General features: G+C 41.5%; 1 protein-coding gene across 7 annotated transcripts; it reads left to right on the top strand.

Annotated features, from left to right (window-relative positions):
- The first annotated feature begins 51,840 nt into the window (after positions 1-51,840).
- Nrip1 (nuclear receptor interacting protein 1) lies at positions 51,841-137,301 on the top strand. Of its 7 annotated transcripts, none has more exons than XM_075956824.1 (5): positions 51,841-52,071; positions 72,024-72,104; positions 93,309-93,428; positions 126,213-126,375; positions 129,818-137,301. In XM_075956824.1, exon 5 carries the CDS (start codon positions 130,163-130,165, stop codon positions 133,634-133,636), a length of 3,474 nt encoding a protein of 1,157 aa, XP_075812939.1. In that variant the 5' UTR covers positions 51,841-52,071; positions 72,024-72,104; positions 93,309-93,428; positions 126,213-126,375; positions 129,818-130,162; the 3' UTR covers positions 133,637-137,301. The 7 variants fall into 7 exon arrangements, 6 of the variants coding, with proteins under 6 accessions (XP_075812939.1, XP_075812986.1, XP_075813021.1 ...); XM_075956871.1 differs by lacking the exon at positions 126,213-126,375 and adding an exon at positions 91,560-91,667; XR_012908936.1 differs by lacking the exons at positions 126,213-126,375; positions 129,818-137,301 and adding an exon at positions 101,113-101,266.
- The last annotated feature ends 6,878 nt before the right edge of the window (positions 137,302-144,179 follow it).

The following is a 144,179-nucleotide window of genomic DNA, read 5'->3' as shown; positions in this document are numbered from 1 at the left end:
CATTCAAGTAACTAAATTTTAACATCACTTTTGCATAACGTATTTCCCGAGGAACGGACGGTATCCTTACATGCATGGTATGAATCCACAATAATTTATTGAGACAAGAGATACTCAAACAATGTGCAGTTAGAGAATGGAAGTGGATATCCCTAGAAACTATACTCAAAGTTTCTGTATGTCTCAGAGGGCATGGCACAGCTATCTAGCCATGGTCCACCTCTAATGCCACACTGTTTATAAACAGAAGTGATATCCAGAATGCTCCCTGTTTGGGGTGAAGATGGGGATCTCTCACCCTTCACTTAGTGACGAATACACTTTTCAGAACGCAAGTTAAGATCGCCCTACTCAAAACTCTTCCATAAACGACTTACAACACTCCACTGCCATCGGAGCCAGCTCAGCCTGGCTTCTCCCTTGTATATTTATATGTGTCACTTAGCACCCTTCCTCCTGCCTGGAAAGCCATAAAGAGCGTTCGCCTTTGGAGTCAGTTGCAGCTCTGTTTAATGAGCCAGTCAGCAGCATCCTAGACAAGCATGATTGGAAGCCTGTCTGTGCTTCTTTTCCTGGACTAAGAAAGCCATTACCTTAAAACCCAGCCTCTGGGAAATAGGCTTGGATATGCTCCATAGACACAAACAGTCTCAGAGCCCACCTGACAGTCGTTCTGTCCTAACTGTCATGTGTATGTCTTCATGTTTGTGTAGCTTCACCAAGGCAAGAGAAACCAGTGAACATGCTCGCCTTTCTCTTCTATTTTCCTTTGTTCTGGCAGACGCTGCAGCCATTGGCATGCCTTGGTTGGCATCCCAAGGGAAGCACACAAACACACAAAACCTTCTAACTTCTATTGCTTTATTCCCCACCCCCTCCCACGCACCTCATTCCCCCAGGATATTATCATATTTGGCAGGATGGGGTTCAGTTCCACTTAAAACGATGGAATTAAACAGCCCATCTAATGTGCGGATTCTGTGCACTCTTAGATGCACAGTTCAATTTAGTCAGATATTAGGCCATAAAATTAATCGTTCTACATTTGGAGATCAACAGATTTTTGAGTTTCATTTGACATTTTAAGAATGAGTTAACATAAATATATAGTAAAGCACCAGGGCCATTAAGCAAAAACATTTACTGATGATATTTCATATTTTATGTTCTTACAATAATGCAAATTGGTAGAATGTATTTTAACTTTGAATATTTGTGTATTATGTGCAAAACAATAAAACGAGTAAAGAAATAAACTGCAGTAAAGAAAGCACTGGGAATACACAAAGAAGTAATTATGTCATCAATAAATGTATTACTAGTGCATCTTAAAAATACATGCAGCATGTAGTTTTTCATTGCATAGAAGTCAATCATCTCTTAAATTATAATGGGAAATTTCAGATTTTTTTTCAGGGGGTCTGTGCTGTATTTTAAGTCTAGAGCTTTTCACGGAGACTCAACCATATGTTTTCTGGATAGGATGACAGGACCTCATTTTGAATATAAACATTTGTGTCTATTAAAGCAACTTCAAGTGAATAGCCCAAAGGAGAGGTTATCAGTTACAAAGGGATAGGCATTGGAGGAGGATATGAAATAAATGTCATACAGTGACACAGGCAAAAAGTATTGTAACGGGCAGTCACTTGAGGCAGTATGCCTCAGACTTTGCATCCATTATTTAAAACTTCTTAACACTCACACACGCATACATGATGCACAGAGAACGGCACAGTGCTTATTTCAGTTCACAGATAAAGAAACTGAGTCAAAGCTATGAAGACTCTTCAGGATCACGTGTCCATGCCCACACAAACAAGAGTCATTACAACTGCTAGTGCATTAGTATTCCCAAGGCCACATGCTAGAAAAACTGTGCCTTCATGTCAACCAAGTGTTGACCCTGGAAGAACCAATCACTTTGTCATTGGAAATCTTTTCTAATAAGAACTAATTCGTTATCGACTGACAACATGTTAACTTCTGCTCTTTCTAGTTGTTCAGTTTGCACATGTTTATATTAATATATATTTGAAATTAAGCATAGGTATATATTAGAAATTTCTAATAAATCACTGACATTCCCGGATGCAAATAGTTTATTATGAAAATATTGACAGACGTATAAGAGGAGGAGGAACAGAAAGAGACAGGAACCCACTTGATTCGAAAAGGACAATTTTTTTTTAACTTTAGAATAAGAGTTTTCTCAGGTCTTTAAATATTTTTTTCAATGCCTAATGCATGTAAAAACTGCTACTAATTTATCAAATTCTTTCTGAGTATATTTCCATGAGCATAAATTTACATACTACTGATGTCTATGCTAATGATTATCCGAACAGAAATCCTTACTTAGAAGTAGCTTTAGTTGACTCATGGATATGATAAACAAATAAGATCCCAAGTTGATATCCAGAAAATCTAGTTCCAAATAAAATGCCTGTGAAAAACACATCTGCCCTGTGCTTCATGTCACCCTCTAATGAGTGAGCCAGACTGCCACCACACTGAAGGCTTTTGAAAGAGACTACTCGAGCAATGGTAGTACATTGTTCCCCCCACCACCACCACCTTTCTTACTTCACCCTGTTTTCCAAAGATTATATTTTGCTGTTTTATTTTTATGTTTACCTCATTACATTTTATTTTAGCATATAAGTAATATGTTCAGCAACTTCTTGTTCATGAAGTTTTCAGCTATGTGATCTCAGGCCTCTAGTGGGGAATCAGTGAAAGACATTAAGGATGGTAACAATGTGGCAGTAGGTTTCAGGCGAGGAGAAGCCCCCAACTCTGTGCTGAAAGATTGGTAAGATTGGAGCCAGAAAGGTTCATCAAAACATAGGCAGAATTCCATAAGGTTCAAATGAGCATTAGACATTCTGAGAACAACTACTTTGCTATGCTGGGTTAAAATAGAGGAGGTGACTCGATACTACAATATCCTTAGTGATTTTCCCCTCTTCTTGTGTTTGGTGTTAGACCTTTGACTTAATCACATTTCTCCTAATCAGTGAAGAGATGCTTGCTGATAGAAAACACACACGCACACACTCTCTCCAATTGCTTTTCTGTATTCTTCTCATTAGGAAAAACTTTCCTTTGGTCTCAGTAGCTAAGCAGATAGCTTTCGTTTGGATGATTTTCACAAAATTCATATGCCAAATGTAAGTTTTTCCCTAAGTGAACAGAGGGAAGAAAAGTTTTTGTGAGCCTGTTTATAGAATTGTGTTTTAATGAGCGATCTCAAGTAGAAAGTAGCCCGGTCTGTCTGTAAACTCGTATCCATATCTGACCAGCACGTTATGTGCAAACAGTGAGGCTGAAAAATGGAAACTGAAAAACCTCCATCTGGATCTCTGACATAACATCCAGAAGCCAGCATCCCCAAGACTCTCATGTTTACATCCAACTTCCCCTCACTTTGGTTCTTCTGTTGCTTCTGTACCTCCGTGTCCAGCATCTGAAAGAGGGTTTATGGCTTTGTATAATTAAGACTCCAATAGAAATCACTTCGTGAGCAAGAACTGCCTTTGTCTCACTCCTTAGAATACATTGACTAGACAATGGATCGTCTCATCGTCATGTCTAACAGACCCAAACTGAAAGTAACTAGGATATTCTTCAGTGGAAGAGTGGGATAAGGGGTTCATCTCTGTGTCTATAGGGTAGAATACAGAGTGAATATAGATGATGTGTCTATAGGGTGGAATACATAATGAATATAGATGATGTGTTATAGGGTAGAATACACAGTGAATATAGATGATGTGTCTATAGGGTAGAATTCCCTCAATAGTTGAAAAGAACAATATGTTGGCCATCTGTAATACCTTAGATGGATTTTAAGTGCCTATGCTTAGTAAAAACTATGATTCACAGGTCACACACTGTATGATTCCATTTCTACAGCATTTTAGAAATTATAAAACTGAGGAGATAGAGAAAACGTTAATGGTTACCTGGGTATAGGAGCGGGAATCTGGTTATGGGACACTATACAAAGCATGAACAAGATGCTTTGCGGTGTTGGGGTAGTTCTATGCCTCATTGCAGTGGCGGTTCCATGAATATTTGCAGTAAATTAAATTACATAGAATCGTTATATGCACCACACACAGAGAGAACAAATATAAAGAGCACACAGAAAGTGCAAAAAGAGCCCTGGTCCAATCGCTCTATTGTAATGTCCGTTTTCTTGTTTCAACACTGCACTATAACCATATAGAATGTTGTCATTCAGGGAGGCTGATGGGCAGGTCTACAAAACATTGTTGCCATTTTTTGTAAGACTACAGTTACTTCAAAACCAAAAGGATGAAAAAAAGAATTAGGGCTTTCCCTTCTGCTGGGGCCATCAGTGCCTTGCTCTGCCTTTGACCCTTCTCAGCAAAATCTCCATTGACTCCTCAGACTGTTTCCTAGTGTTACATGTTCCACAGCGCTTCCAGTTCTCCTTTCAATCTATCACATTTGCTCTTAGCTGATACCACCATGAAGGCATGAGGTGGACTAACTGCCTTCCTTGCTCAACACGTATGGAAAAGGCACCATTCTGCAATCAATCCTGAATTTGCAGTCCTTCGCCTATCCCCCAAAGCACCTAAAAGCCTAGACAATATCTGTTGAAGTGGTGGCCGAGCACAACACAGCACAGGGAAAACATTTCTCCAAGTCACATCTGGCAAATTTTAGTGAGAAAAAGAAAATGACATCAGGAGGGAAGTAAGTCTATATTTAACAAGTCCGTCATAATTTTACAGATGTTTAGAGACATAAAAAGTGAAATTTTAATTCCCACAATGCATGAAAGCTCATTTAAAACTAATCACGTGTCTGTAGAATCACCTCCATTTTTCATCAATTCTATTTAGCATGAATCCTCTATGTTGTCCATTCCCTCAGGTATTTCCTCAACCAAACTTGTTAGAGCAAATTCTGATGAGTATTGCATGGAGACGCACTAGCAAGTTTGGTTTTCAGGGACTTTCATGGCTCTTATTGCCCCCAGGTCTGGTAAGAATATCAAAGAGAAAACTGATCATTCATACTCTTGACCCCAATTTTTGTTTCCGTTCTTCTGTGTCATGAAACCTACATTATCATTGCTCACTCTATTTCTTTCCTTCATACTAGCTGTAAATAACCCCACTGTTGCATCCATGTGCATGCTCTCTTTGTCTTTCTGTGTGCCTTGTACACACACACACACACACACACACACACACACCTCTCTATTCTTCCTTTGTTCAGATCCCCACCAATTCTAAGCTTGAAGGGACAGTAAGGTGTTCAGGTTTGTCCATAGGAATGAGCAAATACGAGTTTTTAAAGCAGAGCAGAGACGACGTTTCTGAACAGAGGTAGTAGCTATGTAATCTAGATCCACGTCCCCACCCCTCCATCCCATGCCAGAAAAGGAAAGACTGAGATGGGAGCCTGACAACGCATTTCTGAAAGCTTTCCAATCCTTAAAGTCTAAGTCAGATGAAAAGCACGGGAGACATCTGGACTTGCTCAGCTTTGCAATGCTAATATGTGTGTTCTGGAAGCAGCTATGCTAAGAGATGAGTGTAAGATACCAGCCTCTTTCACAAAATTAGTTTCAGAGGCGCATAGTGAGGACACATCTAGTAGCAGAAACCAGATGCCAAACAGCTCTGAAGGGGGGGATGAAGCTGTAGAAAGCCAAAGGCAGCACTCAATATTTCTAAAGTACATTCGTATGTAAGAAAAGTTGATTTTTTTTATTTTACTAGCTGTTTAATCTCTAGATCTTTAATAACAACGGATGCCACCTGTTCATTCATTAATATCATTGACTGAGCATTTTGTAGAAGGTTGGTTTGTATGTAAAAATATTACAATATTTTTATTTTCTGTTACCTGAATCATCTCTCTAAACAACATGAGATGTGGAGAAAAGCTGACTTTGAAGAACAGTACTGTGAATTAGTGTGAGAAAAATAAAAACAATTAATGTAGTTGAAATTTTCTTTGCACTGCTAATCAGCTCCCAAATAAAGACATGGAGACTTATTAATTCTAACCTAACCCTAACTCTAACCCTAACCCTAACCTTAGCTTAAGCTTGTTCCTCTAGGACTTTCAGGTTAATTTAACCTCTTTCTACTAATCTACGTTCACCTCAGGTCTTTATACCTTTCTTCCATTTTGTAGGTCCTGCCTTTCTACTTCCTGCATGTCTGCCTGGATGGTCCCTGGCACCCCCCTAGCATCTCTTTTTTCTTTCTTCCCCAAATCTAAATTCCTCCTCCTACTTACTCTTCTGCCCAGAAGTTCTGCCTATACCTCCTTCTTTGCTATTGGCTGCTCAGCCTGTATTAGACCAATCCGGTTCTTTAGGCAGGCAAAGTAAAGCAGCAACATGTCTTCACACAACTAAGCAAATGTAACACATCTTTGCATAGTTAAATATTCTTCAACAAATTAAAAATTTGCTGATCAGATTTTGCTAAACCTCATTTCACCTCTTCTGTAAGAGACTGTGGGACTAGGAAGTTACATCTAGCTCTGTGTTTGCCTGTTTGAAAATCTTTTATAAGCTTTCTCAGGTCCTATGTAGAAATACATAGCACCACATTGGATACCAAATGTAATGAGTCTTTCTCTGTCCCAACTGCCAGCTCCCAAATAATAATACAGAGACCTCTTATTAATTATGAAAACCTTAGCTTAGGCTTGTTCCTAACTAATTTTTATAATTTGAATTAGCCCGTATCTTTTAATCTATATTCTTTCATGTGGCTCCAGCTACCTTTTCTCTGTCTGCCCATTGAGCTTCCTCTGCATCTGTCTGAAGAGTCCTGCATATCTAGATTCTTCTTCCCCCTCAGTTCCTCTCTTTTCCTAGAAGTCCCACCTATTCTCTCCTATCTATTAGCCATTTGGCTCTTATTAAACCAACCACAGTGACACATTCTCACAAAGTATAAATAAATATTTTGCAACATTCCATCTACATCAAACTAAGGAAGTTGTTTTAGTAAAGTATTTTGATCTCAATGCATAAGGGGTAGAGGCAGGAGGAACAGAAGCTGAAGACCTTGCTTGGCTTTATAATGAAATAAGCCAATGTGGGGTACATGAGACCCTGTTTGTCAAAACAAAAAAATTGCAACCAGAACAAAAACAAAAATCAAACTAAATAAACAACAAAACAGGCAGTTTGGTGACAAGTTAACATTTTTTTGTACAAGTTATGGCTTTATTCTTAGGCCAACATTCCAAGTAACTTGTTAGTTTTGGATATAACTTTCAAAACCAATCCAAATATATAAGAAAAATTACTACATATTTTCAGTACAAGATTCTCTTTGGTTTTAATATTTGGTCACTTATATGACACATATTAAAGAAGGCAGTGGGGTTTTTCTTAAAACATGACTTGGCTTCAATATAAAAGCTTTATTTGTTCTTGGAAATACATTCTTTAATATTATCCAATTTACCACATATTACAGAAATCAATTTTTCAGTAATTTTGATAACATCCATAACCCCTTTACTGTTGGTAGCATTTCTATTTTGTTGTTAAACATAAGCTCTCTTTATAAAAGAAAATAGCTATCTACCCAATATCCATTTTCTATTCAATATTTATTTTCTATTTGAACATTCTTTTCTTTGAATTTTGAAATATAGGGTTCAATAGATAGCTTCAGTATCTGTTACTTGATAACTTTCAAGCATCTTAGTCAAGTGGAATGCTTATATAAGAGACTATTCTACTTCGTCTCCTTTTAGAAAACAAGGGTCTGTGAGACTTTCCTTGATGCTACTTTGTGTATAGCATTTTTACAGCAGTCTTCTGAGAAGCAATATTTGTTGCATACCTACCACATCCGAATAAATGTAAGAGAAATCTAACTATGGGCTGCTCATGGCTTGTGGTACACATGGCTCCTTTGGATGGGTTGATAATGGAAATCATTAGAAATCAATTGTTTTGCTAGTCGAGTGCAAGATGCAAGTTCTTCTCAACTAAAATTTTATGACTAATCAACTTTGTAATTTTAACCATAAGGTAATATGTTGGATGCCTTCTACTCAAGTGACTGGATAGTTGGCATTGTTTCAGTGTCCAGTATTGTTCGTGATTTGCTAGTCTTGTAAAGGGTGTCATTTGGGCAGGGTACTGTGGCATTTAAAACCATCAATAGAGACTAATGAACTCCTTGTTTCTAAAGTGCAATTATAAAATAAATAGACTTTTAAAATCAAATTGGAAATGTCTGCGTCACTAAAAGGTTATTTTGGAAAGAGCTTTACCTCAAATAAAGATATCAGGCTTTTAAATAGGTGTGAGTACTGGATGTTATGACAAGGCATTGAGCTTTTATTGCTGCCCCGTGGACAGCATTACCAATCTGTTAGCCTAGACTTTGACCCAGGACCCTAGAGACTCATATTGTAAATGTCGGAGTCTTTGAGTGAAGTTAAGATTAGAAACAAACACTGCACACTAAGTCACAAACTCCGAGAGTTGCAGACAAAAGATGCCTTTTCCAAGGCAAATGCTTTTTAAAGTTGAATTTTTCTCATTGCTGTCTCCTGTTGTAAAAGTGAAAACAAGGGTTGTTTGCTTTCAAGACAATGAGTAATTTAGCCTCTTGCTTTGAAAGTTCTGACACTAATATGCTGCATTAAAACAAATGTTCGGTGCTCAAATGGGCGCTAAGTGAAACATAAATGGTTTATAGGAATTCATAAATTCCACATTAAATGTTACAAATCAGCCAACCTTTGCAGCAAAGCATTTAAAATGGTTCACTTGTACACACAGTGAATTTTTATTCCTCTCTTTTGAATTTTGGTTCTTAGACCTGGTTATAAGATGTAAACAGGATAATTTAGAAGTAACCAAAAGATTATTCTTCTGACTCCACCCTCTGACCAATCTGTTTCTACACTCAAACCATAAAGCAGGAAAGAGTAATGTACAGTCTCATCAAAGACGTAACATTGCCATCTGCCTAAATTGATGCATATTAAATTTATTTCATCAGCGACAGTGCATTTGTTCTATCTTTGCTTTGGTGTCTTGGATCAGTCCCCTCAGTATTTGATCTATTGGAAGTCACCTGGCAGACATTTGATCTTGCAAAAGCTAGCAACTTAGGCTCACAGCAAGAAATTGCATCATGTGTCTCAGTTTTGAAAATGAATATTGCTTGCAAGGTGGTTCTGTGAGAAGGTTCCGAGCTCAAGCAGGCCTGAGTCTTTGGCTGACAGGTTAGTGTACGTATGGGGCAGCCTGCCAAGGGTGTGAGCCGTAGTGTCAAGATGGCTGCAATTTGCTCCCAAAGCCTTGGAAAACAAGATGCTTTTTTGCTAATTCATCCACTCAGAGCTCTGAGCACTCTTTCCTTAGAGGCTCTACTCCTGGGTCAAACGTGAGAGCTTTAATAACACATGCACAACTTCTCTGTAGACATTAGTGGCTCCGGTGGGCTAAAGGTATTTTCTAGAATCATAGTTTAAAACCTGCCCCGTGAAATTGATAGTAGCTGATCCTTCACATTTAAAATGGGGCAGATTTTACTTTTTCTTGAAAATTACAGTATAGTTAAACCTTTCCTGACAGGCAAAGAGCCTATTTTATTTGTCCATATGAAATGTTACTAAAGCCACTAACATAAGTCTGAAGGAAATAAAGTTTCTGAAGTTTAATTCCTCTAGGTAAGTTTAGTCTGATATTGTGGAAGTTTCCTTCCAATGGACCAGAAGATTAATGGAAAACTAGGGAGTAGCCAAGAATAAAACTTGCTTCCTGACACCACCGTTTGTACCCTTGTACCCTCTGACAAGGAAGTGAATGGCTCTGAGCCTGCTTCCTTCTGCAAAAGTGGAGCTGACAATAGTAGCCACCTCAAAAAGATATGGCCAATGCTAAGTAAATAATCCATAGAAAACTTACACATGGGAGGACCCCCACAGTCCTGAACAAATGCTGGCTAGTGGGGACAGAACAGGCAGGCAGTGGCAGAATTTCTACAACGATCCTCCACATTCCTGAAATCGTCCCCAGTACGTACTGCCTGAAAAAGTAACCCGAGATCAGTTTACTGATATCTAACTAATAGAAAAAATAACAGTTGAAACCATCTACTGTGTCCTTCCTTGAGTTCTGAAAACTGTGAGTTAACAAAGCAGCCCTGCCACGATGATGCTATGGTCACATGGTGGAGCTGACCTTCGGAAGGATAGTTAATCTTGGTAATCCTCGGTAATCATAGCAGCGTTTTCTGCAAGTAGTGGCAGAAAAGTGGGTCAGAGAGATTTGTAACACTGAAAGGGATCCATTGAACCATTGCTGGCTCCGAGAGAGAAAGAACCACATGGAAAAGAGTGTGGCACAGTTTGGGGGCCTAGAGTAGTTCCTTGCTGAAGCCGGCAAAGAAATAGTGACTTCAGTCCTAAAACCACAAGGACTGGGTTTGGCCAGAAATCTGCAACCAGGCGGCAGTGAATTCCTTCCCAGGCCCTCCATATACCAGGCAAGCCAGATGACAACATGATTTAAGCCTCAGAGATTCGGGTCAGAGAACTTCAGCCCTAGTCTACCTGTTTGGCTGGCGGAGTTTCACAAGCATGATTTAAACACATGTTGTCTTAGATTGTTAAATTTCTGGGGATTTGCTAGAAACTGGCAGAAAACTAATAGAACCTGAAAGGCAGCTTGAGATCCAGAAAAAATATTTATTTGTATTGTTAAAGTAAATTTACTAAAAGAAAGGCCATATTTGCATTTGCATGATGATAAATCCCTTAGGAGAATATTAATCAATAATTGTGGTATAAAGGGTAATGTTTTCCTTATTCTCAGTAACATGAAAGCAGAGGTGGTGGCTGTAAGTACCAGCTGTCAACTCCGAAAGTAGATAGGCATGCTATCAGTGGCCAACAATACAGCCTAAACAGTGGCTGTCCTTTGTGGTAGTTTGAGCGAGACAGACCCCTAGAGGTTCACAGATTTGAATACTCGGTCCTCACTTGGTGGAACTGTTTGGGAAAGATTAGGAGGTGTGGTCTTGTTGGAGGAAGTGTGTTACTATGGGTGACTCTGAGGCTTCAAAGGCCCATGTCATTCCTAGTTGGCTCTTTCTGCCTCATGCGTGGGGATTGTCTTCAACAGAATGGCCATCAGCTCTAACCCTCTGGAGCCCCAAATCAAATTCTTTCTTTTATAAATTGCCTTGTTCTTGATGTTTTGCCGCAGCAATAGAAAAGTAACTAATACCCAGGGGAATCTTTTTCAAATAAGCAGATGCAGCAAGATTCTTTAGATTCTCATAGGAGGAATCAATTCTTTCATATTCATTATTGTTTATACTGTTCAAGTTTAACAAAATACAGTTTAAAATTATTAGGGTAGCATCTAAAATTTCAGTGTTTGAGGCTTTCTTAACACCCAGAGCCACTCACATTTTGGATTTTCCTGCCACTCACGTTTTGGGTTTCCCTAGCATTGTTTTCTTTTAAAGAACTGTCTACCTTCCCGGTAGCCCAATGTATCCGCTGCTTTTTGTAGCTGTGATAAACCGCAGTGATCAAAAGCAACTTATAGAAGAAAAAGTTTATTTTCATTTATGATTCCAGAGGATGAATCCATTATCACAGGGACATATCACCTATGACAGCAGGCGGCTGGAGCAGGAATCTGTGAGAGTGCATCTTCAGCTGTGTCGGGAGAACAGAGTGGAGACTGGAAACGGAACTAGCCTACTGGCGCCCAACGCCTTCTCTTACTCACATACCTTCTCCAGTGAGGCCTGCAACCTCCCAAAATAGTGCCACCAACTGACAACCAATCATTTAAATAACCGAGTCGATGAGGGACACCCACCACTCAAACCATCATATTTAATTTCTATAATATAGCCTCTTCCTCCAAATGGTTCGTATTTGCTTCAGAGAACCACAGATTTCTGGTCATGGCGCTGGGTCTAAGCATACAGATTGGTTTAGAGGTGTTTACACAATTAACCATCCTCAATCATAAATGACCACATAACCAAACAGAAAGCTCAGTCCCTGTGAGGAAAGATTGGCTATATCATCCATCAAGTTGTAGTGTGTGTGTGTGTGTGTGTGTTTACAGACTGTTTTGTTTCCCTTTCATTTCTTCCAAAAGTTTTTTTTTCTGTAATCATTATTATTTTACCTTCCCCTGACTTTCGAAAAATGAAAACTCAAACTATTTATATCTGCACTGCCATTTTAGGGATGGTAGTATGTATGAGTGATAACTTGGAAATTATCTGCAGATATCATGCAACAAATATTATTCTAATTATAGTTCCAGCAAACTGGAAACAATAGGCTACCTTTTTATCTATTTACATAAAAGCCGCTTAAACAGACATATATTCTAAAAAGCAAAAGCTTGGCGTTCAGCATCTCTCTGGAGGGTGTGATTTGGTCACAAGTGAGGTGACTAGCTAATTTGGCGAATTGCTCTTTGTGTTTATTTTCAGTTGAACTTCTGCTGAGAGAAGAAAGAACAAGCAGGCAAGCAGAGAACACACTCTATGCATCACCGAAACTTATTGCTTATCTTTATTGCATTTGAGTAAATGCTCTTTTTCTACTGTTGCCAAGTAAGTCATGATATTTTAGTTCTGCGCCGAATCCCTCAGTAGGAGACGAGGTTTGAATAGAGCCAGAGTACAGGAAATAAAAAGAATGCACACTTGGGCTAAAGTGCTGTGTTCCAAACCCTCTGATACCCCCTCCTCTGGCAATGTGTACAGTTTGTGCTAGTATGTATGAATTGTGCTCTAGAAACAATAACAGGCCTTTGTAATAACATTTTCAGCTACTCAAAAACATCCTCAGTTGTTCTTCTGATAGAAATCATACTGGCTCATTACATAACAAAAATATATAAAAGAAAGAACAATATTTAGCTAAAGTTCAGCATCTCAGAAGCCCACCAACACTGCAGCAATCTTCCTTCACATCTTTTTGCAGAGAACTATACAATATTGTTGGAATACAACCACAGTAACATTAATTTACTTTCCATGAACCTCTTTATTTTTGTACATTAGTGGCTTCCCACACACACACCTTTTTTTCCACCCATTGATATGTTCTCTTAATCAAGCATAGGTCTTACATGTCCTATTAAAGAGTTTGTTATTATACCAAATGGTCGTATTTTCCTAATATTTTTATCACTGTCTTGGAGGGACAAATTTAGCATCGCTTTGGGTTATTAAGTAACAGATAGTAGCAATAGTTACTTAATAACTCCTCAGGTATAGATGGTTTCCAGTGTTTTATCATCACAAATAATGATGCAGTAGCTAGTTATATGTTTTACTTTTATATAAATTAGCATATGGTGGTTTGAATAAGAGATGTCCCCTATTGGCTCAGATATGTGAACACTAGGTCCCAGATAGTGGTGCGGTTTGGAAGGTTTATGATGTGTGGCCTTGCTGGAAGAAGTGTATAAGAACTGGCTTCAGGGGTTCTTGGCCTCATCCTGCTTCCAGGTTGCCCTCTGATACATGGTCATGGCTGAGGATGAGCACTTTCAGCTTTCTGATCCTGTCACCATGCCTACCATGCGCCATGACTCCCCACTAAACCGACTCATTCCTTTGGATCTGTAAGCTTAAGCACATCCCTTCTTCCAGAAGTTGCTTTTGCTTTTGGTTGAAGTTGGGTTTTCTGCTTGTTTGTTCTGATTTGATTTGTTTTTGCCTTTTAAATCACAGCAACAAAAAGTAACTAATACAAAGTTTTCTAGAGTAGGATTGTTGAGCCAGAGTGCACCTGCATGTGTGCATGTGTGCGTGTGTGTATGTGTGTGTGATGTGGGATTCCACTCAGTATGCTGTGAATACCATTAGTGAATAAACCAACTGCCTTGGCTTGTTGATAGGGCAGAACTTAGATAAGCAAGGAAAACTAAATTGAATGCTAGGAGAAGGAAGGCTGAGTCAGAGAGAAGCCATGGAGCCACCGCCAGACACAGATGTGCTGAAACTTTGCTGGTAGGTCACAACCTCATGGTGATGCACAGATTAATGGAGATGGGTTAAAGTAAAATGTAAGAATTAGGCAGAAATACGCTTAAGCTATTGGCCAAACAGTGATTTAAATAATATAGTTTCTGTGTGATTATTCCTGGACTTAGCAGCCAGGAACCAACAAGCGGTACTCCTTACAGTGTGTGTGCGTGTGTGGTGTGGGTATGTATATGAGTGTGTATGTGTATATATGTGGTGTGTGGGTGTGTATGAGTGTGTATATGTGGTGTGCGTGTGTGTGTGTGTGTGTGTATGCTTCACAGCACAGCTTCAACACTACACATGTTCACAGTGATGTGTACAGGTTCTGAGACACAATCTAGCCCTGCAAACCACTTGATGTATAATTTGATGACTGCGGTGTGAAATTTCATTTTTATTTCGCCTTACATTTTCCTCATCCCTTTCCATTCTCCCTTAGTTTAAGTTGACCAAGCATTTATTTATAATACAGCTATTATTGACAATCCAAGTGCACTGATGTGTGAATTTACTAGTCCTTTCTTTTGCCCACCTTACTCTGGTTTATGCTTATTTTATGTTACCATTAGAAACCACTATTGTTCATTATTTGGAAATCTTAAAGGATATTTTGATCCCCAGGTTTGTCTCTGTTGACACTACCCAGTATTTTCATCTCTCATTAGGTGTAAAACCACTGCACAGCTGCTGTCTCTAAAAGCCAGACTTTCAGTATTGAATGAGTGCATTTATTAACTATATAGTGAGTCTAAGTAAAAGAATAAATAACAAGAGATAGAAACGTAGGTACATGGACAGACAGACAGCAAAACATCATCAAATGGAAGCATCGCTGTGAAACCCTACTGAAGCCGGCAGCTGATGTTCTCCAGAGAGTTCTGGGTAGAATGTAGAACATCCTCTCCCATGAGGCTTCCAAGTGAAAATCAAACAGCAACACCGAGAGACAGCATCGCCGATATCCAGCTAACCCCGACTAGAGAAGTTGAGGCATCAGCAGGAGTTCCAGTTGAATTTTCTCTCCGTGGGTGAGCTTCCCATGGTTGAACGCGAGCCCTGGCTTCCCTGCTGCAGGTGCCTGCTCATCATGGATAAACAGCAGTAATCTCTCTTGGAAGTGATTCACCTTCTAGCTGTTCCCAAGGACACTGTGTTTTCACTCCGGAGCTGTTTTGCCATTCATTCTCCTCCCTCCTTGTCAGAGTTAGGCAAGGCAGCTTATCCTCAGACAAGGTTCTTGGGGGGCAGCCGACATAGGCAGGACTAAGCTGGAAGTCAAGGGCCCAACTTCACTTCCAGAACCAGTTTCTCAGTGAGTTCAAACAGCCCGTGGCAATTTCCAGGCAATGACTTTTTTTCGCCATGTTTATCATAGACCGCCCTCTAAGTATTTCTACTGAAGCAACTTGTTTGGATGAAAATGGTTTATTTTCTCCATGACCTTGGCTGATACTGCTATGTGGCAATTATGCTGAATAAATTATAAGTCTTTGGGGGAAAGGGGTTATTTGATGTTTTTTTGACATTTTGTTTCTTACCCATCTTACTTGTCTGTTGTAATACAGCATCAAAACAAAACAAAACAAAATGTGTAGTCCTCTCCTGAAAGTTCTAGAATTGGCTGTATGTAACTGTTTCTGTGGCCCATTCCCAGCCTGAGGTGGTAAAATGCACTGAGCTGTCGGCTGCAAACCAGCAGTGAGATATCCCCCAACTTATTTCGTCTCATTTATTCTAAGTCACTGATAGCCAGCTGTGTTTGAGATTGTAGGTTTAATCTTTACGTGGACATAGGTCTGTAGCTTTGAGAGAACATAGTACATTTCTCTAGAGACTAAGCTATGGTTGGAGGGCCCATGAGCGTCAGAAATATGTGTATATTTAGTTCTGTTTGTTCTGGCAGACTTCAGAGGCCGGCAGTGTGCGTCTGGACTTGACCTATGCCTCTGATTAGAACTGAGTTTTCAGCTGATACCTTGCTCTCATCACTTCAGCTCAAGTGGCATCTTGTACCCAGTTCCTTCTTGATGGGACTCCCAGTGTGGCTGATAAATCTTCAGTGTAAATGGCAGATTCCAAACAGTATAGCCAAAGCCAGTACGTCAGAGAGAGAAATACAATCCAGCCTCGCGTTCTCAGAGAGCGCCCATAAACGAAGGTACCTACATCTGTGAACCCGCTGGCCGCTGTAGAAGCTTGGAGTCAGGCACCAGAGCTAAGAGGAGGCTGTTCTCCAGGCATTCCGGTATGCATTTCCAGCTCCAAGCATGCAGCACAGAGCTGGGGAATTGGGGAGGCACTCCAGATTTCCTCGTGGATCCTCGCTTTTGTTCTCTCTCCTCTCCGCGTTCTTGAAGCAGTTCTCTTTCCCTTGAAGGGATCTTCTAATTACCATCCGCTGGACTAACCATCCGGGCTGCAAAACTCTTAAAGCAACTCCAAGCGCTTCCACTGCCCTGCAGCCTCAGCAGGTTTCCCTGCCGATGAAAGCAATTTCTCTCAGCCGCTTCCTGCCAAAGCAAAAACTGAATGCAGTGTGTTGTTTAAGGAGCCACTTTATTATCCATACGAACAGAAAACTTTGAAAAGGAGCATCCTCAGAAGGTACAAAGAGACAGGACGCCCAAGCAAAAGAAAAGAACAGGGTCCCCTTCCCGTTACTAATATTCTTTCTTTCCGAGAAGGTTTATTTTCCTTTTGTGGTGTGGTGTGGTATTGCCTTAGGAAAACAGTGACAGAATTTGTTATGCAAAAGCTATCCTGAATTTCCCCTGTTCTGTGGCTCTCAGCTGTGGGCCCCTCCTACATCAAGGAGTAATAGAGTTGTAAGTGGGAATGAAAGAAAGGACCATGGCCTGCTAGTCCAGCCTGTTCAATAGCACCTACAATAGCCATCTGAACAGCGAACTGGAGTCATGTTGGCAAACACTGTTAATACAAAGCTATATTGTCTATCAATGAGATACAGTCATCTGTCTCCAAGCCCCATCTCCATTAATGAAATTCTATCAGTCACTCGCAGGTTGATCTGGGGGAAAGGCCATGATTAGTGTGTAGAAGAATGAGTTACCGTACCCAACTTATTAGTGGAACAGAACTGGAAGAGGCTTACAAGCAAGATCCAACTTTCTCTCTGTCTACAGGTTAGGTTTTTGGGTTGTGAAGCCAACTAAGGTGGTATTCATAAAACACAGGCCAAGAAATATCCTCCAGAAAAAGAGACAGTGAGGAATATTCTGGAAACCATGTAGATTCATAATTAATATTGTAAAATTAAAGTCTCCATTGTAACCTTCAGCATCAAATGTGATTTCACTTGATTTAATCTGCAAGTTTGGGTTCATATGATGCTTCTAACCCTCCATGGAACCGGTCACACAGAAACATACTGAGAGCAATGTTGGTGCTGTGACTCCAACTGCTAGGGGCCTCCACTGAAAATTTTACATTGCCGTTCAGAGTCAGGCCATTCTCTCAGAAACGTCCAGTATTAGTCATTGTTTCATGGAAAATCTTCCCTTTGGCAGCCTGGTTTATGTGTTGAGAAAAAGGGATCTCCTGGTTGCTGATGCTGAAGGGAAAGGGGAATGCTTGTTATTCGGCAACCTATAATTTCTTCAGACGGTCGCTGCCCTTTCTGGAAAAAAAATGCATTCTCTCTTCTTTCATCTTTCTCCTCAAGCCTCTTCCATCTTTACTTCCCTATGTGTTCTCCCACCCACCCCCCACTCTCGTCTCCCTCCCTCCTCCCTGTCAGATCCAGCCAACTTGTTCACATGATCCTGAAAAAGGGGATGAGGACTGAGGAAGGAAATAGCCAAGAGACAGGTGATAGAGTCGGGAGGGCTTCCAGTGAATATTGTGATAGCCTCAAGTTTATAATACAAAGTACTTGTATACCCCAATCCAAAGGGAAGGGCAAAAGACTTCCCTTCCATGACACAAGGGACAACAAGCATAATTGCCTTCTTACATCTCAAAACACCCAGCAACAATGCCTATGTCAAACATCCTGTTGTCTGGTCTTTGAGCAGCAAACATCCAGTAGCCATACCTTTGGTCAAACATCCTGTTATTTGCCCTTGAGGAGCAGCAATAGGTTTGAACTCTCTGACCTTTAGTCAAGATGAAGCAGATTAAAAACTGGGCTCCCACACCTCCCCTTCTCCCTCTCTCTTTCTCTTTCTCTTATCTCTGCTCTAGATTGCAGCAAAATCACTAGTCTTGCCTTGCCCACTGTCATTCCTTTCCATTCCTTGGAAGGTAGGCAAGGCCATCTGGAAATCTTCCCCAGGTCTGTGGATGTCTTGCTTTGTGAGCTCTATGTTAAGTGAGACAAAAAGAGTGAAGTAATGGGAGCCTCATTTTGTGCTCAAGCTCAATTTGCACCCTTTGACCAAAGTAAACAAACAATCAAAAGAGAAAAGAAGGAAAGACAGACAGACAGAAAAGAAAGAAAGAAAGAAAGAAAGAAAGAAAGAAAGAAAGAAAGAAGAAAATGGAAAAAAGGAAAGAAAGAAAAGGAAGAAACAAAACTATGTTTTTTAAAGTATTAAAATAAGTTCTATCCTTGGGTGTTCTGATCCATTCTGTTCCATTCTGGAATTTGGAAACCGGAAGTGGGGAGGATAATAATTAATTGACACACTCATTCCCCAGCACCTATTATCCTTATGAGACCACTTCATCAGTCGGAAATGATTATGAGGTCACCCTGCAGCAATTTCGTCCCCAGCTCAAGTAATTCCAAGTTCTTTTCACTTTTGTTCCCCATAGGTCCATTTGCCAACACTAATTATTTTTGTTGCTCTTCGCTGGTTCATTTCCAACTTTCCAAAACACTTAAAAAATATAGAGCCTCAAATGGGACAAAGCCTTCCGTGGTGTTGGCTTGGTTTGAGCTTCTAGATGGTGTGCTGGCCACTGCAGCATTTTGTGCTTAGTGGAGAGTTGAATGCATCCTCGTGTTCTATGAGCTTTCCTGACGGAAAACTGACACCAATGATCCCACTCTACAGCCTGGTATAATTTGCACTCCTGCTCTGAGGAGATGCTTACGACCCACTATTTTGTGACGGTGGATTCAGCTGAGCATTTCCCACTAAGTGTTGCTATCACTCTATTTTTCTGTGTTTCACATCACGTCTTATGCGATTGAAGTCTAGTGAGTTTCTCCTTCAATGAATCTTAATAAAAAATGTTTGTTTTCACTTTTCCTTGTGATTTAGGTTAGGAAATGTTGTTCGTCAAAAAGCATCCAGATTAGATAGCCAAACTTTCAGATTTAAGGTGAGATCGTTCAGCACGTAGGAGCATTTGCTGTGTAGGCCTGACAACATGAGTTCAATCCCGGCAGTCCATATTCGGGTGGGAGGGAAGAATCTACTCACAAAGTTGTCCTTGATTACCACATGGGTCCCAGGACACTTGTACACCCCACACACGATACACGCACAATAATAACAATAACTTAAGATGTATAAATTGTTTGGGTAATCTTGACTCTTTTATTCATTGCCTACGCAGTGCACTGATTTGCTAATACAATGCAAAAAGCTTTGCTTATGTAGAGAGAACTTACTTTATAGTGCCTTGCTTTCACAGTATACACTCTCCAGTCATTCACTGAGCAATATTTACTGACAGTGTTTCAGAGCTTGTGCTGGACATTAATGGGATGAAGCAAAGTAACACATAACTGGCCTCAAGAGATTCGCAATGTGGAGGAGGGGCGTTGGAGCAAAAAGTTGCGCTACCACGTGGGAAGTAGTTTAAAATAAGCGCTGATGGCTTTTACCCAGATCGAGAGGAGAGTTTGCAGAAATAGGAGCAGATGCATGAGGCTCACAAAGAAGACCCAGATCAGCGGACCTCAGGGAGAGGAGTGGAAACAGAAAAAGCGTAAAGCAGAATGTGGGCAGGGTTCACATGCTGAGTCTTGATCCAACACACTCATTCAGTTAGATGTTTGTCATCACTCTCACAGATGGCAAATCTAGGAACCGGAAGACACAAGAGAGTCAACCCTGAAGGAAGACAATTTCCTGCCTTGACCTTCCCAAGACAGTTTTCTGTCTACCTCAAATGTCTGCTATAAAAGCGAATGGACACCTGTTTTCGAGTTTAGCGTCCAATATTTTCCTGTATTTTATTTTTATTATGGAAATTTAAGCATGTTTATAGCAGGACATTTTCAAAATAGAAATGTAGGAAGAACTAATAAAATCAAAGGTAGTAACATTAAAAATATTTTCTCTGTCATTTGTATATATAAACTTGCATGCATATTTTATAGAATTGGCAGTATTATGTCTCTATATTATATCCTGTTCTGTTCCTTGAACAAAATATATTGCAGTTTGCTCATGTTCATAAATAGGTTTCAATAGTATACTTTTAATGTCTGCAAAGTATTCTATTTTTAATGATGGTAGAATATTCCATCGCATGGATATAATGACAATAATTTCTCTATTTCATTATTGTTGAAATCAAATCCATTTGTAGTAGTTTCTGTTAGGACTAACACCACTCTTCACAGGACTATGGGGTCATGCTTCTTAGAAGTAGTAAGTTTAGGGATAGGTCTATTAGGGCACATGGAGAGGTGCCTTCGTGCCAGGCAACGCGTCAGAATTTCTGTACTCTTCCGTCATGGGAAAATGTCCCCTTCCTCCAGGGAAATTCCCTAGAGCCATTCAGTTTACTTCTTGTCCTCCACAGCTGACCCTACCAACCCTGAACCTCAGGTGCCGTATCTCTCTTCTGACCCAGACTCCAAATCAAACCTGTGTGTTTATTCTTCCAGACCCAGTTAGACAGGACACTGTCTAAAGAAAGACGCCCTTTTCAAGCTGCGAAGGATTTGAGGCATACAGAACAACATAGATCATATCGTCTGCTTGCAGACTTTGTATGGCCGCAGCTGTTCTGTTTCGCATAGTCTCATCGCTTGCCTCCATCACTCAACACGCTTCTTAAGTGTGTCCATACTATCACCTACAAATCTGCTTCCTCTTATGGAACTACATACGGAGCTCTGTCAGAAGAATATTCTCACGATTTATTTATTTTCTTATTGCCGTATGCCCAGATTTTCCAACTTTTCCTATTTAAAAACAATGCATCCTCAAATTCAGTTTTCTTTCTTTTTAAATTGGGAATGAACTTGTTTATCGTAGGAAGCATATGTTCTTAAATTGAGTAGACCCTGTTCAATTCATCTCCAAAGCAGTTGCACAAGTGGGTGGCACCCGGTAGTTTTAGCTTCATTTATCTTCCACTGATAATATAACCTGACCACCCATTCTACACCAAGCCTAGAAGATAAAAAGAGGAAGAAAGAAAGAAAGAAAGAAAGAAAGGAAAAAAGAAAGAAAAGCTAAGAAATATGGCTCAGTAGTTAAGAGCACTCATTGCCCTTCCAGTGACCCTAAGTTCAATTTGTGGCACCCGCAAACTCCTGACCCCCATCCCCTCCTCCCATGCAGAGGGGCAGACAGTCACTTCTCAGTCACATAACTGCTGCAGGTAAAGCCTGAACTTGGCACCAAGGGTCTTGTTCTTTGCAAGAGAAGAGTTGGACTCTTACTGAAAAGTAAAAGCAAGAAATGAGAGTCAGATGATGCCTTGCTCGTGTTCCTACCTGATCGCCAGGATCCAGGGGACAACGGAGCTGTTAAACATCTGCCTGGAACTGTTTCAGTAGGGCCAGAAAATTATGAAAACTGCAGATCTGGAACAGACTTCAAAAATGAAATAGCACTACATGCAAACATGAATGTTCAGTAATAAACATAAAGAATATTTAATATTTGGTGGTATTTTAAACTGGAAACAATCATTTCTGACAATGTCACAGTAAATATAGGTTGAAATTTTTAAAGGTTTAAGAAGAAAATGAATAAACTGAATACATTATATGAAACATATTTGTACATATATACACATGTACTGAAGTGCACACATAGTGATAGATAAGCTATGCGGAGAAGAGTCATTTTGCTTGGTATTTTTGTGTACATATATTTAATGTAAATGTTGAGACTAAAAATGAGTTCAAATGTTAAAAATTTTTGAAAAACAGAGTTATAATTAAGCTTTGTTTTTTATTTTTCCTAAATTTTTATGAGGTTTAATAGATTAATTTTAAATGTGTGTGGTGTGTGTGTATGTGTGTGTGTGTGCACGTGTGTGTGTGTGTGTGTGTGTGTGTGTGTGTGTGTGTGTGTGTGTGTGAAATAAATGAAGCTAGGGCCAGGTTGGATGTTATAATTTGATTCACCTGTAAAGACAACCTGACATTCCTTTGGCAATTCGAAAAGAAACCAGCTCCCCATCCAAGGTCTGCAGTTATAAATGTCAGAAAATATTTGGTCCATATAAATGAGTGTCTGCCTGAAGAGTCGACCTTTGTCCTGAGTGGATATGGACAAAATCCTATGAATATGCAAAGCAGCTCATTGCAAAATTCCAATGGTCTTTTTACAGAATCAAATTGAGTATGTTACAGTGATTGACTGTAACCAAGATGGCAAAAAAAGATTCTTCCAAAAAATAATAACTGATCTATTGGCCATGTGTAGACCTACAGTCAATATTAGGATCCAGAAAATGAGAAAGGAGAGAAATAGTGATAAATAGTCACTGGATAAGACATTCAGAAATGCTTTGTAACAATTCCTGACTTTTCAGCTTCGAAACCCTCTATTTCCCCCATTTTCATTTAGAAGTCTGTGGACAGGCAGCACATGTTTATAATTCTCAGTTGGAAAGGCTTCATGGTTTGCGTTTCGTCTCTCCAGTTCCGAGTCCTTGTAGACTGCCTATAGCCTGTGGGGGCCTTGTATCTAGCATGATAAACCATCAGGCCTAGCTGAGTCAGGAAAGCCAGAGTCCTAGAAAATTCCCTGTGACCAGGGAGAAGCTGTTGTTTTCCTGTCTTACACTTTATTGCTGCTGAAATAATGTGTTAACAAAATTTTAATTTAATTTGAAAGTGAGACGTTAAGTTAGGTAAAACTGAGTGGAAAATTATAAAACGAAATGAAGGCCAGAAATCACAGCCATCTCGCATCCAGTATGAAGGAACATTCCTCTGGAGATGATGACATGCTAACACGCTGTCATTGCTAGCATATTAACAGGCAGTTGTGTGCACTGATAAAAATCACAGTGTCTTCCCGGCAAGAAAGGGATTAGACATTGCAAGTCCATCCCTTTTCCTGTAAATAAGAAAATCAAAACAAACAAAAGCGAAAAACCAATGACCTGCTTACATTGTGACTAAAGAGCCCTAAATTGTAATCTACTTACCCCTCACCAAAAAAAAAAAAAAAATCAGTCAACCAAATATACACGCAAAACCCAATTCTTTCAGGGAATATGGTATGATTGTCCTGCCTTTCTGCTGACTCCGCACACTAAATCCTAGGAAAGCAATACCAAGCAGATGCTGCATTGCATGAAGTCAGCCTGGCCCAGAGGAGCAGATGCCTCTCTGAAAACCTCCCTGACCCGAGGAACTTCTAGCTATTTACTCCTTCACTCCACACTGCAACTGACCGAGACGATTTAATTTGGGCAGCAGGTGACTACAATGATGTTAGAGAGAGAAAGAGAGAGAGAGAGAGAGAGAGAGAGAGAGAGAGAGAGAGAGAGACTACTTAAAATCCAATTGCTTTTGGAAGGACTTTTTAATATTGGAGTCCACTATAAAATTGGTGATTATTTTATGTCATTACGGGAGGTCAAGTTTTATGTGAAGGATCTATTTTGTTGATTAAATGACATTCTTTTTTTGTGCCATTGGGTCACATATAACATATGTCCAGTCAATTATTTTAGCAGTAGTTGAAGCTTTCTTTTTTCACAGTAATAGTTTTTTTGGCAATCAATAGAGCTTTGAAGAATCATGTTTCCTGAGAATGACATAGATCCTTTCCATAGAAGTTTCTTCTCCCCGGGAGGAATAAAGTTGGACCATGGGCAAAGGCGATTAAGTCTCCTTTATTATAATTTTCCCAGAAAGACCAATGGTTTTACATTCTGAAGAGATAGCAAAAATAACAGTTTTTAATAACTGAATGACTAAAAACCAATGGGGATTTGACTTGACATATGTCAAGTTAAAAATATTAATAACAAAAAAATAGCCATCCTTTTCCAGGAAATTTCATCTCTTTTTATCATAGGAAATCAATAAGATAAATTTAAGCTCTAGTATGGTCAATCATCTTACCAGGTAAAAGACTCAGTATTAAATATTTGAGGATTTAGTTTCAGGTCTAATTCTGATGGATAAACATTTTTGTAGAATGATCTTTAACTTTTAATATTTCAAGTAAACTGCGAGTTTTCAATGATCTGTTGTGCTTCCTGAAGCAAAATTACGTGTTTCCTAAAAGAAACACTTGCATTTATCAGTGTTTCTTTGTTTCTAGTTTGTGCTTAAATTAAAATAAATAATTCACAAAACCCACTGACCTCTTCCTTAGTCCTGACATATGATTTACACAGGGGGCCATTTCCCCCTGAAACAGCTGCAGGACCTAAACAGAATGGCTTACCTAGCAGTGCCTGTTGACATAAACAATGCTTATGCTACCATTTGGTTAAATATGCCTTCCGATACTATGTCAGAATCATTACCTATTATGTGTATGACCCAGTGAACTTTGTTGACCTGCCCTGACCCCTTCACCCCATTGTCTGAGCACAATACTTGAAATTGTAGCCCATCTTCAAACCTTAGAGTATGGCACCAGAAGACAGAACTTGAAAACCGTTCATTGCAGTCAGTGGCTAGAACAGAGCTGGTCAAACCAGAATGTACTGGGTGTACATACGTAATTCAAGGGCCACTCCACTTAGGAGAAAAAGAACAAGCCTGGTCCTGTTTACTATTTCATCATGCAGCAAATGGGAAAGTGAGATAAATGCTCTGCACTGCATGGAATCAAATCTAGAAAGAAACCATGAGCAATTCTGGACCCTGACAGGTTGACAGTCATCCAAAAGTGACTTTTGATAGACAGAGATTCACCGGAACAAGTGAGAATTCCGAGCAACTCTGCTGTCAAGGGATCAGGCAATGATAAAGGGCTACTAGTTGGGGGCTTTCATGGTACATGCTGTGCACTGAGACCACTCAGTAAGGACACAAGTCTCTGCTTAAAAGGTACATTACTGTTGTATGTATTTAAAGTTCTATAGAAGCAGTTATCTCTTGAAAAATCATTAGGTCCCATAGCATCCCTTTTAAAAATTACACAAATCTGTTTTCCAAATCTACCACATCATTTACCAAATTCTGAAGCAGGATCATGGCTGATAGATGAGGACCAGCTTCATGGCAGTTTGGAATTTTTGCTCCATCGTAATCCTCAGTCTCTGGAAGTTGACCCTTCATCTGAGAAGATACAAATGGCTGACATTTTCCCAACTTTTGAGTGTGCTTGAATCAAATTAAGTATCCAACAACTGATGTTATGGATTCTAGACCAAGGAGAATCATAATGTTGTTGTCTTCTTGACATACATGTATAATTGAGCTCTTTCCTTACAGTTTTGTTTAGAACTGTTGTAAAGATAATTTGAATATAATATTTACCATTAACACATATGAAGAAGTCTGGAGGTAAAGCCTAGAATGTCACAATATCTGAAGTCATGGTGGGGTGCAATAGCTGATAATGTTGTCTAATTCCTTTGATTGTGTAGAAACCAGAAATCATGTTTGTGCCTCACTTTTACACCATGCTACCATAAAGAGTTCTTAAAAGAGGAATCCAGCCCATGGATGATCTATCACTGGTCTATTCATCAAAAACTCTGACAGACAGGCTGACACCACCTGGCACCCTACCAACAGCACAAGTGATTCCGCAAGAGCATCATGGTAAAGAAATCAACACTGCATATGGGACAGGAAGTTCTGACACTTGATACCAAATTTCAGTCAAGTCTCCAGACAAGTGAAGACAAGATGTCCAAACATTGTTGCTGACAACAGCTGGGGCAAGCAGAACACTGAAGATAGAGGAGATGGTCTGAGTTCCTTAGGTGTGTCTACTCACCTACTGCCCCACTCCTGAGTAGTCAACAGGACTAGATAACAGTTCAGACGATCCAGTGGGTCTCAGGAGAACAGGCGCGTCTCTTAACACTCATTTGTCCCAGGACCTTTTGGCCCCAGCAGACTATACAGCCACTGATGGAAACAATTCATTTTGGATGGCCTATAAATGCCAGAATTGGTGCCTGAGCAAGGTACTGCCCAGCGTCTTTCCTATACTTTGCAGGATCCCTATTATCTTAGACAAGTGGTGGCCTATCCCTGCAGAACCATTAACAATAGCTCCTTATTCTAGGCATGTCCTGGACGACTGCCCAATCCCTGATCTATTACTCTGTTCTTTGTCTCTCTGGTTCCATTTTCTAGCTTTGGTATTTGTAACCCTTATCATTTGGCAGCTTTCCTTTTGACATTTCAGGTCTTAGGTTCATTCTCATTGCAGAAAAATGAGGGAAAGAAACCAAAAGCAAAAAAATAATCCCTCTTTTTCTCTCATAGATCGTCATTGTAAGAAGCTAAGTGACATATTCTAGTAGATTTATTTTAGATTTATTAATACACGTATTGCAGATAGCACACACACACATACATACACATATGGAAAGTTTGTATCACAGTGGTTCACTGCAACACAGTAACTTCAGGAAATGAGCTGTTTTTAAGACTTGTTTGTTTGCATTGCTCAGCAGGATAGAGTAAATATGTCCAATGCTGGTAAAAAAAAAAAGTCATTTAGCATTATAATTTTTAAGTATTGAATACATAATAGTCTTATACAGTTTTGTTATTTGCCAGTTGTTTGCACTATTTTGCTGTCATAAACATAGCTACAGTAAAAATTATTCAAGTTAAATTTCTATATTCTAGGAATACCTCCTAACAGTGAAATCATTGTTCCAAGGACTTTGCCTGGTTAAGATGTTTGGAATAAAAATTCATAAGCTCATAAAAAGTTCATGCCAGTTCACATTTTCTTATCAGGAGAACGTGCAGTTGTCAACCCGTTTATCCTATCATTTCAAAATTGGGTTAAATGCTACAGGTATTTGGAGAATCAAACGTACAAGAGTCTTGCTCTCCCAGTATTGATTTTAAAACATGAGAGAATAGACATTAAGTAAGTATCAGAATGATCAATGACAAAATTCAAAAGGAACCATGATTATAAAAAGCAAGGTACTAAGCAGGCCTAGTGGAACTGACCCGCAGTCTCAGCTACTTTAGAAGCTGAGATGAGAAGATTGCCAGTTTGAGGCTAACTTCACATAGTGAGTCTAGGACAGTCTGAACAACTTAGCAGGAGATGGTTTTCAAATATAAAGATAAAAAAAGAAGTAGAAGGCCAGGAATATACCTAGAGAAGCACTTTGATGTGTATTGGTTATGTATCATTGGATAAGAAATTACTGTATTTATAGTGGCTTAAATAATTATCACCCTGCAGCTGTCTGGGTCAGGATAGGGGAGGAGCTTCACCATGTATTCTGGAGCTATCTCCTATACATATTTGAAATCAGAACTTACTCTTAGGTTTCTGGTCTCCGTGATTGGCTGCTGACATTAAGATTCTATATTGCTATCTGATTGTTTTTGCTTTGTTTCACATGTTTAATAGGCAGCAATCTTATTTAGGCTTTGATTAATATTGCTTTCCCTTAGTTTATTGATAATGATGATGTTTTGTTTAGATGTTTCTTATGCCTACTGTGGCAGAAACGTTAATACCAATTTTTTAAGTGTTAATGTTTATGTCAGAAAGCTGAACCAAGCTAATGCCTTCTTACTGCCTAAGCCTCTAGAAATAGCTGATATATGCTGATAATAAAAATAATATACATGATGTTGTCAGCACACATACATTGATACCTTTGTATTTCTAGATGTTTGAAAATGCTTAGATTATGGTGGAAGATCCAGGATCATTTTTCCTGAAGAAAACTTGGCAGCTGAGAGACTGGGAGAAAATTATTTTTTCTAAATACCTTGTTGATGTGGGAGTGTCATATATCAATCTGTTGATTTCATTGGTTAAGCAATAAGGAAACTGCTTGGCCCTGATAGGTTAAAACATAGGTGGGAGGAGTAAACAGAACAGAATGCTGGGAGGAAGAGGAAGTGAGCTCAGAGACGCCATGCTCTTCTCTCCCAGACACACGCAATTCAGCTCCGACCCAGGATGGACATAGGCTAGAATCTTCCTGGTAATCTCACCTTGGGGTGCTACACACATGATTGGAAATGGGCTAGTCCAGGTGTGAGAGTTAGCAGAGAAGAGGCTAGATATAATGGGCCAAGCAGTGTTTAAATGAATACAATTTGTGTGTTGTTATTTAGGGGCATAAGCTAGCCAGGCGGCCGGGGTGCTGGGGACGCAGCCCCGCCGCTCCTACTACAATACCTTGTCTATAGTACAGACTTCACAGATTTGCTTTTAGGTATTTATAATAGTTTCCTTAAGTAAATATATGGGCTACAGATACCCTAGTTACTGCCATGTCCAGTTCCCCTTGTAGGGCACTCAATAAACTGATACTCTTATACTGGTTTTATAAAAAAGCAAACAACAGGTTTTATAACCTATTTGGTGCTTACCAAGTGGCTGTTTTATTGAGTGACATAGGTATATAAGTGCATATCTAACCAAAGGCTTCCAGACTAATTCATCTTAGAACATGGCATCTAAAATACATGGATTTTCTTATCATTAAAAACCAAATATGAAAGTTATTGGTGGCTGGGGAACCGAGACCACAGTAACAATAGATCTTTGGTCTGTGTATCATGATGCTTCGTGAACTGCATACACCAATAGATCAATTATTCAGCATCCACTGCTGAATGTGTGCGTTATCTAGACTGTTTGACTCACACACTAAGCTCCCCTGCCACCTGCAACTAAATTATTTCCCTATTCCTTACCAGCTCCAATGGGCATGGCCATAAAGGGGAGCCAAAATCCAAATAAATTTATCTAATTACTTATACATGTTAAAAGGGTTTCTTTAAGTGGGTAGTGATTAAAATGAGTTGTTTCAATGTTTACTACTTTATTTTCATTTGTAATTCTTTACATTAATGCACTCTGAGTGCGGCCCTTTCTCCTTTGTTATCCTTAAAAATATTACCTGCATAAAGGACTAATTGGATCTTTACTGGCCGCTCATTCAGCTTTCTAGCACGTGATCCCAAATATCAGCCATAAAAATGAAGAAATAACACAGTAGCTGGTGTAGAAAAGACATTCCTGATTCAGATTCTAGTGAAGTGAAACAACATAAAAAAGTAATACTGTTTAAAACACACAAAGTTAAGTGAGATAAACATGGTCCAAGCATGAATAGTCCAAAGCCGGCTCTAAGATGGTTGCTGAAAAAGTAGTGTCGTAGAAAAACAGAAGGCAGTTGTTTGACACACCTAGTAGAAGTACCATAAACAGAAAGAGAATCTATCCAAAGACAGGAAGGAACAGAACAGTTACCAGGGATATTACTGCACTGAACTGCTTTTGTTAGTAGGAGGCTACTATTTGTTCATCCGTATTGGTGAATCTTTTCAGTTTGTGTTCTCGAACTCATGGGCTTGAGAAAAGGTTTTCTGCATAGTAAGTACACTGATAACACTGGCCTTAAGCACAGCAACTAATAAATGGGATCCCACGAGGCTAAAGCTTTTCTATATAACAAAGGACACCATCAGTTGAGCAAAGAGGTAGCCTACAAAATGAAAAAAAAATTACTAATTTTTCGTCTAAGAGAGGGTTAGTATCTATAGTATACAAAGAACATCAACAACCAAAAGCATGAATATAAGAAATCAAGTAATCCCAGTTTTAAAATGGGAAATAGAAGTAAAAGCAATAACTGTTCTCAAAAGGTCAGGCACAAATAGACAAGGGACACTAAAATTATATTAATAATAACATTCTATATCCTTAGCCATCATGGAACTGTAAATTAAAACTACCTCAGTCAGAATGATCAAGGCCGATAGAACAAATGGCAGCAGATGCTGGTAAGGATGCAGGGGAAGGGTAACACTCACTGCAGGTGGGAGTGCAAACGGAAATGATGCTGTGGGAATCAGTGTGGATGCTCCCCCAGACGCCACACATTGAGCTACCACAAACCTGACTGTATCACTCTTGTACATAGACCCAAAGGACTCTACATGCTATTATAGGGATACTTTGTCTTCCATGTTCATTGCCGCTCTATTCATAATAGCCAGAAGTTGAAAATAGCCTAGATGTTCAACAACTGATGAATGGATCATGAAAATGTGCTACTTGGTATATTACTTATCTGCCAAAAGACATGAAATGATGGCATTTTCAGGTAAGAGAATGAAACTCCAGGTCATTATCCTGAGTGATGTAAACCAGACCCAGAGAAACAAACTTTGCATGTTTTCTCTTAGATGCAGATATTGGCTTTTAAGCTTTAGAACTGTGTGTCTCATTCAGAATATACCTAGAGGCTTGGACGATAGTAAGAGATTAGTGGGAAGAAGGGATCTTCTGAGGAAGGAGAAATATAATGTAGTGTTACAAAGAGATAAACAGAAATTAGAATGGGGATTGAGTTCACAGGGTGGTGGGAGGGCAGGGGAGGGGAAGGGAAATGGAAAGGGAGAGACAGACCTCTTTTTAACAATCTTTTTTTAAAATTATTTTTATTGAGCTATACCTTTTTATCTGCTCCCCTCTCTTCCTCCCCTCTTCCCTTCTACCCTCTATCATAGCCCCCACTCTCCCAATTTGCTTAGGAGATTTTGTCTTTTTCTCCTTCCAATGTAGTTCATGTTTGTTTCTCTTAGGGTCTTCTTTGCTGTGTAGGTTCTCTGGGGTTGTGGACTTTTGGCTGGTTTTTCTTTGTTTTATGACTAGAAGTCACTTATGAGTAAGTATATGTTATATTTGTCTTTCTGGGTCTGGGTTACCTCACTCAAAATGTTTTTTTTTTCTATATTCACCCAGTCACCTGCAAATTTTTGGTTGTTGTTGTTTTTGTTTTTGTTTTTTGAGACAGGGTTTCTCTGTGTAGTTTTGGAACCTGTCCTGGAATTCACTCTGTAAACCAGGCTGGCCTTGAACTCAGAGATCTGCCTACCTCTGTCTCATCTCCCAAATGCTGGGATTAAAGGCATGTACCACCACCACCCATTTGAGATAGTCCTTTTAAAAAGCAGCATGGAAACCTATTATTGTAAAAACTTCTTAGAAATATATACAAATGTTGAAGGGATGCAAATGGAGTTACTATATAGTGGGAGAGGCCATTAGCTAGATATCATATGCTAACAAATGTAATCTCCAGTACTAAGAATGGGTTCCATTTTTCTGCATTGTTGGCTAACAGGGCCCTGTATATCCCCTCCAAACCTTGCAGGCTATTACCAATGCTATTGGCTAGTCTCCATAACCTGATGGGAAGATGCTGATACTAAAGATACCTCATAATTATGTCACTGAACATGGAGAACTCCAGCTAGTGCTTAAGTAGAAACTTCACCCTTCCTGACTAGTGTTTCTAGTGCTGGAAAGTACTATGCATGCTATCGGAAGAGAAAAGTATCAATCTGTGTTGCTCAGCTATGAACTTGTCAGCTACATAACAGCTTGCTTATAGAATACACCCACTGCTGCAATAATGGCACATGTGTTATAGGATAACCAACCACTCTTTTTTTATCTTCTTTTAATATTTTTATTATGATTTGAGACCTGCTCCATGAGATGGAGCTGACACTGCTAAGGAGTTCAAGATTCTGAGACTAGATAGGACATGGGCCTATGGAGAAACCTGTTACTATTATTCTGCTAAATAAACATAGCAGCAGAACAGCTCTTGATGATGCATTTCTCTTCCTATAGATTAGTTGCTCTGCTCATTGCTCAGAAGCTTTCTCTTATAGTACACAGTAGTTGGCCTAGACACCCACAAGTGGACAACTGAAGAGAGTGAAAGTACTCATCCCTAAATGGGATGTATTTATCATAGCCCTCCCCTCAAGGTTCAGGAATCTATGCAGAAGATGATGCAGAAAGATAGTAGGAGCCAGAGGTGATATGTAACTCCAAAGAAATAGCGTTTTCCAGACCCAGCAGGATTGAGGCACATACGGACTCAGAGACTGTGGCAGCATGTATACGACCTGCTCAAGTTCCAGCCAGGCCACGTCCCAGCACAGAGCTGGGTGAGTAGGCACAAAGTTCCATCTGGAACCAAGAAGCTGTTCACAATTGATTACAGCCAGGAAAGGGAAAATCTGTTTTCTCCAGGAGAGTGGCTCACTGGGTTTATCAACCGCTCTCCAAGGTAGGCCTCACGGTCAGGAGCCATCAACCAACACAAAATGGACCCCATGATTTTTCTTTGTGTTTGTTCTTTGGTTTGTTTTGGTTTCATTTTTTTGTTTGATCCACAGAGAGAAAGAACATGAAGTTGGCTTGGTGGAAAGGGGAAGATAAGGCAGGAGTTGGGAATGGGAGAGTGTGATTAAAATAAAAAATTCTAAAAAGAAAATCTTGGGAAATCTTCCTTTTCCTGTGTCTAACTTCTTGCGTGGTCTCTGTCGAGAAGAAAATGACATCCTTACTTTAAAGGGAGTGCATGACCCAAAATTGATCATCAGAACACCACATTTGTTCTTGGTTAGCTCAGGGGACAAGTGAGGCCCAACAAGGCCACTAGCACTGATCGGAGTGAACATTTATTGCTTGTTTTAGATAGCAGATTAATTCCTTTCAGCTGGACTAGGTATTACTGTATTTAAAGTGGGGAGATGTTTCTGTCATATTGTCCCTATCAATGAAGCCAAGGGCGATGCCCACACCAGAGTAGAGAACAGCCAAGAAGACTTAAAGACACCAAGACACACACCACTGTTTGAGCAATCACCTAACCCAGCCCGAACTGATCACCACGCCGCTCTTGCCATCTTTAGATACATGAGGGAATCAATTCAAGCTTTTTTTCTCTTTTTAAGCCAATGTAAATTATGCTTCCACTGTACGAAGGTGTTAAACGAAACATAGTCTTTAACAGGAGACATAGCTTATGGTAATGGCTTACACAGATAGCATACCACTACTTTCCTTTGACGATTCAGCCTAGCTCCTGTAACACTAAAGGGAACCCTCTCTTGTACCAGGCAATGAATGCTGGTGGTTCTACCTAACTGCTTTGACAAGTGGCAGACCTTTCTTTTATCTCTGAGATCTCTAAGAAAACACATGACATTGGCCTATTTAGAATTTAGGAGAATATTGACACGTGAAAGAACATACAATCGAGACGGAAGAAAAACGGGTGAAGAAAGTTGGGGTGGTACAAAAAGAAGGGACAGTGGACTTCAGAGCAGAAGTCTGGGAAAAGCAAAATCATTTCCACTTATTTACACTCTAAACCCGAGAGTGTAAGGTATGCCGGGGAAACCTTGCAAGTTTTACTGCGACCTTGCAACCTTCTGAGCAGCAGCGCTCTACACCCATCGCAGTTTGAAGTCAGCTTCCAAGACCTGAACTGGGAAAAGCTGAACAAGATCGAAACCCCTGAGTCACGAGTGTAGTGTGATAACGCAATGCCAGGATGCAAGGACCTTTTTGGACGATGTCTACCGTAACATCAGTTTGCAATGGGTCACTAAGGATTGCTCAAGGTGACAAGGTTTAGTGCACTATCCTGTAAGAGGCTTCTTACGTGAAACGCGAGACCTCTAATTTAAACAATATTATAAACAAACCTATGCAATTAAGGCTCAGCGCATGACTGGAAGCCGAGATAAGCTAATACGATTATGAAGCAACTAAATAGATCCTGAAGCCATATGATGACATCATGAAATTTTAGAAGCTACAGCTGGCTTCTCGTGATATTTTTGCAGTTGAAAATATGTAGCATCTGGTCTTTCACTTCTCATTCTTTGCAGAAGTCGTCGTCATCTTAAATTTCCTTTTATCATGGAGATGTGGGAAGTTTAAAAATAATGTTGGAAATTTTTGATAGAGCATGCCATCCAAGTTCAAGTATAATACAAGAATAAATTATTTGCTATTTCAAAACAAATCACTTCTAAAGATGGGCAGTGCCCAGAGTCCTTGTAATTGTACTAACCAGTTTTGTACTCATGAAGGGTCATGGTCATTGCTCTAAAGCAGGAATGTCTCTTATTGAGTTATGAACATCTCATTTTTCTTGTCAAGTGTGCACTGTTCAGCTCTTCATTCTTGTGTGTTTTCAGTGGTGGGTTTTGTATCTTTGTATAATATACAGCTGAGTGGTTTGTCTTTGCTGATAGGTTTCTTGGGTTCAAACCTAGTTTGCCATCTACTATGCAGGTAACATTTAATAAGTTATTTAATCTCTCAAGTTCCAGATTACTTAATCATAAAATAGGAATAATATCCATTGCTATTAAATGACACAATATTAATAAAGTGCTAAATTGCTATTAAAGGACACAAAAGTGATAAAATTTTGCATTGTGTCTGATATCCATAATCCCCAAGCAAATATTATTTATTGTTGGTTGATCATCTGGCAAATATTTATTTATTAACAAGTATTTATGTGACTTGAGCACTGTGCTAATCCTTGGGAATACTTGGCCAAGAAAACAGAGATAATCTGTTAAAGAATTATCTTGTGCATCGTGGTATTCTGTATACACGCACACACATTGGTCCACTAGAGTCTCTGATTCTCCACTTAGCAGAAAAAACTGTTTGAACTACTGGGAATGAGGGAGAGTCATCCAGAGAAGTAATATTGAGAATGCTAAACTTTATTAACATCACTATGTCTATATAATCACATGCTATTATCAAAAGTTCATTCTGAAACTTTTTCATGCTGAGGGGTGAGCTGAGGTGCACACTAGAATCAGAATCAGTTCCTGCTGTTAGACTAAGCTGATCTCCCTGCTGATTCTCCAGCCCCACCTCCTTGCACCTTTGCTTCATCAACTCCTAGCACTACAGGGTACCAACTCTATTTCCTCTGCAGCATCCCAGCCCTGCCATCTCATCTGCAGCACACTTCCTCAGACGTTGCCTCCATTCCTGCTCCCAGAACTCTCAAAAAAACCCTGCCTCCCAGGAGCTTAGATTCTTACACCACTAAGATGCATAGAAATGTGGCCATATTGCGACCTAGCTGAAGTAAATGCTAACCGAGAAATGTAAGACACAAACACAGGAAAAAGGGACCTTGTGTTGACAGGATTATGTGAACAGACTATTCAAGCAGATAGGACTTTTAGCCACAAACAGTAAAAGAAAGACCTTCTCAGCTGTTGATAATGGCAGAGCTTTCTAAGAAGGTTGTTGTTTTGCTCTTCTTTTGATAGTACAAACACAGCGAAGCAATGAAGGCCATGTCTTCTGGAAGGACATAGCAAGTCCGCCTTTCCAAATGAATGCATGGAGGAAGCTGTAGTTATAGCAAACTAGTAGAACTGAAGATATAGCCTTCGATTGTTTTTGCTTATGCGCATTAGATTTATTTGCCTATGTTTCTGTGAGTGATACTATAAAGCACACTTACATGTGTGTGCAGGCATAGACATACACATAGAAATAAATAAGTAAAAAAATAAATACTAAAAAAGGAATTTAAAAGTAGGATATTGGGGTGATATGAGTTCTTCCTACTTTCTGATGTTATTATACACGGGATTTATATTGTTCCACTTGTCATAAATAGGGCATTTGCATACAAACTACTGTAGACTAATTCAAAGGGCATTTAAGCATTTGAACATTAATGACTAACTTTTATGTGGATGACTTGGTTAATATCAGGCAACCTCATTATTCACCTGAACCTTTTATGGGCTTGGTGCCTTTGATCTCGCAGATATCTAGAAACATCTAGGACATGATGAAATGAGCCTGTTCCGGCTCATGGTGTTTAGATATGTCAATGGGAGACCTTTAATGCCATCACAATAGCAAGGCTTATCTCCCTTCGCCAGAGTGGAACACAGCAGAGCATGAGAAATGCATATGCCCAGGTCTCAACAAAGAGCTCATTACCATATTAGACTTAGCTGTGCTCAGTTAACTCTGAAGGCTCAAAACGCAGGCAAACGAGGCAACTGAGTACACTTGATTGCTGAATGTTGTCCAAATGAAAGAGATCATTTTAGCAAACATTTCATTAGCGTCTGACTTCACAAACCACTCTTCTCCCTGTGAGCATGTTTCCTCCAAGATGGACAAGGAGGCAGATGCTGCCAGATATTTCCAAATCTATACGAAATTTCTCCCACCGCCAGATACATTTCATGTTCCTTGCAAGGTGATATTGCGAATGTGTATGCCCAAATTACATAGCTCAGTTCACTTCAGGGCTCCCTTTCTATTTTATGCCAATTCCCTTTCACACACCATTCAGACAGGATTAAATTACACATGCTTTAAACATAATATGTGTTGAAGTAACGAGAGTCCACCTGGCTTTTTGGATGGATGAATTAAGCGCGCCAACAACCTCTAGAGTAGGAAAAACTATTAATTTGGTTCTTTGATAAAGAATTGGATAGTCCCCTTCCCCAAAAAAAATTGTTCGGGAAAAGATTTGATTATAGGTAGGGCTATGCTATCTTTAAATGTCTTATTCATGTTACGTAATTGAAGCAATTGTTAAAAATATCACTGGCAAAGGATAGGCCCTCCATTTTCTTTCGGTACAAAACAAATTCCCACTTCTGTCTAGAGACTCTTAATAAGGGGTCTAAGGCAACAATTTGTAACTCATTAGCAGAGATCAGCAAATTTGCACCCCAAGTAGGTGCACTGAAGAATGATTGAGCTCAAGGTTTCTTCTACTTGTTCAAGAAATGAAACGCTTGTAGAACCCTTACTCCAGAATCCTTCTTACTGTAAACTAAACATGACTCTGCTTTCTGTAAATGTGATGTCACAGGAAACAAAATTCTAGATTGCCCAGTGGTAGCACAACCCAGAGACAAGCGGAAATGCTGATTTTGAAGAATACCTGGCAGCTAACTTTGCCCACTCTTCTCCCACATTTAAAAACGGAAAGTGTTCAAACATGGGTCTTTTTACAGTACAACTTGTGACCTGTTGAGTTAAAATGTTTAGTAGCAAAGAGGTTGAGAACGATGGTGCCGGCCTGAGAAGATTCCAAGAAGTATGGTGAGCTGTAAAATGAACTTTGGAGAGAGGCTGGAACTGCCCGCAAACTGTAACTATGTTCCCAAGGGGACCACAGCTTCAGCTCCAGCTCTGTCATTGGAGCAGGGCACTTCATTTTGGGCCATCCAACCTTTCATCTGTCAAATGAGTTTCAATGTCTGTCTGACATACAATATAGACTTTGCCCAGTGCCATTTTGAAACTTCTCAGATGACGGCACATCTCTATCTTGGATTCTCCCTCATAGATATTGATTTAGCAGGTTGTATTTATAATATGGGAAAAGAAATGCTGCATCAACATTTCTTCAGAGACGAAGAATTATATTTTATCTTTAAGAAGACTAAACATTCAAGACTAAACTAAAAACGGAACTCCTTGGAGACATACTAAATGTGACAATGTTTAAGAAGGTATTTTCTTACATTATCCTCGTATTTTTATGGAAGAGTGCTATAAGATTATGTATATGTATTTGCAAAGAAATTTCAAAAAGCTCCCCAGTAAGTATAAAATTAGAATTCTATTCAATATGGAATAGCACTGTGACATTGTTTAATTGATTACAAACTTCTTTTTCAGGAGTTCATGAAATTTCTGATGGTATGCTAAGGTCAAAGAACTTAGATACATGGACTTACAGTGTCGTGAAGTTACTGGGCAGTTATGAGAGTGTTGTTCTCAAAGTGAATTAGAAATATTGTATGTTTTGGCATAAAAGGTAAGCTTAGAATGTTTTCCAGCTTTCTTTAAGGTCAGTCTTGTAAGCGAGGAAGAAACCAGGGCTATAGCAGCAACTCCTGCTGGTAAACACACAAGTTTGGATGTGTATGCAAGTCAGGAAGATGTTAAAGAAGATTTTCTTTTAGCAAAGAAAACTCCAGAAATAGCAGCAGAGAGCTCTTAAGAAACGCTGAATCAACGACAGTGCCTTTCCATGGTCTAAGAGATTAAAGTCTGTGTTTAAGAAGAACTCAACATTCATTTTAAATGCACATATGCATTCCTTGTGAATGACCTTCTCAGTGTACGTTGACACACGGGGAGGGAAGGAAGGACAGGACTAAAAACCCTTGCAAAGCTTGAAGTGAGAAGATGTCATAGTAAGTATGTAAAACCTGACTTGTCCTAACTGTAAGAATAAAGTAGGTTAGTGAATTCATCATCCACAATCTTGTTCAAAACATTTGTCAAAGGAATAAAACGTTGCTCTAATTTGCAAGCTATGGACCTTGTTTTCTTTTCCCATTCCCTATAGCACCTATCCTAACTACACCTTTATTTAAAAAATAAATCAAAGCAAGTATTACATGTCTTTTCCTGTGTGTAACATAGACGTTACCGTGATTTGTTTATTGGGTATCAAAAACACATGATATAGTGTACTCTGTGTACTTTGTAGGCAATTAGCAAATAATTGGTAAAAGAATGAGTATGATTAGTGTATTTTGTACAGAAAAATCACATTTGCTTTAAGCAGATAATTTGTAAGTAAGATTAATGGTGCAATTTCAGTATCCCAGGTCCTAACTTCTGTGGACTAGAGGATAATGATTACTCTAGGGAATTGCTTTACTCAGCCACCACACTCATCTTCCCCTTCTTGTTTTGTTAGCCCTATAAAACAACTTGATAATGACAAATATTTGTACTAAGTGAACTTTCCCTTACCTTCCCTAAATATAGTTATGTAGACCAGGGTAGTCACCTGGCCATAGAAGACCTATGCTGGTAAACACCACAAAAGAGCTGTTTATGCACAAATTGAGTGTCTCCTTAGGGGAATTAGACGAATAACCATAGCCTGAGCAAGCAAAGAACCAAGGTATGTAACCGGTAGGCGGTCGGGTGGGGGAAAAGTGTGGTCCTTTGAAGACAGCAATAGGAGACAAGATCTGATCACATTTCTCTCTCTCTCTCTCTCTCTCTCTCTCTCTCTCTCTCTCTCTCTCTCTCTCTCTCTCCCTCTCTCTCTCTCATAGGAGACAAGATCTGATCACACTTCTCTCTCTCTCTCCCTCTCTCTCTCATAGGAGACAAGATCTGATCACACTTCTCTCTCTCCCTCTCTCCCGCTCTCTCATAGGAGACAAGATCTGATCATCTGATCACACTTCTCTCTCTCTCTCTCCCTCCCTCTCTCTCTCATGGGAGACAAGATCTGATCACGCTTCTCTCTCTCTCTCTCTCTCTCTCTCTCTCTCTCTCTCTCTCTCTCATAGGAGACAAGATCTGATCACACCTCTCTCTCTCTCTCTCTCTCTCTCTCTCTCTCTCTCTCTCTCTCTCTCTCTCCCTCTCTCCCTCTCTCTCTCATAGGAGACAAGATCTGATCACACTTCTCTCTCTCTCTCTCTCTCTCTCTCTCTCTCTCCCCATATGTGTGTGTGTGTGTGTGAAAAATGTGGCAATGACACCAATTGTTCTGCACAACTAGTATGTGCTAAAATAATTACAAAATAATTTTTTTGTTATGTCCACTGGCATAGATATCCCTCACCACTGAAAGAGCGTTGTCCAAGAATTAAGTAGAATATTTCCTTTCACTCCAACCAGAAAAAACATACAGGACCTTGGTTTATAGTCATTAGCCACTGTTACAAGAACTAGAACACAATGAAATAGAAACCTTAAATTTACTCAAGTTAATGAGCATTGAATGAGTTGGTAGTCACATTAGGGTCAACTAATGAAATACTGTTCTTTCCAGTCTGTGTTCCTCCTTGAGTTTGAGTCGGGATCACCTTGTATGAGATCTTCTCTTTCCATCAGACAGTTGCTGGCCTCAGGTATTCATACCAGTGACAGCACCGCCTTCTCTCCCATTCTCAGGCCTATAGTGGGTAAGGGTTCAATACAATGGGGCACCCTCCCTGAGAATAGAAAACCATGGGAGTGAACTGAGATTTGGCTGCAAAAGGAAATATATATCTAATACTTTTGAAACATTGCTAGCACCTTTAACATAGAAATGTAAACCAAGAAATTGTAACACCTTTAGCCCTAAAAGATGGGCAAAAGGATCTCTGAAGAAAAGGCTGCCTAATTAAGTCAGACTAATTCATGCTAAGTATTAATTTTGATACATGACGTCATGAATTTACTTAAATTTTATGATATCAACTACAGTGCTATAAAGATCAGAATTAAATCTTTGACTCCCATGAGAGCGACTGGAGACAATAAATAATAATTTTTTTTTCTAGTCTAATTTCTTGACTTCTAAAGCCTGGAAGACTGGGTGCTACATATCTACCTTAGGCTTAGGTAAAATGGGGGTTTTACTACTTTTTTTAAATCAACCAACTGTGTCTGTATGACACAATAAAGTAGGCGTAAATATTGTGAAGGCAAATCTACAGTGCTATTTGACAAGAGGCTTGACTGAACTGTTTGTTTCTATCTACGTGGAATGCAGGTACCAGTGTTTTAGAAGAGCTGGAATGTTCCTCAAAGGCTGGCGATATTATGGGTGACCCTAGAAACTTTAAGAGGTGGAACTTAGTTGAAGGAAGTACGTCAGTGAAGTTGTACACTGATATATAAGGGCCACAGTTTCTTATCTATCTTCCATAAAATAAACAACTTTACTGCAATCCATGCCTCTGCCAAAGGCTGTGCTGACAAAGCAACAAGACCAAGCAACCACGCATGAACTAAAGCTCCTGAAACCAGGATCCGACGCAAGCCTTCTGTTCCCGGGACAGAAAGCCAGTTCTGAGGGATAGATGGCTGCCACTTGGCAGACCTTTGGTACAGCTACCCAGTTTTCCTATGTACCACCAAGTCTGGATCATTGTATAACATAGGTTATATGACTACGATGTTATAATAAACCCATGTGTACTTAGACTAGAAAAAGAAAATTTTATTGTTTGCAATCAAGGATCACAGCCATTAGCTGGGTGCAGTGGCACACACTTGTAATCCCAGTAGAAGCAAGCATATCTCTGAGATCTTTGAGGCTGGCAAGATCTGCTTGATCTATGAAGTTCCAGGACAGTCAGCGCAACATAATGGAGACCTTATGAAAAACAATCACAGCCGGAGTATTGGGTTTCTGCCTGTTACCAGTACCACTGATTTAGTGGATCTAGGCAGTAATGAAGACCTGCTTTTAACGTGGTAGATGGTGAAAAATATTTGATAGTCTGTTGGTTACTCACCATGAAAAGAAGGTTGTTGGTCAACAGAAGGTATAGCCCGGCAGTGGTGGCGCACGCCTTTAATCCCGGCATTCGGGAGGCAGAGGCAGGTGGATTTCTTTGAGTTTGAGACCAGCCTAGTTTACAAGAGCTAGTTCCAGGACAGGCTCTGAAGCTACAGAGAAACCCTGTCTCAGAAATAATTAATTAATTAATTAATTCACAATTTAGATAGAACGTAGTTTACACCAGAAATTTGCCATTTCCTGCAGATTCGGATAAATTAGATGAGCTCTATCTAGAATCGGCAGTGGAAAAAAGGACGCCTTTGCTAGGAAAGGCATTCTCTCACTAACGGCTAACTGCCCTGGTGGAGAACCCATTGATTTGGGTCTTGCAGTGCTAAAAGTGATCTGCTTTGTACCTAAAATTGAAGAAGTTTTCCGCAGTGACCGTGAAACTGCAGGCATAGTGGGAGGCAAGTCTCCCGCCTTGTCATAAAGCAGCAGTGATTCTGCTGGCGAGGGGTGATAAATTGTATTGCTTTTCCACCCAAGCCTATTATTTCAGATGATCTCAAGGTAGCCACCATTAATTTAAAGACCAGAGGATGAGCAGAGTCCAGGACCCACTAAATAAAAGCAGAGTGTCTGCAGGCAGGGAAGGTACACCTGGCAAGACTTCCAGCCACAGTAGCTTGTCTATGGCATGGAAACCAATCAATCCAGCTGTATGGTTGAAATAACTCTCTTGACAAAGAAATCCCCAACTTTTTCGGATGCAGTTTGTTCTTGTGAAAACTTAGATAGACCTTTGTCATAATACTTCAAAAACCTATGAGTTCTCCAAAAACGAGTAGTATCTCCATGTGCCATTTCAGGTAAAACTGTTGAGGAAAATTACGAATTTCACAAAGAAGATCCAGAGACAGAAGAGAGGAAGAGACAAAGAACATCTGGAAGGAGGAATTGGTGAGCATGGTACAGGCAAGTAAGGTGGGCAGTCTCGGCTGTTTCCGCTCAGTAGGTTTTGCTAACTATTACAGGGAAGTGGCGAATTCTTCCTTTTCCAAACAGATAGGTTTAATGCCATGATTCTCTTCCTTTCTTACCGTTGAAAATTCATGTGCTGGTGGCTGAAAAGATCTTCAGGTTTTGGTTGTCAAACCAAGATGGAGTCCCAATCTGTACCTATTGCAGAGGATGGAATATCGTCCTATAATCTTGGGCAGTTGTAGATGAGGTGCCCTACTAGGAAGAGATTTAAGTCTTTTCTTCCTAAAGGGGGTAGGGAATCTCCATGCATGCTTGTTTGGCAAATCAAAGGGACTGGACCACAGCAGAAACACCGATAGCCGAGATCCAACTGTGCTGGTTTAAGAACATGTCTACAAATAATTTGATACTCCTCCTTTCAAAATGACTTTCCCCTTGAGGATGGAATGACCCCAGTGACTCACTTCTAATTATAATCAAATGGAAGTAATTGTGTGTGAATTAGGCCTGGTCACAGAGGATGCTGTGACCCCATCGTTGCTCTTCTTGGATAACTCCAGTGGAGACATTATTGCTGTCCTGACCTGAGACATATTGCCAACAGGCATGTAAGGGAGACTTCTTAACATGGGGTCCTCCAGACCCAAGGAAACCAAAATGCAGCCTTGCCAGGATCTTTCTTACAACCATGAGAGACAGTGTATCTCAGGAACACGAAACTAAGCAGTTCCTGCTTTTGTGACCCTCAGAATCTTTGAGATCACCATTTGTGGTTTTAAGCCACTATATTTTGAAGCAACTTTTTATGCAGCACCAAGGAATAAAAACTGAGGGTCCTAATTACTCTCTGTGTCTTTGGCAGCACTATTTTTACCCGTCCTTACAGCTCTTCCTTCTGAGTGTGAAGTTCTGTCACATTGGTATTTTGATTTGTATTTTCCTAATAGTTAATTATATGGAGCATGTTTCCATGTGCTTTGTGTATGTCTTCTTCAGGAAAAAGCCTATTTCAATACTTTGCTCATTAAAAAAAAACGAAATTTTCTTTCTATGTTTTTGAGTGCTATGTGTTCTTTACATTCTCTAAAATAATCCCACATATATGTATATATATATATATTTCTTATTCTATGTTTTTTTTACATATTCTAAAACCACAAAGTATTTAGCTGTCAATCTGGGTCTATGCTTAGGTTTTTTCTTTAGTCACCAGGGCTTTTCATCTAGACCTCACAAGATTTTGCCTCACCAGGGATTTAGGTCATCAGGATTTATTAAACTGTATTTTCTCTAGAGTTTTCTAGGTTGGGTTTTACAGTTAGTTCTCTGATCCATTTTGAATTTGCTTTTAATATGAGGTGAAGAATGGCCCCCGTTTCACTGTGCTTACAAAGAGGTATACACGTACATCTCCCGCTGTCCCAACCTTGTAGACTGACAACCAAAAGCCTTTGTTGAAAAATTACTTTTTTCTCTTGGAGCATCTGAAGTCTCGATGGAGAGTATGTGCATGCATGTGCCTGCTCTGTAGTATGTTGAGTACCAAGAATGAAGATAACCTGGCTTGGATTTGTGAAAAGATAATTTATATCAGACATTTTTTTTAAATTTATTAGATTTTAAAAAATATCAGTTTATGTTCCCACTCCCTCCCATTCCCTCTACGTACCCTCCCACCCCACCCCCATCTAATCCTCAGAGAGGGTAAATGCACATTGCTCTGGGGAATGTCCAAGGTCCTCTCTACTATATCTAGGCTGAGCAAGGTATACATCCAAAGAGATTAGGATCCCCAAAAGCCAGTAAATGCAGTAGGGATAAATCCTAGTGCCACTGCCAATGGCCCCTAAGTCTGCCCCAGCCATGCAACTGTCAACCACATTCAGAGGGGTTAGTTTGGTCCTGTGCTTGTTCCTTCCAGGTCCAGCTGGAGTTAGTGAGCTACTATTAGCACAGGCAAACTATTTCAGTGGGTGAACCCCTCATGGTCTTGACCTCTTTGCTCATATTCTCACTCCTTCCACTCTTCAACTGGACTTTGGAACCTCAGTCCAGTGCTCCAATGTGGGTCTCTGCCTCTGTTTCCATCTGTTGTTGCATGAAGGTTCTATGGTGATATTTAAGATAATCATCAGTCTGCCTACAAGGCAAGGCCAGTTCGGGCACCCTCTCCTCTATTGCTTAGGGTCATAGGCAGAGTCATCCTTGTGGATTCATGGGAATTTCTCTAGATCCTGGTTTTTGCTAACTCTATAATGGCTCCCTCAATCAAGATATCTCTTTCCTTGCTCTCATCTCTGTCCTTCCAATATCTCGATTATCCCATTCCCTCAAGTTCTCCTCAACCCTCCCCTTCTCCCCTGCTCTTACCCTTCTACCCTCCCTTCTTCCCCTACTCTCCTGCTCCCAACTTTGTCATGCTGTCTTGTCTGTTTCCAAATTCCAGTTGGGTGTGTATATATATATATATATATATATATATATATATATATATATATATATATTCTTTGGGTTTACCTTATTACTTAGCTTCTTTAGGATCATGAACTATAGATTCAATGTCCTTTGTTTATAGCTAGTATCCACTAAAAAATGAGTACATACCATATTCATTTTTGGGGTCTGTGTTACCTCACTCAGGATAGTCTTTTCTATTTCCATCCATTTGCATGCAAAATTCAAAATATTGTCTTTTACCGCTGAGTAGTACTCTAATGTGTAGATGTGTCATAGTTTCTTTATCTATTCTTCAGTTGAGGGGCATCTAAGTTGTTTTCAGTTTCTGGCTATGACAGATAATGCTGCTATGAACATAGTTGAACGAGTGCTTTTGTAGTATGATTGAGTATCTTTTGGGTATATTCCCAAGAGTGGTATTGCTGGTTCCTGAGGTAAGCTGATTCCCAGGTTTCTGAGAAACCACCATACTAATTTCCAAAGTGGTTGTACAAGTTTGCATTCCCACCAGCAATGGATGAGTGTTCCCCTTCCTCTACATCCTCTCCAGCATAAGCTATCATTAGTGTTTTTGATCTTAGCCATTCTGACAGGTGTAAGATGGTATCTCAGAGTTGTTTTGATTTTCACTTCCCTGATAGCTAAGGATGTCGAACATGTCCTTAAGTATCTTTTGGCCATTTGAGATTCTTCTGTGGAGAATTCTCTATTTAGTTCAGTACCCCATTTTTAATTGGGTTATTTAGAATTTTAATATCTAATTCCTTGGACATTAACCTTCTTTGGAGATCAGTCCTTTGATGAATGTGGGGTTGGTGAAGATGTTTTCCCATTCAATAGGTTGCCTTTTTGTCTTAATGACTGTGTCCTTTGCTTTACAAAGTGTCTCAGTTTCAGGAAATCCCATTTATTCATAGTTGCTCTTATTGTCTGTGCTATTGGGGTTATATATAGAAAGTGGTCTCCTGTGCCCATGCATTGAAGACTACTTCCCACTTTCTCTTCTATCAGATTCAGAATGGTAGGATTTATATTGAGGTCTTTAATCCATTTGGACTTGAATTTTGTGCATGACGATAGATATGGATCTATTTTCATTCTTCTACATGTTGACATCCAGCTATGCCAGCACCATTTGTTGAAGATGCCTTCTTTTTTCCATTGTATAATTTTAGCCTCTTTGTCAAAAATCAGGTGTTTATAGGTGTGTTGATTAATATCTGGGTCAACCTCTCTGTTTTTATGCCAGTACCAAGCTGTTTTCATTACTGTAGCTCTGTAATAGAGCTTGATGTCAGGCATGGTGATGCCTCTGGAAGTTCTGTTGTTGTGCACACATCCACTGAGGCAGCTTGGGAAAGCTGACCATCTCCACCACTGCTGGGAAGTATCCTGAAGCCCACTTTTACGTGCCGGTAGATGCCGTCCCAGTGCTTCTGCAGCCAGGGTGACGTTTGACAGGAACTAGCTCAGAGGTAGTCTTGTGTTATAGAGAACATTTTGGTGTTTTGTTGTTGTTGTTTAAGCTTATTTAACCCAAAATTTATAGCATTTTATTTCTGCTATAGAAAGTTACATTTACTGTCTTTCACCAAAAGTTAATAGAAATAGAGACAGTTGAGCTGGGCGGTGGTAGCGCATGCCTTTAAACCCAGCACTACTTGGGAGGCAGAGGCAGGTGGGATCTCTGTGAATTCAAGGCCAGCCTGGTCAGCAAAGGCTAGTTCCAGGACAGGCTTCAACGCTCCAGAGAAGCCCTGTCTTAAAAAAACCAAAAAAAGAAAGAAAGAAAGGAAGGAAGGAAGGAAGGAAGGGAGAGAGAGAGAGAGAGAGAGAGAGAGAGAGAGAGAGAGAGAGAGAGAGAGAGAAAGAAGACACAGGAACAGTTGAAACTACAGTGTGACAGTAAGGCTAACGAGGGAAGACACAGTACAAATAGTGTCAACTCTGCTGATTCTGTGGTTGGTATCAAAGCCTCCACATAGTAAAGAGGGCTTTACTTAATAACACCAGTAACTGGCAAATAAATTCTTCTGCTTAACAAGCTTTAGATTTTCATTTAATGGATTTTTTTTCCTCGATGTCATTAATACTTCCTGCAGTGGACCTTGTGTAGAACTGCTGGACTCAGTATGGCAGTAGGTGACCACAAACCCGAGTCTGGAGAGACCCCAAAAGCCCTTTAAGCTGCCGAGTGTTGTGAGTTGAAAAGGCACTGCATTATGGAGACCGAGTGTTCTAAAGAGAAAACGAGCTGGGAGCTGTGGGGAGTTCCAGGCTAGCCAGGGTCACCTAATAACGTCCTGTTTAGTGGTGATATTTTGTTTGTGTTTTAACAGATAAAGCTTGCCGGAAGGCCGGAGTACAGAGTTAAGCCAGTAGAGACCAGGCCAGGGTGGCACACGCCTTTAATCCCAGGACTGGGGTGGGGGGGTGGGGGGTGGGGGGGGCAGGCAGAGGGGTCTCTGTGAGTTCAAGGCCAGGGATCTCTGTGAGTTCAAGGTCACCTGGGTCACAGCTTCCTTGGAGATGTCTAAAAGAGAAAGAGAGTTCACACTAAGGTGATTCCAGCACTTGGGATCACACACCTTTAATCCCAGCACTGAGGAGGTGAAGCCAGGGAGGGCAGGAGCTCAGTGCAGTCTGATGCCACAAGCTGAAGCAGTCTGTCTGAGGAACAGTTAGTCTGAGAAGGCAGCCAGTTGGAGGAGGCGGTCTGAGGATAGGATCGCCCCTTTGATCTGAGCACTGACAGAGGTAAGAACTCCAGTGGCCGGCCACTCTGCTTCACCCCCCGATGGCTGATTCCGGGTTTTTATTATTAAGAACAATTAGAATTTTTGCTACACTGTTTAAAAAAATAGCAAAATATCTAATTTTGTGGTGTACACATTTAAATGTTTTGTCTATATTGAATTAATTAGAGAATAAAATTCAAGTTAGCGGCATTTCTTTGTACCTGTTGAGATACAGCCATGAAAATTTTAAATTGCAGATGACTCTCAGGTTTGTGAGTCACTCTGTTTTGATTGGCGAAGCCTGCTCAGGAGGCAAACTGTTAGTACAACTGCACAGTGAATCCATTTGTATGAGCAGCTACACACATGCATATAGTGCACAGCACACATCCCAGTCTTCCGGAGGGAAATCTCTACTCTCTCATCACTTTCTACTGTTAATGGTCTAGTTCCTTCCCGAGAACCCCTTTCTTGTTCTGCCTAGTTAGCAAATTCTTCTAACATTTCATCAGCCAGCAGAAACACCATTTTCCCCATAAAATGTTTTCTGGACTCCCTGGCCGCAGAGCCACACCTTGGATAGAAAGAAACACTGTCTTTGAGGGTGTGCCAGTGGCTTGGCCAATGTCTAGTGAATGCCTACTGTTTGCTGAGCGCAGAGATAAGTGTTGAAGGTCGCTTAGTGTGAGCTATAGGTGGCTTAGGTCCTACGCCTGCACACTTTGATCCTAGAAGGGAATGCTGGTAAGTGAACATTTATAAAAATGTCTTGAAGGATGCTGGACATGAGAGATGTCGAGCACGCGCACAAATCTGTCTTGCAGATATTCATAAGAGGATAAACTAAAATATTGAATTCCAGAGGAGTGACAAACTTTTTATAACACACCTACGTTTGGGTATACAAACTGAAGGAGATCTTTTCACATTACACACGGTTCCAGTGAGAACTGGCTCTCAAACACAAATGACTATAGCGACACTTGTGCATCGCAGAATCCCAACATGCATGCCATGATCCTCTTAGCCCGGAAATTTAGATACTGCTTTTTTAGAATGTAAAATTATTGTGTAGCCACTAGGAGATGTTTCTCTGTTGAAGAGACATTGATCAGCCAGCAGTGATGAGGTTAAATCCCTGAGAATAGAAAAAAGGTGTGCATATGAGCGTGTTTGATATGTGTGGATTATGTGCCATGCACATTTGTGGAGGTCAGAGGACAGCGTTGTGGAGCGCATTCCCAGGATCAAACTCAGGTGACCAGGCTTGTGCAGCGCGTGACTTGATCCTCGCACCATCTTCCTGACCCTGTACTGGCATTATTTTTTTTAAAGGAAGAACAAACATAAAATGGTCTTCACACAATTAACATGGTACATTCAAGTTATGCATGAGTTATGCAATTAATTTTACACAAATATATTATCAAAAATTCCGGGGTTTTAATTATTATATTAGGAGTGGGCGAGTAGTTTCCATGCACCATCTAAGGCTGTTGGCATTTCAGCCCTGATATTGGATAAGCAGGACAAGATTTGGCTTGCTGGGCAGTGTTGGTGGTCCAAAACCTGGCTAAGAAGTGAGACCAACACTTCTCAGAGTGTCATTTGAGAGACTCCAATATCTGTCCTTAGGTCTGACACTGTGGTACATGACATTACTTACTCTCTTGCATAGAGTCTATTACTTAGTTTAACTTTATATTAATTGTGACAGGCTGTCTGGATTCTTAGTCTGTTCCAGAGAGGAAATTGCCAATCAGAAGAGAGGAAAATGTTTGCCGATTGGTAACACACACCTGAAATAAAACACAAACTCAGAATTCCGTGTGTATGTGTGTGTGTGTGTGCGCGCGTGCGTGCGTGCAGGTGTTTTACACATATAGTCAAGTACTATCGCTCTTTGCTTCATCCTAAGTCCTTAGTTCTACAAAACGGAATCTCTCATTTTGGAACTTAGTCCTCGAACTTGCTAAAAAGTCCTGGCTGGCCTCAAACTTCCCACTTTCTGTCTCCTCCTCCCAATGACTGGGATTATAGGCTGGTATCACTATGGCTAACTGAAATCTCTTGTTGAATCCACTACAATCTACCACAATGATGATTTTTGAGACTGACATTGAATTTTCAATAAAATGTCAAATAAAGCCCATTAAATTGCTTAAGAACACAGACACAGTTATAGTACATTTTAGAAAGTCCTTGTGTAATATCTAAAACATTTTTTTTATCAAAAGTGTGAAGATCCAATTATGCTGTTCATTTCATTGTAAATATTACTTTTTTCCAGTCCAGGATAAATGATATCCCAAAGATCTGCTGCCTTAGCTAATTTGCCTTAAGCACATTTTGAACTGTGGCATACACAAATGCTATTCTGTTACATGAGGTTTAGGATACAACAGATTGCATAGATGAATTATGGGAAGAGATGATACGGATGTTAAAATAAACCATCACCATTAAGCAAAATATTCCTAATGTGTGCTCAGGACTGTGCTAGGATATCACTATACTAAGAATTAATTTGAAAAACTTCCGTCACTTTTAAGATTAAGAAAATACTCCAGACCTTACTCATTTGAAAAACCTAAAAAAATAATTAGTTGTGAAACTATTTTTTAATTTTATTTATTTATTTATTTATTTATTTATTTATTTATTTATTTATTTATTTATTTATTGCTTTTTTCGAGACAAGGTTTCTCTGTGGTTTTGGAGCCTGTCCTGGAACTAGCTCTTGTAGACCAGGCTGGTCTCGAACTCACAGAGATCCGCCTGCCTCTGCCTCCCAAGTGCTGGGATTAAAGGAGTGCACCACCACCGCCCGGCAAAGTTGTGAAACTATTACATAACAGCAAAGGTTATAGTTTGATTACTTGGGTAAATTTTGGTTTCTTTGTGTATCAATAACTCTGCTTCCAAATGCTACCGAAAATGCATGAGAGCGGATAGCTTCATCCACAAAATTGTCTTATTCAGGGAGTAGTTTAGAGTTCAGAGTGAACTTAAGATGTACTTTAGTGTTTTTTTTTTTTATGTCAAACAAAACCAACTTCTGCAACCACTCTCTCTCTCTGCTTGTATTTCTTTTCATGGCGAGATACTAAAGAGAAAAAGAAAGGTGGCATCTGGGGTTGGGGGAGCGTCAGAAGGAGTCTTCACAAGTAAGATGCCTGAGGAGAGGAGAAGATTATAAAGCGGAAAACACGAGAGGGCGAGATCATGGTTTCGTATTATTCTCTCCTCCCTCCACTTTCTCGCTTCACCAATCTGTAGCCCCCCTCAAATTTAGAGGCGGGATCAGCAAGACGAGACTGCAGGAAACTCAGGTTTCGCTGCACTGCCACTCTGGCTTCGTGATGTAATTGTTATTTATTGAGACTCTGAACCGAGCAGAGCTGCTTAAAGAAGTGACAGCCCATCTCCTAGTCCTGTTGGGTCAGATCCTTCCTGGGGGTGGTGCAGACTGGCCTGCAGACCCTGCTTTGCAGGGACAAAGCAGCTGAAGATAAACCCGGTTTCCTGGGTCCTGCGTCCGTCTAGGGAGCTGAGCTGGGCACTCCTCAGGTCTCCTTCCCAGTTTTCCGCTTGGAATCATGCCACATTAATTACTGGGTCCTACTAGGTGCTGGGCACGGGGTCAAGATGACCTAGAGTTATAGCGCCGTAGCTTCCGGAATTTAAGCGGGACACAGATTTCAAGGAGGTGGACATTGAGGGTGGGTAAAAGGGAACCAAGAGAACGCGTGCTGTGGGGTGAAATGGGAGGAAGGGAGACGCTTAAGGTGCCAGCCCCTGGGGAAGGGTTAGGACTCCCTGATTCCCCTGCGGTGTCCCCAACGCTTGTCCAAGCCTGGGTGACATGGACGATCGCCTGGTCCCTAGGGACAATCTGTCCAGGCGGCTGGACGGAGCCGGAAAGCCAGGGCTCCGGTTCGGGGCGCAAGGCACCCCTCTCTCCTGGTCGAACTGCGTCCTCTCTCTGCCTTCAAGGCCGCGCGGCCCCGGGGACCCCACCCGGAGCACCCGAGAGGAGGCCTGCAGGAGCTGGGTAGGCTCCCCAGCTCCAGCGAGCCGCCGGGTACGCGAACAGCCGGGGTGACAATGGGAGGGAGGGGCAGAAAAGGGTTAAGAAACTTGGCTGAAGAGCTGAATGGCGTGGAGCAGCGAGGGGAGGGACCCGGCCGCCGCGAACTCGGCGGCGGAGGGAGGAGCGCGGCTGCGGCGGGCGGGCGGCGAGCGAGGCGCTCAAAGTCAGCCTCGCAGACATTGCAGCAGAGCCCCGAACTCGGGAGGCGACGGCGATCGCGGCGCAGGCGGAGGACGAGCCGGCCCCAGCCCGCCCGTGCGCACCGCCCGTGGCCTCGCGCGGCCGCAGGGCACGGCTAACCCGGGAAGGAGGGAGCGACGCGGATCGGCGGCCCGGAGCCGCGGCGGCCTCGGTGAGTGGCGATCGCGGCCCGGGCTCCGTGTTGGAGCTGGCGGAACGGACGCCGAGCCGCCCGGGCACGCCTGGGTGCACGGCCCGTGGAGGCGGCGGAGGCCGGGGAGGCCCACGGGGGGCGCCGGCGACACGGATCTCGGGGACAGCCTGCCGCCGCGCTTGGCTCCGGGTCTCCCCGGGAACTCGCGGGCCCGGCCGGCGCGGCCGCCAAGTTGTAGAGTTCCCAGCCGTGGGCTCGTCCGTGCCAGCCGTGGCGCGAGGGGCGCAGCAGCCCTGGGTGTTCTGCGCCGGGACCCACGCGGGTGGCCGGGTCGCGGGGCCCCGGTCGAGCCCGCTCGGCTGCCCCTGTTGGCCCTGAGCCCCGGGCGCTGGCTGCTGTGCCGCTCGGTCCTGCCGCCCAGCGGTGCCCGCGGTGGCTCCCGCGCTGCTCCCCGCCTCTTGCCGGTGCCTCCCAGCGCGGTGCTCGCCGATTCCGGCTGGGAAAAGTGACTCGGAACAGGGACAGCGCTGAGCCCCAGGCCCGGCCTGCTGGGCACCAGGTCCCCGCCTGCCGTGGCAGGGCGAGGCCCCTTGCACCCGAGGCCTCAACCTGGTTTTTTTCCCCAGCATCCGAGAGCTGGGTTCGCATTTAGCGTGAGTCTGGTGAAGTCCTGGGAGACGCTCTTCTCTCGTGCCACTCGTCCTTACTACTATTGTTGTTTGAGGAAACCCTCTTCCGTGGAAACACTCCCCAGACCCCCCCCCCCATTCTTCCCAAAGTAGTTTCCAAATTTTAATCAGGAGTTGATGTTCAGACTGAAGGAACAAAGGAAACCACGGTGTTTAAAAGGCGGACAGGCTGTGAGTCTGACACATGTTGATCTCTGAGGCATTCCAGGAGTTTCTACCTTCCATCATGTCAGTAATTTAATTGGATCCTGGCGGTCGTAAACGAAGAACAGAATGTTAGGTAATTTTATGTTGAGATATATATGTATTTTTAATTAATGGCTCAGTTTAGTTAGGGGAAAGTCCCGACGTTCTGAGGTGCAATAACTTTTAGCTCATTTTTTGTGGCACGAGGTTGGAGTTTGCTAAATGAGTGTGACACAGGGAAAACCGTGTTTTTAGAGGAAGAGAGACACTGTCTAAAAGTAAAACAAGGTTGCTATGTCTGTCTGTCTGCGTCTGTATACACCTATATATGCATAAATGATATGTAGTCTTTGTATTTCTTGGATTTTGTAAAGCAAGGGGCTTCAGTAATTCATTCTGTAAAGTTATGAATTACAGTGAACGTGGTTATTAGTGAATCATGGGTCTTAGCAAGTGGGCGGCATCTTCCCAATGCTATTATTCAGAGTTTAATCATCAGTTTGCCACCTTTGTCTAAGAGACAGTGAAGTAAGTCGACTTTTTAAACAAACGGTGCTTCATGTGCGTGGCCCCTAAACGTGGCTGCTGCCTGGAGTGTGTTGAAATGCTCTCCCACTTCCAAGTGAGTTGCCCTGGTTTTGCCCAGCAACTTGCAAATGTCCATAGGGTTTAATTGATTCAGGGAGCCTGGCTTCAACACCAATGGGCACTTTCTCTGCTTGGACTGAGTTCCTATAGACAAAGAAAGACGATCAGTTAGTGCAGCAGGCATTACCTGTGTCCTCTAGGACTGGATACTTAACTCCAGCCTGTTTTATACTGTGGTGGGGTGAATTCTTTCCCAACTTAGCCTTAGAAGTACAGGGGGAGCAAGGGGAAAACATATTCAAGAAGTAAATAAGGAGGGCAGTTTGGTTGCTGCTTTTATGCCAGGGAGTTCCGTGCAGTGCCTTTGGGATAGTTGAAAGTCAGGCTTAAAGTCCAGGAGAAGACTGCGAACCACTCGTCTGTTTCCAAACTTTGTTGAACTTGAATTTTTCTTACTGAGATATCTGGAAATAGTGTGAGTTAGCCATGGGGAAGTGTTGGTGGATGAGGCTAGGGCTCCTCTGAGTTTTCCAGTTTTAAGAGCAAAACATTGTGATAAAAAATAACCTATACCACCACCTAGAGTCTGTTTGTTAGTTTATGGCTCCTGGAGTTTGCTTACTTCGACATGTCCCTTATGGGTGCTGTTTAGTCCAAACATGATTGAGAACTTCAGGCTTTCCAAAGGCCATCCAGGAGAACAATTATTTAAGTAGTAGACAGCGAGTGCCAATTGAAATTATCCTCGCCACCTCCAGAATAGAAAATTATGACATATCAACTCAAGTGGGCTGTGCTCCAAAGATATTAATTCACAAGTTTAGGACGGAGGCTTTTTAAGCTTGTGCTGCTTGTCAGGTGGCCCGGACTTAGATTTTTCTGTGTTTTCAGAGATTCAAGAAACATTGCGAAATAAGTGTTCTCAGTGCCTTTTGAGGTTCAAGGGAAATGAAAGCAATGGTAAGGATACAGAGGGAGGAGTATTGCCGCTGCAAATGTTCTAGACAGTGAAAAAGGTCAGGGAGAAGTAGGCATTGGTTGAATTTGGGTTCCGATATGTGAGCATACAGTCACCGTGAGACAGAGTGATAGTCTGTCTTGCTGGTGGTTTACAGGCAGCAAAGCAGTCTGTTGAACAGGGGACCTTTGGGAGGCAGCCTCTGCCATGTGGTTTAGCACATTGTCCAAGGAGGAAGTAATGTTCCTCCTTGAAACGTGTAGCCTGAAAGATGGCCTCCAAGATCTTTAATTAAATATCAGTTGAACAGGGAGAACTGGAGCACTGTATTAATTCTGTCAAACATCACTATTTTAGAACATTGAGGACAACTAAAAATGAATTAACTCCTATCTGAAAGCCGAGTTTCGTAGAAGGGTGACAGATGAGGCAAAATATGTCAATCTAGTGGAACACATAGGGAGATCAGGATAGGCACGCCATCCTTGGCTTGTCACTCTAATGGAACACATAGGGAGATCCGGATAGGCACGCCACCCTCGGCTCCCTGGATAGTTGAGAGAAAAGGAAGTTACTCTCAAACCAGGACTAGAAGATCATGGCCTGGAGGTCATTTTAAATCAGAGTGGCTTAGGATCTATGAGGTTAAAGGTGTTAGATTTTTTTTTTAATTTGTAAACCTAAGGATTGTCAGCAACTTACATCTTCCAGAATAGCAATAACACTTTGATGTTTGAAGTTACAAGATCATTCAACTGAAAATACATTTAAGACATTTAAATTTGAATCAGTAAAAGGCATTCGTTTTAAACCATGAGTCCCTTTTATGTTTTCAAATTTAGATTGCGTAACAGTTTTTAAAGCCTGGGTCAGTTTCTTTCTCTGCCCCTACTCTCTCTCCCTCCCTTTTCCCCCACACCCTCCTCTCCGGGATAAACAAATCACGCATCTCTAGCCATTTTCCTCTCCTCCATGAAAACAGCTTTAATTTGCTGAGCTTTCTTCCCCATGTGTGGCAGGCTGCCGGTTACTCTGGTTGTTCCTCCTTCCCTTTCAGGGGACTGCTACAGTCTGAATGGGTTGTGTACTTTCTCATAATGACTTATTCTTACAGGGATGGTGACTGAGGCAAAAGTATTTGCTGCTCTTAGCAAAACCCTGTGTGCCCCTGTCTTCCCACTGGAGGCATACTTTCATTTAAAATACCTTGACTTCTGCTGAAGAGCTGAGCTCTTTTCAGCAGAGCGTGGAAGGGTAACTTCCTGGATGGACAGAGTTGGGTCTGAATTAAACAGTTTGGGATTGAGCTCCTGAAATTGTAGCATTTCAGAAACCAGGGGATGAGCACGTGCATTTACTACTATTTACATAACAACAGGCAGAAACCTAACTCCAGGATGGACCTGAGGAAGGTAGCCACCAGGCATGTCAGAGGATGAAGCAGGCCCATGGCCCACAACTGGGATCTGTGCAAAAGTTGGAATGACCGAAAAAGTAAATGGAGGAGGGAGATCTTGTTTCCCATCCGTGTTTGTATCTGATGCTGACCGGGGCCGGTGAATTGCTGATGGTAATGGATTCCCTTTTATGAGGCCAGCAATATTATATAAACAGTGATTGTTTGAGGGAGTGAAATGGCAAGTTCTCCATTTGTGCAGATTCACAGAGAGTTTTGAAATGTTCCCTAAGTGTATCTGAAATGGAAGGTCAAAATTGGGTACTGGAATAGAACCAGGAGGTAGAGTTTACTCTGGAGAAAGTGAATATTATGCCCTTTTCTTTCATCTCTTCATTTTAAGATTTGGGTTGGGTTTTTTTTTTATATAAGATTTCTATAGTCATGGGAAACTGAGTCCTGAGATTTGGGGGGTGGACATCTTTGAACAGACTCCGTGGTGGCGATGGCTTGGTGTAACTGGCTAAGTTTAAGGGGACTGTCTCATTATTCAAGAGGAGTGGACAGCAAAGAGACCAAAAGTCTCATCAGGGTTCCCCTGCAAACAGTGTGCTTAGATGCCCATCATTTTTCTTTTCCTTCTTCATCATTGATATTCAATATTCAATTTGTATATACACTAGATGTATAGAAATTCTCAAACTTGGATTGGAGTTTGTTTTGGACAAAACTCGTGTGTTGCTGTGGGTATGTAAGATGCGTTTTTCATCGGGAAAACTGGTATGTAAACTCCTAGAAGGTCATGCCATGTTTTGTAGCTGTTACTATGTATTCTGTTTCATGGACCCTGACATTCTAATTAGTCCCCGCACTTTATTGCAGTCATGTCAGATAAAACATTAAAACTTGTGGTATTATTGATTATCACTATGCCTTAAACAAGACAATTTTTCTATAGGTTCATATAACGGAGAATAGAAGTGGATTTTCAAAACTGTGATCCATTTTACAATTATATATTAGGAGTTTGAATCAGGCTAGGGATATTAGCCTAGAACTCTAGGGGAGCTATAGAGAGCCACAAATCTGAAGGCTGGCAACCCAGAGAGCAAGAAAAAAGGCTACTTCTGTCCTGAAGGAGAGCATATTATCTACATTAGTAGGCTGAAGATACTTTTAATATTATGTCAGTTTTTAAGACAGATTATTCTTGAAGCTAATCAGATGGATAATTAGAAGTTATGATTCACCTGGTTTGATTTTTGGTTGAGGTAATGCCTAGCAGGGTGGCAGCATCCATTGAAACAAAGGCTGGAAAGGTAATTGGGACATCCCCATCCAGCCTGGTCCCCCGTCTTACTCTCTGCCTTTCCTCTTCTTGGGCCTTCAGTTAATGGGACAGGGCTCAACCAAGGGTTTTGTGTAGAAATATGAAAATTGAATTAGCATTGATCAGAGTCAATAGCTGCATTTGAAATTTCAAAGTATCCTTGTTCACTTTCCCTCAGATTTCTCACTTCCCACACTAGGAATGAAAAACTCTAACTTAAAACCTACCTTTTGTTGTGGTGTTTTATTTTTTTAGATTTGTGGGTTTTTAAATATTTTTTTTTCAAAAAGACCTTTAAGGATGAAAGGAAAAATATCCTTTATTTGCCTTAAATTTTGTGTGGCTAGTCCAGCGTTTCAAGAAACATTAAATTTAGGAGCCTGCTAGGTCCTTAAGTTCTCAACCTGAGTTTCCCACCCGGGACTAGGAGCCTAATGCTGCTGTTTACAGAGAGCTTCGGTGGAAGGGAATCTCTCACTTTTGGACTTCTAGTTAAGAAAGCCCGTTTAATGATAGACAGGGTTACTCCTTTGGAAACCTGCAATTTCCATCGGCTGCAAAGGATTGTGGGCAACTCGGGAGCTAAGGAGTTTGGAGCTTGTATTGTTAGTAGTTTGCTTTGAATGTTTTCCTTCATGGTCTTTACCAGCTCTGAAGGTACAAGGGAGCATGGTGGTGATTAGCTTTAGAAGAGTTGGGAGGAAACTCATGATTGCATATGCTGGTTAAGCTGACTGCTGTGGTTATGAGCATTTAATTATTGAATTTATCTAGACATAACATGTGAACATATTAAATAGCATTGCATTAAAATGTCAGATGCTAATTTAGCATTGCAAGGGTGAGGTGGATTTATGCTTAGATACACGATTTAAGCTTAAAGTGAGAATAATATTATAATATAGTTTGTAATGTGGACTGTTAATAAGGTGGGTAAGAACCTGGACTATACTGTTGGAATCAGATATTAAGATTTGGAAGTGCGGCACAAAGTGGAACTTCTCTGGAAATAGAGAAAGATGGTTCTGTCTTCATACTCTCTTCCCTCCGGCCCTCTCCTCTGTGTTTGTGTGTGTGTCTCTGTGTTGTCGTTGAGGATTAAACCCAGAGCCTCGCGCACGTTAGGCACGTATGTGCTCTCCCACCGAAGGACACCTGCAACCTAGGAGATGGGACCTTTAAGGAGTGGATGACAACTGGGTGGGGAAAACCATTGTTTAAGTTTTTGATTGCTGAATTTTGAGTTTTCCGTAATCTAGTAACAGAGAGGTTGATTTATATGCGGGGAAAAGAAGGAAAAGTCTTGAGAAACATGAGAAAACTCCAAATTAGTTAATTACCCTCGCAGTATTTCACCAAAATGACCATTTACACAAAGGGTCATGCAGGATCGGGTTTGATTTTTGCAAAAAATGCATTAAAAATAGTACTTTTTCATTCTACATTTTTTTTCTAACGTAATCTACTAAATCAGTATTGGATTCTGCTAAAAGGGAAGTCCTTTTGTCTCCCTGGGCAACAACATCCGTGGCATGAGAGGTCAGATGTGATTTTCTGTTCTGAGATTCTGCGGCTGCATGTCAATACATATTGCTCAGGATTTCAAACTGGTGGCTTTAGAAGGAGCAGAGACGACTGAGTGAAAACTTAGCATGCGCAGAACTTGTATTGCTACATGCCTTTTGCTGTTTGACCCCCTTCCCGCCCTCAAGAGGAGGGGCAGGAGCAGGGAAAGGAAGTGAACTCATCCTCAGGAGGCTACTGCTTTGTAGCGGGCACGGTTCTGGCCAGTTTACATGCATTTTTCACTTTTAATCCTTGCAAATACCCCCGAGACTCATAGAGATTATTTCCTCTAGTTTATAGCTACAGAAACCCAGTTTGTGAGCTGCCAGAGTCACTTGCCTGAGGTCACACAGCTAATTTCATTTTCCACGAGAATATGCCGTCTTTGGAAAGGGAAAATAGCTACCAGCTGACTTTCAGGAAGCCATTAAGAACCATTGCTCTCCTACCTGATAGCCACAAACCTAGGTTCCAAGGACAAATCTCCCAGCTTGATGCTCACAGTCCTGTTTCTCTGGGAAGGCCCCTCTTTTGTTGGTTCCCTGGCTTCTTACCCTTAACCTGAGGAAAACTAGTCCCCGAGGGCAGCTGGCCACTTTCCCCAAACTCAGTCCCCAAGGGCAGCTGGCTCCTCTCCCTCCAGCGCTAGCTCCTCTGAAGTGCACCACCGAAGTATTGCAGTGTTCTTCAAAGCGGTGGAAGCCGCTGTGTTTCTTGACATAATTCATTAAAATAGACAGTTCTCTTAATCCTGGTGCTCTCGGGCCTGAGTGTGTTGGTCCACTTCAGGGAGCTGCTGTTTAGCCTTCCTAGTTGAAAAATCGCAACCCTTGACTATCCTTAATGCGATTTTCTTTTTAGTACCTTTTCTTCACCCACAAGGGTTTGTTAAAGGCTATGATATGTTAATAAAGCACCGTCTGAGCTCCCAACAGGAAACAGATAATGCATTTCTGAGTTTATTGGAAGGCCAGAGATAAGGGACAATTGGCTTCATTGGGGGAGTAGTCCTCAGTGAGGAGGGAGCACTTTGACTTAGGAGGCTGGTGCCATAGAGTGCGGTTTTAAGTACACACCGGTCGTGCGCTTTTATTGTCGAGGCAATGAGAAACGGAGTTATAAACCTCTCCACCTTTTTTTTTTTTTACTAGATTCATTTAAAATTTATGGAATTTGGAACCCCAAACCACTCTGTCTGAGTGGTTCCCTGTACACTGAAAGGTACAAGCTGAAATTGTGTTGGAGACATAGAGTGAGCTATAAAGTGAATATACATAATATTTTCTGGTGTGCTTTGAATGTTGGATTGCCAAGGAAATGTTGGGCAACAAAGGATTCCCATAAAAGCTGCAAAAGAATGTTTTGCTTCTTTTATTAAGAGACTAGATATTTTATTCTGGCTAAGTAGGAGACGAACTCTCAAAGTGAACAGTCTGGGGAGGAGATCTTCTGGTTCAGATTATGTATTGGTATATTTTGTCCAACCCTTCCATGACTATACTGAGTTCAATGAAAGAGACCGAATCTATGTGCTAGCAAGCATAAGGGTGGACCGAGAGTTTTGAATTGACCATCTGGTACTTTCTTAGTGTCTCCTTGCTTTGTATCACTGAGGCAGAACCCACGGTAGAGAATAGCTCTGCCACAGAGGAGTTTACCCCCACTCCCGTGTGAATCAGTGTCGTGGTTTCTCTGCTGAATTTTGAATCTCCACAAATTGAAATAATATCGTGGTGTATTTTCGGGGTGCAAGAGGACCTGAGAGAAAGCCATAGATGGTGTGAAATTAAGCACTCGGTCTAGGGGGTCTTTCATCCTGCTTCCTCCTTAGTATAAGTACGCTTGGGACTTGCGCATGATTTCCTTCTCTCCTAATCCTTGCTGTTTAATATTGTTTCCCTTTAATTTTGGAATTTCTCATCTACCCACTCCAGGGAGCTGTACATTTGGGCAAACGATTACTAAATCACTCAGTACGTTGTGTTGTGTCATTGTTAACTTCAAAATTCCCAAGGGGAGGAAACTGAGCCTGTAAAAATTAAAGTTAACTATAAAAATTACCTGGCTGGAGGTTGGATAGATCCAGGATGTGAAGTCATGTCATGATTTTCTTCCAACTTTTCTGTTTCTGTTTTTGTTTTCTTGATGAAGTTTAGGATGGAAAGAGAGGGGAGGGGAGAGAGAGAGAGAGAAAGAGAGAGAGAGACAGAGAGACAGAGAGAGAGAGACAGAGAGAGAGAGAGACAGAGAGACAGAGAGAGAGAGAGACAGAGAGACAGAGAGAGAGAGGAGCAATGGATGCAGCAGTAAAGGACACCTTAAGGCCAAGGTAAGATGAGTAATCCTTACTCGGTGTTGTGTCTTGAGAGGTGAGCATGCACAACTACCTCTCTGTGGTCTTGGCACTCCATTTCCTTGTGGTCCTCAGAGTAACCTTAGGATTCACTCTATGATTTGAATATAACTTCTCAGCCATTTTGTAGTACAGGTATGTGCGTGTTCATGCAAATGCTTTGTTTTGAGTCTTCATACACTTTTCAGTTCTGCTTCAACAGCCACATTGCTGAGGTTTCCTGGGCTTTCTTCCTTCTACATTAGTGTGTCTATGGGTATCATCCTTTTTCAAGTCTTCCTTAGGAAGTCCTGTTGGTGAGAGTTCAGGGGCAGTTTCTCTGACGTTTCTAGAAGACATAATCTCAAGGCAAACTCCCTCCTCTGGCTCGTACAGTCTTTCTACCCCATCTTCCAGAATGTTCCTCAAGCCTCTGATATAAGAACTCTACATTTTGATCAGTTGTGATTTTGTGTGCTTGTCTTTGTCTGCTACAAAGAGAAGTTCCCTTGATGAGAGGGAGGCACTACGCTTATCTGTGGGTATAAGGACACGGATTTAGGATCTAGTTAGGGATTATGCTGGTTTAGTAAAGTGGTGGTTTCAGGTTCCCCTAGACAGCCAAGGGGTGCTGAGAGTTGAAGAACTAGTCTTCCCCAGGGAAGAGCACACCCATTGACTAACCTATACCAAATAGTCAGCTCTGAAGACGTGCATTCAGGTACCATTATATGGACTGAGCAGGTTGTATGTATGTATTTAAGAACACACACACGCACGCACGCACGCACACACGCACGCGCGCGTGCCATCACCACCACCAATAACAACCATTAAAGAAAAAGAGACTATGAAGTTTGGAAGAGGGCAAGGCAGGATATGTGGAAGGAGTTGGGTTGAGGAAAGGGAAGGAAGAAATGATGTAATCATAACCTAAAAAACGTGAAATAAAAAATAATTTTGAAAAGCAACAGGGGAGCTTTCTATATGCAGACTTAGCAGAACCAGGCACCTTTAGTTGACTGGTGTGACCAGGGTACTCCCCACCAACTCTTCTTATGATGACCAATGCTCTAAAACTATCAAAGGAGCTGTTTGGGGTCTTTTTATACAATCGAGAGCACAGCACCTGTGGTTTTATGTGCTTTGAGCCAAGGATACCTTACTCTGCACCCCTAGAAGTGAGGAAGAGAGCATAGCTAACTGTAGCCCCCTGTAACAGGCCGCAAGCTGACCGAGTGCCTCAGCCTGGAAGGCAGATTGGAACAGTCTTGTTTATGGTGACAGTGGACAAGAGAGTTCAGGAGCTACCTGTACCCCCGCAAGCATGATCTTTCCCTCGCGGTTATATTCACTGACCCCAATAGCCCCATTTGTCTGGTGTGTTTTCTCAGTGGACTGTGAGCTCCATGCAGAAGAACTTGCTCATTGTTGAGAGTTCGCGCCCCAGGGCTTGCCTCAAAGGAGACTGACTGTCCAGTCCATGAATATTGTTGACTAGAACTGGGCCAATCTCAATCTTTTGTTCATGACTGCTGCTAGTTGTTATGTGGAACTTTCGATTCATTGTGTTCTGCATTTCTTTGGTCTATTTAAATTAGCACTTCTAAAAGGAATAATAGTGCATGCTTAAAATATATCTTCTTTCAGTTCTATTAATTTTCAGAGAGAAAAGTGAACAGTACTGTTGGTGACATTATAATTAATTGACACTTGAAATGAGAGTGTGTTTTATAATAAATACTGTCTTCAAATTATACAAATTAGATTAGAAAATATGTTTAGCAAAATCTGTAGACAACATTTAATTTCTTTCTTCCTTATTTATTTTTAAAGAAGTGAAACAGTATTTCTGAGCTCTTTAAGTAGTTTTCCTTAGCTTCTGGTAACCAAAAGGATGGACTACTTGGGCATGTGTGATCATGTGGATTCGACTGCTTAGGAAGATGGACACATCCTTAAAACACATCTTACAGGTTTATGCCTAGCCAGATGTGGTGATCCGAGGGAAGTGGAGGCGGGCAGACTTCTGTGAGTTCTAGGCTAGTGTGGTCTACAGAGAGTATTCCCCAAGGTTATGGAAGGGTAGAGAGGAGGAGGAGGAGAAGGAGGAGGAGGAGAGAGTGTGTGAGAGCGTACTTGTCTGAAACAAAGCAAAAATAACAAATTTCTGTATAGACTTAGTTTGAGGGTAGGAATGTGGTCACTGGGTCAGTACTTCCCTAGAGTTCTGTCCCCCCCCCCCCCCATTTTGAGGTAGAGTTTTCTTGTGTAGCCCTGGCTGTCCTGGAACTACTGGTGTTCACCAGGCTGTCCTTGAACTCAGAGATCTGCCTGCCTCTGTCTGCTGAGTACAGGGATTAAAAGCATGGGCCACTGCACTTGGATAGTTTTGGGTTTTAATACCCTACGAAGTTAACATATCCAGGATGATTGGTGATGTTGTAGGATGACGGTAACGTGACACTTGCCTTTGTGGGGCGTAAGAGAAGGTCTGCTCTTCTCTGGCCGCGAGTCCTGTTATAGTGGCATCGTGTTGATGGATAACCATTGTGATGGGAGGCAGAAAGCAAAAGTGTGTGGAAATGGAGCTCAGCAATGTCTCGCGGCTGAGAGGCTTAGTTTTAAATGCAAGGTGAAACGTGAACATTATCTAGGCATGTACGGATGATTAAAACACTGTTATTATCACACTGATTTGTGCGTGTGTTTGTGGGGTGCCAACACAACAGGGCACACTTGGTTTTCTTTCACTTCCTGAGCTCTAGGGATTCAACTCAGGGCTTCCGGCTTGGTACCACTTGATTTTACCTGTGAAGCCACCTCACCAGCCCAAGACAAAGTTTTTAGTGAGCACAACATCACCGACACCTGGCAGTGAAGTCAGGTGTTTCTTGAGTTTGACCAGCTGTTCATCCATAAGTTTCCCATTTTATTCGTTCTTGTATATCCCACCCAATGATGCCCAGGAATTCTTTCTTTGAGGAACTTGTTCTACTAGCATGAATACATTCGCTGACTTTGTTTTTACTTTTTGTACAACTCCCACCCTTAATATTAGAATGGTTAGTTGTTTTGCACAAGTCTGAATGATACTGCTTTTGCAAACTTACATGTTCTATTGCATGGTAGGTAACCTTCAACCTGTGAAGTTCAACCTAAAGTAGTTAAGAATGTTACTTAATATAGAAATGAGTTTAAAACTTGGTCCTTTCGGCCATGAACAAAATGGTAATATCTTGGTGTTAGCCCTTTGAAAGGTAACATGTATTCGTTTATTTTTATTTATGTCTATACATGTGTGTCTGTGTGAGTTTATACGTACCATGCATGAAGGTGGAGGTCAGAGGGCATCAAATCCCCTGGAGAAGGAATTGCCCTGGCTTGTAAGCATATGATGGGGTGCTAGGAGCAGAACTTGGGTCCTCTGCAGGAGCAGTAGTCCATCTTCACCATCGAGTCATCTTCCCAGCTATAGACATTTTAAATTACATGTCTTTAATGTTGTCGTTGTTATGTTCCGGCGAAAGCCATACCGCGTTTTTGTCGTGGTGTGAAGTATACGGAATGAGAATTAGTAACGTAGATTACTGGGTGATAAATCTAGCTTGCCAATTTGGACTGGGCTCGATTTTATTTTACTGTGAAGTTTAAAAAAATTTTTGTTTCTGTTTTTTGTAATTCTTGTCTCTGAACAGAAACCCATATTTATGTCTGCGTCGAAAAGATCTAGTCAGAAATATATATGGGCGATAACTTTGTCTTGTGATGTTGCGTGCTGTAGCTCAAATTATTGGCTCAGTTGAGCTTGTCAATGAAACATCAGAGAATAGTTACCTTTGCACGTATCGCCTTGGGGGCGTTGCAGTCCTTGACAGTCCTTGGTGACCAGAGCACTGGGATTGCTGAAGAGGAAAAGGAAGTGAACCTAGAAGAGGAAGTGTTGGTGTCTTGGAGGAGAAAGGAAGAAATCACTTCTAAACTATACTGAAGTCATGCTTTATTTTGTTTCAGGATTTTTTTTTAATGTATCCTAAAGGATCCTGAGAAATAAAATAGTATTCTTAACGGTGTGCAGGGTAGTTTAGCTGTTCATCTTAGGCACCATGGTGTTTGATAGCCATGACGAGGCTATGAAATGGGTGAGTCATTTAATGTTTTCTGCCTTGTTCCTTTTATAAAATAAGGAGCTTGGGCGAGAAAGGTAATGTGGTTCTTCTCGACTCTGTAAAATCAGCATGACTTCGGAAGCCAGTCGGATTCTTTATTTCTTCTCCTTTTTTTTTTTTTAATGCATTGAATATCAAGGTGCATAGAACCTAAAGCTAGGCTGATGCCCCTTGTGATTTTTGGAGCTTGGCATTTAATATGTTACAGCAAAGTTTTTAGTTTAACATAATTGAACTTGTACTGGATAGGGTTAATAGGCTAGAACAAAAGGTCAAAGCATAAGGCATTAGGCTTAATTAAGGGAGAGCCGGCGTGGCAGGGGTGTGTGACAGTTAAATGGGTTTCCCACAGACTAATGTCGGTTACAGTGCAACCATGCCTCAACTTAAGTGGGTTATTTTGTGCAAAGGGCAGCGGTGATTAGCAGTTTGACATGCCAGACACTTCTGGCCAATCCCATCTGCTTTAGAGGTTAAAAAAGCACACCTTTATGAGCCGATGGATTGATTTGTGTGCCCGTCTGGTAAAGATTAGAAGTCCAAGGCCGGTGCTGTAAATGTCAGTTATGGAATATTGTACTTTCTTGGTTGGCTCATTGTTTTAACCGTCAACTGTTTTATAATGGGGATAACTGCTGTTTATGGAGTTGCCTGCGAAATGGGCGGGTGAACAGGTGAGGTACGAAGGGGAAATATTTCCTAGAGGAAGCCGTGCTAACATAGTCTGTAGCAGGTGCTTTTCGTTGTCTGGAGCGCCTTTAAGCTCTCCTCTGCCGTCTCTGTCAGCCTTCTCTTGTGTTACCTGAGGAACACCGACAGTCCACGATCTCCTTTTGCTTATAGGCTTGACAGGCACCTTTATTTAGGCACCTCCTTTTCAAGCGCGTAGATGGTTTACCCCATCATTATATACATGCATTTTACCAGGTGGAAAGGAAGGGGAAAATGTGAAAGGCGTCCATACAAGTGGGCACCTCGTGCACACACACGAGTCTGCATCGGGAATGTACGGTCACTGACCATGCAGAGGCTCAGGAAAATGAAATTATTGTACCAAAGTTTCCCAGTGCACGTCAAGCCAGGGCGTGGTGTTGCCAAGAGACCCCATGAGGAGCTAGGGAGGAGCCTGCACTTTGGGCTTGATTGGAATTTCATGGCCAAGCTATGCAGGGCTAGGCAGAGTAACCAGATTCAAGACTAGATAGTTCTATGGTTCAATCCTAATAAGCTAGGCCTTCTAGGTGACATTACAACAGCTGGTGTCGCATGGTAGCTCTGACTTAGCTATGGATATGTAACTTATATGCAGGAGTCATCTGAGTTTGCTTCAGTGGTGTAAAGAAAGCAGAAAAATGCTGTCTCCTGGATTGTGGAGCCAAATGAAGGGGAGTGGTCTGTATTGACCACTTTGCGAATCAGAGGCATGCTGGGATTGAGTCCCTGACTGCTCAAGGGGGAAAGACTTCAAGAAAGAAAGATCTTTGTGTTGTTGAAACGTCTTGAGCAACAGAAAAGGAAGAGGAAAATGTATGAACTATATGCACGCATGCTTCGTGGGTGGAGTTTCTTCAGCCCTCTGAGAGGGAGATAGAGAAGCCGGGAGCCTTCACCTTCTCTGTGTGCAGAGAAAGGTCAGCTCTTTAACTAAGTGGTAGACCCAGCCCACTTCAGTGAATGCTTCTTCACAAAGTGCATGGGGGAGGAACGCAAACTTAAATTACATTTCCAAATACGCTCCAATACCAGGAAAGCACCTTGATCTCGGATTATGTTTTATTTTCTTTGATTTTTTTTCCAGAAAGCTGTGTGATACTGTTAATATACTTGAATTTTAATTCAAGATTATAACAATATTTAACAATAAACAGTGATGAAATTGTGATTATAAAACTTGGCCTCTACGTCTTCTAATATCCAAGGAATGGAAAAATCCTGACCTTTTTGTGGATGTTTTAGAACTTAGGATAATGTCATCATAATTGACAGCTGACGTGCTAAGGAGCTTAAATCACTGTTTCCTGAAATGGGACATAGGAAGCGTGCAGAGAAACAAGATGGCCTTTCTGTTAGAAGCTAATATTCCATCCAAGGTGTTAGTGCAAAGAAAATGTAACCGAGAGCATTGGAATCTGTGTTGGACGTTTCTAGTCAGCCTCACACTCTTTCTGATCAAAGACTACAAACCAGAAGTCCCTTTGGCCAAGCTACAAGTTCTCTGACCTTGAACTGCATCTCAACACTACGTTCCAGAGTTAATTAATTTATAGATACAAATGAAGCCTTCTCATTTGTTATTTTCAAAAGGGTAAGGTGTGGGTCAGGGAGAAGAAGGCTCAGTCGATGGAGCTCTTTCTGTGTAAGCTTGAGGACTTAGTTAGAGCCTGGGATCCGCAGTGGGGACACCTGGGATGCGAGACCAGTTAGACTTGCTGGGTGGGTGAGCTCGTGGTCAGGGAGAGACTCAAAAAATACTGTGCAGAGTAACAGAGGAAGACACCATCATCAACCTCTGACCTGCACCCGCATGCACACAGAAAAATCACAACGTGTGATCGCACGCTGTTGGGGTATATTTATAAATGTCATAATAAGTCCACATTCACCCCGTGTTCTTTGTTGAGAAGTGGTGGATGAAGTGGGCTGGGCCTATGACACATTTAAAGTCTGGCCCTTCAAGGCAGAGAGAGAAGGTGAAGTCACACGGATTTTGTAATGTCATTGTTTTCTCTCCCTAAGTCACTTTTAAATTGCAAAAGGTTGGCTTGGGTGATATCATATAAAAGTGCTTGGGTAGTGAATTAAATATGGGATATTTCCCAAGCTTAACAGACAGAAGCATCTTGAGAGGTTTTTCTGTGATTTGTTTAAAACCCAACCAAGGGCTTGATGCTCTGCACTGGTGCTGGTGTATGTATTTTTATTTATATGTGTTGGTGCTAGTGTATGTATTTTTATTTATATGTATTAGTGCTAGTCTATGTATTTTTATTTATATGTATTGGTGCTAGTGTATGTATTTTTTATTTATATGTATTGGTGCTAGTGTATGTATTTTTTATTTATATGTATCGGTGTTGGTGTATGTATTTTTATTTATATGTATTGGTGCTAGTCTATGTATTTTTATTTATATGTATTGGTGTTGGTGTATGTATTTTTATTTATATGTATTGGTGCTAGTCTATGTATTTTTATTTATATGAATTGGTGCTAGTATATGTATATTTTGTTTATAAGTAATGGTGCTAGTATATGTATTTTTATTTATATGTATTGGTGCTAGTGTATGTATTTTTTATTTATATGTATCGGTGTTGGTGTATGTATTTTTATTTATATGTATTGGTGCTAGTCTATGTATTTTTATTTATATGTATTGGTGCTAGTATATGTATATTTTGTTTATAAGTAATGGTGCTAGTATATGTATTTTTTAAGTAGCTTACAACCTATCTTTATAGTGTCTTTCTTGAAGTGAATTCAAATGCTGTGACCGCTGATTTATTTTAGAATTACATTTTATGACGGTTGAGGAACTTTTGTGTGGCTGGTGTTTTAGTGTGTTTTGATATGTTCTGGGATATTGAAGAGCACACTCCTCGCGCCTTGTCATGTATAGTCGTGGTTTTCTTTCCCCCTATGGTATTTCCCTTCTTTTACTAATGTCTGGTACTTGGACTTGAGACATGGGAAGCACATCCTCTAGTCAGTTAGCGAACGTGTGCTTGTTCCACTTATTAAAAATGAAACAGAAACTCTTGGCTTCTTTTTTTTTCTTTTTTGAAATGGGGATGGAAAGGTCTTGTGTGCGTTATGTAAGCACTCACCACTGAGCTACAGTCCTTGCCTCATAGATCCTTTTTCAAGGAAGAAAGAAAGTCTTAAAAATAAAGCTTCATCAATTTTCCTAGCCCCTTCCATGGAACCGCTTCTAGCTCCCATTCCAATTCATGGCCTCTTTCTATGGTTGTTATCATTCTTATGTTTAAAAATGAAAAAAAATATGTAAAAACAGCCTGCCGAATTGCTTTACTGTTGCTTGTATGGATGAAATTTCAGACCCGACCACTTGGTATGGGATAACCAATTCGGAGACTCGCCCCGGGAAGACGATCTTTCCCGCTCTAGCATTTCTTAGTTATCTGTAGTTGTTTGTCGAGGGGCGGGGCCCTGGAAAGGTCCCCTCTTTCTTGTTAGCGTGTTCACTGGTGGGTTCATCCTTCGTTTCGGATTTTTGGTAAAGCTTCCCTGACCTTTTTGTCAGGTCCAGTCTCCCAGGAGACTTCTGGTCCTCTGTCTTTTATAATCCTTCGGGCGCTCTTCCATAATCTTCCCGGAGCTTTGGGTGAGGAAGTTGTCTTGTTAATGTGTCAATTAGGAAAACGATTATAAGCGAAGGGTGTTTTTTATATATTACAGAGTTAGTATTTTAGTATACATAACATCCTTTGTTTTCAATTTTTCCCTAAAACTATAGCCTTTATAGATTGTATTTAGTTTCTGAATGTTTGTGGGGTGGTAGAAAGTATTATGTGTTTTGGTTTTTTAAATGCCGCTGAAGTATATGGAATTATTCTTTGCCTCAGTATAGGTAGGCGAATTTTACTAAGAAAGCTATGGTATGTGGTAGACTTATTCAAACATTCTTACTGTTTGGTTTATGTTTATCAAATTGGTGACTTTATGTGTGTGTGCACAGATGTCGGCACCTGTTGATTGCATTAAGCATTTGATGTCTCCTAGTGAGGGATGGAAAAGGTGCTTCCACGCAGCTTTAAGTGGATCTTCTCTCCGAGGTGAATTGCATACGTTCTACGTTCTGTATTCTGTGACCTTGCAGTCATGACTTCAGCCCAGAATAGTTTCAAAGTCATGTAAATGAATGCAATTAAGGTATTGCTTATCATCTTACATAGTTCAGACGGATCCTTACCGGGTAGAGAGGTTTGCTGGCCTTATGAGGAAGGTCAGAAGAAGGTTAAATTTTATTACATAAAATGATACGACACTGTTTTTATTTAGCTGGTGAAAGAAAAGCTAGTGTCATAATAAAAAATCATAATGGTTTATTTTTCTTCTGTTCTCTAATTAGCTGGATGTCTTCGTTAAGTTTTTGTTGTTGGTTGGTTGGTTTTTTTAATTTGGTTTGTTTGACTGTTTATTTTTCTCTAGAAATAAACTCTTTTAAAGGAGATACGTTGTGTCTCCTTGTAAACGGCATGGGACATTGTACTCAGAGTCCTAAATCTAGGTGTCTTTGAGTAACACGTGCAGGCTGACATCCTGGCTGCTAACAGCAGGTGGCTCGGGGCTGGCTTGTGGATGTCCTTACAGGACTTGTGACGTGCCAGTTCGCAGAGCAGGTGGCACCGGACTTTGAGACGGTAGGAATTGGAGTCCCACCACGTGGGCAGACCGATTGTGGGGTGGAGAGACGCTGGAGGCTGTACTGAGAGAACTGACTGTGAGTGTCAATGGGTAGATGGGAGATGTAGTGGTTGGAGCTGGCTTGGTGAGCGTGGGAAAGCATCGCATTAAGAAATTTGGTGTCCTAGGCAATTTGGATGCTCACCTTACTAGACCTGGATGGAGGTGGGTGGTCCTTGGACTTTCCACAGGGCAGGGAACCCTGATCGCTCTTTGGGCTGATGAGGGAGGGGGACTTGACTGGGGGAGGGGGAGGGAAATGGGAGGCGGTGGCGGGGAAGAGACAGAAATCTTTAATAAATAAATAAACGGAAAAAATGAACAATTAAAAAAAAAGAAATTTGGTGTCTGTGTACGATTCTAAGTAAGCTGAGAGATCAGGGCAAATAAAGATGGACTAGCTGCTTCCTTTCGGTAGGTTTGAATTCTGGTTGATGGATTTCTGTTTAGTGCAGCTGTGATCCTGGAGCTATGGATCAGACACTGAAGAGGTCACCAGTATAAAGTCCCAGTGGAACAGGTCTGTAGTGAGATCAGGGTGTGTCTACTGTACCTTCCCTGCCTCTGGCCGACTGCAGTGTTTGCTGGCCCATTGATCAGCATACCGTTTACAAAGCTATTGACTGGTCTGTAGTGGAGGTCAAGTCTCTGCTGGCCAAAGCTTCTGGCAGCCAAGCATGTCCAGCTTGAAGCCCTTGGGCTGCCTGTACCCCAAGATAGCTATGAATAGGGCCCAACACATAATCTTAACTACTTGAAACCCAGAGAGGAAGAGAAAGGGGTGGGGTGGAGAGAAAGAGCCGCAGTCCTGCAGTTCTTGAACTTGGCCTTGTTGAGTTGGGATTTCGAAAGTTTGGACACACCTGCAACCGTTCCCACGGCACTGTCATTCTGAATTGGGGATGGCTCTGATTCTGATGTGAACGTACCTCCTGGGAGAGGAGCAGCAAGGTGTTTCAAACTCTTCAGTGAATGCCGAATCCTTCCCTTGTGCTTTCTCCCAGAAACCCTCCCATGGTCCAAACTCCTCTGTACCCTCAACATTAAATTCTCACACCTTGGAGAGCCGGGGATGGTGTCCTGTTAGTGTGAAGACAGGTGGTGTCTTTGTGCAAGTAATTCTATGCTACAGGTAGTTTAAGTAGATGCAGTCGGCAGCCACACTCGAGTAAAGCATGCGTGCGCAAGAATCTCTCACAATAATACATTTATGTGCTGTTTTCTTGAGATAGCGTGTTTTAGTCCATAACTAATACGCCATTTTCAGACACATTATTGAAATCATTCCGTTACTCAGGGTAACACGTTATCTTTCCTTCTTTCTTTCAGAAGTGTGTGGATTGCGAGCTATTGCAGAACTCTGTTCTCAGGATCCATTATTCTAACATTTGGGAGAAACACATCAAAAAGGTATTGCACTTTGTCTCGTTGCTCCATTTTTAAAATAAATTACATATAGCGATAGGAACATGAGACTATTATACTTTACTCTTTTATTTTCTTTACCTTTGATCTGTTGTTAAACTCTCATCCTATCCAGTCCCAGTATTTCTTGGGCTGTTAGGAGGCGCGATGCAGTAGGTTCTGATGGCCTGGATGTGATGGAGCAAAACCGCTCCCATCTTCAGGGAGAGGTAGCAGGTGTAAGGTGGGGGTTGGGTGGGGGTGGGAATGGAAAGATGTACCCTTGGAAGCCACAGCCCTAGCAAACTACATCTTCTCGCCAGGCCCACCCTCCTAATCACCCATTCAGTTGTGAATTCATCAGAGGTTTAATCCATTCATGAAGTTAAATCCCTCGTGATCCATTTCCCTCTCTAAAGCCCAAGAGCTGGAAGAAGCCTTTAACAAATGAGTCTTCCTGGTGAAAAGGTTTTCTTCTTAGTGGCCTGTTTTGTCCTGCTTCTGTCTAGTGTGTCTCCTTTAAACAACATTGCTGGCTCTCTTGCTTGGAACAGAAATAGATCATGGAAGACTACATAAATATAATTGGTAATCTAACGTGTCTGTTAAGGTTACAGTGAATAATGAGCTGTTAAACTATGTGTTCACTAACTGAATATTCATGGTCTACACTCATGTGAAACAGCAAATACCAGTTTAATAAATTATTTTAATCAGTTTCCCAAGCAGTATGAATACTGAGGACAGGGTGAATATTGCTTTGTTTCCCAGAATATGGGAAATGTTCGTTCTGAGATATTTTGCTCTGAAAAATTTTTAGAATTTTTACTTGGGGAAATTATATGCTTAGACATCTTGGAGTTTTAAGGATTTTGGAATTATTTTTATTAATCAAAGATAAAAATTAACTACTATGATTGCACATTTAAAGATAGAAGCATTCAAGTATAGAGGTAAAGAGAATTGTTCCACTTTCAAGTCCTCATTTATGAAAATTTATCATTACCTCAGGATAATAAAGGAGTGTACGATGAGCCTCGAACTGGATGCCTTTATTAAAGGGAAACTCAGTATTGAACTAAAGCATTAAGTGGAAAACCCCTCTTAAAAATTCAGAATAGAAATTGTTTTTAAGCAATGTCTTTGAAGATACAGTACGTGAGGCCTCTTTTTTTTTTAAATAACAAAACAAAAACAAAAACTGTTCACTTCTAAGACATTCTTTCCCCGAAGCATAACTTTATCCTGTCAAGGGGCCATCCTTCCTTGGGAGCTCCATGAAAGTGTGTGCCTCAGTTGTCACGCCCACGGGTGTGTCTAAGTTTCTTCTATGCAATGTGCAAAGCAGCCCTCTGGCACATGTTGAAAGACACGTATGACCGAGATTCCATCTGATGAGCACAGGACGTCCCTTCCTTACCCTGTTAGCCACTTACTAGCACGGCCGCTCTTTGCCTTGGTTACTTTGATGTCAAATGTGGATCGTTATTCAAACTTAATTTTTATACCCAAACTGTAAGGAACAAATACAAGTCCCCTTCTCTCAGTGGATTTGTCCCAACCCCCAGTGGATCACTCTGCGTTAATTTTGGTTTCTGTGTCTGGCTTCCCCTGTACACAGCAGTGTGGTACCCTTCCTCTCTAAAATAAGCATTTCTTGTATCTATGACGTCTGCAGTTTGAAGTATTACAGCAAAACCAACACAAATTTCTTAATTTCCTGGGTAGATTTGTTTTTCCCCAAGACCACTACTGTAGCAACCTCTGTATGAGTTTTTTCTTCTAAGTAAGGACCTTGTACATTTTCACCAAAGGAGGCTCCTCATGGATCCTTTGATGTACAAAGGGCCATTATTAAGTAAACAGTGTGATACTATGACAGTGGCCTGATACCACGTGGTTTCCTGACGAGGGCACAGGTAACCTATGCAGAGTGGACACGCGGGACAAAAACATGCTTCCCCTCATGGAAATCAACGGCGAATTCTTCATGGTTTTCCGCTGTGTGTAGTTTAAGATTTAGGACTTTCCCGTCTCGACTTCTCCAGCTATTATTTTTAGACCATAGTCGGTCAGAGAAAACTGAATTCCTGGAAGGGAAACTCTCTTTCGTTCTAGGTTCTTACATGAATTATCCACAGAGCTCACTTCATTCTTAGTATATTTTAAATCACTCTAGAATGTACCCAATACACTGTAAGCGGCATGGAGATAGCTGTGTATGATACAGTTTAGAGGGTAATGTCATAGTTATTATGCCATTATTCATATTATATATCATTATATCATACTGATGTCAGTACTCTAAACTGTATCAGGGGTCAGGACAATCTGTATGCTCTCAGGAAATAGACACCCCCACTAAATATTTTCCGTCCAACTTGACTACATCCATAGATGCAAAACCTTTATATATACGGGGATGGGGGCATCCCCCATATTTCCCTTTGACCTGTGCGGACATGTGGGATAACCACATCACAACCACGTTTAATTGAGGTGTATGGAGAATGCTGGCCTTAAGGGGCCTGAAAGTTACAGTAAGCCCAAGTGCTTCATATAGACTCTTCATCAACCTGTTCTTGCGTTTCCTGCTATCGAATCTGAGACTACCCCATATACCACTGGAGCCCTGTGAGAAGTGACCAAGGAAGCAGAGTGTGTTGTCCTCAGTGTACTGGCAGAGAAGAAGATGCTGCGGATACTGCCAGCCTCTTGGCATTTTACCGGTCACTGTGACTCAATTGCATATCCTTCTGAATCGGGACTTGTTCCACACATCACCAGCGTTTCTGTATTGTACTTTTTTTTTCTTTCCCTATGCTTACGAATGTGTGGCCTTAGCTTTTCTAACTTAAATTATTCTGTTTCCCTTTAACTACATTTTGCCTCTTGGCTTTTTACCTTTCTTTATGCTGTATTTCTTGGTTTCCTTCGTACTCTGTGGTTGACTGTGTGTGTGGGGGGGGGGGGACCGTCCCCGAGCATCCTCCTCTCCTCCTTTTCTTGTACTTTTAACGGTTGTCCCGACCCCACTTACTCTGTGCTTGCTAATTCCTTTCAAGTTTGAGCCTGTGAAGTTTGTACTGCTGACAGTTCCTGGCTCCTCCGCTGTCCTCCTGGCCCCTTGCTTATTGTGTAAACCAGCTCTCCTTTCAGATCTGCCAACATCTAGATGGCGCAGGGCTAGAGACAGCAGTTTCTTGAGTTTGAGCTGTAAAACAGAACGGTGTATTGGAAACAAAGATGATTCTTCTCGCAGGAAATAGTTTTCAGGTAAATGATTAGTAAAATCTCTCTTGGATTTGATTTTCCTCTCATGGTAGGGTGCCGGTTTTCAAAGCGATTTCTTCTGACATATCCAGGTTAGAGGAAGCCTTTCAGTGTAAAGGGTGAGTTTGGAAGTTGACTCACCGCACATGGAACCTCTTCAAGACACATGCCCTGGACTACTGTTGGTGTCTTACGGGTTTTTAGTTTTGCTGACTGCAACAAAATGAAAGGCCCCGTAGTTCTTACTGGGTCAAGATGTATTTTAAAATATCAACTTCTTTTTTTCAGGATTTTTCTTCCTTTTCTTTTTTTCATACTTATAAAAATTCTTGGAGATTTTCCTGCAAACGTTTTAACCAGCTTCATTCCAGTAAGGAAAATCCAGAGAATGTGTTCCCTGGTAGTAACAGAAGCAATACATTCACTAACTTTGCGGGTCAGAACTGTTGGAGGCTAGAGTACCCTAAGAATGAGGGATCTTCAAGGACTTGGATGTGTGTTTGTGTCTGTGACATAGTTCTTGGTGCAGAATACAGTGGCTTGTGAGTAGGTTGTCAGTCTCTGATGAAATGGGGGATTTGGGCGGTGGGACAATACAGAGGATTTATTTGTGGTGTCTGTGACTTGCATCACAAAACCAAACTGGCCTGAGTTGAAATCCTGGCTTTACCTCTTATCTACAAGCTACTCGAATTAACTGAGCCTTCTCCTTACAATTGCTTGCTCTCTATCTTCCTGTTAGATGAGACAGTGTTTGACTTAGCACCGTTGGCAGTGACTGATACTGTCCTTGTTAGGGTCATTGCGGCTGACCAAAGCCCCTTGGCGAGGAAAGGGTTTATTCTGCTTACACTTCCATACATCTCAGGGAAGGAAGTCAGGACAGGAACTTCAACAGGGCAGGAACCTGGAGGCAGGAGCTGACACAGAGGCCTTGGAGGCTTGCTGGTGACTGGCTTGCTCCCCACGGCTTCCTCAGTGACAGATTCAGTGACTGTCTTGAATCCGCTCTGCAGAATTGCCTGCATGCCTCTGTTTGCTGCCAGGGAGTATGATGAGAGAGTATTGATTGGAACAGCTGCTTCAAATATTGGCCTGAAATAGTTTTCTTCGTGCCATAATTAACCAAATAACTTTTTTAAATGGTAGCCCAGGGCCAGTGAGATGACACAGCAAAGTCAATGCAGTTGCCACAAAGGCCAGTGAGATGACACAGCAAGTCAATGCAGTTGCCACAAAGGCCAGTGGCCTGAGGGCCCCCCCACCACCACAGTGAGGAACGGGAGAACTGACTCATGTGACCTCCACATGTGTGCACACACACATACAAAAACATAAATAAAGTAAAATCAAGTAACGACAAACAGTAATCAAATATATGTTAAAATATATGAAACCTATTAAAATATTGGTAAGTATTCATGGTCTAAATGTACAGATACCATAAATGTAAGGTTAAGTTGGACCTATAGTAAAACTTTTTAAACTCGCCTATTTGGGTTCAATTATGTTTAGAGTAAGTTCTTTTGCTAGTATAAGAATTATATAAAACTGTAAGATTTTTCTTACATTGTGGTGCTTAGGTTCTTGTATTGAAGCCTGTTAAACCTGTTTAAACAGTTGAAGTTTGGGCCTTGTGGCTAACTAAAGGTTTGGCTTTAAATTATTAAATTAATGATCGAAGGGCTTTTGACTTTATGGTCCAGGCTGCCTTGAACTCACAGAGATCCGCCTGCCTCTGCCTTTGCCTCCTGGATGCTGGGATTAAAGGCATGCGCCACCATCCTCAGCTAATTCCTTAGGACAGGAAACATCATTGGGGTATTTTTATTAGTACCAGAAGAAAATGGAATCATGTTAAAATGCCTTGCTTGTCTTGCCATGGCACATGTTGATTGGCATGCATCGTAACAAAAGTTAATTGAAAAGTCCATGCCCATCAGGTGAATGTGTCTACTTCTTAATTTCAACTAGAACATTGTAGAAGCCTGCATAATTGAAAACGGTTTTTGTGCTACCTAAAATGCATGCTTTTGAAGTTGTTGAAAGTAGCTTCCGTAGTGAGTGGTCCTCACCCCACACATGGAAACTGTGGGCAGCTAGTTTCCAGCGTGATGGAACCTGGTGCTTTCCCTCCTGATGACCTGCCGCCTTGATTGTCTCGGCTGCGAAACTCATCATTGTTGCAAGGTGTCCGTTTGCCTGTGCTGTTTGCTTGTTATTTAAGAGTGAGAAAACAATTCCTAGTAGGCTCAAGGGGCAAAGTCTCATTATCTACTCGTACTATGACCTTTATGATCAGAGAAAACATTACTTGTCAATCATAGGTAGCTCGACGTAGTTTGACTTAATCGAGCCTGCTTTTGGCCGGCTAGTCGGGAAGGCACACCGGTGTTTCAGTTCTGTTGATTTCCAGAATCTGTCTTGTGTGGTCACCAAATGCCATCATGTTTAGGCAGTGTCACTCTTTTCTGATTGTTCTTTTAGCCTGTGGGGATAGAGAACTCAAAAGCCAAAAGCTTTACTGTCTTCCCAGAGCATGCCAGTTGTTGGGGAGACAGACAAAGCAATTCAACCTTATGGTGTCTTATTAAGTGCTAAGCAGAAACTGAAACAGAATGCAGCAGGGAGGACCCGGACGACGGCAAGTGCAAGTTTAGATTGTCGTCCTGGAGGTCTCGCCTACATGAAGGCAGAGACAGGGAAGATGGAGACAGCTCTTTGGATAGAAGCATTGCTGTCAGGAGCTGTGTGGCTGCTGCGGGTGAGTGAGGGGGAGTCACAGGGGATGCGGTGGAGATGGAGGGAAGAAGGCAAGCTGCTAGACAGTTTGCAGCAGCAGAGTGACCTGATATAGCATCTTAATGGATCATTTTCACAGCAGTGTAAAACCATAAATAAACCTACTGTACACATTTACAAAAAAAAAATCCAATGTAAATAAAAAGGAAACTTTTATAGGGGAGCGAGTAGTCTGTGTTCCGCGTAATAAATGGAAACAGTAGAAACCACTTTAAAGTAGGCAGAGCATTTGGATGTTGAATGTACATTTGGGGCCCATTTTTTAGTCTTGTCTTAAAGATTACATATTAAATGTATTTATTTCCATCAGAGCCTGATTTTTGAAGGCACAAACCTTGTAATAGATACAGTAGTTTTTAATACCACTCAGAACCTGTAGGATGGATTGTTATCCTTTACCTCAGTAACGAAGTGCAGTAAACCCATAAAAGTATTCACAGATAAAATACCCACCAAACTTCCTAGTTGTTACCTGTTTCCTTTGAGGTTGAAACATTCTATCCTACCTTGGAGCTCCTTAGACAAGAAGGTAAACAATTCAGAATAGCTTCAGGAAGTCCCTGAAACTGACCAGATTCACAAGGCCCCTTTCTGCCTAAGTTAGCAATAAAACCAGAGTCCCTCAGGCAAGCCATGCTAGAAAGAGGACTCTGAGACCCTTAGAGAAACAGAAGCCAGCCGAGCTGCCCTGAAGAGGTTAAGACCCACTGAGTGTAGGGTAAAAGGGCCAGGGAAAAAACACCCTGATCCTGAGGCCAGGGCTAAGGAAGGAACCCTGACCCTGACTTGACCCTGAGACCAAGGCTAAGGAAAGAACACCCTGACCCTGATTTGACCCTTAAACACCTGGGCTAAGGAAAGAACATCCTGACCCTGACTTGACCCTGAGACCAGGGCTTAGGAAAGAACACCCTGACCCTCACTTGACCCCAAACACCTGGGCCAAGGAAAGAACACCCTGACCCTGACCTGACTCCAATCCCAAGACATAGGCCAAAGGAAAAACACACTGGCTTGACCCAGAGCTCTGAGACTTGGAAATCCCTTCACCCATGACTCAGACTCAGGATTGACAATCAGTGTTTTCTGTAGTAGGATACTTTCCCACGAAGCTCTCTGTGCACAGTCTAAAAACCCTATAAAAGCCTTCCCTTCTGCCCAAACCTCCTCCGTATTTCTTCCCATTCAGAGGCAACAAGTATTCTGCTCTCCCCAGGAAATCTCTTGAAGTTTTTTACTTGGTTTGACTTTGTAGTATTCATTGGCTCCCGACTGCCCAAATGCTCTTGTGCCGGGAAAAATCCTTACACTGAGGTACCTAGAAAGGACACTCTGCAACCGCTAGGCTGCCTGCTGCTGTGCAGTGTGCTCCAGGTTCTCAGCTTTGTGGGCTGTCACTCCAAAATCCAAGCCGCAATAAATCAGCTGTATTTGAGTCATTTCTGCTTCTGTAAGTAACCCCTCACCCCTTGTCCTGCACGTAACCCCAATAAGACTTATTGGTTGACCAGGTTAAACTTTGGCTTCCGTACTTTGGTCTGTCATGGGATCCCAGTCTCTATCTGGAGTGAGTAGGCCTGTGTGTTGCATCACCTCAGGAAAAGCGTTGTCACACAACATAATTGACATCAGAACAGGGACATAACAGAACCAAAGATGAGCTGGGGGGAATGAGGGTATGGTCCTGGCTATGGGGTGCAAGGCAGGCGACCAAGGGCAAGTAGCCTGCGGCGAGAGCATCCACGGAAGGAATTCTGGCCCAGTTGTCTTTTTCTATGTGGTGTGTGTGAATGTGTTTTCGTGCTGTGACAGGGATTGCACGGTTCCTGCTATGTATAGTGAGACCTGCAAGGAAGACTGAGTCATCGGGATTAGGAGTGTCTGTGGGAGGAATTCCAAGATGGCAGCCTTTGCTTTGCCATATGGGATGGCATGCCTGCAGGATGAGTGGGGCCTACCACGTGAATATGGAGATGCCCTGAAATAGTTAAAGGGTTGGAGGGCAATTTTCAGTCATGTTAGTGCGCATTTGATTGTCAACAAGCAGCCGCAGAAGTTCCAGGCCAATGTTGTCTGTAGTTTGAAATAGGTCTTCGGCAGGGGCCAAGCTGTACTAGTTGTGTTTGTCAACAGTTGCAGTAAGGAAGGAAGATGGGGCTAGCATCTTCCTTGTTAGCTTCTGATTAGGCGAGTAAATTAGATAAAAGAGAGAGCTGGTAAAACAACGGTAGTAGAAAGAGTGGGACGCCTGAGGTCCTTTAGACAAATGGAACCTTTACGATGGTCCAATACTAGAAACAAGTCTGACCAGGAAATACTCAGCCCTTGCACTGTTGGAATTGGGAGATACTTTTAAACAAGCAGCCAAGGCCTGTCACAGCCTCGCTAGTGAGGGTGTTGGCCATGGCGTACAGGATGCAGGATCCTTCTGAATGCTGAGGAGGCAGAGAAACAGAGTAACATAGAACTTTCCATCCTCCCTTAAGACAAAGGCTGTATAATCTGAGACGATATGAGGGAAGTTAGTAGCTGATGGACTGACTTATCAAATCCATTAGGAGCACTTGGTTATTTCCATCGGAGGTCCCTACGAATAGCAGGGACTGGAGGGTCGTAGAGGAGGGGCAGATGCTATTGAGAGCACTAGGAAGAAGAGAAGCTGCGTTGAACTGCTGAGCCGCATAGAGCTCAGGGGAGTTAAAGAAAAGATGATCCAGCAGGGAGCGCGAGGCTGGTGTTCGGAGGTAGAGGCTTTGCTAGCTGTTGGTGGGACAAGACCTTTATAAAGTAGGAACAGCTTTGACAGAGCTCAGTAGCTTAGATCAGCGTGTAAAGAGAGAGACCATCTAAGAAAAAGGTAAAACGGAGAAAGGTCTGTTTGGATTATTGGAGGATGCACGTGGCAAGATTTGTGTCGAGCTAGAGGTCATAGGGGAAAAATTGGTTAAAAAGTCAAATTGTGTGCTAAGAGCTGCTGGAAGGCTTGAAAGCCTGGGAACAGTTCATGGGAGACACCTGTGATAGAAAATATTAAGCCGGTCCCAGTGGGGGTGTATCCTCCCAGAGTAAGGGAGGCTACATTTCCCTCCATGAAGAGGGTGTGCTACGGGTGGAGATGGTTTCCTGATCCAGAACCTCACCGACAGCCAAGAATGACGAACAGAGAGGAGGCAGCTTCAGCTATAGTCACTGTGCCAACCCAGGGCCACTCTGACCCAGGGAGCCAGCAGGTGCAAGGGGGGAGAGCCAGGCTCCCTTCCCCCTTGACCCCGAGTAGGTCTGGGCAAATTAAGTTGTACGCTTGAAATTCATTGTGCATGGAGAAATGGGGGGCGGGGCATGGAAGAGCTGCAGGATACGGACATCATGGCTCAAGAGAGAATGACTGAGGGTTTCAGGGAGCTAATTAAGTTAGTTCCTCCAATTCAGCTCTGATCTGTGGAGGGAGCCACTAATAAAAGTGGATAAAACCTTCCCATGCTCTATTAGTCCTTACTGTGTTCGACTCTGGGGTCACCTGACCCTTGATTAGAACAGATGACACCCGACTAAGGCTAACCTTGTAATCCCACTGTTTGTAATGGGATGATGCTTCAGGGTGTTGTCTTGTCTGGCCCATCCTCTGGAAAAAAGATTTTGCTATATAGGTGATGTAATGATAACCTCTGAGTGTTTCACAGATTTGGAAAGACAACCATGGATGACTGTTTGCCCACCTCCTTCATAACCAACCCTACTGGGACAGGGCTAATTAGAAAAAACAAATCTAAGATTGGGTGGAAAATGATGCTCCCAGTCATAAGGTTATTGAATGAAAACCTTGGTCCCTGTGAATTGTTGGTCAGGGAAGCCCCGGAAGCCCCCAAACCCTTAATGGTTGCTGCCACTGCTGTGTTTGTATGCAAGAATGAGGAGGTGAGCCTTACTGCTTGCTATGGTTCCAGGCAGGAGGAAGTTAAGCTGGGACTGACCTGGAAACGCCCACTCTGGAGACTGCCTCTCATGGTGCTAGAAGCAGCCATGCAGGCTGCTGGAGAAAACTGTCCCCGGCACTCCTGCTTGGCTGTGGATCCTGCATGCTAAAATACCACATGCCAGGAAGGAGCGCCTGCTTGTGCAATGTGCCTGGGCTATCATGGGGATGGCCAAAGCCTTCTCACGCAATTTAAGGCCTGTTCAACAAGGAGCACACCATGTCTGGTACCGTGAGCCAGGATAAAAGCTGGGCCTGGACAGGTCACAGCACCCAGTAGAAAAACTACTTGATAAATACGTGTTTACACTGTAGGTCACTGTTGTTGTCAGTCTCACCGTGTAACCTCCGGTGAAGCTCCTGAGAACAGGTGACATTGCTAGGGCACAATAGCCTATTTCTTAGCCATAGGTGGACATCTACAGTCACCCCCCAGCCCGAGGCTCCGAGTAAGCCGTAAAAGATAGGGGTCTATTGCAGACAAACTAAGACTTGGAGACCGTAGAAGAAGCAGACAACTGAGCTGCCTGGAAGAGGTTTAGACCAACTGATTGTGTATGTGTGTGTGTGTGTGTGTGTGTTTGTGTGTGTTTGTGTGTGTGTGTGTGTGCGCGCGCGCTGTGTCCCCAGGAAAAGTTCTGCCACACAACACTGCTATAGTTCCTGGTCCACTTGCAGTTCGGGACAAATGAAAGCCACCAGAGTGAATCACTGCCTTCTAGTCGTGTGGTGTTGAGATGAGGGGCTTTTCATCCCTTTCTTCTGGAGAGGAGTCGGTCGCGATGTGGACTTGACTAGGACAGTCCTGCCGTGTGCGCATCCCATGTCCCGCTCGAAGCCTTTCAAAGTACCTGTCACATGATAGACACCGTGGAAATATTTAAAGAGAAAACTTGATCTAGAACATTCTTATCGTTTCTTCTTTAAATTTTTAAAAATAATAATAGGTTTCCTACAATAGTTTCTCCTTGAGTGAGAGGCCCCCACCCCTGAAGCAGTGCTGTTGGGAACCTTGGATTTTAATTGCTTTGGGGCTAAAAGGAGTCTATAAGGAATTCTTTATTGGGCAAATCCTTTGCTGTGAAGGATGAGTTAAGCTTCTCTTCTGACTTTTTGCTCGTCATGACATATCTATGACTGTGTCACCAACTGGGGAGAATAGCCTGGGAAGACGTGGGAGCTCCTGGGTGATTCCATGACCGTCTCCCATGAGATACTCTGGCATGAGCCACAAGCGGACATTTGTATCCTTTGGAGACCTCATTATCCTCATTCTTAGATTGGTAAAGCTGTAAGCAGGTCTGCTCCCATGTTCCTGTGAGTGTGTGTGTCTCTTTATATACTCTGCTGCTTTTATTTATTGTTAATTAGGGAAAACCCTATTGCCGAGTGGTTAGCGTGCATGGGTGAAAACTTTTGAAATGATGCCTATCCCAACAGCTTCTTATCACAGTCGAGTCCCATTTGCCAAATCACACCTGCTCACTGTATTTTAATTACGGCTCACTGCAGACGGGGACACACTTGACTGTCCGCTGCCAGGAGTGCTCCGGATTTCAGAGCTCATGCCGTTTTCAAATATTTGCGTGGATTTTGCTGGGCTCACAACCTAACAATATGAGATGCTCCAAAATTGAAACTTTTTTTCAATGTCATGCCAGGGGCTTTAAAAGTTTTAGGTCATGAAGTATTTTGAGTATCATATTCTTAGATGAAGGATGCTCGCCTGTGTTTACATTATGAGGCACAATATTGAAATGCTATCCCAAGAACTGGCCATCTACTGGTGAAAGGAGCTTCACTAATACAAGGCTTCTGCCAGCCAGCGTCAGTCCTTGCCACACCTTTGCCTTACCACTGTTTGCAACCCCGGCCACTTCTGAACTTTATGTAAATATCCTACCTTGTTTTTAATAGTGCCGCTTTCTTTTTTCACGTGGATACTTAAATACTATGTAATTTAAATTATGCTTTTGCTAAGTCTTGTGAAATCATAGTATTTTGTACATAGTCTCCTGAGATCTTTTCTTTTTAATTCATTGTGGGTTTTTTTTTTTTTGAAATCCTTTACGCTGCTGCATTTCCAGTCCATTTATTCTCTCTGCTGAATAACACTAGACTGTGTGAATGAATCCATTCCCTTTTTGGTTGATGTGTGAGGGCTTTTGTTTGCTTGCTTCATTTTGGTTTTGTATTCGCGACATTCCTGTTGCCATGATAAAGGACCATGACCACAAACAACTCACCGGAGAAAGTTCATCCTGGCTGTGGCTGTTCCCGAGGTTAGAGTCCATTGTGACAAAGGAAGATGACGCAGCAGGTGGCAGGATCAGGAAGCTGGCAGGTCACATCTTTCATCCACACACGGGCAACAGAGGGAGAGGGAGCGTGTTGTCAGGGTTTCTGTCCTGCCCTGCTCCCACAGTCTTTAAGTCCCCAAGAAATCACACAACGGTCTGCATTAACTATAAACTGATTGGCGCATTAGCTCAGGCTTCTTATTAACTCTTATAACTTTTATTAGCCCATTATTCTTATCTGTGTTAGCCACATGGCTCAGTGCCTTTTTCAGTGAGGCAGTCTCATCTTGCTTCTTCAGTGGCTGGGGCAGGAATGCAGAGGAATGGACTTTCCTCTTCCCAGAATTCTGTTCTCATTGAGCTGTCTCTACTTCCTGTCTGGATGTCCTGTCCCGCCTATACTTCCTGTCTGGCTACCGGCCAATCAGCGTTTATTTAGAATATAATGGACAGAATGCAGACTATCCTCCCACACCAGGAGGGCACAGAGGAAGTGAAATGAGGCGGTACATCATCAAAGCCTGCCCAAGTGGTGCACTTCCTCCAGTGAGGCTGTACCACCTGAAGGTTCCACGACTTCCTTAAACAGTGCCACCAGCTGGGAACCCAGTGTTCAGTTATGTAAGCCGGTGTGGGACATCACTCATTACAGTGACAACAACTGTATCTGTATTGATATATTGATGCACTTACACACACACACACACACACACACACACACACACACACACACATATACAATAGATGTTAGAAAGCAACAGCAGAGTCAACATTGGCTTTTCTGTGTTTTCACACAGGTAAGACTCTATCTAGGTTATATACCCAGTAGAGAAGTATAGACAGTATTTTGTTATTTGAGACTGTGCTAACGTGTTTTTAGAAAGTGTTAGACCAATTTATCTTTCCTATATTATAGCAGAAGGTGCCATTCAGCTACAGCATTGCCAAATCTAGGCACTATCAGGGTTGAACAGAATTTTCCTTTTTCTTTTTGAAGCTGGTTGTGATTTATTAAGTAAAGAAGTATTGTATTTATTTAGTCTTTTTAAAGGATAGTGGCAGTACATCCTGAGGGCTTCAAGAGAGAGAGTCCTGGGAGATGGCCTCTTTTTGTGGTATTAATTTGCTTTTCTGTGCTTCCTAATGAGGTGTTAAACATTCTTTTCCATCATTGTTTACGATTGTTATGTTCTTCCATGCAGTGTTTATACATGGGTCGGGGTAGAGCTCAGTTGGCACAGAGCTTGCTTGGCATGCACAAGGTCTTTAATCCCCAGCACTACAAATAATAATAACTTAAAATTTTGCTGTTGTTGTTGTTGTTGTTTTAAGAGGAGGAAAGAAAGGAAGGCTCTTCATGTCTTCCCTAAAACTTTTTTTCAATAGTGCACATACAAATTGAAAATTGCTTAAGGCTACCTTCTCTGCATTTTATTTTTAAAATAAAAATTTCTGGGAAACACACATGTACATTTGTATATAATATAGGAACTATTTTTTTAACCATGAGTTTTATGACTTATATTTTTGTTTTTCCTTATTATATTTATTAATGAATGGAAATTTTTAATGCTGATGCAATTGAATTTATTATGCTTTCAAGGTAGCCCTTTCTGTGTTTTTAAAAGCCTTCCCTGACTGTTTGCATTCTCTTTCCATCTTACTCTCTGACGTCTCTGAGACTAGAGCCCAACTGTCCTTGACCCTGCCGTGTAGCTGAGGACGGCCTTGAATTCCCCATTCCTTTGCTCACCCCGCTCAAGGCCCAGCTAAGGGTTCAGAATCTCTTACGTATCATGTGTAAAATATTAGACTCTTACCTTCCTATTTGAAACTAGAATTTCTCTGGAATTTGTTTTTTTGTGATAACAGTAGGGATTCAGTTTCTTTCGTTCAGTCCATAGGTGGCTGATTGTTTCAGGACACTGTTTGAGTGACTGACTCCTTCTCCACTGTGATCTACAGTGCAGCTTGTGTCCCATGTGATAGCTCCTAGCCAGAGGTCACTAGTCTATTTCCCCAGAGCACACTAACGTCACTAACTTCACTTTGAGAGCTTTATAGTGAGCCCTGCCTGGTGTTTGTCAGAGTGAGGCCCCTCTGAAAGTGATTGGCTATTTATGGCCTGATTGGAGTCAGTTTATAAAGCCTTTGAAAATTAGATTGACTTTGTGTGGCACGCATTGGCTGGGTTTGGGACGAATTGTTTTCTTCCACTGGGGCTTCCTGCTCATGATAAGGTAGGTTGTTTAGTTTCTACTGTTAATGTCTCCAACATTCTTTCCCTGGCAAGAGTGGGGGTTGTTTAGAACTCCCTTCTGTTCTTCAGGTATGTTTTGTTGCGTGTTTTCATGCAGGTTTTGGTTTGTTTGTTTTTCATACCAATGTGCTTTTTTGTTGGCACTGTTTTCGGTAAGTGTAATACAATTAATGTGTTTGTAGAGTGCAGGAATGCTTCATTCGTTTTTATGGTTGACTAATATTCCACTGGTAAGATTGAACACATATTATTTAACACACGTTTAGATAAAGGACTCTTAGATTGTTTCTAGCTGTTTGTTATGACTAACTCCGGTGTGATGGTGACAGTTCTTTTGTGAACAAACTTTTCATTTCCTTTCTCTATATACCTAGGAGTAGAATTTCTGGTGGATATAGGAACTGTTTAACTCTTTCTAGTGCGACTGTGCAATAGGCTGTGTTCCCCTTGCAGTGTTCAGGGAGAGTCAGTGTCAGGCTGCATCGGAATTCTCTAAGGAGTAATTGTAATACGTTGTGTTTATTTTAGGTTGTGATTTTTTTTCCCTCTAGATAATGAAAAAAAAAGCGTGGCTTATTTTAATCAGATCCCTTTTAAGGCAGTTCAGTTCGCTAAATGTTGTAGCGTGTGTTTTCTCACGTCTTTGTTCCAGCTAACACTGTAATTGAGACACCACGTAGTTCACACTCTAGCAGATACGGAGTTTGATGATTTCAAATAAGTTTTCTAGATATCAGTCTTTCAGTCATTGCAACTGTGTGTGTGTGTGTGTGTGTGTGTGTGTGTGTGTGTGTGTGTTTAGAAGACCAGGGTCTCCCCAGTGTTCCCCTGTTCATCTCCAGTGATCTTGTCCCTTCTCTGCCTAGGAAGTGATCTCCTTTTCCCTACCTTAGTTCAGCACCTCTCGCTGTACTGCGCGTGTGTACGTGGACTAAGGCAGTACAAATAAGGAGCTTCCTCCCCTCGCTTATCTTTAATCTCTGAGCCTTGTTCCCTAGCCATTAGTGACTTGGGTTTGTTTTTGTTTTGTTTTTGGTTGCCACCATAGATTATCCCTTCATCAGTGGATGTTTGTTTTGCTTACCGCCTTGGCTAACAGGATTGATACTGATCTCATTTGCATACACGTTTTGAACGGGCTTTGGTTTCTCTTGCTTAAATAACCATGTGTGACATTGTTGGGACATTGTGAATGTTCGCAGACACGTAATTGAACGAAATTGCTCTTGCTCCAAGTGGCCAGGCCTTTATGTTCTCACCAGGAGTGAAGGACTGTGCTGGCCACTTTTTTGTCAACTTGACCTAAGCTAGGTAGGACCTTCTGAAAAGAGGAAATTTCAGTTGAGAAAAACAACAAAACATCTGCCTCTATCAGACTGGCCTGTAGGCAAGCTGGGGGCATTTTCTTATTTATATTTGGTATGGGAGAGCCTAGCCCACAGTGGGTGGTACCACCTTGGATTGGTGATCCTGGGTAGGAAAGCAAGCTGAAAAAGTCAGGAGGAGCAAGCCAGTGAAAAGCACTCCTCCATTGCCTGTTTCAGTTGCTGCTTGAGTTCCTAGCTTCCTGCATTTATGGACCCTACACACGCAAGATGAAGTGAAGCTCTTCCTGCCCAGTGTGGGTATTCGCTGGTGTTTTATCACAATAGAAAGTGAATTAGTACAACAAAACATACCCTTCATCTTTTCCAACTTTGGAATTTTTTTTAATTGAAAAAATAATTCTCGTGTATTTGTAGTTCGTCTTTTCACCTGCATTTCTAGTACATGATCCTGATGGTCACCTTGTCGCATGAAGGCTAAACATTCAAGTGCTTTTCCGTCCCTGTCCAGTTTACTTATTTTTATTTGGTTAGGTTATCTCATTCTTCAGTCCTAGGACTTTAATGTGGTCCAGATGTAATGTCTTTATCATGTATATGAGTTGCAAACACTTTCTCCCACTCTGTTGCTGGCTTATTAGATAGCAGATATCTCTTGAGGACTGTGGTGGGTTGTGTTCCTACTGCTCTGCAAAAATGAACCTTCCTCCAACCTAAATTCGCCCATACCTTCTTCTGGAAGTGCTGCTCTTTTCATTGGTTCAAACAGTGGTCCAGATAATTAGTTTTATAGCTAGTAAACTAAGGTTTAGCACTTATTTATTTCCTCCTGTGTGCTTAACGCTTTTATGACCATCTACTTACAAGATTGTGCTTTCTCCCTGGAATTTCTATGGCACCTTTGTCAAAAATAAAACAACCTCGGGCCTGAGTCTTTATTCTGGTGCCCCCCCTTCTGTTATACTGTGTAGATCTTGCCTTATGCCTGCACTGCATAGACTGTGTTGGTTTCATGCTAGCTTTATAGCAAGGATCTTAATATTAACCTTCATTTTTTTTCAAAGATGTCTTTGGTGTGTACATGTGTATGGATATATGTGCCCATGAGCACAGGTGCCTGCAGAGGCAGCAGGGGGTGCTGGATCCTCTAGAGCAGTGGTTCTCACCCTTTCTAGTGCCTCAACCCTTTAACACAGTTCTCGTCATGTGCTGACCCCCAAACGTAAGCTTATTTTCACTGTTACTTTTTTAACTATCATTTTGCTACGCTTATGAATTGTAATGTAAATATCTGCATTTTCATTGGTCTTAGGGTCACCCTTAAAAGGGGTCAAGGTTCAAAGGTTAAGGACCACTGCTCTAGAAGCAAGTTGTGAGCTGCCCAGCAAGGGAATCCAACCTAGGTTCTCTGCAGGAGCAGCCGGTGCTCTTAATCACCTAGCCACCTCTCCAGTGTTTATCTCCATGTTCAAAATGGTTTGAGATCTCCTTGCCTATGTAAACTTCCACTTCATTCAGGACTGATGTCTACTAAAAGAAAAAGAGTCATGATGGCGTTTGCTGGGTCAGTTTGTAGTGACAGAAAAATCATAAATATCCTTGCAGTCAGACTGAATCTATACTCCCCTAGAAGAACAGTGGTGTCTTTCCCTAGATAATTTTCATTTCTCTTAGCGGTTTTTAGTAGTTGGCAGTGTACTACTGGTTTTTCGCTGATGGCAAAGTTGTTCTTGTCTCCTCTTCTTCTTCTTCTTCTTCTTCTTCTTCTTCTTCTTCTTCTTCTTCTTCTTCTTCTTCTTCTTCTTCTCCTCCTCCTCCTCCTCCTCCTCCTCCTCCTCCTCCTCCTCCTCCTCTTCTTCTTCAGCAGATATATCCAGTTTTTGCAATCACTTTATTGTTAGCAAGTAGATGAGATGCAGTTCTTTTGTTTCAGGTCTTGTCATCTATCATATACATTTGTAAACTTTTTCTTAATCTCAGAGATATACAGTAGATGACATACAGGATCACACTATCTGGAGACGTATGCCTAGGCACCTACATATGTGTGCTGGGTGCATCAGATCTGGAACTGGAGTCACAGTGGTTGTGAGCCACTGTGTGGGTGGCTGCTGGGCCTCTTAACTCAGGTCCTGTGGATGAGGAAGTGCTCTTACCCACTCAGTCATTTCTTTGGCACCCAGATAGGATCACGTACTTTCTCCAAGCTGTCTGCATATTTCTTGTGTTCTGCATTGACTGTACGGCATTTCTCCATCTTAGGGAGCAAAGTCTGCAATCTTCTACTATTGGTATGAATTGACCTGTGTTCAAGCCAGCAAGGAAGGGTGGTTTTAACTTTGAAACAAATAATGCAGTGCACACTAGTGATAGACTAGGCAGCAAACCACCAGACCTAAGAGCTGTGTAGTAAGAGCAATTGGCGATGTCCAGCACAGAAGTAAAGCAAATGGACTAACTCAAAGCCGAGTGTGAACAGCAGTGCACAGATGTTCCATTGATAGCACAGCTGATAGTGAATGAATATTTTCCTCTCAAAAATGTGTTTCCTATTGTTATAGTTCAAAACACATCTGAACCATTGAATTCTGTTTGAGACTAACTTAAACAGTTATTCACATAAGAACTTTTTCTGTGGTCCTGCATAGCTCAAAAGACATATAACAATATTGGTGGAGAGCAGTTATTGAAATAAATCTAGTTTTTTCTTTTGCAATGTCTTTGTGATTTGAGTAGGCTGTAGATATAGATAATACCATAGAAGACTTACTATTAATGTTCCAGATAATTTCCAAGGTTTGGAATTTTTTTTTTCAAGTAAAATGTTCTCAGGTTTTGGTTTCTTTCTTTCTTTTTCCTTTTGTTTTGTTTCTTTTTTGAGTCAAGTCTCACTACATAGATTAGGCTGTTTTATAGGGTTTTGCCCATGTGCAGGAGGCTTCGGTTGTGCCGGACTGTAATAGCTGTCTGCCCTTGGAGTGTAAGCAAGATGCATGCTATGGAGGCTCCTTACGCTCCACCATCATCACCAGACCCTGGACAGCCATTTAATGTGGCATATTACACCTTTTCCTCTTGTCAGGAGCGGGTGGTGTTCTTCATAGAATACTCGTGTTTGGGGACAGTGCTAAGGACAGTATTCCTTGAAGCATAGAATTGTAAAGTTTCATCTGTGCTGTATTCCTAAACACAATCAGGTCATGCTCTTCTTCCCGATTTAAAGACCAAGTAATGGTACTTCTCAAGAAGAGAAGAAATGTAACAGCACAAAAGCCTGCATTTAGTAGGATGCCAGAGGTTTGGTATTCTCTTCCAAGGCAAGGTGGACTTAGAACTTATATTGGGCAGAGTTTAAAAGCTAAGCATTAGGATGTAGCGAATCTCCAAGGTGCCTACAGTGTTCTAATAAATATAATAGCAACTATGGTTGTTTGTAAGTTGACCTATTAATGACTTCCTTCTGTATATTGTCAAGAAACGCAATCTCCCCATATTCTCTGAGCTCTCCTTTCTGAATTTATCATCAAGGTCGGATTTGACTCCAAAATATAGAATTTGGGACCCTCCTCCGTCTCTGCTATTCCCATATAACCCCACTATAAAGATCAAATATGCTCAAGCCTGATAAACTGCTGAGTAAGTGAAAAAGCATGCGGCTTAATGACTGCTTCCATGCTTCTGGTTCGTCCTCCCCTCCCTATTTAGGTCACTCTGGTGGAGGCAGCGGAACCACCTCTGTGACGTGGGCTGCCTCTTAGCTGCCTTTGTTTTATACCTCTACTAGGCAAGTTTTTCTGGTTGTTATTTTCATCTTTTATTTGCGAGTAATATATGTTTATTGAAGAAAATTACAAAATATATGTCAACGGAAAGAATATTATTCTTGAAAGCAGAAAATAATTTTGTGCAGTTTTCATGCAAAAGTCCATTTATGCCAAACATAGGATTGTTTCTTTAATTCTTAATAAATACCATTCAGTGTAATTCAGTTTCCTTATATAATACTTTATACATAAGATACTATATCCTACATACTATCCAGTGGTATAACAGATTGTTATTTAACTACTTTCAGGGTTTTTTATATCAACATATGATAACTGTTTCTAATTTTTGCTGTTAGAAATAATGCATATTATAAACATTCTTTTTTTGCTAAATATTTTACATACCCTCCATTGTTCTTTATTTTCTTCTAAAATAGGGTAAATCTTAGGTTTCCAATTGACACATTAAGGGGCATAAAACATTTTGTGGCATTTCAAGTTAAAATGAGACCATCACCACAGTTTAAGATGGCACCTGTTGAATTCCCTCCCTGTGTAACATCCATTCCCAGGAAATCCCATTGACCTCATTTTTTTTTCATAGTAGGCTAATTTACATTGTCTAGGATTGTATGCAAATGGATTCCAATCAGCATGTTTGCTTTTATCTAGTTTCTTGTTCAAGGATGATTTCTCTGTTCATCATTGCTGTATTAATATAGTAGTGCTGGGCTCTAACAGTTGCATGGATTTGCCTCAGTTTACCTCAGCTGGCCAATGATGTTTCTTTGTTTGCTTGTTTGTTTTGTTTTTCCAGTCTGACACTGTTAACACCAAACCTGGGTCTAACTTTGCCCCACCGACTTTGTACAAACGTAAGACAGCTGGTGTTGTTTTGGGAAAGTTAAATTGCTGGTATTTTGAAACTGAAACAATGTAATATAAGGGTAGGTAGTGGTGGTGCACACCTTTAATCCCAGCACTTGGGAGGCAGAGGCAGACGGATCTCTGTGAGTTCGAGGCCAGCCTGGGCTACAAGAGCTAGTTCCAGGACAGGCTCTAAAGCTACAGAGAAACCCTGTCTCGGAGGAAAAAAACTTACTATAAGAAAACCTCCAACTATTTTTTTTTCTTATTTTCATTTTTGAAGATGTCTTTAGGGGTACATATAACTATGGGGTGGGTCATAATGGATGAATTTGTCAGAACAGTAGGAAATTTGGAATTAAAGTAATTTAACAGGCACTTTTTATCAACAACACATCCTTGTTATGGTTCGTTTTGTTGTAGCATCTTCTAAGAAGCTGATGTATTTCTCCTCAGCCAAAACCTTTTCATTCCTTTAATAAGCTGATAGTCATAAGAATTTTATATTTGTCTGTCAAATAGCTCCTTTTACAATGAATTTGAACAATGAAAGATTCTGAGATAAATATATTGAGTGTCACAAATTAATATTCCTAAAGCCGGTTTGGAATGGTTGCCAACCTGTCCTCTTCCTGCTCTTAAGGTGCACGGTTGACCGAGGAGGCCGGGAGAATCTGAAGACTCCGATGACATCAGAGCCAGTTTTCAGCAACCTTCTCAGCTTCCTTTCCCACATAGCAGAGGCTCAGCCTGGAGACGGACGGTGAGAATCCTTCGCCTCTGTTCTTTGGCTTCCTCGTTGTGGCTTTAATGTGTTTAAGAGAGTTCTTTCTCAGTTACAGTTACCAGGTCTGTAGTCTGTGTCTTACCTGTGTGAATTATTTCTTTAGGCAGTGTACTTAAAAAAAAAACATATAAGATCCAGTCTAAGGAATTTGCAGTAAAATGTAAGCAATTGGTGAAAGATGTTGAGTGTTTAGAACCGGAATTCTTGTGAACAGAGATGGGTCGATTACGCCTATAGAGATGGCATGAACAAATAGGGTCTCTATGGTGATGATACTTGATTTGTTTTATACCCAGATCCATAGAAAATGCAAGGTTAATATCAGAAATAGTAATGCAGTTTCATGCAAAAAGTTATTATTGTTTGAAGAAGAACATGGAAGTGTTTAATTATTGTGAGCATCTCATAGGCTAGGTCTGCCATTACTTGTATAAAGTGGTTACCTCCTGTAAGGCACTTTTGAGAAATGATAAAACTTTGGTTTGAGTTAACAAAGGAGGTGAGCGACTAGTAAACTCCAGTCGAAACGACAGGACTGCTCTTCAGCCTTGGCCCTCCCTTGATTTATTCCTGGGCTCCACAGTCTGCGAGCGAGAGAAAGCCATCTGTGATTGTATTTGTAAGTTCTCAGGAGGAGTTTGCGTTCAGGTAGAGAACTGGAGACCCCTCTCTGGTCAGAAGAAGCAGCTGCTGCACCCCAAATCCATTTTGTATGAACTGATGCAATACTAGGAAACAGGAATGGTAATTTCAAGCTAACTTCTGTTCAGAAAATTTAGGGGTGAGGGTAACTTAACTGCTCTCCTTAATGTTTGTCTTCTGGCCAAGAAAATCCACAAAGCATTGTGTTTTAAAAACTGCATAAAATTAGCAGTGTTGGGTTGCTTCTCATTTTCCACATCCACTTGCTTCCTCTGAGGAAGAATTTACATGGACCCTGTTTCTGTTTATTAACAAGGGTTATTTTGTTTATGCACGCTATGTGTTCCCATGCTGAACTTTGTTTATTTATATGGTGAAACCTTGGACTCCCTTCTCAACTTTTACATTGGCCAAAATGAATTTCAGAAGGGGGCCCTCCCAGGTGTAATGAGGTTGTTGGCATTCGCCAACACCCTTACTTTACTGAGTTCCCAGAAGCCGCAGTCACACTGGTGGTGAGCGAATAAACTTATAGGCAATGCAAAAGGCTTAGAAAATCAGCAAGTTTAGCTGTTGCGGTGGCCCTGTAATGTAGCACTGCAGACTAAGACGGGGCAATGTTGAGTTCCTGGCCAGACTGGTGAGAGGCAGCCTATCTCAAGAAACGTGTGGGGGAGGGGAAACTATCATGTAGATTTTCCTTCTAAGTAAAGTAAGATTACTGAGAACAGTGTATAACTTTGAAAATATAAAAATTCATCCTCGATAGTGATTTACTTATTTACTTTTGATCTTTTCCATACCCTTAACGATTTCAAGATTTTTAAGATGGATATGTGTGGTTTTTATTTTCTAAAATGTATTTTTCAGAGTTGGGTATGTAGCTCAGTTGATAAAGTACAAGCCCAAAACCCTGGGTTCAATCCTAACATTGCATAAAACCAGACTGAGTGCACAGGCCTGTACCACCCAGCATGGAGGAGGCAGAGGCGGGAGACTGGGTACAAAACTACCCTTGGTTACACAGTAAGGTTCAAGCCAGCCTGAGGTACATTATATACACACATATATATTATACACAAGCATACTTGTTCCTCAGAGCCATGGTCAAGTAAGATTTGGTATTTCTAATGTCTTTAGCAGGCTTGCCATCAGTAAGGGGAGTGTCGCCCTAAATAAGATCTGGTAGGCTAGTGTCTGGCAAGTTGAAGATATATGTTTTCTTTGTCATAGTTTATCATATAACCACAAAAACACCAGTCATACTTTTAAGAGCAGTAATATCTTTTTTTTTAATGAAGAAGCGGATTGAAGAAATGATTAGATTATTAAATATTGGAAACCGTATAAAGCATGGACAGTGTCTGAAGCTTTTAATGTCCTATGCTATTTTTTTCCATATTTGTCAGCTCAGCTCTTTCAAGAAATGGAGTCATCATAGGTAGTAACTAACAAAAGAAATTGACCCTTAGTAGGTGAAGTTTTGTAGGACTCTATTCTGAGCTCAACCTGCTTTCTTTGTCCAGTAATCATTGGCTTATTTTTATTTAAGAAGATAAAACAAAAAATGAACATCTTGGGTAGACTTGATGGTAATTGACTGGGAGTCAGTTTAGCTTAAATATCTGAACATAATAATTTTTCCGCAGAAGGAACTGCTTTTGAGATAGGCCTTTACACTACGAAGATTTGTATATAATGTAATTTTTCTAGTCTGCTTAAATTATAGGTGACTTTCAACCAGTGTTTTGAGTATTTAACTTTTTTTTTTTTTTTGTTTTTCGAGGCAGGGTTTCTCTGTGGTTTTGGAGCCTGTCCTGGAACTAGCTCTTATAGACCAGGCTGGTCTCGAGTATTTAACTTTTATGTTGGAGAAGAGATGTATAAAGACAGGAAAATGGGCAAAGATTTCGTTGGCTCTGATAGGTCGGGATGCTGGATTGCCTCGATCAGCAGAAAAAATAAATACATGGAAATGTCTTCCTAAAGCTTTCTAAAATGCTTCTGGGGCTAGCGGCACCGCTGCACACAGGACGTGGTCGTCCACGCCTGAGTTCAGTCTCCCGGACCCACCTGGTAGGAGAGACCTCACTCCTGCAAACTGTCCTCTAACACACAAACTCCGGCATGTGTTCTCACTTGAAACAAATGGAAAGAAAGATTTAAAAAAGTAAATAGTCTTAAATAATTAGTACTCTTTCAGATCCAGAGATCACTCCCCTCCCCAGTGGAGGCCTGAGAGTCAGCTATTATAGAATTCTCCAGGTACCGTACACTGTATTGTATGTGCACACCTGTGGTAAAGTCTAATTTAAAGCTAGCTGCAATAAGAGATTAACAACAATAATGATAAGAAGAAATAATGTAGAAGTAGGGTGTAAGAAACCTTTTGTGGAGATGTCGTGAAGCACCTCACTTTGCTGAGCCAAGATGACTGAAACTGGAATGCGACCCCTAGGCTTTGTAGAGATAATAATGCATTACCATTTGCTTAGCACAGAGCAGTTTGTCAAAGCATCTCAACTTCTGCACAAGGCTGCAAGGATGTAGTCCAGGCAAAACCCAGATCAGTCCATTTAATTGGAATTAATTGCCATAAGTCAAGTTGGCTGCCACCAACCGGTTTGGCTGCCTCATTGGAGCGTCGCTGGCTATGGGCAACCCTGGTAAGAGGATCTTGATGCTTGGCTCAAGTGAAGTGTTGTTAATTTCCAACATTACTCCCATCTACTTATAATTCCCTTTCTCGCAGCCAGCCATCTTATTTCAGAGGCTTAGCCTTTACCCTTTACCACGGTCCTTGCCTCAACGTCTTAACCATCAGATTCCCCCAAAACTCCGATTTATTTGTGTTGTTTTTCTAGACATTTAATACTTGAGTGGTTGTCACAGCCTAACCATAGAAACCCAACAAAACCTTCTTAATTAATCCTGACATCATTACAATGGGAAAATCATAATTAACATTCCTTCTGAATTTGATATCTGTAAAGAATGGTTGTTCCTTGACTCTTACGAATAATTAAAACGACTGGCGTCATTTGGGAGGGAAATCTTTCCTGTACTAAACTTCCGGATGTGCTTGGAATTTCTGCTATTCTCTGATGGGTCCAAATGACGTAAATGAAACAATAATGTGGAACAGGCTGTAAGCCCACTTTCTTGAACAGACCCTGGTCTTTTACATTTGGGTGGCTAAGTGGTTCTTGATGTGTGCACTCTTGGCCATCTGAACTTGGCATGTTTCTAACAGCAAGGGTTTTTGTTTTGTTTTGTTTTGTTTTGTTTTGTTTTGTTTTGGTAGTCACGATTTCCACTTCTGGTATCAGACTTAACTCTCGTTTTCAAGCTGCTGATCCATTGTGTTTCCACCCAGAAAGATGGTTCCTGGGGTGGTGTGAGCAGCAGTGAGAAGTCCTGTGTCCTACATTCCCCTTGTCATACCTACCGAGCTGTCCTCTAGGAGTGCTTTCCCGTGTGTGCACAGTGAAGGCTCAGTTTCTCCCGTGTTCGCAGGCCATTTCCCTGCTCTAATAGCATCCACTCTGGTTTCCAGAGGCTTCTGGTGTGTCAGTGGAAATGAAGCAAAAGGCATACAGATTGCACGTCCAACTATTGCACCAGCCGCTAGCAGGTCCTGGTAGTAGTGCCCCACCCTGGGAAAGTTCCTACTTACCAGCAGATTCTGTTCTTTGAGGAGGTGACAGTGTTTCTAGAATGTGCTGTGTTACCTCTTCCTTTCTTGATTTCATGGTCCTTTATCCTCTAAAGCGTTTCAGTTGGTAGAGCCCTTGGCCCGCTCACGTGCCACCTCCGTGGACTACTGCCTTTAGAATCAGTTCCCTTCTCTTTTTGCCCCGCCCATAAGTTTAACTTTAGTGTTTTCTTCATTTTCTTTGTGTTTTTGTTTGACCGTTAGCCCAGTATATTGTTGATTGAAAAGCTTGTAAAACTGGTGCCAACGGGCGTGCCGTTGGTTGGTTATCCTTGCAGCCTCCGTTCTTACCGAACAGCAGCTTCTTCATCAGCATTGACCAGACCATCCTAATGGTAAATTCGGAATGATGTGCACTGAGCCAAGATGGAAAATGTTCCAACTGCCCCTTCATCTTCTATTCATTTAAAACAGATACCCTTTTCTTTCAAGTAAATCTTGGGGATATTTCAATACAGAGAATACCCCCCCTTTTCTTTTTTTATTTTGCCTTTTGTGGTACAAGACATGGAATGTATCTAAGGATTTGTGCATTTTAGGCAATTCTCTACTATTGAGCCACACCCTGAACTGAGGACATTCCTTATCTGTCATAGTTACAATGGACTAGAAAACAAACATTCCGTTTGAAGACGGTCAACATGCTGCTTCCTGGCATTTTCCCCATTATATCCTCAGTGTTTCTTAAACTTCTTAGCTCTACTTTATATTTTTAATCAGTTGAGGATCCAAGTGAGGTTTTTTTGTCTGGGTCAGCCATAACACCTGTTATTTCCCATATGAGAGATTTTAACTGAGAAAAGTTTGAAATGCAAAAATGCTCAAAGATGCAATTCCCTTGTCATTAAAACAATGGCACGTGGCTTCTGAATGACTACACACATCATGGTACACACACTAGAAAGAGGCGCCGGAGCACACAGCATTTAATCTCATAAAGGCCGTCTTGACCTCTTGTGCACCCTGAATAAGGATCCTTGAGCATCCTGGCCCACTTGAGACCACTTTCCAGATTTCCAGCAGAATGTTCCAGCATTTTTTTAAACAGGACCTAACTTTTGTGTTTTATATTTGTAAGTTTTCTTCTGAACTTCAACAGAGTTCATCATGTTACCCACCCTTCTATTAATGTCTAGACATAGAATGTGCTGGAACCTCTTACCAGTGTCAGCTTGGCAGTCGTACGATAGAGATGCTTACTCAAGGAGAAGTTATTTTATTTGTGGACACTCATAAGGTCATTCCTAGTCATGCACTGTCAGTGACCCTGGCTTTCAAGAGCTGTCCCTTTTTATGACTGGTGAGACTCCGTGTCCTTCTCCTGTGCAAATTCTTCCCATCCGAGAGACTGTGGGAAGTTCGGCCATTAGTGAAGTCTTACGATGAAGTCTGCCTTCTTTGGGGACAGTGGTAGGCTCCCCTTAAGTCTTTCTTCCTCTTCTCCTCCGCGTGTCCTTCCCTTCCTCTTGCCTCAGCCTGACCCCAGATGCTGGCTCTCCTTTTGCTCTCTGGCAGATACTTCCTTGGCCCTAGTGACTCCTGCTTTTTTTTCTTCACTCCCTGCTCTCTTACCTTGGCTGATACTCTGTTAAATTCTTTCTGAGGTCTTAGCAGGACAGTCAGTCTCTAGAGGATTTAACGACTCTTCAATTCTCTGAGTACTGGGTCTTCCTGAGAGTTCTGGGAATGCAAGCGTGGACCTTGCAGCTAAATGGTAATCCCCAAATGACTACTCATCAGAGTCTTGATTTACTAACAGCACATAGCCTCTTATTGTATGGTGATGTCAAGGCGGGAGCTGGGGATTTAGGATGATTGCCAGCAATAATCTTAAAGCACAACACAAACTCCGCAGAATATTGGGAGTCTTAATCTCCTAATTTTTTCTTCTAAACATAGTAGGCTCTCAGTAAATGTTTACCAGGTAGGTTTTTTCCCTCGCTAGTGTTGTATGAAACTCTTAGCTTCAGCAACTGTGTAATAATTGAAGCCAGACCTCTACTCCACTTGCTCACTCACAGCCAAAGGTATATGCCTTTGAGCTGGGTGCAGGGGCACATTCTTAGAATCGTGGTACTTCAGAGGCTTCACCAGGAGAAGGATGAGTTCAAGGTCAGCCCAGACTGTGTAGCTTGTGAGACCCTTGCTCAGATAAACAAAACAAACAGAAAGAAAAGCAGAAATATGCCTTCACATTGACATAAAATGGTATATACTGTTTTTATAATAAGCAAAGCCTTTGCATAGTAATAAAGACTGTATTTGAATTACACCCAGTTAATATTTTAAATTCTTCCACCAAAGTTTTTGGGTTTTTTCCTTGCAATTTCATGTAGATCTTCTCAGCACAGTATTTTTATACACCTATGCTAGAAATCTAGTAGTTATTTTGTTTTCCTCTTTTACCATTCAGGAACATCTATTTTGTAGCACTTTTTGTGAAACAAATTGTGTCTTAAATCATCAATCCCGATTGCATTATTTTCTGGGATGATTTTGACTTTGCTGCCCACAGCTTTAACTTGACTATGATTTGTTCTCTGAACCAACTGGTCTACCCTATCTTCTCTCTAAACCAGCCACAACCCTACAGCTTCTTTTGTTTGCTTGTTTTGTTTTTTAAACGTCATTTAATCATATCATTTCCTCTAAACCTTCCATTCCCACCAGATAAAGGTCTAAGCTCCTTGGCACAGCCTTGACTCAAAAGGCCTTGGTCCTAGTAGCATTGTTAGCCTAATCTCTAGACACAAGAGATAGTCACCCCTTCCTGTTCCACCTCCTCTGCTCTGCCTTCAAGTACACTTCTGTGGCCCAGAATAGTTGCTGTTCTCTTCTGGTGGGTTAGCGCATGCATACTCCTATCTTTAGCCGCCGTGCGCCACCATCTGCATACACACAGGGAATAATACCCAGGTTATCCCTACCCAGAATGTTCAGTGCACCTGTTATATGTTTCCATCCTAATGCTTAGTAGTGTATGATCCCCGACTTGGTGCTGAGAACAAAGAAAGGGTTTGTATGTGCAATGCACAGTCTTGGTATATGCTCACCAGGTATTGCAACCCTCGCCCTGTATTTTTGGCAGCCACACACCTGAGTTCAAGTGGGTGAAAGTGCGCCTGATAATCGAGCAGAATCTTGAACTTACTTATTCTGTTTTTCGGAAGGGAATAATTTACAGCCTCTTGGGCCGACATAAATTCCAAGCCTTACGCTAACTACTCTTTTTTGTTCATTGTGCGGATGTGCACATGGGCAGACCAGGGAGCAACTCTGTTCTCTCTCTTTACCTTCATTTAGGTTCCAGGCATCACACTCAAGTAAGCCTCGCTTGTGCAACAAGCGCCTCTACCTGCTGAGCCGTCTCCCGGTCCAGAAACTGCAGTGCCCGGTTGATTCCTCTCAACTGCATCCTGAGTGCGAGGATTATTTTGAACAATCTTTTGTTTCAGTTTTTGAATAATGATTTGACAACTTGCCTGCTATGGCTATTCAATAAACTATGAAGGCCTTGCCTGGGGAAGACCAGACACCAGCCTCTTTTTCGTCTGTTTTCTGTTGGCTTTAGCAAAATAGCCAAGGCTGAGTAAGGGAAAGGGGAACGAAAGTGTTTCTCGGGGTCCTGTGTACTGCTCGGAACAGTCTGAGAGCATTCTGTGACATTTGTTTGGCTTCTGGTGATGGCTTCTTGGGGCATCTAACACAGCACAGAGGACATCACGTGGGGAGAGAAAAATCCCACCAGCTAAATGCTTATTTTTTCCTTTATAGGGTTCTCACCTTCATGACATCCTTTAATCCTAATTCCTTCGGCCGGGAAGGCGCCACCTGCTTATCACCATTAGTGAATGAAATTGAGGATGCAGTTTCTAACTCATAAATTTGGGGGAGACACGTTCAGCCATGGCGAGCCTGGATTGCCACTATCTTCTCTCTTTTGGCCTGTGCCTGGAGATTCTAAGAACAGTGACAAAAATGGCATGTTTGCCTCTTACAAGAAAGACGACTGGGCATTACCGCGTTTTCTCATGTCCCCTCTCAGTATGCTCATGGTCCTAACCAGGATACATGATACTGTTTGATTGTCATTGTAGCGAGGTACCTGCAGTTGCCTGACGGCTGTGGTTTAACCAGCCCAAAGCTTATTCTTCACAACCTAAAACTGCTAGATTAATGTCAGTGGAATGATTTCCATAGACTTAGGCTGCCGTTGTCTTACAAATCTGAAAGATTTAACTGTAGTTTATCTCTATGGCACTAATGTATAGTCACTAAAAAATATTCAACTTGAATTCATTGTAAGCAGAATGGAAGGACTGTTTATTTTTGAGGGCTAATAGTTGCCCCATCCTGTTTGTGTTTTCTCGCTTACGTAATTTGTTAGGAAAGAGTGCTTCCAGGTGAGCCGTCCCTCCAGAATGTCTGTGATTTGTTCTGTCCTGCTCTGGAAGGGTTAAGGGGAGACAACATCCTGTCAAAGACCTTGTTTTTAATTTTGCTTCTCACACTGGCACTGATCCTGCTAAGAGCAGCCCAGATTAGTTCGGGAAACCTTTGAAGAGATTTAAGACGTCCTTCAGCCAGTTTGAAGGTTTTTGTCTTGCAAATCCAGTACAAGGGCGCCTGCAGGCATCTCGACCCTTGCTGGGTTGCTGCTGCCGCTCAAGGTCACGCTAACCCGCCCTGTGACATTCAGCAACAACAACAAAAAAATTATGCTGTGAAACTGCTCCAGCATTCAGTCAACCAAAAACTTCCTTAGTGAGAAACTGGGAAAGAAGTCTGTTCCCCCCTCTTCAGTCTTTCTTTTTTGGGGTGCTTTATGAATTTTTCTTGCTGTTGGAAATAATCCCGGATTTCTGGTGTGTGTGATGACAAGGTCATTTCTTAATTAGAACACATGTAAAGAACAAAGCTAAATGGTTTCAAAACAGCTTTGTAGTTGATGGAGAGGATTTAAATTATTTAAAGAGATAGTCACCCATGTATGATGGAAACTGAATTCTGAAGGCATTAACTCTTTCCTTCCTGTCTGTTTGCTGTTTCTTTGCTTGCTTCTTGTCTGACATTGCAGGGTTGCATTCTAAAATTAAGAAAATTTGTGTAAATGCCTAGTTGATTTTATTTTATTTTTGAGGCAGAACATAATTTGTAAATCTAATCTCAATCCCAAGACAAACTTTGAATTGCGTTTTCTCTCCAGGACACCTATGTCCTGGAAATTTTATCAAATGGCCCGAGGAAGAACTCTTCCCTCTGGCAGCTGTGATTTATTTGTGCTGTTCTGGAGGGAGGTGAGTATAGGACAGCTGGGTCACCTTCTTTTCTCCTCCTGACATCACCCATTTCTGACGGAGGTGGCTTCCAGAGCATTTTAGCCCGTTTCTTTAAAATCACCAGTCTCTATCCTTCAGGTTTTTCAAGTTTCAAGGAATTGAGATGCATTTAAAATGAACTTTACAAAATTTGTTTCTGACCGCAGTTGACATTTGAAGGCTGCTGATACCAAGTCCGTTAATCCACAGCAGCCTTATTGGATTCCGTTTTCACAGCGGGTTGGTGCTCTGCAGGACTCCCCTTCTGTTGCGGGCTGTGCAAACTAACCAGTAGCCAGCCTGGTAGAGTCCAGAAGACTTTGTTCTACTTGAGACTTCTGCATGACACTGCTGTAGTATTGAGGCCCAATAATGAAAGACAGTAATTTTATTGTTATCTTTATAGGTTATACATATATATATTTACATATACAATTAACAATAGTTATTTCCTTATATAAAAATTACATTTGAGTAGAGAAATTTAATATTAGTTTTATGATATTAGCAGAATAGTTTCTTCGGAATTCAGACCCCATTGCTCCCTCAGGTTGATGTTTTTCTGCAAATATGACTGAAGTAGAGTCTATCCAAGTAGTTTATAACGATGTACAGTTGCTATTTTAACAGATATTTTTGATTTTTGTGGCCCATACTAAGATTTTTACGTTTGAGTGGCTAGCATGGTAGATTGTATAGGATTATCTAGATAGAATTCATTAGACCTGTTCTTCTGAAGGATTTTCTTCCTGTCAAGAAACATGTGTTTGAGTCCATGAAAAGAAAAAGGATCCACATATCAGGACATATATTTTTAGGTGTGGATGGATATCTTAAAGGATTTCAGGTCTGCCAAAAGACATATTGGAAGGGACTCTCTCTGCAAGGACGTGGTGCTGTGATTCGCTGAGTCCTGCCCTTGCCTGGAGTTGGTATGCCCTAAATGTCATGTATGACCCATGCTCACCTGCTAGTCATTTCTAATTTACTGTCCTGATTCATCGATTTGTTATCACTAATTGTTCTTCATTTACTTCTGTGGAGTTTCCAGTACCTAAAGGGTTGAAAGGTTGCTCTAATTGGCACCCGCAGCTGCTCTTTCTTTTGACAGGGGATAATTTTGCAGCCTATGCTTTGTGTGACAGCTGCCTAATTGGGCATTCTCCCCTTGTAGCAAGCCTGCCTCCTCCAGCCTCCCCGCTGACAAATGGAGGTGGATTATAGATGAGGACAAGCTGACCCATTCGACCTTGCTGAGACAGCGGGGAGGGGCCTCCTGCTACTTGAGGGAAGCTTTAGGTCATTTAGAGGACAAGGTCAGGAGCCAGGTGGAGAAATGACATGATATCACATGACAGTAGCCTGGTGACTTGGTCAGCATGTCAAGGACAAAGGTATCCGTATTGATTAAGCATTACTGCAATACTTTACTGAATTCCCTAGTATTTCTTAGTTGTTGCTGCTGATTTTTTTTAAGGGAAGAATGCAGAGTAAATAAAGGGAGCACGCGGAATAAGATAAGCAGTATTTTAACAGTGGTGAAGCATTTGTTTATATGAAAATAGACTTGGTTGAGGAAGCTTCCTAATGAAGTTTGTTCAGTTATATGGAGCTTTCTATTCTGTTCTTAATTATAGCTTAGTTTGCAGCCCTTTGAATACCAGGACTTTTCAAGGTATTCAGACGGTAAGGCAGACAAATGAAAATCAGGTAATGTGTGTTGTTAGAAAAGTATTTAACAACTTCTGTCATTGCCCTACCCAATGACTGGCATGCCTTTTGTGTGTTGAATAAAAGAAAATAAGCCAAATGAAAATGCCTAATTATGAAGAACCTTAAAACTCTAGATTTAAGATATCAGATACACTCCCGTGCCTTCAAATTATCCAGTGTTACAGATACTCTTTAAACCTTTTCTGAGACCTGAGAATAATTTTTAAATAGCATGGACTTATTCTTAGTGTAATAGCTTCAAGATAAATGGATTATTTTTCATTGTTATTATTAAGGCACATGCTTTTTTTTTTTGAAGTAGGTTTGAGCTATTCCATTTCCAGTGTAAAATCAGAGGAATCCATTGCTGAATCTGTTAACCCCTTCATCATACTTGAAAATTCTATGTGTGAGTTATGTAGTGGGTAGCACAGTGTGTGATAATGTCTCATTTTTAAAAACAGTATTTTAACACAACAGATCATGGTTCCCTTCAGTGGAAAAACAATTGTTTTGGATGCTGTTAGATAGAAGTCCTCCGTTGAACAGTGGCAAATTTTATCCCCCTGAGATTTAAAACTGAGGAATGATAAAATACGATGAATTGTTTCACAGAAGTAGACACATCTGTGTTTTCATGGTGTGTGTGTGTGTGTGTGTGTGTGTGTGTGGTGATTTTGCCCGCACTGTGCATGGGCTGCGCTGTTCTCAAACCCTGACTCAGGCTTGGTGGAGGTTTAATCCTGTGCCCTTGTACATGTTCACTTGATTAGTAGTTGTGGTGTTCTCAGCAGAAGACATACCGCCCTCCTCCTTGTATTGGTCGGGACCTGGGCATTGGGGAGCCAAGGCAAAGGAGAAAGAAAAGAGGTTTTGCATTAGTATTCTACGAAAGCCTTACTGTCTGCAGAACAAATTGATTGCTCCGGTGTACCTGTGCTTGGCACCACTGCTGTGAGAGAAAGGTAGGGCTGTGATCTGTTTGATTGTATGACATATTGTGACACTCCAGGAATATTTAACATGCGCTCTTTCCCTGGCACGTGCTATACGTCTAAGGAAAGAAAAAAAGAGAAAGAAATGAATGAGCGTGTATAGGAGGAGAAGGCTACAGCTTGGTTCACTTCAGCCACGAGTTCATTCGAGTAAGATAATTTTGCTAAAAGGCAGCCACTAGGAACGTAAGCTGATTGATAACGAAACCCTGGAAAATCTTGAGGCACTAATGTGTTTCTTGCTCGAAATGTGTCAGGCAAAGACGCGATTCGCGCTAACTCTGTGGGATTTTAGCTACGAAGTAGGAGGGGTCATGGAAATTGTGTATGTAATTAGTTTAAGAAATTATTTTCAGTACATCATATTCTTAAAGGTCCAGTGGAGAGCAGAGAAGCAGTAAAATATTTTATTTTAAAGAGAAGAGAAACAGCTGCTATGTTGTCTTAAACTGCATTAAGGAATGTGATATTTAGTTTATTCTTTCAATAGTTCTTCTGTATAAACATATTCTTAGATATCTGTGGTAGGAAAAGAAATTACGTGGTCTTCTTTCTCATCGCTTTAAACACAAACAAATCAAAACCCTGTGAATTCTTTTCAGATTGGGCTGTTTGGGATTGTCTATATGAACTGATGGAGGTTGTACTATGTTTAAGTACAATTCGTATTTCTGCAGTTAGAGTTGGGTCCTGAGGCGCTCAGGAAACGTGGTCACTGCCTGTCTGGCAGTGTGTACATCTGTCTTGTGAGGGCAGAGAAGCGAGCCATCCCTCTTGTCCCCAGGCTCTTGCCACATGTGAACTGTGGCTGTCCTCTGCCTCCTTTGCCCATGACTCAGGCTGCTGAATACAGCCCAGGCACTCGATCTCAGAGCAGCTTCTGCTAATACAGTGATGAATTAAAGTTGCTTCATTATTTACTCTTAGATTGTTGAAATGAGTTACTGCTTTGCATGCTTAGATTAGGTTTCGCTTTCATGTGAATGAACACATGATTGTCCTGTACTTACTAACTTTGAAGCCTCATAAAGACTTCCAGCTACAGATGGACCTGTCCAGGCCATGGGCAGTGATCTAATTCCCCACCCCCCCATGTAGTTTTAAGGATAATGGGGGAGGGGAGGTACTACAGCATTTCACACATTTGCTAACCTCAAAAACAAATATACAAATTCTGACATAAAACAGTGATAAAAGTTAGATACTTCAGGTCTTGATGTCTGGTGAGGATACGATATGTTTTGTAAAACGTCCTTTTATATTACACCGCAAAATTAGCATTATTAAGGATATTTTTAATCAAACATAGCCATTAATTGTCTTAGTGCTGTATTTTAGTGCAACTAGTTTGTGGATTTCCAACTATCAGGATAGAGAAGACATAAGCACAGAAGTAAGAACAAGAATATTTTATTTTCCATAATAAAAAAAAGTTGTTAAAGTCTTTTCTGGTTTTAGCTTTAAAATTTTTAGATACTTTTAAAATTTTGATTTTTTTAGAAAATTTTAAGTCTTTTTATCTATTTATTTATTATTTTACCTCGTATTGACTTTGTTCTTTGCCAGCTTCACACAGGTATTTAGTGTGTTCCTGTTACCCTTCCTGCCCACGCTCTCCATCTCCTTCCATTCCTGTTCACCCTCACCTTCCCACCCCCCCTCCCTTTGTCTTTCCGTGTTAGGGGCCACTGTGTGACCATGGTTTATCACTGTTCACTGGGACCCTGGTGGGCTCACCTTAGGAACAGAACGACAAACAAAGGATGGAAGTAGTGGGGCAAGGAGGGAGGGTCACCAAAAGGTTGAATGGCATCCTCATGGAAACTGCTCTGTTATATAACTTGAAAATGCATTGGCCGGAAGATGCTGGCTCTAAAAGCCAAGGGTTATTAAACAGAATTCCCAAAACATCTCCTTATAAGTTGTTAGTCTTTCACACTTTTGAAGCAAAAATTAGGCATGCATATATGCACATGCATGTGCAATTATGCGTATATGTACAAAAACACCATAATAACTAACCAAGGAAAACAGGGAGGGAAGACGACAATTACCAAAGAGAGGTTGGACTTTTATATTTTCTTGTTTTTTATCAAAGACCAAGGACTAAGGCTGTGTTTTGCTTTTCAGAGTGTCCACGGTGCTTCCGTGTTGCCTGGCACATACTAGCTGTTGAGTAAATTGTTTTCGAACAACTGCAGATAGAGACCCCTCCTGCCACACACTTCCTTTCCCTTGTCTGTTTCCATCGTTGGTTTGTACTGAGCCTAGAGAAATGAACTTTCCTTGTCGGTTTTGCTTCTGAAAGTACTGTAGGGATTGAAGAAACAGAAGTTCAGTTTTTCTGAATGAGCCATGATACCGAGGTCTTCAGCTTCTTTGACTTTAGTCCTTGAGATGTCTGACTGAGCCTCACGGTGGTCCTCTGCGATTATATCCCTGGAGCCCTTCACCACAGTGGTCGCTTGCTTTGTTCCTGCTCATGTGCTGACATACTGTGATATTGAATATTTTTAAGTTATGACTTTCCTGTAGTTTCGTTTGTGAACTAAGGTGTCTTAACTAAGATCAGTTAGTTATTTTAACAGTTCAGGGAAACTCTATGCCAGCTTTAGTCCACAAGGCCTAAGTAATTAAGTTAGGAAGGAAGTTATGACGATTAATTGAAGCCATAAAGTGAAAATTATTTATGAGGACATCATGTGTGTGACACTTTCCTAAACCTACTTAATAAATAAACTTCTTTGGTTTTTTTTTTTTTTTTTTTTTTTTTGGTTTTTTGAGACAGGGTTTCTCTGTAGCTTTGGTGCCGGTCCCGGAACTAGCTCTTGTAGACCAGGCTGGCCTCGAACTCACAGAGATCTGCCTGCCTCTGCCTCCCGAGTGCTGGGATTAAAGGCGTGCGCCACCACCCGGCAATAAACTTCTTTGTTATTTGGCATTTAACTTTTATGTAGGCCTGGACCAGTGCTCCTTGAACACCAGAACCAAGGAAAAATACAAATACCAAAGTGTGTTGTGGGGTTTCTGTCCTGCCTGGTTTCTGTCCTCCCACCCGGTCCCACAGCTGTTTGGCCCCAAAGAAATCACACAGAGGTCTATATTAATGATAAACTGATTGGCTCATTAGCTCAGGCTTCTTATTAATTCTTATAACTTATATTAACCCATTATTCCTATCTATGTTAGCCACATAGCTCGGTACTTTTTTCAGCAGGGCAATCACATCTTCCTTCTTCTGTAGTTGGGACAGGACTGGGGAGGAATGGGCTTCCTCCTTCCCAGAATTCTCCTGTTGTCATTGACCTGCCTCTACTTCCTGTCTGGTTGTCTCGCCTATATTTCCTGCCTGGCTACTGGCCAGTCAGCGTTTATTTAAAACATAATTGACAGAATATAGACAATTGCCCTGCACCCAAAGTGAAGTTTGCTTTTTATATTTTCTTGTTTCTTATTATAGAAATAATAAACAGAGAAACTGGCAGAGTTAACGTCAGAGTTAACGTAGTCTTGAGACTCCTGTAGGTTGCTGCTTTGCTCAGCATCCAGACTGGGCCTGACTCATATGTCCTCTAGCTTCTCGAAGCTGCCGTTCTGTCATAGGATTGCCACTGTTTATTGATTTCACTGACATATCCGTGTTACTCAAGTTTTACACCTGTAGCCGCAATTAAACTAGTTTATGACTAAATAGAATATAAACTGAAGTAAAATGATGCCATGCATGAACATATGCGTGTTTGCATTTGTGTGTGTGTGTCTTTTATGTTCGTATATACCATTTACTATTATGGATTGCTGCCTAAGGATATAAAACCAGAATTACTTTTCTGCCAAGGATAGGTGACAATATTGTGTATCACCAAGAAAAACAAAAGTTTTAAAGAAGATTTTATGGCGATCTGTAATAAATTTCTGAATAGTCCATTCTTAAATAGTGTAGTCTCTTGATTTTTGTTAGGGCGGTGTCTTCTGAGGAGTGTAGTCAACCTGGGCTGAGAGGGGTAACACTTGCTGGATGGACAAGGAGGCTTTCAAGGCCAATTAAATACTGAGCTGCCAAGGCCATGAAACAGGCTGGCTGTAATCTGATAGAGAGGTTAGACTTCTGGGGTGGAGTGGGTGTCTACCAGTCTGTCCCTCCAGATAAGAATCCAAGGAGGTCCCCAAAAGAAGTCATAGTTTGCGCAGCTGACAAGTCTTGATTTCACCATGGGCGTGTTGATCCCATCCACCTAGGTTCAATGGCGAAGTTTTACTTGCAGGGGAGAAATGAACAAAGAATTAGAGATTCTCGAAGGAAGCCAAACCAGCTAAGCGTGGAGGCAATGAGGAAACAAGTGTGCGCTGGACCCCTGGTTAGGGACTTGGTTTGTCACATGAACACAGATAAGGCTTTTAGCTTACATGTCCTAGAGTAGGCGGTTTAACTGTTTCCAGTCCATCCCGTTATGGGAAAGAAACCTCCAGGCGGGGTCCTTTAGTTCAACAGCTGGGCAAAGTGTCCCAGCAAATTAATCTCCTCTGCAACATGGGCTGTTTCAGCCGCTCTCCTAATGTTACCACGAGGATTAGCTGGGGAGACGTAGAAGAGCCGTGGAGCATCACGTATGAGATGGTGACTTTGCAGTCACGTGCCTCCACTGAGGTTTGCTGATGGCACTTTTTTTGCACTTATTTCAGAGGGTTTGGCCAAGTCACTGTACTGTCATGCCTCCAGGAGCTGTGCTGGTTGGTACAGTTTCCCCCTTTCACTCACACTGGGTTTTTTTTTTTTTACTAATTTTTACCTATTAATTTTTGCTTCTACTTAACCTAAAATAAAGCTTGTGGCTTCAATAATAATATAAATTTCTCCAGTGCACGTATTTTATCTCTGTCAGTTACATAATTCTTATTTGTATTGTTTTTATTAAGCTACTTATCAAGTCTGTACATAATTTTTAGTGAGCAGATTTCCATATGTCAGGGAATTATGTGTCTCAGTCAAAAATACAGTAATGTTCTGGAAAAATGAGCAGTCGGAGTGGAAAAAGACTGTTTTTGCTTTCTTTAGGAAATGCTCAGTTAACAGACTCTAGGCGTCTTTATTTTTCCTTTAATTGTAGAAATTTTTGAGCAATTAAAGAATTTTGAGTAGTTTTTATTTTTTTTGAGTAGTTTTAAATTATCATTTTTTAAAAAAATGGGGGCAATATGACTTTTGAGAGTCACTGTCCAGTTGATTAGCAGTTGGGTGGCTCCTCCCACAGACACGAGCATGGAATGTTAGGCCTACCTGATTTGCTGTGAGTTGAAATAATGTTTCCCTGTTTTTTCATACAGTATTCTGATTGGAAAAGAAGGAATTATTAATTCTGTGGGGCATAAAAACAACCATTTCACTTATATAGTATAAAACACCTTAGTATTTACAGGGCAGTTTGAATTGTTGTGGAGAGCTTTTCCTTTTTACCCCCTGCAGGGAATCTGTACCCATTGTTTCTCGGAATTCTATGCGTGTGTTTGTGTATACTTCATGACTAGACATGCATTTGCTTGATAAAATGTGCCTCAGACGCCATATAAAGAACAGAATAAAAATAGCCTTTTTGTTATAGCAAGGAAAGTCTGGCGGTGGTGGAAGACTATGGTAGATTTTTTTTTTTATATATATTTATTTATTTATTATGTATACAGTACTCTGTCTGTGTGTATGCCTGCAGGCCAGAAGAGGGCACCAGACCCCATTACAGATGGTTGTGAGCCACCATGTGGTTGCTGGGAATTGAACTCAGGACCTTTGGAAGAGCAGGCAATGCTCTTAACCACTGAGCCATCTCTCCAGCCCCGGTAGATTTTTTTTTAAAAAAAAGAAAATGAGGGAAGAAAATTTAGACTCTGAAGAAGGCCCAGCACAACGGGGTCTCCTGGGCACATTGTCTCGGAATGGGTGTAGAGACTGTTCAGTTGTGGAAACAGGGTCTCCTAAGCAGTTTTCCAGGGACTGGGTGTAGAGACTTAGTTGTGGAAAGGCTTGTTTCAGGAAGTGACATTTAAGTTGGTGAGGAGAAGCAGGCTGTGGAGCCAGTCATGAGAGGAACCAAGAGGAGCTCTCTGGGAAGGAACTGCACACATTGAAGCCTGAGGTGAGAAAGCACTATCTATCCACGGTCAAAGATGCAGGGGAATCTGTGTGAATAGAGCTGCCAGCCCTGTGTGACAGCAGGAAGCCACGCGTGGCTGTTCCCATTGGGGAACACAGTGCGGGTGAAGGACACACAACATACAGCTAAAACAATCTAGCAAGCTTGAGAATTTGTCTTGGTTTTTACATGTTATGGATTAAATAAAACAATATTTGCTAATTTTACCTTTCTTTCAGCATTTAACAGAGTTTCTATTAGGAAAATTAAAATTCTATCCGTGGTCTTCTTTACATTGCCTGGAGAGAGGGACTGGATGACGTGAGCTTCCTCTTCAGGCTGACCGTGGCGGTCAGGCCTTGGATTCTCAGTAGTGGGATAGAGAGGAATTTCAGCTTTAGCCCAGATGCAGTCAGACGCCTACCATGGGACGGGATAGAGTGTGCGACGGCGAGCTCTCGCTACAGTTTGTAGGATGTGCAACAGGGGTCCAGTCAGGAATAGCGTGATGAAACACGCATGCGCAGGCACAGCACAAAGCCAGTCAGCACCACAGTCGTCAGAAGAAGGTGTGAGTGTCCGATCACAAGCCTGAGAGCCAGCTTTTTGTCATAGCCGTGGCATAGTCAAGATCTGCAAAGTTAAATCTCTTCCCAACCTCCCGCAATCTTAGATTCACATTAGAATAGTTTATAAACACACGCTTATGATCTAAAGCATGTACTTATTTGTTGGGGGCTATGTACACCTCAGCGTTCCAAGGTTTACACATCTATTTGTTTCATGTTACTGGTGTTTTTTCTTTGTTTTGTTTTGTTTTGTTTTTCTCAAGGAAGTTCTCACTTGTGTGTGACTTAGGCTGGAGCTCACTGTGTGGCCAAGGCTTCCCTAGAGCTCATGGCAATCCTCCTGCCTCAGCTCTCCAAGTGCTAATACTGTGTGAGCCCTTTTCCCTGACTTCAACAGTGAATTTTAAGGAAGTTAAACTATTGTTTTCTTCTCAGATAACAGTGCTAAGTTTCTGTTGCACATCTGTCTGCTTGCCTTTTACAATTATGTAGTTCAAAGTCAATGTAAAGTAAACTCTTACCAATATACAAATTTTCATCCACATATCATACCATATATGATATTACCAATATCGTAGATTTCTGTGTTTTCATCTCACAGTTTGTCATGCAGATGTGCAGAACTCAACTTGACACTTTTATTCTAAATACAAACTCCAAGAAGTTCTACTTTGTAATGTTCATGCTATCAAATAATCACACTAGAAGATAATTACCAAATTTTAGTGCACCATAGGGTTTTGTTTCCATCAGAATGAGTTGTTTTGAGTTTTTCTTTTGTTCCTCTGTGTACATAGTTTGGGAGGGTCATCTTTCTCCACATATGAGCTTTATTTTGTCACAACCCCCTTTTGCAGGTAGACATGAGACAATGTCAAGTTTTTTGTTGTTGTGGAAGTTCGGTGTTCTTCCCTATAAACAAAATGGAGAAACCTGACTGCTTTCATCATTTCATAGTTCAATATCCATTTTCATATAAACCATACACAAAGTAAACTTGTAGATTGTTTAAATGATATCTTTGTCTCTTTTTTATTTCAAAAAGAGTTTATTTAGTTTTTGTAACATATTCATGAGGATGAATTCTGAGCACTTATTCAGTGAGGACTTATTCTGAGTAAATAGCTCAGGGTAGGGGGAAAAGGGAAAAAGAGGCCTCGAATGAAAGGCCTGGATGAGTTGCTTAACCTGTTAAATGTAAGCGAACAGTATTTTCAGTCATCTCTCGGCTTCACCCATGGGGTGCTTTGTAAGCCTTTGTCCTGTACACATGGCCTTCAAGACTGCTGTGGGGAAACTGAGTGGGAGAGTGGCCCCTTTGTATCTTTTCTTTTTCCTCCCTTTCCATACAAGAGTGTATCAATGTCTTTCAAAAATAATATTCATTTTCCAATTGTAATTGCTTGTATGTGTGTGTATGGGTGTAGGTGTGTGCACACGAGTGCCCGTGCTGCAGAAGTCAGGAGTATGGAGCCCCCTCTAGCTAGGGATCCCCTGTAGTTAGAAACAGTGGCGAACTGCCTACTGTGAATGCTGGGAATCAAATTCAGTGTCCCTGCAAGAGCAGTACTTGCCCTTGGCCACTGAGCCATCTCTCCAGACCCCCTGTATTAGTCTCTTCATTAGAAGCAAACTTGGAATCATGTGTAAATGTTTTCCTTTTAATACCCATCATAATTATCATTAAAACTTTACTGCAAAAGGTCTGCAGTGTTACCCGGAAGTGCTGCTTCCTTTTTAGAAGCAAAGGAAGATTGAATAGGCGTTTTATACCATCTGGAGTAGGAAGTGCATGCTTGCGCCTGGAAGGAACATCTGTGCTAAAGGGCAGAGCAGAGCAGCAAAGGCCAGGGATCACATCCCACTGTGCTAGCCCTTTCCAATAAGGAGGTAAAACAGTCAGAGCCCTGGCAGGAGCTTGCAGAGGAACGTCTGGAGCCCTCTGCTTTTAAACAAGTTGAGCAAAGGACACGGAGGAAATAATGTGCTTTGTTTTTCTTCAGTATCTTTGGTAGCAACAGAGTTTTAAAAAATCGGCCCACGTGGCCTGATCTAGGCTTATGTCTCACCCCCTCAGCCGAGTACTGTTAGCAAAAAGCAAGGTGCATGAAGGAAGTGATTTAGTGCAATGTGGCCAGAGAGCGCTAGCAGCAGAACTTCTGCCTCTGTTTTTCCACATTATTCTACCATGGAATAATTATATAGGTGTATCTGTAGTTTAGCGAGTGTCTAAACATTTTGGGCAAAGTATGTAATCTACGACTAGGAGCTTCCAAAGTTTAGGAAGAGTTGGAGATTTGTAAAGGCCCAGTAGTTTACAGAAGCAGAAGAAATGAGCTGCTTCTAGTGCCCAGGTACAGACAGCCTTCCCTGGCCGAGAGTAGCCCTTCTCCCCATTCCCCTTCATTGATGAGCTTTGATGTAGTGTGAGGGCTGCTTGCTGTTAGATGTCATATCTGTTTTCCATTCAAAACTGGGCCATATTTGTCCAATGATAGTACAAGTCGGCTAAATCATGATCTATCCCACCGTCTATCTCAACATCTTAACATCTGGCCTTGCTAGCCAGTGGCAGCTTCACACTCACCCACCGTCTTCTCAAGAGTAGCTTGGGATTTTACATCTGCCTGCACACACGGCTTGAATTCCATGGTCTCCTTTAAGGCCTCATCACCTCTGCTCTGGTTCTCACTTTTGCTTCCTGACATGGACTCTTAAGAAACCATATACATAACACTAAGGCTTCGAAAATCACACTCCCAATCACAGTTAAGCATTAATAATTGCATTGCTTAAGAGGAACCCATGGTCTGAAGAGATGGCTCAGCCGTTAAGGGCGAGTAACCCATCTCAGTACAGCATTTCCCAGGGCTATTTCTTTATTTTTAGGTGCCTTTTCGTTGGGAAACTGAGAACGAAGGTGTTAAGGCTGTAGTGTAGTTCTTCAACCGCTTTTCCTTTCGGGTTCTGAACGCCAGGCATTTAAGCCCTGAGAATTAGTAAGGTGGAAAACCTTATTATGTCAACCACGTAAGAGCAGGAACGCAGGGAGGCAGGAATAAAGGGAAGGAAGAGATGTATGCTTACCTCATTCTGGAGTGGAACTGCCGCTGGTGGATCTCACCTGATGGATGTCCTTCTGGTCTCAGGTAGACTTAGAAAGTGAGAGAAGGGAAACGGGCAAGGAAGTAGGATACTTATGTTCTCTGACGTCTCCTTTTCCGTGGGTTGATGGGAGGATCCACATACTTAGGTTCCATGTGAAAAGATTTGCCTAAATCTGAGTATTTGCCGGCTGGAGGCTTTATCGTTCTTCTTGTGTGTGAGAATTTTATATAAAAAATTTCAAGTTCAGTTCCCCCAGCACCACCCTGCTCACGCTCACACACACACACACACACACACACACACACACACACACACACATCACATGCATGCAAGCTTGTCCATAATATGGTATTTCTATCCATGTATATGCAGTAACTTTAAGTTACTAAAATTGCGTAACTCATATGAAAATAAAGAATTATCTACTTTTAAATTCCACGGGATAAGAATTACTAGATGCAGGTAATGGTGCCTTATAAAGAGGTCTAGTCTCACCGTGTTTGTTGTTGGCTTTGGTGGTGGACAGGCACATGCACACATCTTCACTAATGCAAGTACAAAATCCGCCGTGTAGCTACTTTGGGTCTCGTTAATTTTACTTTGATGTGTGATTTTTTTTTCCCAAAGATTTTCTTTTCTTTTTTGACAGGGTTGGGGGAGTGTTATAGTAAATTTAATAGAAAATTTTGAACTACGTTTATTGGGATAGAAGGGAAATAGTAAAACGATTTAAAGTCAGAAGTTCTTCACCATCGTTGAGTTTCGCACAGCTGCAGGGCTAACTTCAGGAAAGGACATGTGGAGCCAGATGGCCAGTGCTGGCCTCCTTCCCATTCCTGCAAAAGATATGTTATTCCCTCCCAGGGTAGCGCAGGCAAAGAGCTGATTATGGAATTAAAACAACCAATGTCCAATTAACCCCTGTTTTGGTCAGTGTTTCCTACACAGTTTGAGTAATTGGCGTCCTTTCATTCCATCAGGGGAAGCAGCTGGATTCTTGGTTAGTGCAGACCCCCGGGAATAAGATGGCTGAAATGCTGTTATCATCAGCTCTGCCCCTACCAACTTAAGAGTGACCTTGGACATCTTATTTCCTTCTTTGTGCCATTAACTTCCCTTATTTGAAAAGTGGAGATGTGTGTCGCTCTTTAACCATTCGTGAGGGTCAGTTACTTTAGGAACAATGAGAATAATAGCACTCTGTTGGCAGATTTGATGTGTGGTCTGTTCTTCACATTACGAATACAGTATCTCAGCAAAGGTATGGTTGCATGGGGCAGACACCACCTCAACCGAGTTCTAGTGCAGGGGAGTTTATAACAGACAGGCACCAGCTCTTCAGGAACATGGCAAGAGGCTTCTGCTGCTCCGGGAAACGGGAAGGCCAGGCTCCATTTCTGGGCTGGTGTTCTTTCTCTTCCACCTCTCACTTGTGACTCTGACTTCTCCACTCTTCTCTCTCTGCCTATCGCTCTTCCATGCGCTTGTGAAATGTGACTTTATCAGAGCCACAACTAATGACATTTTCTTTCTCGGCATTCTACATCCTAGGAGAGCAAATGATTGGTGTATTTTGGTTAAGTTAATTGGTTTAAGACGAAGGTCTAAGCCGACTGTTGGTGGCACTGTCTTTAAATCCCAGAACTCGGGAGGCAGAGGCAGGCAGATCTCCGTGAGTTCAAGGCCAGCCTGGGCTATAAGAGCTAGTTCCAGGACAGGCTCCAAAGCTACAGAAAAACCCTGTCTCAAAAAACCAAGGGGGAAAAAAAGTCTGTAAGCGGCGTAATAACCAGGCTAGTTTAATATGAAACAGCAAATTTTAATGAAGGGATAGCTTACAACACCAGGGATCCAGCGATGAGCAGGAGATACAAAAAAAGAGAGCGGTGGTGGGCTCACACTCTCCAGATTTATATGTAAACATTAGCCCGAGGCAAAACGCCGTCTAAGGGGCTGGGCTATCTCTGCATCTCCCCCTTTTGTCTAAATAAGACAGAACTAAACCAAATACAACTATATACATAATAACAAATAATAAATATAACAAACAATATTGAGAACAAAAGGTTTGCTAAACATTCTATCTCAAGGAGCCTAAATAATGTAGAGAGTAACTACAATTATATAATCTTCAACTCGTCAAAGATCTGAGAAGGGAATTAATATTACTTAACAAACGAGAGATATCCAAAATGTGCAACAAATGACAGAGACAACTGATTACCTGGGCAGTCACCCAAAGTCTCGTTTGCAATGTTGAGTCAACCAACTTTGGCTAAGGCCTAACATAACTGACAAAGCATTATTAAAGGCAAGGAACTTTCTTAGAACTATCCTACCCTGTCTTGGCAAGATAAGACAATCCTGTTTCATCCACTTATGGATATTCTGTATCTTTGTCAGTAGTTGAGGTATGGGCTTTTCTTAACCCAAAGGCCAGTTCTGCCAAGAAGACAAGCTCCCAGTGGAGTGTCTTTGGTGCTCAACATTCTCTCGGGAGTAGAGTGGCATTGCCAGGAGTAATTGTGTCTTGTTGGCACAGAATTCTAGGTTAGATTAAAGGCCATTTTCTACAGCTCTTCGAAGAGGCTGAAGATTATACTATCTATACTAAATATAATCTCTATGTATCTAAACGACCTGATTAATTCTCGCCCTCTAAGGGGCTGGGCTATCCCTACAAAAGTCTAAGGAAAGAAAACTAAGCATCTTTCTTTTCTCTTTGCAATTTCTCTTTGATTTAAATCTGTAGCAAAAGATTATACAGTTGCAGAATTTTCTGGGTTAATTACCTTGTGTCATGTATACAAATATGCCCACCTCACAGGTATGCACTGAATATACTGAAAGATTCAGCAGGTAGTTTTCAGTACCTGTAAAATATCAGGCATGGGCCCGGCGGTGGTGGTGCATGCCTTTAATCCCAGCGCTCGGGAGGCAGAGGCAGGCGGATCTCTGTGAGTTCGAGGCCAGCCTGGTCTACAAGAGCTAGTTCCAGGACAGGAACCAAAAAGCTACAGAGAAACCCTGTCTCGAAAATCAAAAAAAAAAAAAAAAATCAGGCACAGGAAGACTAAGGCATGTACAGTTCACCCAACATCTAGGATGGGGGTAAGAAGCAAGTGTCACGAAACAAGTTTTTTAAAAAAAGCCAGTCATTGTAGTTTGTTTCTGTAATCTCAACACTCAGAAGGCTAAAGCAGACTTGAGAATTCAAGGCCAGCCTCTGCCTCAACACTAAACAAACAAACAAACAAAAATCCCTAAGAAGTTCCCGAGCTTGCTGATGTGTCATCCGTCTATAAGTAACAGAAATTACTAGGTAAATGTAGTCAATATTTATAGTAAATATATATGAATGTATACATATGTATGAATATATATGTATGTGTGAAGTAGATCCTATCATTCCTTTCTCACAGCTTGAACCAAGCCCCCAACTAGAGCAGTACATTGACCAGAGTTGCTGGCCTACTTAGGTGCAGAGTCAAGACTCTAGAGACTGCTGTCCTCAATGCTGTACTTTGTAGTCCTTCTAAAATAAAAAAAAACATAACAGTAGAATAGCAGAAAAAGATTTTCAAATAGGAAAAGTTACCTTAAATTTTCCAAGTGCCATGAAAACTTTTGGTTGGCTGAAACAGCGAAAGACTGGAATTCCAAAGACCTTCATTTGGTTTTGGTTTAGCCACTGACTGAAGCCATCAAGCAGACGCTCAGTTGTTCCAAACTTTAGTGCCCTTGCCTGATAAAATGTTAATGAAGGCAAGTAAGACATCAACCACCCCCTGAGGGAAATCCAGGAAAATAGTATCCCCCCCACCATTTCCTCGGAGGAGGGTATGGGGCTGCAGCATGCCCATAGAAAGCAGAGCTTTGGACAATGCTCTTAGTAAGGGTTAGTAGTTCCTGACACGGTGTTCCCAGGAGTTTCCAAGCCGCTATTTTGACCAGTCAAGAGTTTATAAAAAATTGTGACTTTATAGCCCTCAGAGACCTGAGAATTTGTCATCTTTCTAGTGTCCTTTAACAGACTTCTCCCAACAGGAGACTTTTACTGTCTCACCTAGACCTCTGGGTTGAGAGAGCTAGTCAGTCAGTGGCCAGACACAGTTTGAAATTATTGTCTGATCCAACTAAAAAAAGCCAAAGTAGGGGCTGTGGACATAGCTATGTCAATAAAGTGTGTGCTGGCTTATCTCAGCACCCAGATGCAATACAGCATACCCAGGAGGCTGAGGCAGGAGGATCTCTGGGACTCACTGGCCGAGCAGCAATTGTGAGCTCCCAGTCCTGCAAAAGACCCTGTCTCAGAAAAGAAAAATATGGATGGCTCCTGAGGAAAAAAACACCCAAGGCTGACCTCTGACCTCTGACCTCCGTGGACACCCATGCATGTGCACCAACACGGATGTGAACACACACAGAAAAGCAAATGAGAAAAAGACTAAATTAACACATAAAACGAGGGACCGATTGTAGACCAGTACAAGGAAGAATTTATCTTTTCACTGGTGCCAACGTTGAGCAAATTCTCTGAACAAGAGTTCCTCCAGAATGTCTCTACTATGCCCAGACTGTGTGTGTGGCCGCATTGCCTCCCCAAGATGGTTCTGTGCATTTATAAACAATAACACATTAAAGAATGACTTACTTGCCCATGGGTAAACAGTTGATAAATCAAAGACCCAGAAATTGAACCCAAGCCTCTCAGCCTTGAGCCCCTGGTTTGAGTAAGACTTAACACTAATATTAAGAATAAATAGTCTGTACTTTCTGTCACAGAATAATTTGTTCTTTTGGTGGATTTTTAGAAATCAGACTTAATTTTATTTAATGCCATTGCAGACTCTGCCAACGGGAGTGAACCCGGCCCTTCGATTTTTAATGCAGGTCCCAGAAATGGTTTTCCCACAGACCAGTGTTTTACAGGCAAACACCAGAGGTATGCTCGCCATCCCTGTCAGGATTCACAGAAGCCTAGCTTGGGCTGTGTTGGTTTTGTTGAATTGGTTTTTAGTTTTTCTGATTTAGGTCTTAGGGTAGCTTTCTTATCCGTACCTATTCCTGTATGCTTGTGTGTTTATGTCTGTGTGTGTCTGTGTGTGTGTGAGCACGTGTGTGTCCATGTTCATGTTCTCGGTGCTGGTGTATACGTGCCAGGACATGCAAATCTCAGTGTGGCTCGTCATCCTCCATCTCACTTTCGACAGGTCTCTGCTCTTTATCTGCTGTGAGTGCCAGAAGGCCTGGCCCACAGATTCCCAAGGAGTCATAGTCTCTACCGTCCATCTCTCCTGCAGGGGTGATAGGATTACAGACACATCTGCGACATGTCAACCTTTAAGTGGGTTCTGGGATTTGAACTCGGGTCCTCACACTTGCACAGCAAATGCTCTAACATACATGCCATTTCTCCAGCCCCACTTTTACACATTGTGGTGGAATCACTTTAGGTTAAGATACTATTTTTATTTAGTCTAAGTGAAAGCCAATATTTGATACTCTCCAAATATATAGATATAAATGGAATCTAAGTTCTTTAATGAATAAATATTAACTTCAGTGTTTAATATTTAAAATGGGCATAAAGAGTACTTTCTTGGTTATATTTAATACAGTAAAATCAAAAGGTCTTTATTTTAGAAAAGTTTCCTTATTTCGCTCCATTATAATTAATTTTATAATATATATGATTTCTTTGGTTTTAGAGAACAAGTCTCTTTCAGTGTGAAACTTTATTCCTTGATATATCGTCATCCAAAAAAAAAAATTCACAAATACTATTTCAGTTACAAGTGAGTGCTCTTCATCTTTTTATATGGGCAACAGTTGGAAAGGGGGAAGGGATGGAAAACTCAGGGTACCAGTATTTTGAAACATATGCTTACTCTTGACTTGATCTTTATATGAGTCTTCCTAATATGGCTGACACAACATCAAAAACTGTTCATTTAAAAAAAAATGCGTATATCTTCTGCTTCTCTGCCAGAAGAGCAAGTGGTCACTCATGTCCGGTTAAAGCAAACAACTTTCATTACTTCTGGGGATTTTTATCGTTGTTTGTTTGTGTTGCTATGGACTGAGCCCAAGGCCCTGTATGTGTTTCACGGGCACTCCAGCACTGAGCTAAATTCCTCACCCCAGCCTCACTTCTGTATTTGTGTTAGTTTATATTCAGAAGAAACAAGTCTTGAATTTGAAGGCAGATGTTAACAATAACACCATATCGTTTTAAACACTGAGGTCTCTCTCAGTTACGATGGCCCACACCACAGTTAGCAAAACTAAGACTCCCAAAGATGACTTTTTGCACATTCTAAGAGCATGTCTGCCCAGTCCTGGAGACACGAGGATGAAAACATCTAGTTCTTGCCTCTGAGGAATTTACCCTGTATTGAGGAGCCAGGCGCGCACAAACAAAAAACCGCAATTTTTCAAGTGAGATGGCTGAGAATTCCTCTGAGTGCTGTGGAGTCTCAGAGAAAAAGCTACCTCTGGTCGGCAAGGTAGGGAAGGTGCCTGTCTGCGCCTCTCTTTCTAACCGGGCAGCAGTGTCTGAGAAGAAGGCGATAGTAGGGATAAGATGGACACGTGGGAAGAGAATGATTGAGCACGATTCTCTCTCCCATACCCCAGCCCTTCCCTCTGATCGCTTATTATGTCCTTGTGTACACAAAACAAATTAGCCATTTATATAGAGGCTCTAGCTAAGACAAAAACTCAAAGCGGCATGTAAATATTAAGAACTCTTGCTGCAGGAATCAGAGCGATTTCGAAGTCGAGCAAATTGAAGAGTGAAGTGCTCACCCGAGGCCTTGACCACTGCATACACTGTCCTCCTGCTGGAAACTGACAGACGGCCTAGCGAAATGATGAACAATTGCCATAAAGCTCAGGTAGTTAGCTCCTTAGTGGTGGCACAATTAATTTTACTGAAGTGTAAAAATAGTAAATATCATCTTCATTGTTAATAAAACGTCATCCAGGAGTATTCTCGGCCCTCTGTGTGAAGTCACAAAAGCCCAACCCATGTCACTTAGACCACTGCTCTTCCTGTTTCTCCAGCGGCTCACCGGAGTATTCCTCTAAATCCCCCTTCCTACGCCTGACCCCAGTCTACCTCTGCTTCCCAAGGCAGCTGCCATGGTGCGGGGTAGCTGCAAGCCACCCCATGGCAGAGACTTCAAATCCAAAGGCAGCAAGGCTGTCCCAGATTAGCAGTTCCCGGCTGCGGCTACTGAGGTCACTTCAGACACTGAGACGCAAGCACAGACGGGCAAGAGAGGTCAAAGAAAAGTACACAACGCAGTTTCTTAAATACGTAGGAAGGTGCTCAAAGTAGCCTAACACTGGTGTGCCAGGAGCTTCCACTTACCAGTTGAAGGCCACAGTTACCTGCTAATTTTTAAAGGTGTGGGACTTCTCCAAGAACCTGTGCGTGTAGTGTTCTTTGTCTGTAGCTAACGTTTGGGCTCAGGGTTGTAACGCCCCCTTTACCGGTGCCATCACTACCTATCCCTGTCCGGCCGTAGGTTGTCCCCACTGATACCTGTTCTCTAGCCTGCTGAAGCTTTCAATCTAAAGAGATTGGGTTCTGGGCCAGCACTGGCAAGAGCTATGGTACATTATGTTTACCATTTCTGGAAAATTATGGTCGGTTCACAGCAAGTCAGCACTTCTACCCTGGCTGTATGTAAAAAGAAACACATCATTCACGGATAAGTGTTCCCGCTAAGACAGCTTGGATGGTGTGTTTTATGAGGAATTTTTCTTGTTTTCCAAAAGAACTCATCAGTGGAACTTCCATTACTTGACAGAAATACATTGTGTTTTTTATCAAAATAATTAATGTCTAATAACTTATACATTATACATTAATCTTTCTTATTTATTTACTTATTTGTTTATTTATTTGAGATAGTCTCTGTTATGTAATTTTGGCTTTCCTGGAACTTACTGTGTAGACCAGCCTGACTGTGGACTCAGAGATCTAGCTGCACCTCTCTTCTCAGGCTCCAGGATTCAAGGTGTATGCCACCATGCCAGCTACATTAAATCTTAAATCTGCATCACAACTTTGAAGTTAGCCTACAGATCTGTGATTACACCCTGTTCCTTGTATGGCCGTGATTTTGTTAGGTAATTGTACCTTGGTAATAATTCCATTATAAAGCACTTTTGTAGCAATTGTTATTGATAACTAAAATTTCTTCCTAAATATATGCTGGAAATAGTGATGGAAATATTACAGGATGTTCCTATAGAACCACTACTCAACAACTGAAATTATACCTGATCTGAGATGTTGGGAAATATGGTATTAGATTCAATCCCATATAGATGGGACCTGTAAGCGAGCAGGATATGTTTCATGATATATGCAAGATAAACTTATTTTCAAATCATCGCTTGAGAAAGATGAATTACAGCAAACGGAAACACAAGCATATGCTTCTGTACATGTGAGCAGCCACAATTCTCAGACACACAGAATTCTACTCTCGCTTTACGGCAGTGTATTTAGCGGAATCATGCTTCATATGAAAACAGTATATAGATCTTGTCTTCAGGATGTAAGGGATATTTGTAAGACAGACTATATCCTGTGAGTAAAGTCACAGTGTCTGCGAGGTGTGCTGGAAACCGGGGGAGCTCTGATCAAATGCCAGCTGTTCCATCCGCTCTCCTGGTGATCTTTCTTGCTGATCTGTGACCTTGAGCTTGGACTGCTGTCTGTACCATCATCTATTTTAAGGATGGAAAAGCTGTAGTTGAGTTCAGTAGAAATTATGCATTAGTCTCAAAAGATGCCCCTGTGTGTACATATCAGAAACGGGCAATGCCGAGAGAAAGGGGCTCGTTTTCCATGCTACTCATTACTTTGATAGAAATTGGGAAATAAACTTTGAAAACTAAAAGAAGAGACTTGTTACTTTGAGAAAATGTTAAAGAAAGCCTTAAGAAGCTGCCCCCTATGTTGTTATAGATTTAGACTTTTCAAAAAAAGAGAGCAGAAACTGGTGTTACCACAGTAATTCGTCAGTGATTATTTTCTGTTGTTTCAAGTCTTGTGAGGACAGCTCAGGATTTTATGACATCAACCTAGACACATTCATTTCTGTCATCAGATGATGGTGTCATCTTCCCTGCATTTGTCTGGGTCCTCAAAGATCCGGAATATTTTCTTGCATCTTGTTCACTATATAACCATGGCGAAATAAGTGAACGTTCCAGTGTGAGTGTAAATTCATATTTAGTTTTTAAATAAACATGGGTTTATTATATTGTGACCTTCAGAAAATAAAATGTGTGGAAATAAGAAATTTGGAGGGGATTGAGAGGACTTCAAAACTATTTCCTTCTTCCAGGATTCAGTAAGAGAGCCATCAAAGATGGCTCATTTACTATACAACTCTGTGACAAACACCCGTCTGGTTAAAGTGCGTGTTACTGTGTCAACTACAGTTTGACAGATTGCTTGGGATCGTGGAGGGTTGTGGAGGTCCTCCTAAGCCCGGTCTGCACCGAACGCTTAGGTTTAGTCAAGCAGCCATGTCTCCTGAAGCTTTTTAAATGGGGAAGTCAAGTGACCGTTTTAAACCTGTGCAAACCCCCAGCAGGCAAGCCCCAGCCATGGACCTGGAAGTTAGGAGCAAATGTAGCCTTGAGCAAAAAATCTATAAATGTGCCCCCCCAATTTTCAGTAGAGAACAATTTGGGTGCCAGTGGGTATTTTTTGTCTACCCTAACTCTGTGGTTCATTTATACAAACTGTGAACCTTCAGGGGAGTTGGGTGAGGGACTCTTAATTTTAATTGCAGAGGGTGAGGGTCTCATTTGAGCAACTGATTGAAATAATTTCATGGGGGGTACCTATTAAAACTCTCCAACCAGCATCTATCTTTTGACGAAGATAGCACTGTGAAGGAAGTTACCTTGGCGTTCGGCTTCCCTCAAAGGATGCACATTTTGATGAGAAATAACTGAGAACTGGATTTTGGGCTTATGCTTTTACCTCCCAGTCGTCATTCCTGCTGTGAAGGATCTGCAAAGGAATGCTTCGTCTACTCTTTTTAACGTTTTTTCCTAGCAACATCCTCAGGTTCACTTTATAGAGGGGAATCATTGTAGTCGTGTGTGTCCCCCCCACCCCCGTGCCCCGCCGCCCACCTTAGTAAAGTCTAGGATCCTCATCTCCAATGTTTTCTCCTTTGCTGTTCTGTGGAATTACGGGGTGAGTTCTTCTGTAAGTTCTATTTGCTGCCGGCTCAGAGCCGCACTTTCTGCGCTCTGGACAGAGTGTTGCCTGTTGTGGCATTTCCCTTTCATTCTCAACTTTTGAAACTTCTTTTCTCGGTAAATAAATAGGACTTTAGGGTGTTTTTACTACTTTGTTTACTAATACTTAATGAGATACTGTAATTCTTTTTTCTTTTTTTTCTCCCCCTCCCCCCCCTTTGTCTAGAAAGAGCCCTCAAGGGCCCAAAGTGTAACCCACAGTAGATTATTGTCATAGAAGTTACTATTGAGTGGCACAAGGAAGTAATCCTTGAACCCTTCTATATGTTACAGGAATTGGAGCCAAGGATCAAAATATTCTTTAAAGCTTCAATGAAGAAAGTCCTTGAAATTTAATATTCAGATAATTATGACTTGACCATGAAGAAAGTGGAAAATTTTCATGCATAAAATTGGAAGTCATTCCCTAGACTCACTTTAAATAGCATGTGGCATGGTAGGTGTCAAGTCATGTGAGTGTGTGTTTCATGAAGAATTTGACTGAAAGAAATCTCATGTTCTTTGTTATTTATCTTCAACCAAAAGTAATCTCATAAACAAGAACTCAGCTACATCTTTTGATAGCTAAATATAACCTCAGTATTTGGTTTTACTGTTTTGAAGTATATAAAATTTCAGCAAAGTTTCCTTTTCCTTAATAAACAGTTTGTAAATGGAGAACAAAACATTGCTTTGGAAATAATCTAATTACTTCAAAGTAATTAATATTGTGTCTACTTGTGATCTCACATGTAAACTACTTACACCATTTTAAAATTATATTTATTTATTTATTTATTTGGTTTATCGAGATAAGGTTTCTCTGTGTAATAGTCCTAGCTGTCCTGGAACTCTCTTTGTAGACTAGGCTGACCTCAAACTCACTGAGATCCATCTGCCTCTGCCTCTAAGTGCTGTGATTAAAGGCATGCACCACCACCTGGCTTTTTTTTTTAAATTAATACATCCCTTATAAAGCACACACACACACACACACACACACACACACACACACACACACACACTTTGAGCTAAACTTAATCCTTTTCAAGTATTTTGTTAAATACCAAGATACATTTTTGAAAATATACTCTTACAGTTAAAACATTAATAGGTTTTTCATTAAAACACTCTGTGTTGAAATATCTGTCTAATCATATGATCAAGATTCCATAAATTTTTTTTTTTTTTTTTTTTTAGAATTCTCTCAGAAATGCTGTTCTTTCTACTACATACTAAAAATACCCAGTGATTTTTTTTTCATGAGAAAGGTCTAGAAGATCTAAAAGGTATTTAGAAACAATCTTTAAGTTAAAGAAGGCAGGGTTTACTTTACAGTTTTAATATTGAATAACCGACATGAATTGAGTTTCTGTGAGATGAATTAGTGCCTGGAGAACTGTTTTGGTTTTCAAGACTTATTTAAAAGTTATTAATTGATAATAAGGATTGTATTACATGAAATTCTTTTTTTAAGTTACAGCTACCAGTGTGTTTGTGTGTATGTGTGTTTATATGTGCTGTCAAAGATCAAACCCAACGGCTTGGACTGCACATTGTACATTTGAAGCAAGGATTCAACATTGAACTGCATCTCCAGCTTAGGAATGTGGTTATAATGGAGCACAATATTGTATTTTGCTTTCATTTTTGTATATAGGTATATATACATTAATATTTATATACAGATAAATTTTCATTGGAGCCTTTTATGCATTCTTATAAATTTTCCTCCTCTTTTTCTCCTCCTCCTCCTCCTCCTCCTCCTCCTCCTCCTCCTCCTCCTCCTCCTCCTCCTCCTCCTCCTTCTCCTTCTTCTTCTTCGTGCTTTGGCCATTTTGCTGCTGTAGGAGCAGTATGAGACTTTTTGATGACTCTGTTGAAATAACAGAGCTAAACAACTTCAGAATAGAAAAATTTAGGCTTCTGTAGCTCACACTTGCAAAGGTTTCCGTCTTCCAGTTGGAGGGCACCTCCCATTATGGCGGACAGGTGCAGAATCTATGCTTGGTAGTCCTTTTTTCCCCACTTTTTTCCAACCTGGGTTTCTTGACTATGGGATAGCGTTGCCCACATCCACGGTGGCTCTCCCCGCATAGTTAATCCTCTCTGGAAATGTTCTCACAGGTACACCCAGGGATGGGCTTTACTAATCTAGGTGTTTCTCAATTGCACCAAGATGACAAGATTAACCACCACAAGCAATTCGCTGTGCTTAAAAAGACAAAAGGAAAATAATTGATTCCCTGCAAAGTGAGGCAATCCTGAAATGTCGTCACCATTAAAAGCCATCCGCAGAGCCATTGTGCAATCCATCTGCGGCATCATCTTTCAGAATGCAAAAAAGCTGCAAGTCCTACTTTTGTACCCAGATTTAAAAGTTTTTATTAAACAAAGGTCATAATTTAATATTTTTTATCTTCTGTCCAGAATGTATTACTTTGAGAACTTTTAACATCTAATTATTCTGCATAAAAGTCAGAAACCATTCTTTTCTTATAACTGATATTTTTCATTTTTGGAGTAACTAACTGCAGTAACCAGCTGAATAAATGATCTCATTTTCACATCATCTCTTTCCTTACAACTTCTTTTTGTCATACATCCACCTCAGTCTTTTCCCACTTGATGAAGAGTCTCACGTGCATTTGGGCTGCTCAACATCTTGGAAGTCTGGAAGATGGTGGGCATGGAGGTTCCGGCTTCAAGACAGCAAGATAAATTTCTTGTCATCTTCAGAACTGCATTGTCTGCTCATTTTACCCTTGAGTTTGAGAACAACCACCTGATATGAAGCTATCTGAACTTATTAGTCAAGGAGTGGCGTATACAAGTCATTGTCGTTCATGGCCAGGGGTTAGGCATCTCTGAACTCAGATTCCAAATCATCCAATAGGAACCCTTCCTTCATCAACTTTTCTGGTAATTTGGGCAAAAAGTGAAAACTATTTTTAAAGAATTTTTTTCTTTTAATTTTCTTCTTAAAAATTTAAAGCAATCTTACAATACTTTCTGAATCACTTTTTAAATGTCTCTGTATTTATTGGGAATATAAAAGGAAATCGAAGGGGTAGGGAGAAAAGGACTTTATTCTGAGACTAGTCTAGAAATGTGGGCACAGGCTCACCTTACCCAGTGTTAGTGTTCCCTATCACAGACTCTGTTTTTATATCCTTCCGCCGTGGTCCTAAAGCAGATTGTTGTGCAGATTGGAATTGGAGAGCTTGAGCCGTTAAAGGAGCAGAGTGAATCCTCGGGATGCCATTTCGCGCTGTTCTCCTGTGCAGTCCAGATGAGGTTATAGCGTGCAGTTTCCAAGTGGTGACCTTAGTCTTTTAGGTTCTCATTTATCCGTACTTCAGAGGGCAAGAACGTGTATCCAGGCATGTGTTTTTATGGTTATTTTCCTTTCGAGGATTAATACATAAAGTTTCATATCTAGTGTGTTATGTGTGCTAGTTACAATTAGCATAGTGGGCCTCATACTGCAGGATTTTTTATATGTCATTTTGTTGTTCCTGAGGTTAAGCTATACATTCTGATTTAGGAAATGATTATAATTAGCCTGTCTTCTAGTTCTTCTGGTAAGGGAGGAAATAAACAATGAGACAGGTAAGTGAATATTCTGTACAACATTGGGGCGTGTTTGCAAACTCTCCTATGAATAATTGCATAGATGCTCACAAACTCTTATGTCCTCCTTTGGTTGCTATGGAGTATGTTTAAGGCTCCTTACCTGCAAATCACGTATCAAATGGATGTGGCTGTCATATGTATATGTGTTTAGTATCCATGTATAATTTCTATGCATAAACTCATGCTATATTTTATTCCTTGTAGGTAATAAGCAAGATTCTGGTTCTGTACCTCCTTAACTGTTTCTGTTTATTTATTTTTAGATACTGACACGTACATTTGGTGAGCAACAAACGATGAAGAAAGACCAACAGTATAGTCCCTGAGAAGGGCTGCCTGCGTGCCACTACATACCTCTGTGTAAGGAGGGAGTTCCAGCTGCTCCTTGCCTAGCTGCTGATCAGTGCTGGGGTCTGCATTGGAGTTTGCCTGCCTCTTACCTGTCACTGCCAGACGACATCCCGGTCAGAATGTAACAGCACATCCCTCCTTGACCGTTAGTGAAGGTGACCGACTGACATTGACTTCCTGAAGTTGGGTCTTACCGGTGAAAGGAAGCATCTTCAAAGTGACTAGAAGCCACGCCCCTGTGAACACTTGTATTGAACATGACTCATGGAGAAGAGCTTGGCTCTGATGTGCATCAGGATTCTATTGTTTTAACTTACCTAGAAGGATTACTAATGCATCAGGCAGCCGGGGGATCAGGTACTGCCCTTGACAAAAAGTCTGCCGGCCACAACGAAGAAGACCAGAACTTTAACCTTTCTGGCAGTGCCTTCCCCACCTGTCAAAGCAATGGTCCCACGCTCAATACACACACATACCAGGGATCCGGCATGCTGCATCTCAAAAAAGCCAGACTGCTGCAGTCTTCCGAGGACTGGAACGCGGCAAAGCGGAAGAGGCTGTCTGATTCCATCGTGAATTTAAACGTGAAGAAGGAAGCTTTGCTGGCTGGCATGGTGGAGAATGTGCCCAAAGGCAAACAGGATAGCACGCTACTGGCCTCTTTGCTGCAGTCATTCAGCTCGAGGCTCCAGACTGTTGCTCTGTCACAGCAAATTAGACAGAGCCTCAAAGAGCAAGGATATGCCCTCAGTCACGATTCCTTAAAAGTGGAAAAGGATTTAAGGTGCTACGGCGTGGCCTCGAGTCACTTGAAAACGCTGCTGAAGAAAAGTAAAACCAAGGATCAAAAGTCAGGTCCCACCCTCCCTGATGTGACTAAAAACCTCATCAGAGACAGCTTTGTGGAGTCTCCTCATCATGCCGGACAAAGTGGGGCAAAGGTCATGAGTGAACCCTTGTCATGTGCAGCGAGATTACAGGCTGTTGCCAGCATGGTGGAAAAAAGGGCTAGTCCTGCCACCTCCCCCAAGCCTAGTGTTGCCTGCAGCCAGTTAGCGCTGCTCCTTTCGAGCGAAGCTCACCTGCAGCAGTACTCGCGGGAGCATGCTCTAAAAACCCAGAATGCACACCAAGCAGCAAGTGAAAGGCTCGCTGCCATGGCCAGATTGCAAGAAAATGGTCAGAAGGAGATCAGCAGTTTCCAGCTCCCCAAAGGGGTGTCCGGCCATCTCAATGGACAGGCCAGAACCTCGTCATCAGGCAAACCGGTGGCTAGCAAGAATAACGCAACATCGTTTCAGAATCCAATGGGCGTTGTTCCGTCTTCCCCCAAAAGCACGGGCTATAAAACCCCGCTGGAAAAGAACAACATAAAGCAAGCCGCTAATAACAGTTTGCTCTTACACCTGCTCAAGAGCCAGACCATACCCACGCCAATGAACGGGCACAGCCAGAGCGAGAGAGGCAGTCGTTTCGAGGAGAGTAGCACACCCACGACGATTGACGAGTACTCCGATAACAACCCTAGCTTCACCGACGACAGCAGCGGAGACGAAAGCTCCTACTCCAACTGCGTTCCCATAGACTTGTCCTGCAAACACCGCATCGAAAAGCCAGACGCCGACAGACCCGTGTCTCTTGAGAACCTCACACAGTCCTTGCTAAACACCTGGGATCCCAAAGTCCCTGGTGTGGATATCAAAGAAGATCAAGATACCTCAAAAAATTCCAAGCTGAATTCACACCAGAAGGTCACTCTTCTTCAGCTGCTACTTGGCCATAAAAGTGAAGAAAATGTTGAAAGGAATGCCAGCCCTCAGGAAGTCCACTGTGACGTGAGTAAGTTCAATCCGCAGAATTACACAAGGACTTCCGTCATTGAAAGCCCCGGTCCCAACAGGACTACCCCGGTGAGTACTCCACCACTGCACACAGCCGCCAAAGCCGAGTCTCCCATCAATCTCTCCCAGCCCTCGCTGGTCATCAGGTGGAATTCCCCGCCATATGCCTGCAGTACCCCCACTTCAAAACTAACGAATCCTGTGGCTGGCCACTTGATGGACCTCACCAAAAGCAAAGAATCGCCCGCTGAGAAACCAACCCCAAGTGAGGGTGCACAAAATTCGACCACGTTTAGTGCCAGTAAACTGTTACAAAATTTGGCCCAGTCTTCCATGCCCTCGGAAGAGCTCAGACCCAGCAAACAGCTGCTAAGTGGAAACACAGAGAAACCTCTCAGTGTGATTGATAGGTTAAATAGCCCTCTGCTCTCAAATAAAACACATGCAGTTGAAGAAAACAAAGCCTTCAGCAGTCAGCCAGTGGGACCTGATCCGGCACTTCCTGGTTGTGAGATAGAAAATCTGCTGGAAAGACGCACTGTCCTCCAGTTGCTCCTGGGAAATTCCAGCAAAGGGAAGATCGAAAGGAAAGAGAAAGTTCCTTTGCGAGACGAGCCTACTCAAGAGCATCCGGAGAGATCTGGAAGTGAACAAATACTGATGGTGAAAATCAAATCCGAGCCTTGTGATGACTTCCAGCTTCACAACGCAGGTGTGCATTTAAACCACGATGCTAAGAGCGCCGCGTTCTTAGGCGCCACTCCCACCATGCGGAGGAGTACAACTGCCTTACCCGTATCCGAGGACTTGAAATCGGAGCCTTCCTCACCTCAGGATTTTTCTTTCTCCAAGAATGGTCTGTTAAGTCGGTTGCTGAGACAGAATCAAGAGAGTTACCCAGCAGAAGATCAGGACCGGAGTCACAGAAATAGTGAGCTGACACCCCTGGAATCGAAGAACTTTTGCATGGTCCCCAAGAAAAGGAAGCTTTATACGGAGCCACTAGAAAATCCGTTTAAAAAAATGAAAAATAGTGCAGTAGAGACCGCCAGTAATCACCATGCCCCCGAAGTGCTCTATGGGTCCTTGCTTAATCAGGAAGAGCTGAAAGTTAGCCGAAATGATCTTGAGTATAAGTACCCTGCGGGTCACAGTTCAGCCAGTGAGAGTGAACACAGGAGTTGGGCCAGAGAGAGCAAAAGCTTCAATGTTCTGAAACAGCTGCTTCTCTCAGAGAACTGTGTGCGCGATTTGTCGCCGCACAGGAGTAACTCGGTCGTCGACAATAAAAAGAAAGGACACAAAAACAGTGTGCCCAGTAGCAAACCGGAATTCGGCATTTCTTCTTTAAACGGACTGATGTATAGTTCCCCTCAGCCCAGCAGTTGTGTGGATAATAGGACATTTTCATACCCGGGAGTGGTAAAAACTCCGCTGAGCCCTCCTTTCCCAGAGCCCTTGGGCTGTGTGGGGTCCAGACCAGAACCTGGGCTTTTGAATGGGTGTTCCATGCCCATGCCCAACGAGAAGGGACCCATTAAGTGGGTCATCACAGATATGGATAAGAATGAATATGAGAAAGACTCCCCAAGACTGACCAAAACCAACCCCATCCTCTATTACATGCTCCAGAAAGGAGGCAATTCTGTTACCACTCGGGAAACACAGGACAAAGAACTCTGGAGGGGGCCTTCCTCTGCTGAGAGTGTCTCACAGGTCACAGTCAAAGAAGAGCTGCTTCCTGCAGCGGCAACTGAAGGCTCCTTCTTCAATCTAAGAAGCCCTTACAATAGCCATATGGGAAATAATGCTTCCCGCCCACACAGTACAAACGGAGAAGTTTATGGACTTCTGGGAAGCGTGCTCTCGATAAAAAAAGAATCGGAATAACGCGTACCTGCCATATCACTTTGGATCTTTTTAAAATTAATCAGTATGAACTTGAGATCTGTATAAATAAGAGCATGATTTGAGAAAAGCATGGTATAATTGAAACTTCTTCATTTTGAGAGTATTGGTTCCTGGTGATGTTTAAATATGCATACTAATTTTTGCTTAAACATTAGATGTCCTGAGGAAGCTATTGAACTAGAGGTTGGTTGTTTACTGCTTCTGTATGTGTCAAGATAACAACTGTGAGTAGCCTATGGATGGGACTCTTATAACCATAAATCTGAGGCATACGTTAGAATGCAAAACTCCATCAAGAGTGGATTGATGCAGTTTGCTTGCTCTCTTTATTAGGGTACTTCATTCCGCATCTCCGAAGTCAGCCTACATAGCGTGTTTTTAAAGTCCAAATTGTTAATTATTTGAAAGATAATCAAATGAAGAGAAACACAGAAGCCTTGTGCTGAGTCACGTCTCCTCAGTCCAAAAGTAAGGAAAAGGAATGCTTGCATTTTTCACTTTTGCTAAACAAAAATTCTTTTTAACTCTTGGAACAAGTTTTGAGATTCCCATTGTCTGCCCCACCCCAGACCTTTTCAATATGTATTTCTTTAGACCTTTTACTATTTAGTAAAAATTGATTACAATTGAGGGGAGTTTAATAGATCTCTAACAATCAAAGGCAGATTTCCATTTTTTATATTTTGACTACTAAATTAATACCTCCTCCTTTTGCAAATTTCAGGAAGGCAATGTTCATCCTCAGGCAGTTGCCTGAACAATTGACTACTTAGAAATAGTTTTTAACAAAAGCAAAACAAATTTTCTTCGGACGGTTTTCACCATCTCTTGTGAGAGTTACTCCTCACCATTCCTGTGGTACCTGGAAATCTTAGGACCAGGATTTCTTAATCCTGGGCACAGAAACTGCATTAGGACCATCTGGAGCAGATTGCTAGGCAGCATCTCAGGTCTACAGAACAGGGTCTCTGCTGGACCTGGGAGGCTCCAGCCTGCATCTTTACATGTTCTGTGTGTGTTTAAAAACCACGGCTTACAACTTTGCCGGAACATGGGACGTTAAAGAAACTATTTGATGCCTATATTTTCCCCCAATACAGTCACACATCAACTCAAAATTTGCAATATTGTAGTTCCTATATTGCTGTTGTATCTTTGGAAATCAGGTTCAGAATATACTTTTTATGACAAAAAAAATCAGGTAGAGGGGACAATTTTCCTATCTGGGCCAACATCTCAGGAAAAATCTGATTATTTATTTGTTCTAATTAGTAACATCGACTTAATTAGCCTTAGGGATGGAATAACAGGGCCACTTAGCAAACTCAGGTGATCCCAGGATGGTTGGGAAACTTCTCCTGAATACATCCTTCCCTTCTCTTCAGACCATCTTCTGCAGAACAGTGCTTATGAAGATAGCAGTTTAAACCCAAGAAACACATTAAACTCAGATTTTCTGGCAACAAATCACAGGGCACCTTTCCATGACAGAACCTGCATGGTCACTTCACGGCACCATCTCATTCTAGACGTATTGAAAGTAAACACTGGTACTGTCTTGGAAGATCTTACTGTGTAATTGAGCCACATGGAATTTTGACCCTAAAACAGGTTGGGTTTTGAGTTCAATTTTACATCCCACAGTTCACCCACCAGACAATATTTTCCTTTCGGTCTTGAACCAGGTTAGCAACCGACTTAATCAAAAAATTATTGTGTACTCTGTAATTAAGTAGGAGGAAGTTTATTTGAAGTTGTTGTATGTACTTGAAGCTGTTTCTAAGATTTTTTTTATATTGCAAATGGACATTATTTCTTAATTATCTAAAATTCTAAATGCTTATTTTTTTTTCTCAAGATGGTTTGTAAATAGTTCATGGATATGTTCTATGGTAACCGGAGTGTATATTATGCTTCACAGAGGGAGAGGAAGGCCTATGGTTATTCTGCTATGAGAAATTCCACTGGCCAGTGAAGACACTTTACTCCATGTCCGTACTGTGACAATCTCATTGTCTACACTATATAAATAAGCTTTACACTAAGTCATTTTTCTCGGTTATTGTGAAAGGGTGGGGGCCTTAGAAATCTGTTGTAGGACGCTGGTGTTCATCCTTAGTTGGAGGCACTGGGCTTCTTACAGTGATGCAGCACTTAGGTCAGGGAACCTTCCAGAGCCACCGTTGCTTTGTTTTGTTTGTTTTTGTTGGAATGGGAATATGTAATACAGAAATAAATATGACTATAAAGAATGCTGTTCTGACTTACTAGAGAATACCCACACAGTGAGTTTAGAGTAATCTTAATGAAGAGGAAGGGCATACATCCTCCAGTTTCCTTTTTTTATGCATATGTAGATTCAGATATGCACACATCCACATTTTCAAGGACTGTTTTCCATATCTAGGCAATTTCTTCCTAATAAAGTCATTTGTGACAGGGGACTGCAGCTCTCATTGACATCAGTAAGGTAGCACTACCTGTTTATTCTCTGCACATCTTACAGAGGGATAAACTGGTAAGAATATATATTTTCTATATATATATATATAAAATGTGTATATATATATATATTGACTTGTTAAATGAAGATGTTAAAATTGGTTTTTAAAAGTAATGTAAATAGTGATTTCCTTAATGAAAAAAATACATATTTTGTATCGTTCTAATGCAACAGAAAAACCTTTTAATTTCTTTCGTTCCTGTATATTCCATGTATAAGTGTAAATATAATCAGACAGGTTTAAAAAAAATTGTGCATGTATGTATACAGTTGCAAGTCTGGACAAATGTATAAAATAAACTTTTATTTAAGTTGTGATTACCTGCTGCATGAAAAGTGCATGGGGAACCCTGTGCATCTGTGCATTTGGCAAAAAAAATGTCTTACCAAGTCAGATCAGATGTTCATCCCAACACGACAGTATTCCATTTCTGGACATGACTTCTGTGGCTTAAACTTTGTGAGAGAATGTGCTTTCAATCCAAGGGTCTTAATTTTAAAAAAACAAAAAAAAAGCAACCACTTTCAACATAAGCATTCACAGAACTTCACCAATCTTAAAATCCCATTGGAAACATTACAGCCAGTGTTCCTACAGGCACAGTACCATTCATGGTTTGAATTCTGGGGTTTGCAACCAGTTTTGATGCAGTCTGCTCAGTAACATAATTTGCCATTTTTATTAGAAATTTAATTTCTTCATATGGTATCATGAATTGTACATACTGCAGTGTGAATTTTTTGTTTTGTTTTTTTTAATCTTTTAGTGTTTACTTCCTGCAGTGAATTTGAATAAATGAGAAAATGCATTGTCTCTAACTTGAAATGACTTATTTTTGCGTGTTCTCTCTGGTTTTTAGTTTTACATTACTGTCCAAGTCCCAGGTCAGTTAAAAAGAAAAAATAAATAAAAGCAATAGATCATGTATTTTGTCTGTCTCGGAAAAAATGAAGGGGAAAAATAAGCAACAGACCAGCCAGTTAGTATATTTAGAAACATGTAATTAAAGCATAGCTCAAAATGACAGTTGGCCTGTGGTCTGTCTTCCATTTCTCACTGTGTAACTCAATGACCACTACATTTTTTTTTTTTAGACTGGAGTTTGTACAATGTTCCAAAATAAAGCTAATTAGATACATATACTTTGTCTTAAGATTTTTATCAGGGGTTTTTATTTTACTTTTTCTGTGTCTTGTTTGTTTTTATTGCAAGAAAATGTTTGGATTACTTTCCAAATAAATCTGTATATATAGGAAAAGAGTTAAATGTGGTCAGCTGTATATGTATGCGGTCAGAGATGGAGACATTTGCTTCATGTCTGTTGGCAGAAGTAAAGACTGAGCCCAAGTCTTCCATCTGGACAGGTGTTCTGCCACCAAGATAGTTTCACAATGTTATTTTTACTTTTTATTTTGAGACAAGGTCTCACAAAGTTGCCTAGGGTATCCTTGAACTCCCTGTTTTGTCCATACAAACTTTGACCTTGATTTTTTCTTGCTTAAGCCTCCTAAGGAGCTAAAATTTATAGTTCTGAGCCATCAGGCCCAGCTAAGACCAGCTTATTTAGGGAGAAAAACAGTGATATAAGCCTCCTTTCTCTTCACTTTTTTAAAAATTTTTTATTGAGAAAAAGAAAAAAAAAGTTTCTGCCTCCTCCCAGCCTCCCATTTCCCTCCCCCTCCTCCCACCCTTTTCCCCCTCCCCCCACTCCTTTCCCCCTCCCTCTCCAGTCCAAAGAGCAGTCAGGGTTCCCTGCCCTGTGGAAAGTCCAAGGTCCTCCCCCCTCGGTCCATGTCTAGGAAGGTGAACATCCAAACTGGCTAGGCTCCCACAAAGCCAGAACATGAAGTAGGATCAAAACCCCGTGCCCTTGTCCTTGGCGTCTCATCAGCCCTCATTGTTCACCATGTTCAGAGAGTCCGGTTATATCCCATGCTTTTTCAGTCACAGTCCAGCTGGCCTTGGTGAGCTCCCAATAGATCAGCCCCACTGTCTCGGTGGGTGGGTGCACCCCTCGTGGTCCTGACTTCCTTGCTCATGTTCTCCCTCCTTCTGCTCCTCATTGGGGCCTTGGGAGCTCAGTCCAGTGCTCCAGTGTGGGTCTCTGTCTCTATCTCCATCCATCACCAGATGAAGGTTCTATGGTGATATGCAAGATATTCGTCAGTATTGCTATAGGATAGGGTCATTTCAGGTTCCCTATCCTCAGCTGCCCAAGGAACTAACTGGGGACATCGCCTTGGGCTCCTGGGAGCCACTCTAGGTTCAAGTCTCTTGCCAACCCTAAGGTGGCTCCCTTAACTAAGAATTGTGCTTCAGTGCTCCCCTATCCAACCTTCCTTTATCCCAATCATCCCGTTTCCCCAAGTTTCCCCCATCCCCTTCTCACTTTTCTCTCCCCATCTCTTCTTACCCCCATCCCACCCCACCCCCAAGATCCCAGTTTTTCCCACCGCAATTTTGTCTACTTCCCATAGCCAGGAGGATAACTATATGTTTTTCTTTGGGTTCACCTTCTTATTTAGCTTCTTTAGGATCACCAATTATAGACTCCGTGACCTTTATTTATGGCTAGAAACCATTATGAGTGAGTACATCTCATGTTCATCTTTTTGGGTCTGGGTTACCTCACTCAGGATAGTGTTTTCTATTTCCATCCATTTGCATGCAAAATTCAAGAAGTCATTGTTTTTTACCACAGTGTAGTACTCTAATGAGTATATATTCCACACTTTCTTCATCCATTCTTCCATTGAAGGACATCTAGGTTGTTTCCAGGTTCTGGCTATTACAAATAATACTGCTGTAAACATAGTTGAACAAATGCTTTTGTCATATGATAGGGCATCTCTTGGGTATATTCCCAAGAGTGGTATTGCTGGGTCCAGGGATAGGTTGATCCCGAATTTCCTGAGAAACCGCCACACTGATTTCCAAAGTGGTTGCATAAGTTTGCATTCCCACCAGCAATGGATGAGGGTACCCCTTCCTGCACAACCTCTCCAGCAAAGGCTATCCTTGGTGTTTTTGATTTTAGCCATTCTGACAGGTGTAAGATCATATCTCAGAGTTGTTTTGATTTGCATTTCCCTGATCGCTAAGGAGGTTGAGCATGACCTTAAGTGTCTTTTGGCCATTTGAACTTCTTCTGTTGAGAATTCTCTGTTCAATTCAGTGCCCCATTTTTTAATTGGGTTAATTAGCATTTTAAAGTCTAGTTTCGTGAGTTCTCTATATATTTTGGAGATCAGACCTTTGTCTGTTGCGGGGTTGGTGAAGATCTTCTCCCAGTCAGTAGGTTGCCTTTGTGTCTTAGTGACAGTGTCCTTTGCTTTTCAGAAGCTTCTCAGTTTCAGTAGGTCCCATTTATTCAATGATGCTCTTAATGTCTGTGCTGCTGGGGTAATACATAAGAAGCGATCTCCTTTGCCCATCTGTTGTAGGGTACTTCCTATTTTCTCTTCTATTAGGTTCAATGTGTTCTGACTGATAGTGAGGTCTTTAATCCCTTTGGACTTGAGTTTTGTGCATGGTGATAGATATGGGTCTATTTTCATTCTTCTACAGGTTGACATCCAGTTGTGCCAGCACCATTTGTTGAAGATGCTTTCTTTCTTCCATTGTATGCTTTTAGCTCCTTTATCGAAAATGAGGTGTTCATAGGTTTGTGGGTTAAAATTCGGATCTTCTATACGATTCCATTGGTCGACTTCTCTGTTTTTATGCCAGTACCACACTGTTTTCAATACTGTAGCTCTGTAATAGAGTCAGGGATGACAATGCCTCCAGAAGAGCCTTTATTGTATAAGATTGTTTTGGCTATCCTGGGTTTTTTGTTTTTCCATATAAAGTTGATTATTGTCCTCTCAAGATCTGTGAAGAATTTTGATGGGACCTTGATAGGGATTGCATTGAATCTATAATCTTCAGTTTCTACTTAGGTATGAGTTGCGGGTAATTGAAGCGAGAGGCATTGGCCCAATAGCAAGTTCCATTTCCTGGAATCAAAATTGTCTTATAGGCGCAACAGGTTTCTCAATAGGTTTGTAGACATTTCAACTCAATGACAGAGCCCCCTTTAGCACACACAAATCCCAAGCCCAACTTTACTGTCCATCACTGTGCAAAAACTCATAATGAATCAGCTCAGGTCTTAAAGACACCTTGCTGTTGCACGTTCTCTGTGTATTGGCAGAGTTGGTCTTATTTATACACATAGATGTTGACTTCAAATGAAAGATGGAGAGCCGTGCTCTTATTTACAAGGTGAGAAAGCCTAAGTGCATTGCCCGAGATGGATTTTTAAAAGATCTACCAGTTAATAAGTTCTTTTGAACTTTAATATGAAGAGTCTTCAAAAACCAAATTGAGTTAGAATTTCCCATGCTCTGCAAGGTTCTAGTTCGTGCTTTTTGGTGTGGTAATATCAAGAACAACAAATGGAAATTTCAGTGCCTGCCACTGGGGTCACTAAACTGACCTGTTTGGGTATAGAAAATAGATTTTAAATATTAAATTGGTAAATGCACTGTACCCTTTTGGTTTTTATTCCACAGAATTTGTAGGCAAACTGATGCTGTGCTATCTCTTAAGGGCTGGTATTTTGTTGGCAGCCTGTAGTATTGAGTTAATACTCCAATTTCGTACATTGTTAATGCAATATTAAAGTTTTCAAGATGTTTTCTGGAGTAAATTAAGCATGCATGTTCTCAAGAGTCAGTTAATGTATTCCTGAGTTAGAAAGACAATTGGAAATAACCTTAAAATCCCCTACGTTCTGCCACACCCGATCCTTCTATAATGCGAGTAAATGTATTAGAATTTTTGTGGCTTTTTTTAATGACATGGAGACCCAGAGGAGTTGCTGTTTGCCTCTGAGCTTCACCAAACATAGTGGACATGATACCTCATTAAGAAAATTGAGAAAACTGCAGTCCTTTTCCACTAATCTCTCACTTTTAGGGTTAAACTTGCACAGGAGGAAGTTTATTACTGGTCTAGGAGTTCCTTCTGTTTATGTGTTGCTTTCATTAGTTAATAAAGAAACTGCTTGGCCTGATAGGGCAGAATTTAGGTAGGTGGAGAAGACAACTAAATTCTGGGAGAAAGAAAGCAGAGAGAGAACCGCCATGGAGCTGCCAGAGTCAGACATGCTGAAACTTTCCCAGTAAGCCACGACCTCGTGGTGATATACAGATTATAAGAAATGGCTTAAATCAAGATGTGAGAGTTAACCAATAAGAGGCTAGAGCTAATGGGCCAAGCAGTAATTAATACAATTTCTGTGTGGTTATTTCATGTATAAGCTAGCTGTGTGGCTGAGACAAAGGGCCCCCTCTCTTCTCAACATATGACAGATATGGATCCCGTCTTTGGAAAGCTGTGTGAACAGCTCTGTAGAGAAGGGGGCTCCTATGGGCTTGTTGCCTGAGGCTGTTTACTTCAAAGACAACAGCACAATAGCGGGATGGTTTTCGTGTAATGAGAAAACTACTCTCTTACCAGGATTCTGAAGGCTTTTTTCTATTACCTGTTGTGTGAATCATCTGAAAAGCTTGAACACCCCATTGTTTGTGTTAGCCACCCTATGGTCCCTTGCAGTATGCCTGCTTGTCACTTTGCTTCTAGCCTGATGTTGTGAGTTTGTTTGTATTCTATCACAGTCATATCTGCACCTCCAAATAGTTGTTTCTGGGGGAGACAGAGATCCTCATTCTGTCCACTTCATAACTTCAAAGACTCCCTTTAGGCTGGCTAACTCCATGTTAACTTGACACAAGCTAGAATCATCTGAAAGGATGGAATCCCAAATGAGAAAATGCCTCCATGGGATCAGGCTGTGGGCAAACCTATAAAACATGTTCTTAATTAGTGATTGATGTGGCAGGCCCAGCCATTGTGGGTGGGACCAAATCTAGACTGGTGTATCAAGAATCTATAAGAAAGCAAGCTAAACAAGTCATGAAGAGCAAGTCAGTAAGCAGCACCCTTCCATGGCCTCTGAAAGAGCTCCTACCTCCAAGTTCCTGCCCTGTTTGAGTTCCTGTCCTGACTTCCTTTGATGATGAACAGTGAGTGATACAGAAGTATAAAGCCAAATGAACCCTTGCCTCCCTAAGTTGCTCTGGTCACAGTGTTTTGTCACCTAGTAATAGTAACCCTAAGAGGCCCCCCAAAACAAGATTGTGGTGCTTACCTTTGCTCTTCCTCAGCTCTTAACTATAAGTCTCCCTTTAATGTAGCTCAACTCGGGGCATAGTGTCATTCACTCATTTAAAGAGAGTCCTGAAATCTAAGCATGTATGGAAACAAGATGCGGTCCAGTCAAGGGAGCTTTTCCAGGGAGTGTTTGAAGGCTGCAACTCACATGCACATTAGCTGTGAACTTCCACCTAGGGTTTTCCCTTTTCCTAATTGTTTTCCTACTACTAATGAAAAGAAACTTTCCCTCCCAAGATCATTGCTTTGGGTTTGATAACATCTCCTACCCATTTTATCATTTTAAAAGCTTTAAATGCTACAGTGGATGCTTTCTATAAAGCGTTTTAAGAGGAAGGGGTGGGACGGAGTCTTACAGTGTAGTACTGGGCCATGCAATATCATCACCCTCAGATTTGCAGCAACCTTGCTTCATTCTCCCAAGGCCTGGGATTGCACATATGAGCTATCACACCTTGCTCATTCTTGCTTTTCTAAAGGCAGGTGGTTCTTATAATAAGGAGCAAATCTCTTTCATTCCTCCACACTTGCAACACCACAAAGACAATTAACATCTTAGAGTCTAAAAGAGTCTCACATAGATAGCTCTGATTATCTAAACAGAGGCTATACCTAATACCTCACTTTGCCTAGTGTGATGCTAATAAAGGTCAGTCCAGTCATCTTCCTGATATAGAGAGCGTGACGTGGGGGGTTTCAGACCCCTTTAGGATTGCTTGCTACTCATGAGATGTTATGTCCTCTATCAAGTCAGTTCCTCTGCCATAGAACATGGTCCTCTGAAGGGGATGCTTCCTGCTCACTTTGGAAATGTGTGCTTAGAAAGAACAGAGCTTCTCGAGAGGGAAAGTCCTGACCTGCTTTTTACCATGGTGTGCTGGGAAGTCTACGATGAGACTTCAGCAATCTTTACAAATTAAAAAGATCACACACAGAAACTAGGCAGACACCGAGTGTCATCAGTCCCTCCCATTCCAGCCTAGGGGAGCTATTGGCATGTGATCTCTGGTTTCATACCCCTTCAGAGTGCTAAAAACATCGCTGTTCAACGTTCTCTGCCATGACGGTTCCTTCTTCCTGTATCTCCTTTCAGTGATTCCAACCATCCCTGTCTTTAGAGCTCAAACTTCAGGATTTTTCTAGGTACATGACTGTCCTAAGGTTTGTCTCTTTCCTCTAACTTATGTGTATCTACCCACCTTGTTATATTATTAATATATGAAGTTCATCTTTATCCAGTCTTGAATTCAGCATGCATGCTTTCTTCCATTTTGTTCTAATGAATGGAAAAATCATTCTTGTCTAGAAATTTTATTCCTCCATACCATTGGCTTATGGTCACTGTTGCTCCCCTGAGATTTCCTTAACCTGTTGCTCCCAGCCTATCTCCTATTCCAGCACTCTGAGCTTTAGCACATCTCATCTCGTCTTCAGCATCTGCTTGGACCTCCTCCTCCTGTCTCAAAAGAACTAGAAATTCTAGTCCAAGAAAAGTTTAAGAGCCCACTGTATTGTTCAAACAAATGACTACTGATTGAAGCCTAGTGTGAGTTCAATTAGATACTTCCATGTTGTCCAAGGTCTTACTTAGCCCTGACTGTATTTTCAGACTTTGTGCTTCCTCCTCTCACACTCTTCTCCCCATCTTTCTCAATCATGCAAATAAGAAACTTTGCAAATGGCTCACTGACTCTGAGCACTCTGCCTTCATGCCATTGGTACATCAGTTCTTTACCGTTCTTGTCCTATCTCCAAGTGTTCCCATCACTTCCCATCAGAGGAGTAAACTACTCTTTCCT

Source organism: Microtus pennsylvanicus, chromosome 1 (genome assembly GCF_037038515.1).
Source record: "Microtus pennsylvanicus isolate mMicPen1 chromosome 1, mMicPen1.hap1, whole genome shotgun sequence".
Classification (NCBI taxonomy): domain Eukaryota; kingdom Metazoa; phylum Chordata; class Mammalia; order Rodentia; family Cricetidae; genus Microtus; species Microtus pennsylvanicus.
The sequence above is the reverse complement of the archived record's forward strand: the minus strand, read 5'-3'. Positions and strand labels throughout refer to the sequence as shown.

Excerpts from the sequence above, each read along its gene's own strand:
- Nrip1 (XM_075956906.1), top strand. The coding sequence starts at position 130,163 with ATGACTCATGGAGAAGAGCTTGGCTCTGATGTGCATCAGGATTCTATT.